This window comes from Oncorhynchus tshawytscha, linkage group LG30 (assembly GCF_018296145.1).
Source record: "Oncorhynchus tshawytscha isolate Ot180627B linkage group LG30, Otsh_v2.0, whole genome shotgun sequence".
Taxonomy (NCBI): domain Eukaryota; kingdom Metazoa; phylum Chordata; class Actinopteri; order Salmoniformes; family Salmonidae; genus Oncorhynchus; species Oncorhynchus tshawytscha.
The window spans coordinates 31623126-31767304 of NC_056458.1; the positions used below are offsets into that span (position 1 = coordinate 31623126).

General features: G+C 43.2%; 5 protein-coding genes and 1 pseudogene across 9 annotated transcripts in view; 3 read left to right on the forward strand and 3 right to left on the reverse strand.

Moving 5' to 3' along the window:
* LOC112228420 (serine/arginine-rich splicing factor 7) overlaps nucleotides 1-15578 on the reverse strand; it is an 18487-nt gene extending 2909 nt beyond the window's left edge. Inside the window, exons 1-5 of one of the 2 annotated variants that reach the window (XM_024393727.2) lie at nucleotides 15424-15578; nucleotides 11915-12143; nucleotides 11562-11744; nucleotides 11326-11394; nucleotides 3876-4097 (exon numbers count right to left, since the gene is read on the reverse strand). In XM_024393727.2, coding sequence (XP_024249495.2) covers nucleotides 3876-4097; nucleotides 11326-11394; nucleotides 11562-11744; nucleotides 11915-12135 — 695 coding nt within the window. In that variant the 5' untranslated portion in view covers nucleotides 12136-12143; nucleotides 15424-15578. Of the gene's footprint in view, nucleotides 1-3875; nucleotides 4101-11325; nucleotides 11395-11561; nucleotides 11745-11914; nucleotides 12144-15423 lie in introns of both variants that reach the window. The other variant, XM_024393725.2, reaches the window with a different exon arrangement.
* Nucleotides 15579-24114: 8536 nt separating this feature from the next.
* On the reverse strand, nucleotides 24115-95400 carry slc8a2a (solute carrier family 8 member 2a). 4 transcript variants are annotated; one of them, XM_024393721.2, is made up of 14 exons: nucleotides 94678-95400; nucleotides 53795-53857; nucleotides 52629-53053; nucleotides 52201-52338; nucleotides 51333-51560; nucleotides 50930-51211; nucleotides 50203-50658; nucleotides 49050-49414; nucleotides 44213-44316; nucleotides 33380-33397; nucleotides 33023-33135; nucleotides 28244-28346; nucleotides 26398-26664; nucleotides 24115-26161 (listed from the first exon to the last, which is right to left on the reverse strand). In XM_024393721.2, the coding sequence occupies exons 3-14, from the start codon at nucleotides 52989-52991 to the stop codon at nucleotides 25785-25787; spliced, it is 2814 nt and encodes a 937-aa protein (XP_024249489.1). In that variant the 5' UTR covers nucleotides 52992-53053; nucleotides 53795-53857; nucleotides 94678-95400; the 3' UTR covers nucleotides 24115-25784. The 4 variants fall into 4 exon arrangements, with proteins under 4 accessions (XP_024249489.1, XP_024249488.1, XP_024249491.1 ...); XM_024393720.2 differs by lacking the exon at nucleotides 53795-53857; XM_024393723.2 differs by lacking the exon at nucleotides 33380-33397.
* Nucleotides 95401-95547: 147 nt separating this feature from the next.
* nccrp1 (P1, F-box associated domain containing) lies at nucleotides 95548-98487 on the reverse strand. Its single transcript, XM_024393724.2, has 6 exons — nucleotides 98285-98487; nucleotides 97326-97406; nucleotides 97113-97209; nucleotides 96391-96486; nucleotides 95976-96114; nucleotides 95548-95858 (listed from the first exon to the last, which is right to left on the reverse strand). Exons 1-6 carry the CDS (start codon nucleotides 98424-98426, stop codon nucleotides 95712-95714), a joined length of 702 nt encoding a protein of 233 aa, XP_024249492.1. The 5' UTR covers nucleotides 98427-98487; the 3' UTR covers nucleotides 95548-95711.
* A 1208-nt stretch (nucleotides 98488-99695) lies between these two features.
* On the forward strand, nucleotides 99696-103919 carry LOC112228102. Its single transcript, XM_024393224.2, has 4 exons — nucleotides 99696-100887; nucleotides 101074-101271; nucleotides 102804-102946; nucleotides 103242-103919. Exons 1-4 carry the CDS (start codon nucleotides 100308-100310, stop codon nucleotides 103356-103358), a joined length of 1038 nt encoding a protein of 345 aa, XP_024248992.1. The 5' UTR covers nucleotides 99696-100307; the 3' UTR covers nucleotides 103359-103919.
* A 24512-nt stretch (nucleotides 103920-128431) lies between these two features.
* Nucleotides 128432-136568, forward strand: LOC112228417 (creatine kinase M-type). The gene is made up of 8 exons (XM_042309331.1): nucleotides 128432-128539; nucleotides 130031-130239; nucleotides 133297-133451; nucleotides 133757-133889; nucleotides 134583-134754; nucleotides 134881-135004; nucleotides 135549-135738; nucleotides 136039-136568. Exons 2-8 carry the CDS (start codon nucleotides 130047-130049, stop codon nucleotides 136215-136217), a joined length of 1146 nt encoding a protein of 381 aa, XP_042165265.1. The 5' UTR covers nucleotides 128432-128539; nucleotides 130031-130046; the 3' UTR covers nucleotides 136218-136568.
* A 7521-nt stretch (nucleotides 136569-144089) lies between these two features.
* LOC112229091 overlaps nucleotides 144090-144179 on the forward strand; it is a 6780-nt pseudogene continuing 6690 nt past the window's right edge.

A 144179-nucleotide genomic window follows, 5' to 3' on the forward strand; every position in this document is an offset into this window, starting at 1 on the left:
TGAAGGTTGTGCAATGTAACAGCAATATTTAGACTTAGGGATACCACCAGTTCGATAAAATACGGAACGGTTCCGTATTTTACTGAAAAAATAAACATTGTTTTCTAAATGTTTTCCGGGTTTTGACCATATTAAGCCTATGATTTGATAGAGCAGTCTGAGTGGTGGTAGGTAGCAGCAGGCTCGTAAGCATTCGTTCAAACAGCACTTTCCTGCGTTTGCCAGCAGCTCTTCGCTGTGCTTCAAGCATTGCGCTGTTTATGACCTCTAGCCCATCAACTCTCGAGATTAGGCTGGCAATACTATAGTGCCTATAAGAACATCCAATAGTCAAAGGTATATGAAATACAAAATGGTATAGAGAGAAATAGTCCTATAACTACAACCTAAAACTTCTTAACTGGGAGTATTGAAGACTCATGTTAAAAGGAACCACCAGCTTTCATATGTTCTCATGTTCTGAGCAAGGAACATAAATGTTAGCTTTATGTAGGTAGCACATATTGCACTTTTACTTTTCACCAACAGTTTTTGCATTATTTAAACCAAACATAATTCATTATTTATTTGAGACTAAATTGATTTTATTCATGTATTATATTAAGTTAAAATAAGTGTTCATTGTTCATTCAGTATTGTTGTAATTGTCATTACAAAATACATCTATTTTTTTTATAACTTTTTTTTAATACAAATTAAAAAATATATATTTTTAAAACAATTAAAAAAATTAAATTTAAAAAACTTTAAACGGCCGCTTAAATCGGTATCGGCTTTTTATGGTCCTCCAATAAACCGGTATCAGCATTGACAAATCATAATTGGTCTACCTCTACACCCACCTGCTTCAAGATGTCCACTATCATACCTGTGCACAAGAGAAGGAAAGTGAACCAACTGAATGACTACCGACCAGTAGCATGCACTTCCGCCATCAGTGCTTCGAGAGGCTAGTCAAAGACCATATCGCTTCCTCCCTCCTCGACCCTTTCCAATTTGCCTACCGCCCTGACAGTTCCACAGACAACACCATTGCCCTGCACACTGCCCTTACCCACTTGGACAAAATAAATGCATGATAAAACGATGTTCATTGACTACAGCTCGGTCTTCAATACCATAGTGCCCTATAATGGGGCGGCAGGTAGCCTAGTGATTAGAGCATTGGACTAGTAACTGAAAGGTTGTAAATCTGTCATTCTGCCTCTGAGCAAGGCAGTTAACCCACTGTTCCTAGGCAGTCATTGAAAATAAGAATTTGTTCTTAATAACCTGGTTAAGAGGTAAAGATAGGGCTACTGCCCCCTTTGGAGGAATTGCGTGCCCATAGTAAACAGGAAATAAATCTGTCAAATTGCTAAAATATGCATATAATAATAATTATTGAATAGAAAACACTCTAAAGCTTCTAAAACCGTTCAAATTATGTCTATGTAAAGCAGAACTCTCAGGGCAGCCATTCTCCCAAACTCTCTCTTGGCAACAGAAAAGTTGGGACAACTTTGACGTCATCGCCCCCACCCTTCCCAACCAGCTACAGATCTGGGAACAGTTTCTATCTCTTCAGCGCGATGTCCCCTTTCAGTGGGGCCTGCCATTGTGAGAATTGCGCGCTCCCTCGAGTTTTGGCGGGCTGAAACCTCCGGGTCACGCGAAAATACATGCACTTTCATGCGCACGTCGGGTCCGGAGCTCTCTTTGTTCCAAGATTCACCAAACGATGTAGGTTTGTCTGTTCACGCTAAGGATTGTTTTCTATGTTTAGAACATGCTAAAGCTCGATTCTGCACTTAGTTTGACCAGTTTAGTCGACATATAATATGTAATTTTGAAGTTTTGATGCGCATCCACTAGAATTTTGCCCGCATTTCAACCGGAATTTGTCGTGTTTGATAACCTAAAGACACAGACTTGAAAACCAAACGCAGTTTTTGGTAAGTATAACTCCTTCCACGTCTTCTGATCGAAGAACATCAAAGGTAAGGGAATATTTATGTGTTAATTATGGGTTTCTGTGGACTCCGAGATAGAGACATAATGCTAATTTCTGAGCGCCGTCTCATATTATAGCCTAGTGAACGAATTCTGTAACGTTAAAAATAAATGTAACACAGCGGTTGCATTAAGAAGAAGTGTATCTTTCTAACTATATGTAGAACATGTATATTTAGTCAAAGTTGTGTATTGCTTGTTATCTGACGTTAGCTCCGGCAGATATCATCATTTCTCCAGACATTTGAGTAGCATTTTTTGAACATGGCGTCATTGTAAACAGAGATTTATGGATATAAATTGCATATTATTGAAAAAAACAAATGTACTGTGTAACATGTCCTATTACTGTCATCTGATGAAGATTTTCAAAAGGTTAGTGAATTATTTTTCTTTTAATCCTGCGGTTGTTGATTGCATATTTTGTTCAACGTGGCTAATTCAAATTAGCTGTGTCTTTGGTGGTGGTTTGACATAAATATGTGCTATGTTTTCACCGTAAAACATTTTAGAAATCTGACTTGCTGGCTAGATGAACAAGGTGTTTATCTTTCATTTGAGCTATTGGACTTGTTAATGTGTGGAGGTTAAATATTTCTAAGAATATTTTTGCGTTCCATGCGCCACGTCCCAGTTAACGTCGGTTCCCAACTGGGAACCCAAATCCGTAACCGTGACTTCCCTAGTTTAAAAAAAGTAAATAAAAATAAGCTCATTACAAAGCTCAGAATCCTGGGTCTGAACTCCTCCCTTTGTCACTGAGTCCTGGACTTCTTAACGGGCCACCCCCGGCCTGTCCCCGAGGACCCTTAGAGATCATACTGTTGGACTGCATCACAGCCTGGTACAGCAACTCCACCGCTGTGGACCGCAAGGCTCTTCAGAGGGTGATACGTGCAGCCGAACGCACCATTGGGTGCCCTACAGGACACCTACAACACCAGGTGCCACAGGAAGATCATCAGGGACACCAGCCCACGCCCTGTTCTCCCCGCTTCATCACTCAGATGCAGGCAGTACAGAAGCATGATGCTAAAAACCGAACCACTGGCCAATAGTTTCTACCCTCAGGCTGCTGAATAGCCACCCCTAGTCAGCTCTCCCACCATGGACATTTCTCTCCTGCTCCACCTATGGTCATTCCACCCCACCAACAGCATTTACTCTGCCTCCACCCCAATGGACACATTCATTCATCACTGCCTCAGTTATTATTATGTATAATGTTATTTATATAGTTCATTTTATAACCATTTCCATTATTTTATTTCACTAGTCCTTCATGTTGGAGCTCAAAGCCTAATATTTTCATTCTACCCTGCAATCACACCTGCAACTCTGTACGTGACAATCTGAAACAATTGCACAAGAAATTGTTTACGCCTCAATTCACCGCATAATCTAATCACCAACAACAACAAAATACCCACCCTCGTCTAGCGTATTTTGTTTTGCCGACATTTAACAATTTTAGTTTCCATCAGGGTTTTGTTTATCCAACAGGTACTTTACTAAAAAAAAAATAGTTGAATGGAAACTTGGTTATTGGCATACATTCACCATATAGCAATTATCCGGTCTTCTAGTCAGATTGTAGATTAGGTCTACTTTAAACCGTGCCAAAGTCCTATATTATTCCCCCAAGGAATAGATTTAACAGTAAGCTGCCTCTGCCATGACAGTACAGCCTTGGGTGCAATATAGGTTGGTTTTCAACATTGATGAAAACCCCTTAAAGGGGGCAGTGGCGACACTACACAAAATGAAAGTCAATTTTTAATCAGTCATTACTTTCAGTTGCATAATCTGTCTCAGTAAGAGCTGGACAATGGGCCCACCATGTTGAAAGACCACTTCATTACTGACTCGTATGTGAGCCTTACCTTGCTGCTCTGCGCACTGGACTTCTGGACGACCTGCGCACTGGACTTCTGGACGACCTGCGCACTGGACTTCTGGACGACCTGCGCACTGGACTTCTGGACGACCTGCGCACTGGACTTCTGGACGACCTGCGCACTGGACTTCTGGACGACCTGCGCACTGGACTTCTGGACGACCTGCGCACTGGACTTCTGGACTTGGAACGTGCTGGGGACCCAGATCTACTGTGCAAAGACAATACCCTCAGCATCATCATGTCATCTATTCAAAGCTGCTCTATCCACTATAAGCAAACTAAGGGTTGGGTGCCTATAGTGCCTTTAATTAAACTCCTTGACTTGATCTACTTTGTGTTACAGCCTGAATTTAATATGGATTAAATTGCAATTGTATCTCTGACCTACACACAATACCCCATGTCGAAGTGGAATCATGTTTTTATTATTAATAAAAAATAATAGTATTGAGTCGATAGGTATTCAACCCTGTTAATGGCAAGCCTAAATAGGTTCTGGAGAAAGAAAATGTGGTTAACAATTCACATAATATATTGCATGGACTCACTGAAATTAGTGTGTACCATGTTTTTTTTAATGACTACCTCAGCTGTTAAAAAAATACAGCCAATAATAGCGTAGAATTTCAAACAGATTCAACCAAAGACCAAGGAGTTTTTCCAATGCCTCGCAAAGGGCACCTATTGGTAGATGGGTTAAAAAAAATAAAATTAAAAAGCAGACATTGGAGAAGTCCTTAATTACACTTTGGATGGTGTATCAATACACCCCGTCACTACAAAGATACACAATTGCCGGAAAGGAAGGAAACCGCTTAGGGATTTCACCATGAGGCCAAACAGTTGAGTTTTATGGCTGTGATGGGCAAAAACTGAGGATGGATCAACATTGTAGTTACTCCACAATACTATCCTAATGGACAGTGAAGAGGAAGCCTACACAAAATAAAAAATATTCCAAAACATGCATCATGTTAGCAATAAGGCACTAAAGTAAAACTTGTAAAAGACGCGGCAGAGAAATTAACTTCATTTCCTGAATACAAAGCGTCATCTTCAGGACGAATCCAACTCAACACATCACATCACAGAGTACCACTTCATATTTTCAAGCATAGTGGTGGCTGTATCATGTTATGGGTATGCTTGTCATCGGCAAGGACTATTGAAGACTATAAAAAGTGTGTAGTTGATTTGAAAATTCCCAAAGGGCATTCTTATCTGGTGACCTAATTTTAGAATTGTGTACAGAACCCTGATATAGGTAGGTAGTATTCTAGGCAATTGGAAAATAGGAATTGGGTGTAGAGCCACCTAGGCAACAGAAGGTCCGTAATGACACGATACCAACGTAAACTAGGTCCGTAATGACGAGGTATCTGCAGTACCAATATAAACTAGGTCCATAATGACACGAGGTACCAGTGGCTACCAAAGACTATCAGTGGACACTACCTATGTAAACTAACTGAAAGGAGATGCAGGAAGGGGAGAGTCAGATCTACGCACATCTAGGTCTGGTTATCCAACGAAGGAGGGAAGCCTAAATTGAGTGATGAATTCATTCTAAATAATAGCGAGGCGATTTCGATGTAATACGGTGTCTGTTGCCTAAATGATCTGCTGGAATAACTATTGAGAATGGAGTCGTATTTAAATTACTGGATCATAGAAGAGACAGTTAACCAAATGTAATGAATCCTAAATAATAGCGGAGAGATAATTGCGATAGAGTTATGCCCATCGAATTGTGTTTTTATTCTTATGGATTGACTGATGTAGGTTATACATTTGGTGACTTACATGTTACTTTTAAGTATTGGACATTTCATAAGTGTGAAGCCGAAAGAGAAGGGACAGTTGTAAAGTTTAGTTTTAATCGTACGATAGCGGTAAGGCAGAACGTTGTTGGAGGAGAGGTTATATTTTTGTCCACTGGAGTTAGTCGCGCTCACTGGGCAATATTTGGCTATAAGAGATTCAGGTCTGAATAGTTGAATCGTAAAAGTTGTGATAGTTTCTGGTTATTGATTGTTTAGTTTATTGATTCTTGGTTTGATTACACCAGTGAAATTGAACAGGAAGTTAAGGTATTCTAACAATCTGTTTCCATTACTTGGAACAATGTCAGGTCAGTAAAGTGGATTGCAGGTTGAGTTAATTTTATTTTGCAGGGACAGTGCATATTAATCACAGTTGTGTGGGTCTAATGGCAGGGTATTCATATCAAGCATTTTGAGAGACTTGTTAGCAGACAGACTGAATGGGTTTTAATGGTACAAAGCAAGCTTGGGCTAAACTAGTCAAGTAGTAGGGGAATTTCATAGATTTAAAGTACAGTATTGTATCCAAGCGCATGCTCAATTAAGTACATATAACCATTGATGAAATGTAAAACTAATGGTTGGAGGTAGTACAATGAGAAGATAACACTATTATTAGGTTTTGTTTGCGTTTCTGAATGAATGCTGACCAAGGGGTTTTTTTCTGTGAAAAGGAGTGCTTCATTGTCTTTCTTTTGATGAGATCAAGGCATATTTCTACCAAATTGAAATGGCCTGGAAATGTTTTGTTTGTTTAGAACCTGGGGGTTGTCTTTGGGTTTGAGGAGATTTCCATTTTTCATAGTCTCCCACACACATATGGAATATTATTTTAAAAATTATTATTTTTTTTTATTTTTTTTAAATGTATCCCTTTTTCTCCCCAATTTTCGTGGTATCCAATTGTTGCTACTATCTTGTCTCATCGCTACAACTCCCGCACGGGCTCGGGAGAGACGACGGTTGAAAGTCATGCGTCCTCCGATACACAACCCAGCCAGCCATACTGCTTCTTAACACAGCGCGCATCCAACCCGGAAGCCAGCCGCACCACTGCGCCCGGCCCGCCACAGGAGTCGCTGGTGCGCGATGAGACAAGGACATCCCTACCGACCAAGCCCTCCCTAACCCGGACGACGCTAGACCAATTGTGCGTCGCCCCACGGACCTCCCGGTCGCGGCCGGTTACGACAGAGCCTGGTCGCGAACCCAGGGACTCTGATGGCACAGCTGGTGCTGCACCACCGGGGAGGCCCGAAGTTTTATTTTCTGAGTTGTAATTAAACACGTGAATTCTTTTGATGAAGGGAATGTTCTGGAAACCTGGGATACAACATGTAGAAAATGTTTGGTTTTTCTTTCATTTGTATAATATAGTAGGAAACACGACTATAAAAAGGTGGTATGACTTGACCTCCATCATGGCTTTCCTTTGTGGTCTGATCAGCCTCATGGGAGGGCCATTTGGATAATGAATTTATTGTACATTTGTAAAACTGATTTCAAGGTAAATTGTGTAATTGATAATTATGAACGCGTTTATAGTTGTTTGATATATTTGTAACTTGAACCAATGAGAAGAAAGAAATGGCATAGCCTTGGATTAATGGTAGACTTATGTTAAGTATTTAGAACCTAATCCAAGCCAACAGGACAGGAATATGACATCTGTGGTGATCCAGGATCATTGAGAGCATTGAGATATGGGATAACCTTAATCAAACTAACCTTAGAGATTGCCACCATAGACAGGTGATTTTTCTAAAAATCAATGAGTTCAGACAGGGAGATAGTGAGACATTTAGTCAATATTTGGAAACTGTTATAAGAAAGAGACAGACAGATAGAAGGAAAGGCAGGAGGGCAGAGAAGCCCTCCCCACACTACTGAGACCTTGATGGTTGGGGAGTAGCATGAGGAGAGAAGATAGAAGTGACACAGAATGGGTAGATAACAGTTACTGAGTGGAGACAAAAGGGGAATGAAAGCATAGTTGGTTTCAGGAACTAAGGTGTTAGACACAACCATTGCCTAGAAATTATTTGGCACAACAGGCTAAAATAGTAGCATTGACGTGTGCCTGCCAAATAAGAAAGGGGAGAAAGGTGACTATTTACACAGACAAGCACATAGGCATTTAAAACCATACAAAGCACCACAGATAAATCTTGAAGATAAGACACTTGACAGAGAATTGTTACAGGATAGCCAAGAACGAACTCCATAGGGAGAATTGGACATGTGGAAAATTTAAGGGACAATCCTACAAGATAATGTCAGACATAAGGATATTTTACAAATCTTACTTAAGTCATTGTTTAGATATGCGACAATATTGATACATGGCAACCGGGCGGATAGTGGAGCAGGTTGTAGAACAGGTTAGGACACACTTTGTGACCTATGTGATAATGAACCCTATGTTATAATGAACTACTTAAAAAAATACATATACATAATATATAAATATAGCAAATGGGTAGAAGCGTTCCCAACTTACCTGGTGGACACGATTATGGGAGCTAAAATATTTCGGTCAAGATTTTATCCCTAGAGTTGGTTTACTAGGATCTATTTCTTTAAATAATGGATGACAGTTTAGCTAATCAGGTAGAACAAATAGATGGACAAAGTGAGGGACCAAAACACGTAGACAGAAGTTGAAGATATACTAGCAGAACACGAGAAGACTGTTTGTTAACCAAACCCGTATGTCCAAGATTGTGTCCAACAGGTGAATTACAGGAAATTCACTCAATCCAACCAGGAGACTGGGTGTGGATCCAGTCCCTGAGGAGAATAGCCAGGAAGCAGCCCTGTTGGGAAGGCCCATACCAGGTTCTGTTAAACCACTGCCTTTTCCATTAGAATAGCTGAGTCACTTGGGTCCACGTTACCCACTGCAAGAAAGTATGTACACATGTAAGCACTGCTGATCACACACACACACACACACACAGAGTTAGGAGAAGAACCAAGTACCAACAGGGTCCGGAGGTTACTTCCTTAACGAAGAATTCCTATCCCGACCGTTCATCACTGTGGGTGATCCTAGAAATGTGAGTATGGGGTGGTACCTAGCAGACCAACTAAGGACAGGAGAGGGTTGGCGGTTTTTGGGCAGAGTAGGGGCTCTGAGCTGCATCCTAGTCTTAGAAACCTCTCTGATACATCCAGATCCACCACCGGCAGATACTAATTATAGGACGCCATTGTCATTGATAAAATGTAAAAGACAAACTATATAAAACACTGATAAGTGTCTTACAGAATAAGGAGTCAAAGAAGATCAATATGTAGGATTTAAGGTAAACATTAAGCAATTCCCTAGGAAAGCAAATAACTTTATAGGGATTGGGTTGGCCAGATTGACGTACTCAGCCAACCCACCTCGGTTCACATTAACTCCGGATGAGTACCAGTGTTATAGATACAAGAATGGCACCGACAACTTAGATGATTTTAATGGCTGAAAGGTAATCGTTAATGTGACTGACTTAGGTTTGGAAGTACAGGAGACAATTCTTAACCTCACAGCACCTATAACTGATGTAAGGTGGGCTTGTACCAGCAAAGGACGCATACGACAGAAACTACCAAAAAGGGTGGTCAGGAACTTGCGCCCCGGGGTTATTGGTCCAACCAGTTCGAGTTAGTCAGAGGCCTGTTATAGGAGGCTAAAGTAGGCACAGGAGAAGTTTTGACCAGGATGGGAGTTTAGATGGATGCTATTGGCATCCTCCGGGAAGTTCCAGATGAAGCAAATAGGTGAAGGCTTTACCACTACATTATTTTGGTGGACAATAAATAAAAATGTGGATTGGATTAATGACATCTACTATAATCAGAGATTTATGAATGATACTGGGGATGCAGTAAAGGGGTTCTCTGACCAATTATCCGCCACTTCCCTCATGGCCTGGTAAAATAGACTGACTCTCGATATGTTAATTGGCAGAAAAGGGCGGGTAGGTAGAATGATTGGGGTTCATTGCCGTACGTTTATTTTTTGATAACACAGCTCCAGATGGATCAGTGACCAAGGCCCTGGCTGGTTTAACCACATTGGCTCACAAATTAGCAGAGAACTCTGGGGTGGATAATTCTCTTACAAATTGGTTTGACAGTATGTTTGGGAAATGGAAAAATGTCACTGTTGTGGGCAACTTTCACCTGTATGAGTGTGTTGGTTTTGTGTGGATGTTGTTGATTCCGTGTATGAGAGGTTTGATCACCAGGACTCTGGAGAGGTCAGTGACGCAACAGATGGTGAGGTACGGACCGATTCCGAGCTCCAGTCAGTGGGATGACGAATACAGGCCTGCAGGCCTAGGAGATGGCTCCGTTTCTTTTAACTACAAGGAGCCTATGTTGTATGAGACTATTTTTAATATTTAGACTTTTTTTTAACGAAGATTGGATTTTTAATACAAACAGGAAGCGTTATAATTGGATATAGGCCTTTAACAGTCATTGATTAATATTGAATATACATACATGTATTGGTTTGAAATATTCTTGGATACCATTTATGTCTCCATATAGTGTTTGATGTATTAGTGTGTATTATTTAGTCATTAAGGGTGGATTGTTAGTGATTTAAATGTTGAAAGATTAAATAATTCCACTCAGAAACCTTATAACTGTATGAAATTGATTAGAATCATACAATTATAATCTGATGTTCTTTTGCAGTTTTTGTCAGTAAAATTATATATACACACACACACACGTGTAGTTTTAGTCAGAATTAGGGTAAAACAATATATCTGTACAATATGTCTTTATAGTATCTTAGACTGCCTGAGCAAAATTCGGTGCCGACCTATCTGGAGATTTGGGAGAGGACAGGGAGTACTTCTCAAGGTCTCCCTAATCTTTGTCGGCTGGGTAGCAATACAGTATGTGCATAGGATACCTACTGTTTGTGTGTGAATGTATGTGCGTAGGATACCTACTGTTTGTGTGTAAGGAGCCAGTATAAAATGAATGGTTTTGTACAACGGGCTAGCGCTCTCGTGAATAAACATTTTGACTATCATAGCTGAGCCTCAGTCTGTTTCATTTAACCAGAATCTTACAAATTCTGGGTTGCAGACTGAGTAGTTTAATTGAAGTAGTTTATGAACGTTGAGAACATATTTCTCATGACAAGTTTCTTCCACTTTGACAGAGTATTGTGTAGATCGTTGACAAAAAAAAGGACAATTAAATCTATTTTAATCCCACAACCTAGAAAAATCAAGGGGTGTGAACACTTCCTGAAGGCACTCTAGTTGGGATGATAGCTACAAACTAAGTCAGAAAAATACAATAAAGAAAAATATGTTCACCAATTTCTGCAGTAGATTAAGTCTTACCTGTTTTTGCACTTTGAGTATGATGGGGATTTATAACGCCTAGTGGAGGGAGATAAGGGAACTCAAAGCTATTAACAGCAATTAAGAGAACACTGATCTGAATCAGTCAGGTAGGTCTCTTCGAATTTCAGACAGGTTCGAGTTCGGCTAGAACAAGAACTGATCAAATAAAGAGACCAAGTCTTTCAAAAGATAGTTTGACCCTTAGAGTCAACTTGCAGGGGTCCTTTTGTGACACAGAACCACTCACCGGTCGCGGCCGTTGCTTCGGCTGCGTGAGCGGTAACGCCTTCCCCTGGACCTTGACCGTGAGCGGGACCTGCGAGAGGATCATTGATCAAATATGTGCAGTAGAAAGGTGTAGCATTTAAAGACATGCATGATGCCTCCACAAAAAGTACATTCTCTTGGAGCCACCATGTCGTTGAATGTCATTCAACAAAAGTGACATTCCAATAACAGTGGTAAAGACCGCCTCTACACTACCTGCTGCGGCGGCCACCGCCCCTCTTGCTAAAGCGATAGCAGTCATATGCATAATGGCCATTCTCGCCACATTGGTAGCAGCGGTCGTTGGGGTCGAAGTGCCGGCGGCTGGGGCGGTCGTGGCGCGACTTGCGAGACATACCCGTTGACAACTCCACTCTTATGCGGGCACCACAGAGCACTCTGAAACATGACAATGGTTTAAGAATAGATGGCATTTTGGGGCATACAACTGAGGGGGGGGATTCAGGAAAAATATTTAATGTTGAAGACCAAGTGTCATAGATTGAGCCCTTTGAATCCAGTCAATACGGTGCTGCTGCTGTAAGCAATTCAACCACACGTGTACTCACTTGCCGTCCATGCCCTTTGTCGCATCCTCAGCATCTCTGGGATCTTCGTACTCGACAAAGGCAAAACCAGGTGGGTTCCTGGCCACCCAGACACTGCGCAAAGGTCCATAGTAGCTGAACGCCCGTTCCAACTCCCCCTTGGCAGCACCGTTGCCTAGGTCACCTACATACACCTTGCAGTCAGTGTTGCGCGAGGAGCTTCGTGATGACGAGTAGGACATCTTAAAAGCTGAAACCAGATAAAGGAGTGGCAAACAGACATTGAAGCACCATGCAGATCTCCAAAACTAGCATGGCCTTTTGAAGTGGGTAGGAAATAATCACTAACTCATCATTTTATGAAAATATTGAATTTATCCAGAAGCTCATGTTATGGGAACACCCTGTCAACAATGAAATAGTTTCAGTGCAAGCTACAAAGAGGCAAAATCAAGGTGAGCTAGCTACAACATTTGCTAACATTAAAAGGCAACCGCACTTGGCCTCTTATTAAATAAAAAAGCACATCTGTGTGTGGCTGCAGACAGCCTGATGTCTTGATTTAGATTTGGCTAATAAAGAAATGCAGTGTGTTAGTTTGATGTGTGTGTTTGCAGGTGGCATGAGTTGCTGGTGTGCAACCGTGGCTAAGTTGGTTTTTACTTTGAATCGCCGGGGCTAGTCAGGGACCGTCAATAAATTACACAGTAAATTATTATATTTTCATGTTGCACACCTTTTAGTTCTCAAACGCTTTCGATATTTGTATAAGAATTTCTGCAATTTATAGTTGGTTTGAGGTTAAGGCATTAAAATTTGGAGCTATTTGGAATGTTATTGTCCCATGTACACTAATTTACTGATGGCCCCTAACTAGCCCCAGAAGGATATGCAAAGTCAACCCAAATTTACCACAGGAATTACAAATCGGGCCACGTGCAAATGCTCCCGAGTGGAATAGCGGTCGAAGGCACTGCATCTCAGTGCTAGAGACGCCACTTCAGACACCCTGGTTTGAATCCAGGCTGTATCACTACTGCCGTGATTGGGAGTCCCATTGGACGGCGCACAATTGGCCCAGCGTCGTCCGGGTTTGGCCGGTGTAGACCATCATTGTAAATAATAATTTGTTCTCAACTGACTTGCCTAGTTAAATAAAGGTCACACACACCAAATTGATCACTATTTGTGTGCTGCCAGCAGGTTTGAATCAAACCCAACCAGGGTTGTTATATCAGCAGCTTTCCCGCCAAATTAGGCTACTTTGAAAAGTATGTTGTGGGTGAAAATGTATTGGTCGCGGGTTTTTGAGCTACGTCAAAATTCTAGTGCGGCCATCATGGCATCGAATTATTATTTATTTTATCTGTGCCCTACTACTACTGACTATCAGGAAGTGAGGCAGGTGGTTGCTAAGAATGAGTGGTGCGGAGGGCTGTGTGTGTGTTGAGAAAGCACTGCAGCAGAGTCAAGTATTCGAGAACAGCAGCACAAGTTGCTTCCTGACCACCCACAGTCCTACCAATCATTACTAGAGCCTACACAGCAGGGGAGATAAAATGAGAAATAATCATCCAACAGTTCCAGAGAGAGGATTTAATATTGTGCTTTGTCTCTGGGTATGCTATATAGTCGGGGACGGTCCAAACAGACTCAAGGACAGCCCTGGAACGATAGATCCAAAATTCATACAACTAGGCCTACTGTACATAAAACACATTTTAAAAAAGCAATGAGGCTGATGCAACAGATCAGAACATTTAGCTTAAAATGTTGATATCAACTATTATTTCTTCACATTACAAGCACAGCAATGCACACACAGGAGTAGTTTCTTTTTGAAAGAGGGGAGATCTACAGATGCAACAAGGGTTACTAAAATGACTACGATTGTGAATGCCGACTGCCTTCGCTCAGATTGCAAAGTGGGCGACATTGAGTGCCTCAATGACATCACCAGAACCAAGACTTTAGACGTTAATGTGAATTATCCTACATTATAATTGTAAAACATGACCGCTGTTTAGCCTGTATGTATGCAATTAAAAGTCTCAAGTTTGGTTACATTTCTGGCATATCCCTCATGTAAGCGTCGCTGTGGACATGAGGCTGTAAGTAGCCAATAAAACCCAGGCTATACATGTAGTCTAATTGTGTACATTTATGAAAAATAGATTTAAGTATTATTCCAATGTTGGTATTTTAGGGGCAATCTTTTTAATGTCAATTGCTGGCTCAGTTGACATACCCATTTATCAATTTCAGTAGTAGGCTACCAGTAAACATTTTTTTAATTTGGTACTGGTCATCTTCAGTTTGTGACGTTTTAAATTGCACTTTGGGATGATGGTGAAAAAGTTTGCCTCAAGCCCTGTATGTAGCACTAGCTAGCCAACATTGGCTAGAAAGTTGAAGCCAGGAGAGAGAGGAACAGATTAACTTCATTACTGGCTATAAAATTGTCGTAGTAGTGACCGAATAATAGTATAATAAAACTTGATGTACTGGACTCACGGTGGAAAGGAAATAGGGACGAGAGCCATCTAGCTCCAGAGGGATTATAACTGGGGAAAAATAAAAATCAAGCTGCTTACAGCCACATGAATGTAAAATGTTTTATTTAATAAAAGCAAAATGTTGGGGCTTTTCGATTTTTATACTCCAGTTTAAAAATCGATTTTAAAGCAATGTGCCTTGTTACACCATTTCACAATGTTTTCTTAACCATTCCCTATAATCATTCATTTCGTTCAGATTAAATAATTTATGTGACGAACCAATATCAGAAAGGGCGAAATGCTGAGAACCAGGTAAATTAATTTTACCAGTTGTATCAGAATTGTCATTATGGACACACATTATGGATAAATGTGGGAACTGCTCTCTAGCAGCGAAAAACGTTGGCCTAGTTCTCAGGCCTTGTGGGCGGACTTTGAGTAACTAGCTGGTCAGCCAGACAAGTACTTTTTGATAACCACATAACGTTAACTAACGTTAACTAACAACTGTAACTAATGTATTACACGTAACAGTAATTAGTTACTACGGGTAAATGTGTAATTAAGCCGGGACCAATGCACACAATTAGCTCGTTTCCTAGCACCAGTGTGTGCCGTACAAAAAAGTGCGCGTACTGCGCTTGTTAGAAATGATAGGCCGCACATTGGTTTCATACGGCTTTGTTCACCAAATAAGGCTATACAAGTAGGATAAATATCACGATATAAAACACAGACTGCTTTAAATTTACCCCAAGCATGTTTGATATCCTAAATTTGATTTAAAACAATTTGTCGAAAACGCAGCTTGGACCACCATATTCAATGGCTGCCATATTCACTTGATGCAGACAGCTATGCTAACACTAGCCGCCTCAACTCAGCGAGTGAATGAACACCGTTTCCCGGTTGGCCTCAGACGTCAGCTGAAAACACGAGTAAGAAAATGTGATTCTTTTTAAGAGTTTATACATTTTAATTAATGTCGTCTTTATTTCCTTAGCAGAGTTACAAATCAATCCGGGCACTCACCTTTTCCAGGTCCACCTTTCCCGTATTGATCTAGCTGTTAGCTCTTCACACAGAGCAGCAGCACGTTTTACAGATAACCCAGAGAAGGAAATACCGCCAGCCTTCCCTGGCCAACCGGAGAGCGCTTCTTCTTTCGGTTTCAAGGAGGAGGGATTTCCTCAATAGTAACATCCCATTGGTTCCTACAAACACTATGCACGGTTTCCACTAGATGGTGCAGATACAAACTCAAAATTGGAATAAAAATTAATGGGGAAAAAAATAAAAATTGGAACGCAAAATTGGAATAAAAATTAATGGGGAAAAAAATAAAAATTGGAACGAGTGACGACTACTAGTCATGGTAAATACTACCGACAAGTCACATGCCAATTATACATTAACGTTGGATGGACTATTCCACAAGTAAACAAAATGGACTATTAAAATAAACAGGTGGAAAAATGTCTGAGACTGAAACTGTAAATAAAAGTTGAATTGTTCCATTTTGTATGAATGTAACATTTTACACAATTGGGTCTGGCTCCAGCCTAGCCATTGAACATGACTCGAGCTTGAGGTAGTCACCTCATACAAGTACTTGGGAGTATGGCTAGAAGGTGCACTGTCCTTCTCGCAGCACATATCAAAACTACAGGCTAAAATTAAATCTAGACTTGGTTTCCTCTATCGTAATCACTCCTCTTTCACCCAGCTGCCAAACTAATCCCGATTCAGATGACCATCCTACCCATGCTAGATTACGGAGACATAATTTATAGATCGGCAGGTATGCTCTCGAGCGCCTAGATGTTCTCTACCATTTGGCCATCAGACTTGCCACCAATGCTCCTTATAGGACACATCACTGCACTCTATACTCGTCCGTAAAGTGGTCATCTCTGTATACCCGTTGCAAGACCCACTGGTTGATGCTTATTTATAAAAACCCTCTTAGGCCCCCCTCCTCCCTATCTGAGATATCTACTACAGCCCTCATCCTCCACATACAACATCCGTTCTGCCAGTCACATTCTGTTAAAGTTCCCCAAAGCACACACATCTCTGGGTCGCGCATCTTTTCAGTTCGCTGCAGCTAGCGACTGGGACGAGCTGCAACAAACACTCAAACTGGAGAGTTTTATCTCAATCTCTTAATTCAAAGACTCAATCATGGACACTCTTACTGACAGTTGTAGCTGCTTTGCGTGATGTATTGTTGTTTCTACCTTTTTGCGCTGTTGTCTGTGCCCAATAATGTTTGTACCATGTTGTTGCCATGTTCTGTTTCTACCATGATATGTTGTCTTAGGTCTCACTTTATGTAGTGTTGTGTTGTCTCTCTTGTCGTGATGTGTGTTTTGTCCTACATTTATATTTTATGATTTATTTTTAATCCCAGCCCCCGCATGAGGCCTTTTGCCGTTTGGTAGGCCGCCATTGTAAATATGAATGTTCTTAACTGACTTGCCTAGTTAAATGAAGGTTAAATAAAAAATAAAATAAAAATACTTACAGTGCCTTGCGAAAGTATTCGGCCCCCTTGAACTTTGCGACCTTTTGCCACATTTCAGGCTTCAAACATAAAGATATAAAACAGTATTTTTTTGTGAAGAATCAACAACAAGTGGGACACAATCATGAAGTGGAATGACATTTATTGGATATTTCAAACTTTTTTAACAAATCAAAAACTGAAAATTGGGCGTGCAAAATTATTCAGCCCCATTTACTTTCAGTGCAGCAAACTCTCTCCAGAAGTTCAGTGAGGATCTCTGAATGATCCAATGTTGACCTAAATGACTAATGATGATAAATACAATCCACCTGTGTGTAATCAAGTCTCCGTATAAATGCACCTGCACTGTGATAGTCTCAGAAGTCCGTTAAAAGCGCAGAGAGCATCATGAAGAACAAGGAACACACCAGGCAGGTCCGAGATACTGTTGTGAAGAAGTTTAAAGCCGGATTTGGATACAAAAAGATTTTCCAAGCTTTAAACATCCCAAGGAGCACTGTGCAAGCGATAATATTGAAATGGAAGGAGTATCAGACCACTGCAAATCTACCAAGACCTGGCTGTCCCTCTAAACTTTCAGCTCATACAAGGAGAAGACTGATCAGAGATGCAGCCAAGAGGCCCATGATCACTCTGGATGAACTGCAGAGATCTACAGCTGAGGTGGGAGACTCTGTCCATAGGACAACAATCAGTCGTATATTGCATAAATCTGGCCTTTATGGAAGAGTGGCAAGAAGAAAGCCATTTCTTAAAGATATCCATAAAAAGTGTCGTTTAAAGTTTGCCACAAGCCACCTGGGAGACACACCAAACATGTGGAAGAAGGTGCTCTGGACAGATGAAACCAAAATTGAACTTTTTGGCAACAATGCAAAACGTTATGTTTGGCGTAAAAGTAACACAGCTCATCAACCTGAACACACCATCCCCACTGTCAAACATGGTGGTGGCAGCATCATGGTTTGGGCCTGCTTTTCTTCAGCAGGGACAGGGAAGATGGTTAAAATTGATGGGAAGATGGATGGAGCCAAATACAGGACCATTCTGGAAGAAAACCTGATGGAGTCTGCAAAAGACCTGAGACTGGGACGGAGATTTGTCTTCCAACAAGACAATGATCCAAAACATAAAGCAAAATCTACAATGGAATGGTTCAAAAATAAACATATCCAGGTGTTAGAATGGCCAAGTCAAAGTCCAGACCTGAATCCAATCGAGAATCTGTGGAAAGAACTGAAAACTGCTGTTCACAAATGCTCTCCATCCAACCTCACTGAGCTCGAGCTGTTTTGCAAGGAGGAATGGGAAAAAATGTCAGTCTCTCGATGTGCAAAACTGATAGAGACATACCCCAAGCGACTTACAGCTGTAATCGCAGCAAAAGGTGGCGCTACAAAGTATTAACTTAAGGGGGCTGAATAATTTTGCACGCCCAATTTTTCAGTTTTTGATTTGTTAAAAAAGTTTGAAATATCCAATAAATGTCGTTCCACTTCATGATTGTGTCCCACTTGTTGTTGATTCTTCACAAAAAAATACAGTTTTATATCTTTATGTTTGAAGCCTGAAATGTGGCAAAAGGTCGCAAAGTTCAAGGGGGCAGAATACTTTCGCAAGGCACTGTATATTACATTCAGTGGCGACCCCTCATTCAGGGCAGGTGGGGCAGAGACCCACCAGTTTTGAGCCCAACATTTCTAGCACTTGCCTGTTTCGCATGTTATTTTGGCATTAATATGTGTCACATATCTGTTTGCAACAAATATATATATTTGAGTTAATAAAGCCACTTACAAACATGGTCTCTTTTTTTTGTTTTCTTGACTAAGGCAGCTCCAAAATGCAGGTGTTACAACCTAGCTCAGTGCTTTCTGTGGGGGTGGTGGGGCAAGCCAGCAGAAAATATGGAGCGTTGCACCGTGATTGGCTCAGTGTTCTGTCACTCATGGGGACATTACTCACCTCCAAGTTTAATGGTAGACTTTGTAAATTCTATCCCCTTGGGTGCTGCAATAGAAGTGCCCGTCCAAGAAGGCTCAAGGTCATTGGCCACAGATAAAATGACGCCAAATCACATATGAACAGTAGCTTGGATTGGACTGATCATGTCAACATCATACTTTCAAAATCTTAACTAGCAGTAATCATCATCAATCAAGTCGACAATCTACTGGCAAATCCTTTTTAATCCTTATCATATGAAGATAAATAAGGAAGAGAAATTATAGATAAAACGTATTCGGTGCTCATCGGCCATTGGACATTACCATTACTCAACAAGTTGGAAATCGCAAATTCAACAATGAGTGGTTTGTAAGGAATCAGTGACAGTGGCTGTGTGGTCCCAAATCTGGGATTAAGGGGCTCTTTTCCAAATTTAAAATGATAAACATTCAACATTGTCCATGCTGTCAATGAAGCATGATTTTGCCACGCTCAAAACAACTGTTAACTTGGAACTGTGAAAACTTGACTTCAGTGAGTTCAAGACAACTGGGAATTCCGGAAAAAACGAGCTCCGACTGGGAAATACATTTTGAACGGTATTGTAAGTTGGGAACTCGGGCCTTTTTCTAGAGCTACGACCTGAAGATCAATGACGTCATCATGAAATGACCTTGTTTTTTTTCAGTTCCCAGTTGTCTTGAAAGCACTATACATCCAGCGAATGCCAGACTTTGATGACAAAATTTGCCCACAAAGGACCGCCATGCCACCTTCCTGTTCAAGTGAGCACAACACAAGGTGAGTCCAAAAATGTCTTGTATGCTGCTGCATAAATTATGTAATATGCCAGGGAGATATGTATACTGTAGCTAAGAAAGTAATACTAAGTGTATGTTGTGTAGTAAGCTGTTAGTAGCCATGTGCCTCACCCTAATAATTTGATCTGTTTACCCCTCTTCATTTCGCCTACTGTTCTGACTTGGTGGTGCACATATAGCCTATAACCTGTTTTAGAGAAATGTAATCATCAAATTTTGTAAGAGCTTTCATTGTCTGCTTATATGCCCCCCTTTATTTATCCTACGGTTCTGACTTGGTGTACAGGGAGAACACTGTAAGAACGGCCCATGTTCTGAATTCTGTCGCAGTACATTTAAAAAGTGCTAATCAAATAGTTATATTGACTACGTCCATCCTAGCTCATTCAATAATGTCTTAATCGAAATCATGGATTGCCTCTTATCCGCTTATCCGCTTGTTGTCCCCAGGTAAAAATATGTTGTTCTGCCCCTGAGCAAGTCAGTTAACCCACTGTTCCCCGAGCGAAGATATGGATGTCGATTAAGGCAGCCCCCGCACCTCTCTTATTCATATGGGTTGGGTTAAAAACAGAAAACACATTTCAGTTGAATACATTCAGTTGGACAACTGACTAGGTATCCCTCTTTGCCTTTCCCTTATGCCATAGTTTGTACATCTCAATTGTCATAAAAAACACATTTGTTTAAGCAAGTCAGCCATATCAGCTGTGTTTTTTTAAAGGCAGTAAATGAGGCTGAATGAACTGTTTCGCTGCCAGACAAGGCTCCATTGATAGCCAGGTGTAGCAGTGGTAAGATGTTGGGACTGCTGTTGGGACAGCTTTATGTAGGCCCTAACAGTTTGTGGGCACAGTTTGCCACTGTTATAGTGCAATTAATGTATTATTTAGTGTTGTATTGTGTTGTGTAGTGGCTTTGCTGGCATGCATCCCACTTTTATTTTTTTGCCCCACCAATATTTACATGCTAAAATCACCACTGATTACATTACACATAAGTCATTGGATGAATGCGTCTTCTGTGGGGGGTGTTTTGTTAAGAGCCATGACACTTGGTCTGAACATGAACACGAATCGCTTGCGGTACAGTTTTAGAAGCATAAGGACCTTATCTTGCATATCAGTGAGAAAAATAAATAAAAATAAAGGTTAAATTGACACAAACCTTTATGGGTTTATATAGGTTTATAGGGTTCCCACAGCCATATTTCCATGTTATAGCACTTGTTTATGGAAAACAGATGGAAGACAGTGTGGACCTATGTTCCTTCCAAAATTGTTGGTCAATGAGCTAATTTCAGGTCTGCTGAGCACAAACTTGAACTTTGTGAAATTTCGGTGCAACATCCAGATGCGTTTACTATGAACACTGAGGCTGTACCCACTTTAATGTACCATTTCAGACAGTGGTCAAGTAGGCTACTTTGGTTATTTGATCATAATGTAGGCCTACCAGAGTAGTCTACCATTTTTTAAAAACAAAGGAGAAAATGCATCCCATAACATTTTAACATGAAAATAGCTTTTCTATCATTCAGCCTACAGAAGCAACCAATGTGTGGTGTTCAATGTAGGCCTTACATTTCATGAGACTGCATGAGATAAAAACATGCAGGGCTTGATTATCTACTTGTGCTTCTGACAAGGAGGTGACTGAAAATATTGTTGTGTTGTTGTGTTATTTGATGCAAGAAAACACTTTACAAAATAAAATGCACTATTATTCCCATACCATTATTACAGAGAATCAGACAAATTATGCTACCCTCTGCCTATTGGCTACATAGCTTATTCAAGCCTGTCTCAAAATGCAACACTGCCCCTTTAAGACAAAAAAAGCTCTTTACCCAACTAGCTTTTCAAAGATGCCTGGAAAGTTTTGTGCTCTTGTAGGAAGAAATCACGCCCCCATTGTTAACTATCAATGATCTATATCTGAGATAATAACTCACTAACTAGCAAAGGATATGAACAAATGTGCACACGTGGCTACATGCCACTCTCGCTTTGATCTCAACAAAACATCTACTCACGACCCTCATGCTGTAAATACAGTCCAGTTCAAAGTGAATGGCACAGATCCATATATGGCAATGGTATATTTGCATATACAGTTGAAGTCGGAAGTTTACATACACTTAGGTTGGAGTCATTAAAACTAGTTTTCAACCACTCCACAAATTTCTTGTTAACAAACTATAGTTTTGGCAAGTCGGTTAAGACACCTACTTTGTGCATGACACAAGTAACTTTTCCAAAAATTGTATACAGACAGATTATTTCACTTATAATTCACAGTATCACAATTCCAGTGGGTCACAAGTTTACATACACTATGTTGATTGTGCCTTTAAAGAGATTGGAATATTCCAGAAAATTATGTCATGGCTTTGGAAGCTTCTGATAAACTAACTGACATCATTTGAGTCAATTGGAGGTGTGCCTGTGGATGTATTACAAGGCCTACCTTCAAACGCAGTGCCTCTTTGCTTGACATCATGGGGAAATCTAAAGAAATCTGCCAAGACCTCAGAAAAAAATTGTAGACCTCCACAAGTCTGGTTCGTCCTTGGGAGCAATTTCCAAATGCCTGAAGGTACCACGTTCATCCGTACAAACAATAGTATGTAAGTATAAACACCATGGGACCACGCAGTCATCATACCGCTCAGGAAAGAGACGCATTCTGTCTCCTAGAGATGAACGTACTTTGGTGCGAAAAGTGCGAATCAATCCCAGAACAACAGCAAAGGACCCTGTGAAGATGCTGGAGGAAACAGGTACAAAAGTATCTATATCCACAGTCAAATGTGTCCTATATCGACATAACCTGAAAGGCCGCTCAGCAAGGAAGAAGCCACGGCTCCAAAACTGCCATAAAAAAGCCAGACTACGGTTTGCAACTGCACATGGGGACAAAGATCGTACTTTTTGGAGAAATGTCCTCTGGTCTGATGAAACAAAAATAGAACTGTTTGGCCATAATTACCATCGTTATGTTTGGAGGAAAAAGGGGGAGGCTTGCAGGCCGAAGAACACCATCCCAACCGTGAAGCACGGGGGTGGCAGCATCATGTTGTGGTGGTGCTTTGCTGCAGGAGGGACTGGAGCACTTCACAAAATAGATGACATCATGAGGATGGAAAATTATGTGGACATATTGAAGCAACATCTCAAGACATCAGTTAAAGCTTGGTCACAAATGGGTCTTCCAAATGGACAATGACCCCAAGCATACTTCCAAAGTTGTGGCAAAATGGCTTAACGACAACAAAGTCAAGGTATTGGAGTGGCCATTACAAAGCTCTGACCTTAATCCTATAGAAAATGTGTGGGCAGAACTGAAAAAGCGTGTGCGAGCAAGGAGGCCTACAAACCTGACTCAGTTACACCAGCTCTGTCAGGAGGAATGGATTAAAAAGCTGAAATAAAAAAATTCTGACATTATTTCTGACAAATATTATTGACATTTCAAATTCTTAAAATAAAGTGGTGATCCTAACTGACCTAAGACAGGGAATTTTTACTTGGATTAAATGTCAGGAATTGTGAAAAACTGAGTTTAAATGTATTTGGCTAAGGTGTATGTAAACTTCTGACTTCAACTGTAGACTTACTAGAGTTCTGATTGGTTAAGCCGCACAGGTAGAGTACAGTGTCGTGCATGTTAATGCAATAGAATCCTATCACAATACGTTCTGCCTACTATTCTTGCATAGTTGGTTTTGTTTCAGTATGTTACATTGATGGTTAATATTGTGTTTATTCTATCACAAATCCAACAGTAAAGGGAAACATTGATAGTGTTAACTAAGGGGGAAAACTAGAACTTTGAGTGAAGTTCAATCTTGTGCTTCTCTGTGTGCGCTTATATTTCCTTCGCATGGCAGTCCCGCGCACGCACGCAGTTTAGAGGGAAGATTGGTGTGGACTACCTGTGCTAATTAGCTATCTGATTCTCTGAACACCTGTGTGTAAAGAGAAGACAGACAACACAAACATGTTGTCACTGAAAAATACTTTCAGCTGCAACTGTGTTAAAAATAGATTAAAACAATGTACAGTAAGTGTGTATTTTGCATTTGTGAAATTATTTTGATGTGATATGAAAGTAGAAGGATTTGTTTCTAGGACTATGCCGCAATTGAGAATCGATTCACATTTAGATGGAGTATTTAGCTGTTTTGGCTTCCAGAGCCAATTTGCCCTTTAACTAGAACATGTATGGTCCTAGGACTAAGGAGTAACGTTATGCTCCTTTAGTCCAATATTGAGCTAGCTCCAGCAGAAACTTCCTTAGGCCACAGACACTGAGACACATCTCAGTGTCTGAGACACATCTCAGAGACACATCTCACATCTTAGGCAAAAAAAAAATTAAAATATTACAATAAAATATGAGATTGATCAAACAGAGACTGAGAACTGTGATACATTTTCAATGTAATTGTTACAACTTGAAATAAATTACAATGTCATTTCTTGTGAATGTAAGTTCTTACATTAAAATATACATACATTTAATGACAAAATTCATAAATAAATTGATAAGACTACTCATTTTGAGTTGGATGAATTATCTCTGTCACATTGTCACTCTAAATGGCAGATACTCAGTGATTTCTCTATAATTTACAGTATTTCATGTCATAGCAGCTTCTCAGCATTTTTAAACAGCATGCAATAGCATGCTACTAAACAGCATTGAGCCCATAGTCTTTGGTTGTTTTTGCTATGAAGACTGGGGTGAGCCCAAATGAAAGGGAATAAGCAAATTATATTAGCATTTCACCTCTTGCCACAAGATGACATAATAGGGAATAGAGATACAACTATTTCCAAGAGAAATGTATAATACAAAAGCTGGGGTAGAGGTTGTTGTGGGTGTCGGAGGCAGCTGTATCCATTGTGCCATACAGGACCAAAAGGGAGAAAGGGAGATGCTTCTCTGCCATGTGTAGTTTACATTGTTCTGTTCATCAAGTTTATCTGGATCAGCCACTGTAGTGCCCTCGTTCAACTAACATAGGTAGGCCATAAGCAGCAAGATGAAGACCTAGACTCAAACCAAAACTCTTATTTGACCTTACAGTCAAATAAGGCATCTTCCCCAGTGGGCAACACTGATTGAAATTATATAATTTCAAACAGTTTTGCACAATGGGTCCACCTAAGTGTTAGCCATTGCATTCCTACCCGGCTCCCACATTAGGGAATTAACATTGGGGTGCTGATACTTTGCCGCCGGCAAGGCATGCAGAACAAGGTGACCCCTCAGTGTTGTGTCAGTCCTACTTGGCCACTAGCTCTGGTCCATCGCGTGATGACAACAACGAGTTGCCTCTGAAGAGGTAACTCGTTGTTGTCATTGCACGATGGACAAGAGCTACGTGGCCAAATAACTCTGACAAGAGATGGTATTCAGTGACAGATCTTGACCACGTGAGTTGAGAGACTACCAAAGATCATGGCCTGGTCCAAAACTGTAAAACTATACCCAGACCTCAGGAGCTGAGGCCCAGACAGACCCAGACCAGAATCATGTTGATGTGGTCTCCAGTGGTGTCAAGATCCAGACTTCACACTCCATCCATGTCTTTCCTCTTAACCTGAGCAGCCTATTTTAAAGAGTGTCTTTGCACGGTGTCCCCTCCACTTTCTATACCAGGCATATTAGCATCCTGTGATTGTGATCATCACATAGTCCATCACCACCACATTCCTCTACTAATAACCAGCTTTTCCTTCTACATTTTCTTCTACACCCTACATTTTGTGTGTGTCTGTGTGTGTCTGTGTGTGTGTGTGTGTGTGTGTGTGTGTGTTTGTGTGAGAGAGAGAGCGAGAGAGAGTGTCTGACATTCTCTCTGTGAGCAGTGAGTACAGAAAATAGACATTTGCATCATTACTCCTGGTAGTGGATCTTCTGCTAGATGTCAAAGATGTGTCGTTGCAGTGGCAATGATGATGATGATGATGATGATGATGTGTATATGTATGTGTGCGTGCAAGCATGTATGCGCATGTGTGTGTGTCTGTGTGCATGTGTGAGTTTATCAATCTACCCATCTACCTATCTAGCCCTGTGCTCCCTCAGAAGCCCTTTACATGGCAGTAGGCCTCCAGGCTGGAAAAGAGGATGTAGATGAACCAGAGGCCAAAGAAGAATAGGGTGGTGAGCACCTTGGTGACCTTGGGCCCCCCCAGCTCTCCCCCTACAGACGGCCGGCGGCGGAGCATCAGCACCCCCATGTTGATGAAGGCGAAGATGGTGAAGAGCGTGACCGAGAAGGCCAGTGAGCCGGGGTCCACGCGGAAAGTTTGACCTTTGGTCTCCCAGTAGATGGCAGCGATGGACCACGCCACCCCGATGCCCAAGAAAACGTTGACCGCATTGCTACCCGTCACGTTGCCCACCGATGCGTCGGCATACTGGTCCTGGGTTGCAGCGACTTTACTGGCAAAGGTGTCTATGGAAAGAGGTTTGGGTTAGAGTTTAGAATATGGTTATAATAAGGTTAGGATTAGTATCACTAAGGCTGGGAGAGGTTTAAATAGAGGTTGGGAGGTATCGTTTTGGGTTTTAGTTGGTTCAAGAGTTAGGTTTAGGGTAAATAGCTAGCTTGGATTGAAGATAAAGTAACTTAAAGCAGACACTCAGTCACACACACACACACACACTTGTCCAACACACACACACACTCACCAGGGATGGAGGTGCCCAGAGCCACAAACACCACAGCAGTGACACTGTCTTTGAGGCCCACGGTGCAGCCGAAGTGGGAGGCCAGGTCCCCGATGACGGTGGTTAGTAAGCCAATGACAATGATGGACACCACAAAGCAGGCCCAGCCATTCCAGTACTCGGTAGGTGGCACGCAGGCAAACAGAATCTTCCAGAAAACTGTCACAATGTGCATGAAGTAGTCGAAGCAGTTGGGCATTCGCCGCTCCACTCCCTCTTCCTCGTCACCTGGCAAAATGAGGCAGGTAGAGGACAGTGACAAACAGTGTTATCGATGAGTATTTATCGATAGCATACATTTGCCGGAGAAAAGACCAAACCATACAGACAAACAAACACGCATGCACACACACACAATATACTGTAAAATATACACATTATATATGTACAGTGCATTCGGTAAGTATTCAGATCCCTTGATTTTTCCACATTTTGTTGCGTTACTGGCTTATTGTAAAAATAAAAATAAATTTAAATCCCTCATCAATCTACACACAATACGACATAATGACAAATCAAAAACAGGTTTAGACTTTTTTGTAAATTTATTACAAATAAAAAAATGAAATATCACATTTACATAAGTATTCAGACCCTTTACCCAGTACTCTGTTGAAGCACCTTTGGCCGCCATTACAGCCTGGAGTCTTCTTGGGTACATGACGCTACAAGCTTGGCACACCTTTATTTGGAGACTTTCTCCCATTGTTTTCTGCAGATCCTCTCAAGCTTGGTCAGGTAGGATGGGGAGCGCCGCTGCACAGCTATTTTCAGGTCTCTCCAGAGATGTTCGATCAGATTTAAGTCTGGGCTCTGGCTGGGCCACTCAAGAACATTCATAGACCGGTCCCGAAGCCACTCCTGCGTTGTAGCAGGTTTTCATCAACGATCTCTCTGTACGTTGCTCCGTTTATATTTCCCTTAATCCAGACTAGTCTCCCAGACCACCATGCTTCACCGTAGGGATGGTGCCAGGTTTTCTACAGATGTGACGCTTGGCATTCAGGCCCAAGAGTTCAAGCTTGTTTTCATCAGACCAGATAATCTAGTTTCTCATGGTCTGAGAGTCCTTTAGGTGCCTTTTGGCCAACTCCAAGTGGGCTGTCATGTTCCTTTACTGAGGAGTCGCTTCTGTCTGGCCACTCTACCATAAAGGCCTGATTGGTGGAGTGCTGCAGAGAAGGTTGTCTTTCTGGAAGGGTCTCCCATCGCCACAGAGGAACGCTGGAGCTGTCAGAGTGACCATTGGGTTCTTGGTCATCTCCCTGACCAAGGTCCTTCTCTCCTGATTGCTCAGTTTGGCCGGGTGGCCAGCTCTAGGAAGAGTCTTGGTGGTTCTACACGTCTTCCATTTAAGAATGATGGAGGCTGGACAATTCCTTCGACCTCATGGCTTGGTTTTTGCTCTGACATGCAATGTCAACTGTGGGACCTTACATAGACAGGTATGTGCTTTTCCAAATCATGTCCAATCAATTTAATTGACCACAGGTGGACTCCAATCAAGTTGTAGAAGCATCTCAAGGATGATCAATGGAAACAAGATGTACCTGAGCTCAATTTCGAGTCTCATAGCGAAGGGTCTGGATACTTACGTAAATAAGGTATTTCTGTTTTCGCTTTGTCATTATGGGGTATTGTGTGTAGATTGATTAATAAAAGTTGTTTTTTAATCCATTTTAGAATAAGGCTGTAACGTAACAAAATGTAGAAAAAGTCAAGCGGTCTGAATACTTTCCGAATGCACTGTATGTATCATTACATATTTGTGAATTATTTACATGACATAACTCAGGTTATGTCTGACCTCCTGAACTGACTGTGACCGCCTCAATGAACTGTTCTCTCCAGGAATGAGTTCCAATCACCACAGCCAGATTGGTGTCCTTCAAGAGTTTGTCCACAGTACTCTATAAAAACACAAAAAAGATTAGCAATGAGAGTGGGCAAGTATTCAATAACAAAAGCTGACACGGCATGCTCTGAAGCGCAAACACATAAAATGTCACACACATACTGTCTCATGACTTCTGTTCTTATCAAACTGAAGTCAGGATAGACATGAGGGTAGAAGAGAAGTATCATTACTGTTAAAACGGCCAGCTTCAGTCAGCTGATTCTAGCCATTACTTCGGCAGCTTAGTCTCCCATTCAGAGGACCCCCACTTTTGTTAGTGTCTTATTGTTCAAGGTCAGTCCAAATAATTAACACCACATCTCCTTCAGCCTATCACTGGCCTTGATTCCCAGGACTTCAGTTTCAGTTAGTCTATGACCCCAGCACTCTGTGTGGTCAGAAACATGCTATCCCCATCCTGATGAGCACATCCACAGTTTTACCTCCTGCTGAACTTTTCCTGCTGTGGACTGAATCCCTGTATGTCTGATGTTTAATTGTGTGTGCATCTAAACATAAGTGCCTTGAGATCTGTGTCATATTATGTGGAGCTAAGTTTTGTGGTTTATTGTGTACAATTACTGTGTACTGAGGTTGTTAGCTAGCTCGAGCTCCCGCTTGCGTTAGCACTACCATTAGCATTTTGTATTGGAATGCATGAGCATTTCAGCATAACTGTTAGTGATTAGTATTTATTAGCATTACTCATTTATTGTGCTAAGCTATTTTCTATTCTATATACAGTACCAGTCAAAAGTTTAGACACACCTACTCATTCAAAGGTGTTTCTTTATTTTTGCTATTTCTACATTGTAGAATAATAGTGAAGACATCAAAATGATTAAATAGGACATATGGAATCATGTAGTGACCAAAAAAGTGTTAAACAAATCTAAATATATTTTATATTTGAGATTCTTCAAAGTAGCCACCATTTGCCTTGATGACAACTTTGCACACTCTTGGCATTCTCTCAACCAATTTAATGAGGTAGTCACCTGGAATGCATTTCAATTAACAGGTTTACCTTGTTAAAAGTTAATTTGTGGAATTTCTTTCCTTTCATAATGCGTTTGAGCCAATCAGTTTTGTTGTGACACGGTAGGGGTGGTATAGAGAAGATTTACCAAATAGGGCTAAGACCAAGTTCATGTTATGGCAAAAACAGCTCAAATAAGCAAAGAGAAATTACAGTTCATCATTACTTTAAGACATGAAGGTCGATCAATGCGTAAAATTTCAAAAACTTTGAAAGTTTCTTCAAGTGCACTCACAAAAACCATCAAGCGCTATGATGAAACTGTCTCTCATGACCTCCACAGCAAAGGAAGACCCAGAGTCCCAGAGTTACCTCTGCAACAGAGGATAAGCCCAAATAAATCCTTCACAGAGTTCAAGTAACAGACACAACACCAACTGTTCAGAGGAGACTGGGTGAATCAGGCCTTCATGGTCCATTACTAAAGGACACCAATAAGAAGAGACTTGCTTGGGCCAAGAAACACGAGCAATGGACATTAGACCGGTGGAAATCTGTCCTTTGGTCTGATGAGTCCAAATTTGAGATTTTTGGTTCCAACCGCCGTGTCTTTGTGAGACGCAGAGTAGGTGAACGGATTATCTCGGCATGTGTGGTTCCCACCGTGAAGCATGGAGGAGGAGGTGTGATGGTGTGGGGATGCTTTGCTGATGACACTGCCAGTAATTTACTGAGAATTCAACGCACACTTAACCAGCATGGCTACCACAGCATTCTGCAGCGATACGCCATCCCATCTGGTTGGCGCATAGTGGGACTATCATTTGTTTTTCAACAGGACAATGACCTAACACACCTCCACACTGTGTACGGGCTATTTGACCAATAAATAGAGTTATGGAGAATGAATCGGATGATTTGACCTCCACAATCACCCGACGTCAACCCAATTGAGATGGTTTGGGATGAGTTGGACCGCAGAGTGAAGGAAAAGCAGCCAACAAGTTCTCTGCATAGGTGGGAAATCCTTCAAAACTGTTGGAAAAGCATTCCAGGTTAAGCTGGTTGAGGGAATGCCAAGAGTGTGCAAAGCTGTCATCGAGGCAAAGGGTGGCTACTTTGAAGAATCTAAAATCTAAAATATATTTTGATTTGTTTAACACATTTTTGGTTACTAAAAGATGCCATATGTGATATGATTTATTTCTCCTCTTTCCTTTCAGGACCACATAGTGGGGCAAAACAGTATTTTGTCAGCCACCAATTGTGCAAGTTCTCCCACTTAAAAAGACGAGAGAGGCCTGTAATTTTCATCATAGGTACACTTCAACTATGACAGACAAAATGAGAAAAAAAATCCCCAAAAATCACATTGTAGGATTTTTAATGAATTTATTTGCAAATGATGGTGGAAAATAAGTATTTGGTGACCTACAAACAAGCAAGATTTCTGGCTCTCACAGACCTGTAACTTCTTCTTTAAGAGGCTCCTCTGTCCTCCACTCGTTTCCTGTATTAATGGCACCTGTTTGAACTTGTTATCAGTATAAAAGACACCTGTCCACAACCTCAAACAGTCACACTCCAAACTCCACTATGGCCAAGACCAAAGAGCTGTCAAAGGACACCAGAAACAAAATTGTAGACCTGCACCAGGCTGGGAAGACTGAATCTGCAATAGGTAAGCAGCTTGGTTTGAAGAAAGCAACTGTGGGAGCAATTATTAGGAAATGGAAGACATACAAGACCACTGATAATCTCCCTTGTTCTGGGGCTCCATGCAAGATCTCACCCTGTGGGGTCAAAATGATCACAAGAACGGTGAGCAAAAAGAGAGAGCTGGGACCAAAGTAGCAAAGCCTACCATCAGTAACACATTACGCCGCCAGGGACTCAAATCCTGCAGTGCCAGACGTATCCCCCTGCTTAAGCCAGTACATGTCCAGGCCCGTCTGAAGTTTGCTAGAGAGCATTTGGATGATCCAGAAGAAGATTGGGAGAATGTCATATGGTCAGATGAAACCAAAATATAACTTTTTGGTAAAAACTCAACTCGTCGTGTTTGGAGGACAAAGAATGCTGAGTTGCATCCAAAGACCACCATACCTACTGTGAAGCACGGGGGTGGAAACATCATGCTTTGGGGCTGTTTTTCTGCAAAGGGACCAGGACGACTGATCCGTGAAAGGAAAGAATGAATGGGGCCATGTATCGTGAGATTTTGAGTGAAAACTTCCTTCCATCAGCAAGGGCATTGAAGATGAAACGTGGCTGGGTCTTTCAGCATGACAATGATCCCAAACACACCGCCCGGGCAATGAAGGAGTGGCTTCGTAAGAAGCATTTCAAGGTCCTGGAGTGGCCTAGCCAGTCTCCAGATCTCAACCCCATAGAAAATCTTTGGAGGGAGTTGAAAGTCCGTGTTGCCCAGCAAAAGCCCCAAAACATCACTGCTCTAGAGGAGATCTGCATGGAGGAATGGGCCAAAATACCAGCAACAGTGTGTGAAAACCTTGTGAAGACTTACAGAAAACGTTTGACCTCTGTCATTGCCAACAAAGGGTATATAACAAAGTATTGAGATAAACTTTTGTTATTGACCAAATACTTATTTTCCACCATAATTTGCAAATAAATTCATTAAAAATCCTACAATGTGATTTTCTGGATTTTTTTCCCTCATTTTGTCTGTCATAGTTGAAGTGTACCTATGATGAAACTGACAGGCCTCTCTCATCTTTTTAGGTGGGAGAACTTGCACAATTGGTGGCTGACTAAATACTTTTTTGCCTCACTGTAGTTAATGTCAGTTAACACTGGACATGATTCTCAGTTATCTGAACCATGAGTGGTCAGATGTGTCATTTGTGTGTGTGAGTGTGGATATCCTCCATTAAACTCCTCTTAACCTGTATATCCGCCTCATCCTTGTTCTGACCGGACATTCTGTAGTGTTTGCTACCGGGCTCAAACCAGCACCTAACGTTTCTTATTACATTCACAGTCCTTCAATTCTCTACAATCCTACACCTATTTTTCAATTACATTACATACATTTCCTGTCTTGTCACTTACAGGACAGTTTGTGTGAAAAGGTTTCTTGGCTTTGATATATATTCTATCAACATCACAATATACTGTATCTATTCCAGTGTTTCCCGACCTGGTCCTCGGACATCCCCCCCGAGAGATTACCCAGCGATTCCACATTAGTTTAAAATACATTTTTAGAACTAGCTCACCTGATTAAATTAGTAATCTAATTACCAAGCCCTTAATAAGTTGAATCAGGTGTTCTGGTGGTTGAATAGACCAAATGTGTAATGGCTGGTGGGGGGCAAAACTAGGTTGAGCAACAGCTCTGTTCTATTCTAAAAGATGAGAACGTGTAAATGGAAGTAGAGATCCTCCAGTTCTAGAGGCTCTCAGTTAAGAGACACCTCAGTCCTGTCAAATAAATCCCAGAGCACACTGCATGCTAGTGGCTACAATACCGGGTCTAGTATCCCATTTGGAGTCATTCCCTGTCGGATCTGTTGGGTGAGAGGGTGCCACAGTGAGAGGGGTTAATCAAACATAACACAACACACATACAGACACACACGCACACACTGTATATGACACACACACACACACACACACACACTGTATATGACACACACACACACACACACACAGTATATGACACACACACACACACACACACACACCTTAAACTCGTAGGACTCCTCTATGATGACCTCTAGCCTGCTGTGCTCCCCTAGAATGGGCTTCCCCATCTCTGAGATACGTCTGGCGTCCTCCTCTTCTGGAGTAGGGTTCCCTAAAGGGGGAGAGGAAAGGGGAATGTTCTCTTACTACAATACATGATGGGACTAATATAAATGGAGTTAAACAAATACATATTTTGTAGTTATGATGGGGTTAGACAGGTGAACTAAGCTCATGATGCATTAATAAGCCATATTGTAAAATAATCAATGGGTATATATCATTTTAATGTTCAAAAGCGTCTGTAAAAATCACAGTGGACCTTTCAATTGTGTGCAAAACTTATTAGATCTTACCCTGGTTGAGCAGCAGAGCTGCAATAGGAAGAGAAAAAAATAAATGCGTGATTTTGAGATGTGATTACTTATAATGCTATTCAAGCTAAAGTGATTTCTGCATTGAACCTTTATTTATTCACGTTAGTCTCATTGAAATCAAATGTATTTTGCAAGAGAGACCTTGTCAAAATAGCAGCAGTCGACAAAAGACAGAAGTGACAGTACACAGTACACATGCAAGGAATTGATCAACTGAGAAACATTATACTTCGGACAATGTACAAAGAATAAATGAATGACAGATTCATCAGATCACAATGTGCATTCTGAAAGTAACCATGCAGTGAGGAAAGAATCAGTACAAATTAACCGACACCAAATTCAAATATTCCTGCGTCTCCATCCTCTAAATGCAATAGTCCAGTGAGCTCATCCAAAGAGGGATAGGCTTGACTTCCATCCATGTGAAAAAAAATGTGGAAGTGCTTTTTCAATGGGATGCAATGAGAGAGGGTCCATCGAGTTTGATTAACATGAAAAAAAGAAAGCTAATTCACTACGTGAGGCCTATTTGATCGACTAGGAGGTGCATAATGTTTACATTGTTATGAAGGTCCTGTATGAGTGGACAAGCTTGACATCACTGTTATGCACTGTACGTCGTACTGTGCGGTTGTTATGGTGTACGACAGTGTGCTGCTTTATGTATGAATGGATTATCAGAATGAGTGGCACATGTCAATTCAAATCAAAGTTTATTTGTCATGTGTACCGAATACAATAGGTGTGGACCTTACAGGGAAATGCTTCATTACAGGCTCTAACCAATAGTGCAAAAAAGGTATTAGGTGAACAATAGGTAAGTACATAAATAAATCAACAGTAAAAATACAGGCTATATACAGTAGTGAGGCTATAAAAGTAGCGAGGCTACATACAGACACCGGTTAGTCAGGCTGATTGAGGTAGAATGTACATGTAGATATGGTTAAAGTGACTATGCATATATGATGAACAGAGAGTAGCAGTAGCGTAAAAGAGGGATTGGCGGGTGGTGGGTGGCGGGACACAATGCAGGTAGCCCGGTTAGCCAATGTGCGGGAGCACTGGTTGGTCGGCCCAATTGAGGTAGTATGTACATTAAACGTCAGAGTGATTTACAATGTGAAACCGTGCAAACGTGTGTTCTACAGCTCAGCTAGATATAACAATCACATCGAATTTGAGAAAAACAACTTTATTTCAGGTCTTGTTCTGCCTAGTGACAAATCTCTCTGGCATCTTATTGGCTAAGAGTTCCAGCCTTTCCTCCGACTTCATGGACAACGATTCCCAAGGCAAGTCCATTATCTCGTCAGTGTAGTTAAAAATCTTTGGCACATCTCCCAGCCTCACTACATTCTGCCTTCAAAGAGGGGCTGAACTCATTGATTAGGCCTAGTATTTTTGCCTTCTCACAAAAAATGCAAGAAGCCATTCGTTTTGGGGGTGTGGTTTGATGTGGGTGTGATATCCCAAACAGCCACCGTACCAACTGCGTGACGCAGCATGAAAACGTGAACGTAATTGGTCAAGAATCCCAAGCTCCGAGTGTTAAAATGTCCTCATCTCTAGAGAAGTATCTTTGAATGTGTTTAAATCTGAAAGTGTGGCAAGTGAAGTGTGTGACAATGAATCAAAAATAGTGATATCAAAAGAATGGAACAAACCAAGCAAGTTGTAATAGAAGACAAGGACCAGTCCAATAATGCATTTCTTATTGGACTGCGTTTTTTGGACAAGGAGATTAATTTGGGAAGTCCATTTGTAATATCGAGGACTGTGAAGAAAGCAGTGGGAAAGGTGCATTCAATCAAGGTGACTCGAAGCGGCCTTGTTTTGGTTTATTGTGTCGATGAAGAACAGAAGAAGCTGCACTGGATCTGGCAAAATTGTCCACGTCAGAAGTAACATCTATTGATCTTCGGAGCAGGGCGCCTGCCAAAGGAGTTATAGCTGGAGTCTCGTTGGATATAGTCAGAAAATCCTAGGAGTGGTCAGTGCATTTCGCCTGATCCGTATGGTAAATGGAAGGAAGGAGAAAAGCCTATCATTATTATTGTTGTTTGAGGAGACTCTACCTGAATATGTGAAGCTTGGATATGTGAGGTATGCGGTGAGAGCACTTGTGCCCAAACCATTTTAGTGTGGGAATTGTACAAGATAAAATGTGATTTTATATCCATCACATGCGTCGAATACAACAGGTGTAGACCTTACCGTGAAATGCTTACTTACAAGCCCTTAACCAACAATTTTAAAAAGTAACACAATAAAATAACAATAAAACCGAGTCACTGTGTGGGGGTCCAGGTTAGTTGAGGTAATTTGTATATGTAGGTAGGGGTAAAGTGACTTTGCAAAGATAATATACAGCAAGTTGCAGCAGTGTAAAAACAAAGGGGGGTCAATGCAAATAATGCAAATGAATTGTTCAGCAGTCTTATGGCTTGGGGGTAGAAGCTGTTAAGGAGCCTTTTGGACCCTTTTAGTCTTGGCGCTCTGGTACCGCTTGCTGTGCGGTAGCAGAGAGAACAGTCTATGACTTGCATGACTGGAGTCTTTGACAATATTTTGTGCCTTCCTCTGACACCGCCTAGTATATAGGTCATGGATGGCAGGAAGCTTGGCCCCAGTGGTGTACACCCTACCCTCTGTAGCGTCTTGCGGTCGGATGCAGAGCAGTTGCCATACCAGGCGGTGATGCAACCGGTCAGGATGCTCTCAATGGTGAAGCAGTAAGACATTTTGAGGATGTGGGGACCCATGCCAAATCTTTTCAGTCTCCTGAGGGGGAAAAGGCGTTGTCGTGCCCTCTTCAAAACTTTCTTGGTGTGTTTGGAACATGATAGTTTGTTGGTGATATGGACACCAAGGGACTTGAAACTTAACCCACTCCACTATGTGAATGAGGGCATGTTCGGCCCCCCTTTTCCTGTATTCCACGATCATCTCCTTTGTCTTGCTCACGGAAAGGTTGTTCGCCTGGCACCACACTGCCAGGTCTCTGACCTCCCTATAGGGTGTCTTATCGTTGTCGGTGATCGGGCCTACCACCGTTGTGTCGTCAGCAAACTTAATGATGGCGTTGGAGTCGTGCTTGGCCACGCAGTTGTGGGTGAACAGGGAGTACAGGAGGGGGCTAAGCACGCACACCTGAGGGGCCCACGTGTTGAGGATCAGCGTGGCAGATGTGTTGTTGCCTAGCCTTACCACCTGTGGGCGGCCTGTCAGGAAGTCCAGGATCCAGTTGCAGAAAGAGGTGTTTAGTCCAAGGGTCCTTAGCTTAGTGATAATCTTTGTGGGCACTATGGTGTTGAACGCTGAGCTGTAGTCAATGAACAGCATTCTCACATAGGTGTTCCTTTTGTCCAGGTGAGAAAGGGCAGTGTGGAAGGCGATTGAGATTGCGTCATCTGTGGATCTGTTGGTGCGGTATGTGAATTGGAATGGGTCTAGGGTTTCTGGGATGATGGTGTTGATGTGAGCCATGACCAGCCTTTCAAATCTCATCATGGCTACCGACGTGAATGCTATGGGGCGGTAATCATTTAGGCAGGTTACCTTCGCTTTCTAGGGCACAGGGAGGTCTGCTTGAAACATGTAGGTATTATATGGTCACATGTTTGTAGAAGAGAGAAGTATGGTATTGAAGAATCTGTGAATGGAAATTGTTGCAACTGTGGTGGGGATCATACTCCAGACTTCCTTAAGTGCCCTGTAGGGTGAAGGAAGTGTCAAGGATCATGGCTGTGCAGCAGATCTATGTGGAGGCGTTGAAGACAGTCCAAGGGGCAAGAGGCAACAGTGTTGAAGATGCATTACAACCAGTTGCTAGTGTTTTAAGTCAATCGAGTGATCCTGATACATTCATTGTGAAGAAGGTGGATTTTGTGGCATTTATAGCCACAGTGATTAATTGTACAGCATAAGTGTCTAAGAAGTCCAAGAAGCTGGATATCATTACTGGATATCATTATATCTGCAGCCAATACGTTTTTGGGGCTCAAAGACAGAAAAGCGGGTTGATTTTGTTTAGTAATTAATTTGCTCGTTGTTAGTGTATGTATATTATTTTTTCCTTTTCGGGATCCTTAATATTTACCTGCACAGTAGGTGGCGGAATGCACATCCAATTATTGCGAATGCCATTATAGCCAAGTTAACAAACAGCCAAGTTAACAAACAGATCACTGACCATTTCGATTCCCACCGTACCTTCTCCGCTGTGCAATCCGGTTTCTGAGCTGGTCACGGGTGCACGTCAGCCACGCTCAAGGTACTAATCAATATCATAACCGCCATCGATAAAAGACAGTACTGTGCAGCCGTCTTCATCGACCTGGCCAAGGCTTTCTAATCTGTCAATCACCACATTCTTATCGGCAGACTCAACAGCCTTGGTTTCTGAGATGACTGCCTTGCCTGGTTCACCAACTACATCTCAGATAGAGTTCAGTGTGTCAAATCGAAGGGCCTGTTGTCCGGACCTCTGGCAGTCTCTATGGGGGCACCACAGGGTTTAATTCTCAGGCCTACTCTTTTCTATGTATACATCAATGATGTCACTCTTGTTGCGGGTGCTTCCTTGATCCACCTCTACGCAGATGACACCATTCTGTATACAACACACATCCAAATGAGCTTCAATGCCATACAACACTCCTTCCGTGGCCTCCAACTGCTCTTAAACTCTAGTCAAACTAAATGCATGCTTTTCAACCGATAGCTGCCTGCACCCACCCGCCCGACTAGCATCACTACTCTGGACGGTTCTGACTTAGAATATGTGGACAACTACCCAGGTGTCTGGCTAGACTGTAAACTCTCCTTCCAGACTCATATTAAGCATCTCCAATCCAAAATTAAATCTAGAATCAGCTTCCAATTTCGCAACAAACCCTCCTTCACTCACGCTGCCAAACATACCCTCGTAAAACTGACTATCCTACCGATCCTCAACTTCGGGAATGTCATCTACAAAATAGCCTCCAACACTCTACTCAGGAAACTGGATGCAGTCTATCACAGTGCCATCCGTTTTGTCACCAAAGCCCATATACCACCTACCACTACGACTTGTATGCTCTCGTCAGCTGGCCCTCGCTACATATTCGGCGCCAGACCCACTGGCTCCAGATCATCTATAAGTCTTTGCTAGGTAAAGCTCCACCTTATCTCAGCTCACTGGTCACCATAACAACACCCACCCATAGCACTCGCTCCAGCAGGTATATCTCACTGGTCAACCCCAAAGCCAACACCTACTTTGGCCGCCTTTCCTTCCAGTTCTCTGCTGCCAATGATGGAAAAAATTGCAAAAATAACTGAAGTTGGAGACTTATATCTCCTCACTAACTTTAAGCATCAGCTATCTGAGCAGCTTACCGATCGCTGCAGCTATACACAGCCCATCTGTAAATAGTCCATCCAACTACCTACCTCATCCCCATGTTGTTTTTATTGACTTTTTCTTGCTCTCTTGCACACCAGGATTTCTACTTGCATCATCATCTGCACATCTATCACTCCAGTCTTAATTTTCTAAATTGTAATTACTTCGCTGCTATGGCCTATTTATTGCCTTACCTCCTTACACCATTTACACACACTGTTTATAGACGTTTCTATTGTGTTATTGACTGTACTTTTGTTTACGTGTAACTCTGTGTTGTTTTTTGTTGCACTGCTTTGCTTTATATTGGCCAGTTCGCAGTTGTAAATGAGAACTTGTTCTCAACTGGCCTACCTGGTTAAATAAAGGTGAAATAAAAAAATATATACAATAAAAATTATACAATAGAAGAAGAAGAGTAGTATCTTTGATAACAGTTGTGTTTGTGATGCTAACATTAACTAAAAAATGTGAAAATGCTTGAGTTGGAAAAACCCAAGCTGTTTATGACGAACAAGTCTCGTTCTGTCAACATAACATTGGTGATGATGTATGTCTCGTTTTTAGTCCAGCTAATGCCTCAATTGGTGTCAATAAAGAAAAGGGCGGGCTATAGGTTTGTTTCTACTGCTACGATTGGATAGCATGCAGCTGTACTTTAGGTTGAGTCTGCAGTGAGATCGGGTCGCTTGCTGCTGAGCTCCGAATCACTGATTATTTTGGCACTGCCAACCATGAGCATGTGGGCAGGATTGAAATCTAAACCCCCAAAAAGTAAAGCTGTTGTGGGAAAGCTGATGTGTACCCTAGATTCCCTACATTTTGGAAGATTGGTTATGGAAAATATTACGTAATGACCAAAGTTCTACCACTTACCCGTAGTCCATTTTGCAACTACTACAATTTTTTACGACTAGTACCGATGATATATAGGCCGTTTTCAATCAGCTAAGTTGCTTTTTAAGTTCAGCTCTTCTTTAATTCCCTCCTTTCAAATAAACATCCTCCATTCCTCAATCCAATTTTAATCTATTCTGTTCCTTTTTTTCTGATTCCCACACCACCTCCTCCTTGGCACATTGAGTTCCCTTTCAGTCAGTCAACTTTGCTACAATATAATATGGGGGAGTTGCACTCTCACAACTTTGAATTAAGGATGTACAATCACACGTAATAAGGCCCATGAAATCCGCGCCTCGCTGGAAGTCCCGCCTTCCACAGGTGATAAGCATGAGGCTAGGCTTCATTCCTTCAATTATTCAGCTCTTCACCTCGGTGTGATCAGGAACAATTCACACTACTAAAACAAACAATTGGAAAACGAGACTGTCTTACATTGCGCCAACTAAACTGTCCTATAGTGGTAGAGCGTGCTCAGCCCCTGGACGTTGGGGGTTGAAGTTTGTACTTGTTCTCATGGACACTGGGAGACTCTAATCTTGGCTCACTCCCTATTGCTGGGGAGCAGTGAGCACATGCTCTCGCTTCAGTTGAAGCATGTCCCCGTTGACTCAACTTCCCGGTTGACTCAACTCCGGTGCAGATCTTTTATCCAGGTGGGGCCCTCTCTCTCAGGAGTGGAGGCTACACCCCGGGGTGGTCTCCCTAATATGGGAAATGTTTGGCAGGGCCGACGTAGATCGCGTCACAAGAAAATGCGCAGTGTCGTTTCAGGATGATTTTCCCCGAGGGACAATACAATTAAAGGGATACTTTAGGATTTTGGCAATGAAGCTCTTTATCTACCTCCCCAAAGTCCGATGAACTCATGGATACCATTTGTATGTATGTTTGATGGAAGTTGCTAATGTAACTAGCATTAGCGCAATGACTGGACGTCTTAGGGTAAGTGCTAGCATGTTAGTTAGCATTGGCTCACCAAACTACCAAATCAAATCTTATTTGTCACATACACATGGTTAGCAGATGTTAATGCGAGTGTAGCGAAATGCTTGTGCTTCTAGTTCCGACAATGCAGTAATAACCAACAAGTAATCTAACCTAACAATTTCACAACAACTACCTTATACACACAAGTGTAAAGGGATGAAGAATATGTACATAAAGATATATGAATGAGTGACGGTACAGAACGGCATAGGCAAGATGCAGTAGATGGTATCGAGTACAGTATATACATATGAGATGAGTAATGTAGGGTATGTAAACATTATATTAAGTGGCATTGTTTAAAGTGGCTAGTGATACATTTTTTACATCAATTTTTCCATTATTAAAGTGGCTGGAGTTGAGTCAGTATGTTGGCAGCAACCACTCAATGTTAGTGGTGGCTGTTTAAAAGTCTGATGGCCGGGCCTCCCGGGTGGCGCAGTGGTTAAGGGCTGTGCCACCAGACACTCTGGGTTCGCGCCCAGGCTCTGTCGTAACCGGCCGCGACCGGGAGGTCCGTGGGGCAACGCACAATTGGCATAGCGTCGTCTGGGTTAGGGAGGGCTTGGCCGGTAGAGATATCCTTGTCTCATCGCGCACCAGCGACTCCTGTGGCGGGCCGGGCACAGTGCACGCTAACCAAGGTTGCCAAGTGCACAGTGTTTCCTCCGACACATTGGTGCGGCTAGATTCCAGGTTGGATGCGCACTGTGTTAAGAAGCTGTGCGGCTTGGTTGGGTTGTGTATCGGAGGACCCATGACTTTCAACCTTCGTCTCTCCCGAGCCCGTACGGGAGTTGTAGCGATGAGACAAGATAGTAGCTATTAACAATTGGATACCACGAAATTGGGGAGAAAAAGGGGTCAAATTGAAAAAGTCTGATGGCCTTGAGATAGAAGCTATTTTTTCAGTCTCTCGGTCCCTGCTTTGATGCACCTGTACTGACCTCGCCTTCTGGATGATAGTGGGGTGAAGGCGCTGTGGCTCAGGTGGTTGTTGTCCTTGATGATCTTTATGGCCTTCCTGTGACATCGGGTGGTGTAGGTGTCCTGGAGAGCAGGTAGTTTGTCCCCGGTGATGCGTTGTGCAGACCTCACTACCCTCGGGAGAGCGTTACGGTTGTGGGCGGAGCAGTTGCCGTACCAGGCGGTGATACAGCCCGACAGGATGCTCTCGGTTGTGCATCTGTAAAAGTTTGTTAGTGCTTTTGGTGACAAGCCAAATTTCTTCAGCCTCCTGAGGTTGAAGAGGCGCTGCTGTGTCTTCTTCACCACGCTGTCTGTGTGGGTGGACCAACTCAGTTTGTCCGTGATGTGTACGCCGAGGAACTTAAAAATTACTACCCTCTCCACTACTGTCCCGTTGATGTGGATAGGGGGGTGCTCCCTCTGCTGTTTCCTGAAGTCCACGATCATCTCCTTTGTTTTGTTGACGTTGAGTGTGAGGTTATTTTCCTGACACCACACTCTGAGGGCCCTCACCTCCTCCCTGTAGGCCGTCTCGTCATTGTTGGTAATCAAGCCTACCACTGTAGTGTCGTCTGCAAACTGGATGATTGAGTTGGAGGCGTGCATGGCCACGCAGTCGTGGATGAACATGGAGTACAGGAGAGAGAGAGGAGAGGACTCAGAACGCACCCTTGTGGGTCCCCAGTGTTGCGGATCAGCGGGGTGGAGATATTGTTACCTACCCTCACCTGGGGGCGGCCCGTCAGGAAGTCCAGTATCCAGTTGCACAGGGCGGGGTCGAGACCCAGGGTCTCGAGTTTGATGTTGAGTTTGGAGGGTACTATGGTGTTAAATGCTGAGCTGTAGTCGATGAACAGCATTCTCATATAGGTATTCCTCTTGTCCAGTTGGGTTAGGGCAGTGTGCAGTGTGGTTGTGATTGCGTCGTCTGTGGACCTATTGGGGTGGTAAGCAAATTGGAGTGGGTCTAGGGTGTCAGGTAGGGTGGAGGTGATATGGTCCTTGACTAGTCTCTCAAAGCACTTCATGATGATAGAAGTGAGTGCTACGGGGCAGTACTCGTTTAGCTCAGTTACCTTAGCTTTCTTGGGAACAGGAACAATGGTGGCCCTCTTGAAACATGTGGGAACAGCAGACTGGGATAGGGATTGATTGAATATGTCTGTAAACACCAGCCAGCTGGTCTGCGCATGCTCTGAGGACGCGGCTGGGGATGCCGTCTGGTCCTGCAGCCTTGCGAGGGTTAACGCGTTTAAATGTTTTACTCATGTCGGCTGCAGTGAAGGAGAGTCCGCAGGTTGTGGTAGCGGCCGTGTCAGTGGCACTGTATTGTCCTCAAAGCGAGCAAAGCAGTTGTTTAGTCTGTCTGGGAGCAAGACATCCTTGTCCGTGATGGGGCTGGTTTTCTTTTTTTAATCCGTGATTGACTGTAGACCCTGCCACATACCTCTTGTGTCTGAGCCGTTGAATTGGGACTCTACTTTGTCTCTATACTGACGCAAAGCGGAGGGAATAGCTACACTGTTTGTATTCGGTCATGTTTCCGGTCACCTTGCCCTGGTTAAAAGCACTGGTTCGCGCTTTCAGTTTCGCGCGAATGCTGCCATCAATCCACGGTTTCTGGTTTAGGAATGTTTTAATAGTTGCTGTGGGTACGGCATCGCCGATGCACTTGCTAATAAACTCGCCCACCGAATCAGCGTATTTGTCAATGTTGTTGATTGACGCAATGCGGAACATATCCCAGTCCACGTGATCGAAGCAATCTTGAAGCGTGGAATCAGATTGGTCGGACCAGCGTTGAACAGACCTGAGTGCGGGATCTTCCTGTTTTAGTTTCTGTCTATAGGCTGGGAGCAACAAAATGGAGTCGTGGTCAGCTTTTCCAAAAGGAGGGCGGGGCCTTATATGTGTCGCGGAAGTTAGAATAACAATGATGCAGGGTTTTACCAGCCCTGGTAGCACAATCAATATTTTTGTACTTTTTTTTATTTTACCTTCATTTAACTAGGCAAGTCAGTTAAGAACAAATTCTTATTTTCAATGATGGCCTAGGAACAATGGGTTAACTGCCTGTTCAGGGGCAGAACGACAGATTTGTACCTTGTCAGCTTGGGGGTTTGAACTTGCAACGTTACTAGTCCAACGCTCTAACCACTAGGCTACCCTGCTGTCAACATTTGATTTTGAGGAATCTAAGTCAGGTGAACAGAAGGACTTGAATTCCTGTATGTTGTTATGATCACACCACGTCTCGTTAATCATAAGGCATACCCCCCTGACCCCTCTTCTTACCAGAAAGATGCTTGTTTCTATCGGCGCGATGTGTGAAGAAACCAGCTGGCTGTACCGACTCCGATAGCGTGTCTCGAGTGAGCCATGTTTCCGTGAAGCAAAGAATGTTACATAAAGATGTCTCTAATGTCTGTCTGGAATGCTACCCTTGCTCGGATTTCATCAACCTTGTTGTCAAGAGACTGGACATTGGCGAGTAGTATGCTTGGGAGCGGTTTTTTATTAACTAACACTAACCTTCACACACAACACACCCCACTGACCTGAGATTCCTCGCTTTAGCCATTTGGGCTCATCCAGCACAATGAAGAAGTTTTCCTGCTTCTCATATTCCTCCACATTTACAATGCGTACCTGTAGAGTCTGACTGTGGAGAGACATGCAAGCATGCACCCACCCACCCACACACACACATACATACATATACACCCACACTCACACAGGGAGAGAGAGAAGACGGTTGTCATCAATACACATTGTTATATTTGTAGACGTTTTAAACACATTTGATGAGGATAAAAGGAAAACATGTTAAGATAAATATTTTTTTGAATAACACACACACACAGCTAGTGCATTCATCTTAAGATAGCTAGGTGAGACAACCACATCTCAGTAATAGCAAGTACAACTGAAGAGTACTTATAAAACACTGTATCCACACATTTTCACTTGTTTTTTCATCAGAAATGATTGCTTATGGGTAACTTCATGTGTATGGGTACCCTCATGTTGTCATGCCCTGACCATAGAGAGCCCTTGTTTCTCTATGGTGTAGTAGGTCAGGGCGTGACTGGGGGTATTCTAGTTTATGATTTCTATATGGTGTTCTAGTTTATTTTTCTATGTTGGTGATTTGTATGATTCCCAATTAGAGGCAGCTGGTAATCATTGTCTCTAACTGGGGATCATATTTTGGTAGCATTTTTCCCACCTGTGTTTGTGGAATATTAGTTTGTGTTTTGTGCATGTGCACCACATAGTCACGTTTCGAAGTTAGCAAAAACAAAAAAATAAATCAATAAACTATCAATCACTAACTAAATATGTGGAACTCAACATCCGCTGCGTCTTGGTCCGTCTCTCCACACATACGTGACACATGTTTTTATACATAGAGTTTAGATGTGTTATTTTGCAAAACACTAGACAGTATATCCATTGTTTAGCTGGAATCGTTCCTATCCTGTACATTTGACTGTGATTTGTGGTTGATGAACGCACTAACTGTAAGTCTCTCTGGATAAGAGCATCTGACAAAAATGTCAAATGTAAATGTTTTACATACAGATCTCATAACTGTATTGAATTATTATTTATTTATTTTTGTCACAAATGTGTCATTTGTACAGTAGTTATTTGTAACAGTTAACTGTGTAAAACCCAGCAGTACTACTTATTTCTCAGTGTGACGTGGATATATAGCATTAAAAAAACATGATTATTTGTCTCTGAAATGAAACCATCAAGTAACAGATTTTAAACAAATACATGTCTGTCATTGAACAACCCTATGCCATGATTAGACGGTAAAAAAACACCAATCTCTTTCATAATTTCTTTAAAAAATAAAAGCTAATTTTCAAACAATTCTGAAAATTGATATATAGCGTTTTGGAATGAAACTCTTCAATTGTTTCTCAATAAGTGCGACGGTTACTTCACGAAATGCAAGGGTTTAATTTCTGCTGCTCCATAGGAAAGCGCCATGTAGTGGACGCGGGCTTCGACTGGAACCAGTGGGAATGTGCAAAGCAGCGGGTTGACATGGGAGAGCATGGGAATGTTGAGCACCAGGCGGGTTGCAGCGTTCTGGACAAGTTGCAGGGGTTTGATTGCAAAAGCGGGGAACCCAGCCAACAGAGAGTTGCAGTAGTCCAGACGGGAGATGACCGGAATTAGAACCTGCGCTACTTCCTGTGTGAGGTAGGGTCGTACTCTACGGATGTTGTAGAGCATGAACCTGCAGGAGTGAGTTACTGCTTTGATGTTTGCGGAGAGTGACAGGGTGTTGTCCAGGATCACGCCAAGGTTCTTTGAACTCCTGGAGTTGTCAACCATGATGGAATGGTCTCCAACCGTCCCATGATGCAAGCCAACAATACTTTCCTACCCTCTGAAACATGAACAAACACCCTGTCATTTAAATCACATCAGTAGCTGAGGTGCAATAAAGAATTTAACACATAGTGGAGGCTAAATAATTCACAGTGCATCACATACACAACACTCAAACACACACGGTACTGTACACACAAATACAAACATGAACTAAACAACAGATAAACAGAACCTTAAACCACTTACCACTTACTCCTTGATCACACCGACAGCATCATTGCGTTTTGGTACACCAGAAGTATATTCATTTGGATTTATCGAACGTATATATCAAAATGTATGCATAGACGGCTTGACAGAAAAGGTAGCAGACGGTGAATGTTGAACTTTTGTTGCACACATATCCAGATGATGCTGCGCACCATTTTGCGCATTGACGATGTACAGTGGGGCAAAAAGTATTTAGTCTGCCACCAATTATGCAAGTTCTCCCACTTAAAAAGATGAGAGAGGCCTGTAGTTTTCATCATAGGTACACTTCAACTATGACAGACAAATCACATTGTAGGATTTTTAATGAATTTATTTGCAAATTATGGTGGAAAATACGTATTTGGTGACCTACAAACAAGCAAGATTTCTGGCTCTCACATACCTGTAACTTCTTCTTTAAGAGGCTCCTCTGTCCTCCACTCGTTACCTGTATTAATGGCACCTGTTTGAACTTGTTATCAGTATAAAAGACACCTGTCCACAACCTCAAACAGTCACACTCCAAACTCCACTATGGCCAAGACCAAAGAGCTGTCAAAGGACACCAGAAACAAAATTGTAGACCTGCACCAGGCTGGGAAGACTGAATCTGCAATAGGTAAGCAGCTTGGTTTGAAGAAATCAACTGTGGGAGCAATTATTAGGAAATGGAAGACATACAAGACCACTGATAATCTCCCTCGATCTGGGGCTCCACGCAAGATCTCACCCCGTGGGGTCAAAATGATCACAAGAACGGTGAGCAAAAATCCCAGAACCACACGGGGGGACCTAGTGAATGACCTGCAGAAAGCTGGGACCAAAGTAACAAAGCCTACCATCAGTAACACACTACGCCGCCAGCGACTCAAATCCTGCAGTGCCAGACGTGTCCCCCTGCTTAAGCCAGTACATGTCCAGGCCCGTCTGAAGTTTGCTAGAGAGCATTTGGATGATCCAGAAGAAGATTGGGAGAATGTCATATGGTCAGATGAAACCAAAATAGAACTTTTTGGTAAAAACTCAACTCGTCGTGTTTGAAGGACAAAGAATGCTGAGTTGCATCCAAAGAACACCATACCTACTGTGAAGCATGGGGGTGGAAACATCATGCTTTGGGGCTGTTTTTCTGCAAAGGGACCAGGACGACTGATCCGTGTAAAGGAAAGAATGAATGGGGCCATGTATCGTGAGATTTTGAGTGAAAACCTCCTTCCATCAGCAAGGGCATTGAAGATGAAACGTGGCTGGGTCTTTCAGCATGACAATGATCCCAAACACACTGCCCGGGCAACGAAGGAGTGGCTTCGTAAGAAGCATTTCAAGGTCCTGGAGTGGCCTAGCCAGTCTCCAGATCTCAACCGCATAGAAAATCTTTGGAGGGAGTTGAAAGTCCGTGTTGCCCAGCAACAGCCCCAAAACATCACTGCTCTAGAGGAGATCTGCATGGAGGAATGGGCCAAAATACCAGCAACAGTGTGTGAAAACCTTGTGAAGACTTACAGAAAACGTTTGACCTCTGTCATTGCCAACAAAGGGTATATAACAAAGTATTGAGATAAACTTTTGTTATTGACCAAATACTTATTTTCCACCATAATTTGCAAATAAATTCAATAAAAATCCTACAATGTGATTTTCTGGATTTTGTCTGTCATAGTTGAAGTGTACCTATGATGAAAATGACAGGCCTCTCTCATCTTTTTAAGTGGGAGAACTTGCACAATTGGTGGCTGACTAAATACTTTTTTGCCCCACTGTAGGTGTGATCGAGGTGTTAGTGCACCATTACAGTAATAACTACAATATATGACCTGAAATTATATCACATTACAGTATGAGTACTACCTGTAAGTGCACAATTAGTCCAACGTGCAACCACAGCTTATATCGTCTGAACGTTTAATAGGGAAAGGATCTGTCCGCTAACAGTAGCAAGAGGCTGTCAATCATAAACTACGGACGCTGCTCCACATGGGAATCACTGACTGACACAGTGAGAACCCATAATAATCCCCATAACCCCAGTTACTGTAGCCTTATAGGATACATTTCCATCAATATAACATAGTACATGTGGACACCTACACAGACACACACATACTGTACATGAATATAATTTTGATCCCATTTGCTTAATGGGAGGGATACGTATAACATTCAGTATATGTGGACACATACTGTACATAGACAAATGTGGACACAAACTGATGGAAAAACACATTTACCAACATACAACGATGCATTTACACTGAACTGTATTACAGTTCCCTCTAGACCTCAACCCTCACCTGTACTCTGTACTCTCATCTGTACAGCACTGCTGCTAACAAACCTTCCATCTGATTCCTTAGCAGAGAGAGTAGGCATTAGGCAATCTTGTTTTGGAGCCTCAGTGTCTACTGGGTTTCTCAGCTTCCTGTCTGTACTTCATTGATTTGTTTGTGTAAGTAAGTGCATACAGCTGGTTTTCCAGGTGTAATCAGACACCAGTTAAAAGGAAAGAGCAGCAATCAGTATACTGTGGCTAGGAAAATCCAGAGTAACCCTTCCCTGGTCTAACCTCATGTACCAGGCTATAGGCTGTTGATGACCTAGCATTGACATCTGGTTGAAATTATGTAATTACAACCAGATTACAACTAGTTTACAACCAAATGAAATGATATCATTACAACCGGTTTACAACCAACAGGTTGTAATTTGGTTGTAATGACGCCATTTCAAACAGTTTTTCCGGCTGGGTACCGTCCCCCTACTTTAGGGTTGGCATAGAGCAGGCCTCACCTGGTCTGTTCGTTGGAGAACTCAAGCTCGCCCTTGGTCTCCTCGTAGTCCACGCCGGCACGGGCGCTGCCATCCTCAGTGCGGTAGGGCAACATCACGGTGCCCCGCGAGCCAGAGTTCCGCACCACCGTCACCACCATCGTACCGGAGCTCTCGCTCACTCGCAGCACGCGCTGGCCAAACGTGAAGATGCCGGCGTGGTCGTCGTCCAGGATGGTAACCATGGCAACTAACGGCTCCACCAGCCGGCCCTTGGGCGGCGTTCCCAGTGAAACCTCGTTGCCGCCCTCATCCAGACGGAGATTCTGCAGCCGCACAAAGAAGTGCTCGTCTTCCTCAAAGACGTCGTCGTCCAAGATGCCCACCTGAAAAGGACAGGGGACACACAAAAAGTTGAGTGTGGAATTACTGTATGCATTGAGACGATCTGATTTAAATGCCCAGTGCAGTCAAAAATGTGACTTTCCTGGGTTTTATATATATTTCCATGTAGGAATAATATTGTGAAATTGTGAACATGATGATAATGCACTTTTTAGTGTGAGAGCTGTTGGAAATGTCATGCTGTTTTGGTGGGATGGAGTTTTGGCCTGCCTGTTGACATCACTCCAATAAGCAAGAGAGTTCCAAACCTTTCTTCCAATAACAGCTAGTTTTCCCCTCCCCACTCAGACCACTCCCAGACAGTCCTAGCAAAATTCTTCCTTGAGAAATTGCTCCTGTTAATTAAGAAGTTATTTTTGTTCCTTTTAGAGCATTTTGATGGAGAACAATCACAGTAAGGTACTTAATTGTTACCCAGAGATGATTTGATATTGAAGTAAAAACAGCTGCATTGTGCCTTTAATCTAATCTCATTTTAAATGATTTAAACTAATCTCTAATCCATCCAAGAGCAAGTTTTCCCTTGCCACTGTCGCCTCTTTTCGCTCTTTGGAGGTGCAGGCCATGACAAGTTGCTCACAAGTACTGTACTAGTAAACTAGTAAATTGACTAGTAAACAAATACTAGTCAATGAGTTAGTTGATTGATTGTTTGGTTGATCGAAGTATTACTCAAAACTACAGTAAACAGCAACTATTCACCTCCCTCCTCTCATAATTTCCCACCCTCTTTTCCCCTCTCCTTCCTTCTCTCTCCTCTCCATCTAACCTTAATCTCCTTCCGACTCTCCCCTGGTTTGAACACCAGCGTCCCCTCGCTAAACTCATAGTCCGCCCCGGCATTTGCTGAGCCATTCTCCGTGTGGTAGTCCACATAGAAGGTGTGCTGCCCCATGCCACCCTCACAGATCACTGCTAGGCTCAGGGTACCACAGTTCTCTGTGCACTGGTACTGGGCACGCTCAAAGGACAGGTGGGTGCACGTGGCCCTGTCCTCTTTCTCCAGGGCTCCGCACTCCGTTGCGGCGGCTTTGCGTCGCGTGTGCTCGGCAGCATGCTTCTTGAGCACATTGCCGGCACCGATCATCATGCGTGTGGCTTGGATGCGGTAAAAGGCGCGGCTCTTCCTCTGCTGCACCAGAGCTGAGTAGTTGGCCATCTCGATTAGCTGCTCTAGGTCTTTGTCCGGGTGCTTCTGCTTCAGGTCCTTCAGGATGCGTACCACCTAGGTTAGGTCACAACGTAAACACAATATTAACTAAATGTTAATACCAGGCTTAAACAAGGATAACAAAATGATACCGCAATGTAAACACAATGTTAACACAATGTTTGAAATACAACGTTAACACAATGTTTTTAAAAAAGGAACAGCACCAGGGCCAAGACACGTAAAGGACCAATACCATCTCCCTGCCCACTCCACTCTCCTATAATGCTAAACTCTTCTGACTCGTCCTGACTATTCTCTTTCCTGATCTCCTGGCTCAGCCTACCTCATCTCTGTTCTGGTCCAGCTCCTTGCCTGTCTGAACAGAGACTGTGCAGACACTGGAGGAGTTTCCAGCAGTGGAATTGCTATCCGAGAACTTAGCGTCCATGATTACATCGATCCCCTTGGGCGCCAGGTCACCTTCCGTTTCCACAACAATGCCATGCCGCTTGTCAGCACGGTAACGCTTGTGCATGTACTTGTAGAAGAGCAGGCGGCGGTCGGCGATCCAAGCCAAGATCACACACACTGGGAAGTAGAGCAGAGTGACCAGAGCCTCCCACACCTGCAGAATTAACACACAACACTTCTATATAATATAAAAACACACAAATGCATACAAAATCTGTCTATAAACCCACGCTGACACACAAACACACAGACACACACACGCAAATAATACAGACCTCCACTACTCCCGGGGAGATAACAGCCAGGATGAGGTAGAGCCAGATGTAAGCGAAGATGCTCCAGAAGGCTGTGATGAAGAACACTCTCAGATGTTTGATCTTTCGCGACTCCCCGTCGGGGATGACCCACACACACACTCCGATGATCACAAACATGTTGAAGGCAGCGCTGCCCACGATGGTGCCCGGTCCAAGCTCACCCGCGTCAAAGTTGTGACCACACACCTGCCAACAAGACAGCAAAGAAATCAAGTTGAATAACAAAATAAGCCAGGGTTACGCTACCTCCATTAAGGTATCTGTCAATGGGGAACCCAGTCTAATTCAAGCAAATCAAGGGTCCGTCAGGTGTAGCATGTAGTACAAAGGGATTGTGGGGACACTCAGGGGTAGTGTGTAGAGCCCTGCACTAGCATGAATTTTAAGCCCGAGCCCTACCCATACTCGCAACGTTCAGGCCCTACCCTACCCAGGCCGATTGCTTCTGCGAAATTGAAGGCCCTGCCCGAAACCCAAGATCAGAAATAACTTCCTCCATTAGTAAATGCATTAGCCGCTCCTCTCTGTCTGTCACTCGCTCCCTGCGTGCAGGTTGAAGCACTTCTGACATCCTGTTATGATCTTACTCAGATATGACTGTACCGCACAGGGGAGCAAGCGCAAATGGCTCAGCTTCAAAATGTTAGTGATCAATTTGTGATACCTGAGCCCTGCCCGTACCCTAGTTAGTAATGAAAGATACGACCTACCCAGCCCTAAACTGATGGGTTTGGGGTTTATGGGGAGTGGGGACACGGGGGTAGTGTGTTGTATATACTCTGGGGTGGTGTGTAGAGATGAAGGTTTTGTGGGGTCACCAGCATACCTCGATGACAGAGAGAAGGATCTCTGGTGCAGAGGAGCCCAGGGCCATGAGCGTGAGGTTAGACACAGTCTCGTTCCAGATCCGCACAGTGGTCACTGACGTCTCCCCGTTGGGTTTGGTGATAGTCACCTCTTTCTCCTACAAAGACAAGGACACACATCACAGTTAGGGGAACATGCAGCTAGTGTTTTACCAATACAACAATTCAGTGATATTGCCTATGAGCGGATGCTAGAGGACAGTATTTCAAAAGTTCCAGAACTTTCACCAAAGTTCACAGGTTTTTCAGAAATCCCGGTCTGAGAAATCCCAGAATCATTCCTGCTACATTTCTGAAAAACCTGGGAACTTTGGGGAAAGTTTTCAGAATCCCCACAGCATGAGAATGACTGAAGGACAAAACAAAGAGAGAAGTGGTCACTGGTCACCTGGGAGGTGATGACCTCGATGGAGGCCATGAAGCGGTCGGCAATGATGGACACACCCAGGAACATGTACATGAGGCAGGTAAAGTAGACTATCGCCCTCCCCGTCTGCTCCGCCAGTGGAGGGCTGAGTGGTAGCCACACAGGCAGCACAATGCCAGGTCTACACATCACCTTGTCTGTGCACGCCCGCTTGCCCCCTGTGGTGTTACCAGATGGGGAAGCTGGGGTGCCTGATACAGATGCCCGCTCCACCACCTGAGGCTTGGAATGGAAGGAAGAGGTGGCCGGCTGGGGCAGGAGGAGGAGGATGGAGAGGAGGAGTAGGTAGGATGGGAGTGGGGGATACACAGGGTGGGGTCCCATGCTATCCCTGAGTTAGGTGGTGCCTGGTGTCACCGGAGGAGCAGCTGGGTAGGAACACTCTCCTGAGAGAACATTGAGAGAGAGAGAGAGAGAGAGAGAGACCAAAAGAACAACAGGGGTTGAGGATGTGGCTCTCTAAATTGTTCACTAGGGAATATTAATAAGGTCTACAATACATTCAACTGTGCCACTCCCCACATACATGAATGCCATTTGGGTATTTCTGAGATTCATTAAAGGGATAGTTCACCCAAAAATAAAAATAAAATGGTTCCTAACCTACCTACTTTAAAGTAGTTATTTTAACATTCTGAATGTCAGCAATGCTGCTATAATTACCATTTTATAAGTATTAGTATAATATTTATTGCTATTGTTTGTTTGTTTTGAACTGTTTATCTGTTTCTTGTGCTGTTTTTTGTATGCGCCTTGGTAGGGGTGGGGGGGATTAAGGATTGGGGATGTTTCATATTTGTTTATTTAGCTACAGTCACCAACGGTTAATATTAGCAGCTAGGACTAATACACAATGGAAGTTAAGGGACCCGAGTTAGCATGCTCTACATTGTCCAACATTACCTTAGTTACTTCAAACCCGAGTTCTCTAGAAACGTACCATTGTTTTACAGTCATCGATGCCAATGCTAGTGGTTGGGCACTGGAGCTTAGTAAACAAAACCCAAAGCGTGGATTGAAGTCTCTTCTGGCACACAGACCATTCTCAAGGTAAGGAAATATAGACAAATATCGTCAAAATGAAAAGAACAAGGACTAATGAGTGTGTGAGTGAATATGCATGTTACCTCACTCTGGCGGTATCAAATGCCAGTCTAGACAAATGCAGAGTGCTATCAGTCAGCAGCGATCTAATCGAGAGGAGAGGAGAGGAGACAGAAACAAGAGAGAGGGGGAGAGAGAGTGAGGAGGGGTGTAGAGAGAGTAGAGGTGCAAACAAACAAACAGAGAGAAGGTATAAAGACACTGATATAAGATCACTGCAGGAGGCAAAGAGTTACAATGACATAAACAGAAACATGAAAGAACATTCAAACACAGAAAGATGTGAGGCCTGTATAGTACTAAAAGTGGTGCAGCGGTAACACTACATGTAGGTACCATTTAAGGGAAGGTTTTGCATGTAGGTTATTGACAGTTAAATATAGCTTTAATATGTTTATAAATCATGAACTAATGACTTAATATCGAAAGTTATTTTAAAAGGGAAAACCACCCCCTCAAACAGAACCTTAATGTAAAGTCCTACCAGAGCACCTTTGAAGGTGGAGATCAGATGCAGGTGGGGTAACACTAAACACCCTATCTGACTTAAACCCATCCTTACCCTGGAGTGGAGCTGCTCACTGGCCATGGGGGGTTTATGTCACAGCGTGAGGCCACCTATAGGGCCACCTATAGAGTCACCTGTCACCCCCCCCTCCCCCCCTGCACAGGTAACCCTAGGGTGGTGTGTGTGGCACCATGTCTTATTCATTGAGAACTTAAGGTCATTACTTGTTCAATTAGTTATGACGGGCACAAGCCTGGCTGTGACTGGTCCCCAATAAACATGCATTATGAAAAAAGGGTCCTTACAATGGAAAGAATCTGTCTATTAGCAGGTCAAGTATGCTGCCATGATAACTTTGAAAAACAGAATGGAGGCAGACATCTTAATGGTTTTTGATGATAACTTCTGTAACTAGCTACAAATACATTAATATTTATCTACACTACTAAATACGGGGTACATTTTCAGTGCTATCACAAACAAGACCTATGCTTTAGGCTAATGCTAATTTGAACTGTTAATAGGTAAGAACTTTAAAACCCCATGTATGTCATCTAGGGCAGTGGTTCCCAAACTGTGGGTCAGGACCCACTTGTGGGCCACGGCAGGGGTCCAGGTGAGACTTTTTTTGTGCATTGTTACAATTCAGTTAATTAGAATTTGTCACAAGAGCTCATAGTCAAATCTACATAAGAGTTCAATATTTTAAAGAGGATGATTTTATAATTATTTTTTACTTTTGTCTGGTCTGGGTATATTTTTTCACCACTCAACCCTTTTGCAATTGGTGGGTCAGGAAGCAGAATGTTTGGGAACACAGGAACACACACACACTTATTACATAAAAAATGTGAATGCATGCTTGAGTGTATGTTTGTGTAAGTCAATGCATGCAAGGTTGTGCGTGCATGCATGCATGTAACATGGATCATACATGCATGTGTGGGTGAAAAAAATGGGGATGGGTCATCTATGGACTGAATGTGTAGAGCATGAGCTTGTGTGTGTGTGTTTGTGGAGGGGGGTAAGTGATTGAGTGAGAGTGAGTGATGGAAATGGAAGCGTGCTGGCAGGTGTGCGTTGCCCACGGTAACAGACACCGCAGTGTTGCATCATTGATGCCTCCTGTGCCTTGGCAAGCTCATTATTAGGTTGTGATTGAGAAATGTGGCCCCGAGCACCATGCACCGCATCACATTTCACTTTCCAAGGCCTGCTATGGTTACCATGGCCTCAGACTGAGGGCCACCTTACACCGGGCAGTGGGGCCAAGGGGCCCGAACCAAAAATAACCCAACGACTGTTCACACCTGGACAGGAATACTGAACAGGTGACAGAGCACAGGAAAGAGAGATGCTGTAGTATCAAATCAAATCAAATGTATTTATATAGCCCTTCGTACATCAGCTGATATCTCAAAGTGCTGTACAGAAACCCAGCCTAAAACCCCAAACAGCAAACAATGCAGGTGTTGAAGCACGTTGGCTAGGAAAAACTCCCTAGAAAGGCCAAAACCTAGGAAGAAACCTAGAGAGAAACCAGGCTATGAGGGGTGGCCAGTCCTCTTCTGGCTGTGCCGGGTGGAGATTATAACAGAACATGGCCAAGATGTTCAAATGTTCATAAATGACCAGCATGGTCAAATAATAGGTCTGGGACAGGTAGCACGTCCGGTGAACAGGTCAGGATTCCATAGCCGCAGGCAGAACAGTTGAAACTGGAGCAGCAGCACTAATTGATTAGTAATACTAATCAACAGACTTACAAAATACATAAACACTCCTTGTGACCCTTAGGCTGTGCTATTATGGACATCATACACACAAATAGAGGAGGGAGCCACACAAACACATACTTATTTTCATACAGGCACTCATAGGACACCGCTAACACACCATACCAGAAAATAAACCTTATCGACAGACAGCTAGCTGTCTGTAAACTCACACTCTGAGGCCTGGTCCATAAACAACCCCTCACCGGTAAACCTTTTTTTATTTTTTTATCTTTTATTTAACTAGGCAAGTCAGTTAAGAACAAATTATTATTTACAATGAAGGCCTACCCTGGCCAAACTCTAACCCGGACGACGCTGGGACAATTGTGCGCCGCCCTGTGGGACTCCCAATCACGGACGGTTGAGATACAGCCTGGAATCAAACCAGGGTCTGTAGTGACGCCTCTAGCACTGAGATGCAGTGCCTTAAACCGCTGCGCCACTACACTTCATGTAGATCTGAGAGGACTGAATAGATATAACATTTGGAACACTGGCCTAATATTGAGTTGCGCACCCAGCAACATTTCAGTTCTTGACACAAACCGGTGTGCCTGGCACATCTTTTGTCTTGCCCATTCACCCTCTGAATGGCACACATACACAATCCATGTCTCAATTGTCTCAAGCCTTAAAAAGTATTCTTTAACCTGTCTCCTCCACTTCAACTACACTGATTGAAGTGGATTTAACAAATGACATCAATAATGGATCATAGCTTTCACCTGGATTCACCTAGTCAGTCTGTCATGGATAGAGCAGGTGTTCTTAATGTTTTGTACACTAAGTGTATTAATAACTGATAGGCTTGGTAGGACTTTCACCATATTGCTTCTATCTGTCAAATTATTTCAGATCTCCACAAGTGCTTACTGCACTGCACTGCATTGTCCGTTATTGAGGCCTTTTCTGGTCGGGACCCAGACTCATCTGTGGCAGTTCAAATGTGTTTACATTGTGATTCTGATTGGGTGAAGGCACTACTAAGTGGTGCACTCACTCTGGGTGTCCAATCCATATTGAGATCAATGCCTTTAGGTTCTCCCTCTGGACCATCATCAGGCAACACTGCAGATGAAACCCGTTTATAAGAACAGTCAATCGATAGACTCATTAGGGTAACAGAGGTGTAGAGATGATTTATCACTCCCATAAATCCCATAATAGACTTACAATGCATTCTGAAAGTATTCAGATCCCTTGACTTTTTGACTCTTTTTACAAATTTAGTTTTGAATACTTGTATAAATAAGCTATTTCTAAAATTGATTTTTTTTTTAATCCTCAATCTGAACACAATATTCCATAATGACAAAGGGAAAACAGTTTTTTTTGCAAATGTATTAAAAATTAAAAACAGAAATACTTATACAAGTATTTATACAAGTATTCAGACCCTTTGCTATGAGACTAGAAATTGAGTTCAAGTCCATCCTGTTTCCATTGCACATCCTTGAGATGTTTCTACAACTTGATACAAATTAAACAATTTACCTTTGGTAAATTCAATTGACTGGACATGGTTTGGAAAGGCACACACGTCTATATAAGGTCCCACAGTTGACAGTGCATGTCAGAGCAAAAACCAAGCCATGAGGTTGAAGGAATAGTCCGTAGAGCTCCGAGACAGGATTGTGTTGAGGCACAGATCTGGGGAATGGTACCAAAACATTTCTACAGCATTGAAGGTTCCCAAGAACACAGTGGCCTCCATCATTCTTAGATGGAAGAAGTTTGGAACCACCAAGACTCGTCCTAGAGTTGGCCGCCCGGCCAGGGCCTTGTTCAGGGGATGACCAAGAACCCGATGGCCACTCTGACAGAGCTGCAGAGATCCTCTGTGGAGATGGGAGAACCTTCCAGAAGGACAACCATCTCTGCAGCACTCCACCAATCAGGCCCAGAAGAAAGCCACTCCTCAGTAAAAGGCACATGACAGCCCGATTGGAGTTTGCCAAAAGGCACCAAAAGGACTCTCAGACCATGAGAAATAAGATTCTCTGATCTGATGAAAACAAGATTGAACTCTTTGGCCTGAATGCCAGGCATCACGTCTGGAGGAAACCTGGCACCATCCCTATAGTGACGCATGATGGTGGCAGCATCATGCTGTGGCGATGTTTTTCAGGAACAGGGACTGGGAGACTAGTCAGGGTCGAGGGAAAGATGAACGGAGCAAAGTACAGAGAGATCCTTGATGTAAACCTGCTACAGAGCACTCAGTAACTCAGACTGGGGTGAAGGTTCACCTTCCAACAGGACAACGACCCTAAACACACAGCCAAGACAACGTAGTAGTGGCTTCAGGACAAGTCTCTGAATGTACTTGAGTTGCCCAGCCAGAGCCCGGACTTGAACCCGATCGAACATCACTGGAGGGACCTGAAAATAGCTGTGCAGCAATGCTCCCCATCCAACCTGACAGAGCTTGAGGGATCTGCAGAGAAGAATGGGAGAAACTCCCCAAATATAGGTGTGCCAAGCTTGTGTCGTGTCCAAAGGTGCTTCAACAAAGTACTGAGTAAAAGGTCTGAATGCTTATGTAAATGTGATATCCATTTCTATTTTGAATAAATTTGCAAAAAGAAATTAAACCTGTTTTTGCTTTGTCATTATGTGATATTGTGTGTAGATTGATGCGGGGAAAAAAACTATTTAATACATTTTTGAATAAGGCTGTAACGTAACAAAATGTGGAAACATTCAAGGGGCCTGAATACTTTCCAAATGCACTGTAGTTCCCAGGCTAGAGCGTATTTTAATTCAGTTCACAATGGGTGAGAGCTTAGATGGGTTAATGACTTCCGTTGTGTTTCAGTCTCTCTACTCAACTGTTGGGATTGTGGCTGCTGCTCAGCTGTTTGCGTCTCCTTGTTTAGATCTGTGAGACCCTGACTGTGTTTTAATAGTCTTATGTGGCCAAATGCGGCCCACTTATGGAGCAAATTTTGAATTTGTGTTAGGATATTGAATTTGAATGTAATATTTTGGGATTTGTAATGCAATAATTGAATCATTGAATTCATAAATTGAACTTGATTTGATTCCATCTGATCTCCTTTACCTTTCCTGACTGAAATTATGGTTTATAAACTTGATACACAAACAATGAACGCAGTATCTACAATATTGAAACTGAATATATAAATATTGATTATAAAATGTAATTTAAATAACATTTCAAAACTGAATGCAATGTTCATTAAATTCGGTTTAAGATCATGAAATACAAGTTCAATTTATTAATTGAATGATTCAATTTGTGCATTAAACATAAAAAAATATTACATTCAAATTCAATAGCTTAATACAAATTAAACATGATTAAATTCAAATACAATTTCTGTTTGCACTGAAATCACTCCATGCCCACTGGTCAATTCTTGCTTGTTGACTAAAACCAGAAAGTATGTAGAAATGATAATGGATGTAAATATTTTAATAATTTAATATTTGAAAGTATTGAACTACTTTCTAACTCTCTAACAATGACCAATAATGAGATTGAAGCATTCCATGCGCCTTCCAAGCAAGCTGTTCTTTGATGGAGAAGCTCGTTTCCCCTGTCCTCTCTGAGGTGTCAGTACGGTAAACAGTCTCGTCCTTCACCTGTTCTGTTCCTGTACAGGACACTGAGCTGTGTGACAGCTCTTCTCTCGTTAACCCCAGCGACACGGCTGCTGTCTGTCAGCGACGCCGATAAGTGATTGCCTGGGATTAATTTACACAGATAGCAGCGTCAACAAAATGGGAGTTAGCACCTTTTACCGTTTCATATTTTCTCTCCCCACATGGTGACGGAGGGGAAGCGTCAGGTAAGGTAAGGGATACTGTCTCTCTAGGTTCAGGTGAGGGAGAGAGTGAAAGAGAACGAGAGAGAAAGTGAGAGAGGAAGAGACAGAGATTAGTGTTTTACACTTAAGCAAAGTGAGGTCTTTCTATGTAAATGGACCCCACTGCTGAAGGAATAATATAAGAGAATACACTCAAACGGGCCAAGAATGTTTTTTTAAATTATATAGAGAAAAAAAGTCACTATCAAAATGTTTTTGTTGTTGTTTAATTTCATAATCAAACAATATACAGTATTTAACTGTACAGTATTAGCCTAAACATGCTACATTGTTATTAAATCTAAAAATGCTTATATTACCAATGCGTATGTTGGCAATGGCTAGTTTAAAAATACCAAAGTGTGGATTGCAGTCACTTCTTGTACATAAAGCTCTTTCAAGGTAAGGAAACAAATGTCTAAATATGCCATTTATCTGAACTGTTCCTTTAATAGAATGCCTGTGTTGACATTTTATAGCACTTATCAGGAGTAAAGAAGACCACAAACCTTCACTCAAGTGAACTGTAACCATCATGGTGCAGGTGGCAGTATACTCCATTTGCATTAATTTTGTCAATGAGAGCATGCTGGCTCCATTCTGGCACAAACACAACACACTGGACTCTCTACAGTGACTCTGTTTTGGCTCAAAGACAACCCAGCTTCAAGTCTTTCACTGTGTTTTTGTTCCTAAAGTGAATGTGTTTCAGGAGGGTTAGCATGCCAAAGTCTGCCTCGTTTCTGTTAGCACACAGAGGCCTGTATACAGCATTACTCCTAACATGGACATCTTAGAAATAACCCTTTTGGTCTTTTCACGGAACACACTTTATTATTCAATGCCCTTGAAAATATGCCAAAGCAAAACCACAAATGTGATAGCAAAATGTAGCTACTCGCAACAAAGCAACCGATCCATTATGCCGTAATGGTAATGCTAGTTTGAGTTACCCACAAATCATGGCAGTTAGACAGTCACCCTGTTTGCTGTTAAACGAAAGAAAGGAAAGTGATCCATCCCTTTAATAAGTAAAGTGAGGGCTGTCCATGGAACCTGTAAGAACCAGATGAGTCAGAGTGTAAACTAATCTACCTCTGGCCCCGGGCCACACAGACAGACAGACTGTCATAGCACTGTTACAATTAAACCTACTATCATAAAACTGTTACAATTAAACCTACTATCATAAAACTGTTACAATTCTGATATAAGTGAGGGATGTGTACATGCAGATGTTCAAGATGACTAAGAATAGGATTGCCGGACACACAGTAATTCATGGTTACCAGTATTTAGCAGACGCTTTATTCAAATTAACTTCCATTATGTTACAATTGTGACTTCACTGAAAAGGCCTTTTTGAAGAGCAATTTACCGCCAACACATTGCATCTGTTAAGACAGAGGTAATAATTACCACTTGAAAATAAATTGGATCCTGGACCTCTGGTTCAAAGTTAGGCCTAATCTAGGATTTGTTAAACAATCTCCCGGTTAGGTTGTTTTCCATATTCATTTTTTCCCACACATAATGAATGTCCAGATACAGTATATGTGAACCTTTTCAGTTTTAAAACTTTCCATTAACAAAGGGATGATAATAGGGATGCAAATGTCTGACTCAAAGGGAAGATCAGTATTTCACAATTTAATGTTAGATGGTTACTCAGCCTGAAAGTAGTCTATGTGTCACGCCCTGACCGTAGAGAGCGTTTTATGTCTCTATTTTGGTTTGGTCAGGGTGTGATTTGGGTGGGCAGTCTGTGTTCTATGTTCTATGATTTTCTATTTCTATGTGTTTGGCCAGGTGTGGTTCTCAATCAGAGGCAGCTGTCTATCATTGTCTCTGATTGAGAACCATACTTAGGTAGCCTTTTCCCACCTGTGTGTTGTGGGTAATTATTTTTTCTGTGTGTGTTTGTGTGCGTCACGTTCTTTACTGTTTACATGGTTTTTTTTTTGGGGGGGGTTGTTTCAGTTTCAGTTTCACTTTCATTAAAAGATGTGGAACTACATGCACGCTGCACCTTGGTCGATTTATGACAGGGAGTTTGAGGATAGCAAGCGTGACACTATGGGCCATGATAAACTGTAATCCATGGTTCAGATTTCTTCAAACAGTCATTATAAACTTTCTCCACTGCTAGCTAAAAGTCAATGAGAGTAATAGGGGCACCTTCAACCGTGCAATTTACAAAATGTCATGGCCAAATTAACTGAAATTAACAATTATTTTGTTTGACATGATGTACTTTTGTATACCTTAGGTAGTATTTCTGAAAGTAGAGCTCACAAACCAAAAGTGTTCCCCGTAACATGCATACAACATCACATATGTGCACCATACATTGCTCTCTCGCTCTGCTGTGTGCATGATGTCCCTCATGCTAGCTGTCACTCATGGTGAGGGGCTGAAGCTCATTGGTTGAATTTAAATTGCTAGGGGGCTAGCCTATGTGGTGGAAAATGGCTCAGCACAGCTTCCAGAAAAACAGTTGCTTTCAAACTAAGGGGTTTGTGGCTAATTGAGGTAAAACAATTTTGCTCATAGATTATGCATGTATGAACTACACATTGACACATTCAGACTAAAGTGGGAGGGTTAAATCATACTTCGTAATTGCCAAAGTTCATGTCTTAAAGGTGATTTGACAGTATTTATATATTTTTTCAAATCAAAATAGTTTATCTATCCAACAAGGTAGGAGTGCAGATACATAAAAACTCAAGAAAATATGACAATCATAACAAATTAATCTAAAACAAATGGAAAAAAGAAGCACCACGTGTCACGGCCGTTAAAAGAGCTGGACCAAGGTGCAGCGTTGTGAGCGTACATTTTCTCTTTTATTCGAAATGACGCCGACTAAACAATACAAACCAAACCGTGAAGCTTAATGCTATGTACCATAAAACAAAGTTAACTTCCCACAAACACAGGTGGGAAAAATGGTACCTAAGTATGGTCAACGAGACAACGATAGTCCCTGATTGAGAACCATACCTGGCCAAAACATAGAAATAGAAAATCATAGAAACACAAAACATAGAATGCCCACCCAACTCACGCCCTGACCAAACCAAAATAGAGACATAAAAATGATCTCTAAGGTCAGGGCGTGACACCATGTAATTTCCATATTTGCAGCGCTTATCTTTTCCATTCATTTGGGGTTGAGGCATGTAGATGGATCTACACAACCAATGATATAAAATGTGTACTTGTATTGACATTAGACTACTTTGGAGGTCTGAACATCTGACAATTTTGGGGGGGGATTTAATTCCAGTTCAACTTTATCCTACACGATTAAAGGTAAAATGGTAATAGCATGTTACTGTTATTACATGAAAAATACATATGGGTCTCTGTGCGAGTGAGATTCATTAAAACAAGTATTGTTATGTTGTGACTATGTACCATTTGGAACCAGGTAGTTACTGTGTTGAAATGTAAATATGTTGACCTATTTAGTAGATACAGGGCATTCGGAAAGTATTCAGACCCCTTCCTTTTCCCCACATTTTGTTATGTTACAGACTTACTCTAAAATGTATTCACTTATTTTTTCCCACTCATCAATCTACACACAATACCCCATTACATAATACTTATGTATTATGCTGCTTATCACTTATCACTTATCACTGCTTATCACTTATTATCACTGCTTTAGCACACTCTGCCAACCCGGATGTTCTAGCTGTGTCTGAATCCTGGCTTAGGAAGACCACCAAAAATTCAGAAATTTTAATTCCAAACTACAACATTTTCAGACAAGATAGAACTGCCAAAGGGGGCGGTGTTGCAATCTACTGCAAAGATAGCCTGCAGAGTTCTGTCCTACTATCCAGGTCTGTACCCAAACAATTTGAACTTCTACTTTTAAAAATCCACCTCTATAAAAACAAGTCTCTCACCGTTGCCGCCTGCTATAGACCACCCTCTGCCCCCAGCTGTGCTCTGGACACCATATGTGAACTGATTGCCCCCCATCTATCTTCAGAGTTCGTGCTGCTAGGCGACCTAAACTGGAACATGCTTAACACCCCAGCCATCCTACAATCTAAACTTGATGCCCTCAATCTCACACAAATTATCAATGAACCTACCAGGTACCTCCCCAAAGCCTTAAACACGGGCACCCTCATAGAGATCATCCTAACCAACTTCCCCTCTAAATACACCTCTGCTGTCTTCAACCAAGATCTCAGCGATCACTGCCTCATTGCCTGCATCTGTAATGGGTCAGCGGTCAAACGACCTCCACTCATCACTGTAAAACGCTCCCTGAAACACTTCTGCGAGCAGGCCTTTCTAATCGACCTGGCCGGGGTATCCTGGAAGGATATTGATCTCATCCCGTCAGTAGAGGATGCCTGGATATTTTTTTTAAATGCCTTCCTAACCATCTTAAATAAACATGCCCCATTCAAGAAATTTAGAACCAGGAACAGATATAGCCCTTGGTTCTCCCAAGACCTGACTGCCCTTAACCAACACAAAAACATCCTATGGCATTCTGCATTAGCATCGAACAGCCCCCGTGATATGCAGCTGTTCAGGGAAGCTAGAAACCATTATACACAGGCAGTTAGAAAAGCCTAGGCTAGCTTTTTCAAGCAGAAATTTGCTTCCTGCAACACTAACTCAAAAAAGTTCTGGGACACTGTAAAGTCCATGGAGAATAAGAACACCTCCTCCCAGCTGCCCACTGCACTGAAGATAGGAAACACTGTCACCACTGATAAATCCACCATAATTGAGAATTTCAATAAGCATTTTTCTACGGCTGGCCATGCTTTCCACCTGGCTACTCCTACCCCGGTCAACAGCACTGCACCCCCAACAGCAACTCGCCCAAGCCTTCCCCATTTCTCCTTCTCCCAAATCCATTCAGCTGATGTTCTGAAAGAGCTGCAAAATCTGGACCCCTACAAATCAGCCGGGCTAGACAATCTGGACCCTTTCTTTCTAAAATTATCTGCCGAAATTGTTGCCACCCCTATTACTAGCCTGTTCAACCTCTCTTTCGTGTCGTCTGAGATTCCCAAAGATTGGAAAGCAGCTGCGGTCATCCCCCTCTTCAAAGGGGGGACACTCTTGACCCAAACTGCTACAGACCTATATCTATCCTACCGTGCCTTTCTAAGGTCTTCGAAAGCCAAGTCAACAAACAGATTACCGACCATTTCGAATCTCACCATACCTTCTCTGCTATGCAATCTGGTTTCAGAGCTGGTCATGGGTGCACCTCAGCCACGCTCAAGGTCCTAAAGGATATCTTAACCGCCATCGATAAGAAACATTACTGTGCAGCCGTATTCATTGATCTGGCCAAGGCTTTCGACTCTGTCAATCACCACATCCTCATCGGCAGACTCGACAGCCTTGGTTTCTCAAATGATTGCCTCGCCTGGTTCACCAACTACTTCTCTGATAGAGTTCAGTGTGTCAAATCGGAGGGTCTGCTGTCCGGACCTCTGGCACTCTCTATGGGGGTGCCACAGGGTTCAATTCTTGGACCGACTCTCTTCTCTGTATACATCAATGAGGTCGCTCTTGCTGCTGGTGAGTCTCTGATCCACCTCTACGCAGACGACACCATTCTGTATACTTCCGGCCCTTCTTTGGACACTGTGTTAACAACCCTCCAGGCAAGCTTCAATGCCATACAATTCTCCTTCCGTGGCCTCCAATTGCTCTTAAATACAAGTAAAACTAAATGCATGCTCTTCAACCGATCGCTACCTGCACCTACCCGCCTGTCCAACATCACTACTCTGGACGGCTCTGACTTAGAATACGTGGACAACTACAAATACTTAGGTGTCTGGTTAGACTGTAAACTCTCCTTCCAGACCCATATCAAACATCTCCAATCCAAAGTTAAATCTAGAATTGGCTTCCTATTTCGCAACAAAGCATCCTTCACTCATGCTGCCAAACATACCCTTGTAAAACTGACCATCCTACCAATCCTCGACTTTGGCGATGTCATTTACAAAATAGCCTCCAATACCCTACTCAACAAATTGGATGCAGTCTATCACAGTGCAATCCGTTTTGTCACCAAAGCCCCATATACTACCCACCATTGCGACCTGTACGCTCTCGTTGGCTGGCCCTCGCTTCATACTCGTCGCCAAACCCATTGGCTCCATGTCATCTACAAGACCCTGCTAGGTAAAGTTCCCCTTATCTCAGCTCGCTGGTCACCATAGCATCTCCCACCTGTAGCACACGCTCCAGCAGGTATATCTCTCTAGTCACCCCCAAAACCAATTCTTTCTTTGGCCGCCTCTCCTTCCAGTTCTCTGCTGCCAATGACTGGAACGAACTACAAAAATCTCTGAAACTGGAAACACTTATCTCCCTCACTAGCTTTAAGCACCAACTGTCAGAGCAGCTCACAGATTACTGCACCTGTACATAGCCCACCTATAATTTAGCCCAAACAACTACCTCTTTCCCAACTGTATTTTATTTATTTATTTTGCTCCTTTGCACCCCATTATTTTTATTTCTACTTTGCACATTCTTCCATTGCAAAACTACCATTCCAGTGTTTTACTTGCTATATTGTATTTACTTTGCCACCATTGCCTTTTTTGCTTTTACCTCCCTTCTCACCTCATTTGCTCACATTGTATATAGACTTGTTTATACTGTATTATTGACTGTATGTTTGTTTTACTCCATGTGTAACTCTGTGTCGTTGTATCTGTCGAACTGCTTTGCTTTATCTTGGCCAGGTCGCAATTGTAAATGAGAACTTGTTCTCAACTTGCCTACCTGGTTAAATAAAGGTAAAATAAATTAAATAAATAAAATGTAAATGTGATATTTCTAAAAACCTGTTTTTGCTTTGTCATCATGGGGTATTGTGTGTAGATTGATGAGGGGAAAAAACAATCAATTTTAGAATAAGACTGTAACGTAGCAAAATATGGAAAAAGTCTAGGGGTCTTAATCATTTCCGAAAGCACTTTATACAGGTAAGTGCCAAAATAAAGGAAACAGCCACATAGTGTCTTAATAGTGTGTTGGGCCACCAAGAGCCATCAGAACACCTTCAATGCACCTTGGCATATATTCTACAAGTGTCTGGAACTCTACCAGAGGGAAGGAACACAATTCTTCCACGCAAAATTTCATAATTTGGTGTCTTGTTGATGGTGTTGGAAAACGCTGTCTCAGGTGCTGCTACAGAATCTCCCATAAGTGTTCAATTGGTTTGAGATCTGGTGACTGAGACAAACACACAAACACACTCTTTAAACCCCATATGCTCCTTTGAGACCCATCTTTCAAAGTCACTGACATCTCTTCTTCTAACCATGCTAGCCAATATAATGGTCAACTGAGCATTTTTATACATAATCCTAAGCATGATGGGATGTTAATTGCTTAATTAACTCAAGAACCACACCTGTGTGGAAGCACTTGCTTTCAATATACTTTGTATCCCTTGTTTACTCAAGTGTTTATTTGGGCAGTTACCTGTATGTCATATGAAAGATAATTGTAAAATAAAATGTTACAATTTTCAAAGTGAAAATATTTATTGTGAAACTTTAATCTGTGGCACAAATCTATTCATGTATGGTACTACACAACATACATGTTAATTAAATAAAAAAGCTTCCCAAGAACCATTGCAGTGGGGGGGAGACATAATTTGAAACCTTTCAGATGGTAGTGCATGACTAGTATGTAATGGTGGCTACCGGAATTTGTAGTGAGCTTTTGAGTAGTCTAAGCTTTTATACAGTATCAGATTTGACCCATCCAAAATGGCAGCCTAAATGTTGTTTCATGCCATGGGGTGACTCGGTGCATTATAGTAAAAAATAATTATGACTCAGCACTTTGTCATACTGGTACAACTCTGCAACACCATCTACAACAACTACACTCAAAGATTTTTTTTTACCGAATTGTACTTAAAGGGGTGCAAATGCTTGTCACTGTAGTGGTACTCTGTAAGATATGTCCAATGTACCATTAGTTGTAGGTACATAGTTGTACCCTTGCAGTTTATACCTTAAAAGTGCCAATAGTGTACCATATTGTCGACACAGATACAAAAGTGTTTGCCTTTTTATTGTGCCTTTTTAGGGTACCACTACATTGACATGTACCTCCACTCTAGATCAAGTAACTCACATGTAAAACGCCTCTCTTCCATCCCAATTCTTGTTTTTACCCACTTTATCTCACCATTTTTGTGACTACGATCTTGTCTCATCGCTGCAACTCCCCAACGGGCACGGGAGAGGCGAATGTCAAATCATGCATCCTCCGTAACATGACCTGCCAAGCCGCGCTTCTTAACACCCGCTTGCTTAATTAACCCAGAAGCCAGCTATACTATTCAACTGACGACCGAAGTCAGCCCACAGGCGCCCGGCCCGCCACAAGGAGTCGCTAGAGCGCGATGAGCCAAGTAAAGCCCCCCCGGCCAAACCCTCCCCTAAAGCGGCCGATGCTGGGCCAATTGTACGCAGTCATATGGGACTCCCAGTTATGGCCATTTGTGACACAGCCTGGGATCAAACCCCAGGCTGTAGTGACACCGCAACCCCGCTGCGCCACTTCGGGGAGTAGGCCCAACTGGGTCTCACGACTGTCAACGCCAACACCTTAACCATTACGCCAAGAGGTCCGTACCGCTTAACAAGGTAGGTAAAGGTCTCCACAATATTAATTACAGCTCTTTATTGTCACATGCTCTTATGTAAGCCTTTATAAAGACTTCAGAACTGTCATCAGACATGTTCAAATTTTAATTACCATAACCATAGACCACTTCAACTGGTACAACGCTTCCACTCACGGGTGGTCAAAAATAACAAACTGAAATTCATGCCCCCCCCCCTCCCCCTTGGAATTTTTGTACCCCAGGGAACAATACTGTAACCTAACTGTACCCTTTTTCTGAGAGTGTAGTGTGAACCTGTGAACCTGTGAACCTGTGAACTGGGTTAGTCAGTGCTGTAAATGTATCACCACTACCAAACCAGTATCGGACAGACATACGGCATCTTCAGAAAATATTCACACTCCTTGACATTTCTTTGTGTTACAACCTGAATTTAAAATGTATTACATTTAGATTTTTGTCACTGGCCTACACACAATACCCCATAATGTCAAACTGGAATGATGTTTTTAGAATTTTTTACAAATTAATAAAAAATGAAAAGCTGAAATGTCTTGAGTCAATAAGGGACACCTAGTCAGTTGTACAAATGAAAACATTAAACTGAAATGTGAATCAGAGAGGTGCGCAGGGTTGCCTTACTTGATATCCACATCATCAGCGCCCGGGGAACAGTGGGTTAACTGCCTTGTTCAGGGGCAGAACGACAGATTTTCACCTTGTCAGCTCAGGGATTTGATACAACCTTTCGGTTACTGGTCCAACACTCCTACCCACCAGGTTACCTGCAGCCCCGTATTCAACCCCTTTATTATGGCAAACCTAAATAAGTTCAGGAGTAAAAATGTGCTTAACCAGTCACATAATAAGTTGCATGGACTCACTCACACTGCAATAAATGTTTAACATGTATCCCACACATACAGATAATTGTAAGTTCCCTCAGTCGAGCAGTGAATTTCAAACACAGATTTAACCACAAAGGCCAGGGAGGTTTTCCAATGCCTCGCGAAGAAGGGCACCTATTGGTAGATGTGTAAAAGAAAAAGCAGACATTGACTATCCCTTTGAGCATGGTGAAGTTATTAATTACACTTTGGATGGTGTATCAATCCACCCAGTCACTACAAAGACACAAGCGTCCTTCCGAACTCAGTTGCCTGGAGAGGAAGGAAACCGCTCTGGGTTTGTGATAGGAGAAAATTGAGGATGGATCAACAACAGGGAAAAGAAGGAAGCCTTGTAAATAATACAAATATTCCAAAGAATGCATCATGTTTGCAACAAGGTACTAAAGTAATACTGCAAAAGAATGTGGCAAAGCAATTAACTTTTTGTCCTGAATACAAAGTGTTGTGTTTGGGGCAAATCCAATACAACACATTACTGAGTACACCTCTCCTTATTTCAAGCATAGTGGTGGCTGCATCATGTTATGGGTACTGTATGCTTGTAATCTGGGGAGTGGGGAGTTTTTCCAGGTGAAAAAGAAACGGAATGGAACTAAGCACAGGCAAAATCCTAAAGGAAAACCTGGTTCAGTCTGCTTTCCACCAGACACTGGGAGATTAATTCACCTTTCAGCAGGACAATAACCTAAAATACAAGGCCAAATCTATCCTGTAATTGTTTACCAAGAAGATAGTGAATGTTCCTGAGTGGCCGACTTACAGTTTTACCTTAAATATACTTGAAAATCTATGGCAAGAACTGAAAATGGTTGTTTAGCAATAATCAACAACCAATGTGACAGAGCTTGAAGAATTTTTAAAAGAATAACGGCCAAATGTTGCACAATCTAGGTGTGGAAAGCTCATAGGGACTTGAAAGAGTCACAGCTGTAATCGCTGCTAAAAGGGCTTCTACAAAGTATTGAATCAGGGGTGTGAATACTTATGTTATTAGATATTTCTGTATTTCTGGGGCGGCAGGTAGCCTAGTGGTTAGAGCATTGGGCCAGTAACCGAAAGGTTGGTGGATTGAATCCCCGAGCTGGCAAGGCCAAAATCCGTCATTCTACTCCTGAACAAGGCAGTTAACCCACTGTTCCAAGGCCATCATTGTAAATAAGAATTTGTTCTTAACTGACTTGCCTAGTTAAATAAAGGTTCAATTTAAATATACTTTTTAATACATTTGCAAAAAACATGTTTTCACCTGTCTTTGTGGGGTATTATGTGTAGATGGTTGATAAAAACAAATATATTTTGAATTCCGGCTGTAACACAACAAAATGTAGAATAAGTCAAGGGGTATGAATACTTTCCGAAGGCACTGTAGAGTTAAGTGGATTGAAAAGACTGTTAACAGTCTGTTTTCCTCATCCGTCTCTGGTGATTCAGGATAAAATTTTGTTGTCGCTCCAAAATCTCCCTTAGTCAGACCAAGTCAGACTCCTTTTCTACTGTCTGACTCTAAATAATATTACCCCATTGGTCAACATTCCCACCTTTCAACGGGCCCAATGTTAGATCGAAGTGCTGAAGAGGGCTGAAGAGGGGGGTCAATTTGGAATTGAGCATATCGCCCTCTTCTGTCCTCATCTCTCTAGTTTCTCTTTGGTACCCGTTTCATCGTTCTTTAGAAATTCTCACACACACTCTCTGGATATCTCCTCTTTGTATCAAAATGTTGCCCTCCACCCACTAAAGTTTCCCCTGCATGTGCCTTGGGAATACGTAACAGGAGAGAGAGACACAGAGACAGACACAGAAAGAAAGAAATAAAGGTCACTTTACTTGGATAGTCCCTATAGACGATCTACAGACGGTCAAAAAAATATGTTAATATACATCTCCTTGCCAAGGTTACGGTAAGGGTTAGGTTTAGAATAAGGGATAGGTTAAGGGTTAAGGTAAGGGTTAGGGTTAGGATTAGAGTGCGGGTTGAGTTTGGGGTTAGGATAAGGGTTAAGGTTAGGGTTAGTGGATAGTTATTTGAAATGTTATTGACAGTTATTTAACATTTGCTGAACATCTACAAACTATCTACTTGGAACTATCCATATAAGTAATACCAAAGAAAGAGAGAAAGACAAAAAGAAAGAAAGATAGAAAAAATTATGAGAGAGAAAAAAAATCATAAAAAAGAGAGAGAAAGAAAGAGAGGCTCCATGGGTACACACCAAAAGAGGAGAGGTGGACAGAAAGAGGACGCTAGACGAACCAGTGACAGCCAGCAGACAGCCAGCAGACAGCGACTCCGCTCCTGAGGTTTCTATTACTGCCCTGACACCCTGCCCAGCCCAGCAATCATCCTGCGGTCCTGTCACCTTAGGAGCAGCACGGACCCAGAGAGAAACACTGGTTATGCAATACTCAGGGCCGAGCAAGAAACAATGAGGCAGCGAAAAACAGACACATACAGCATGAAAGCCAGGGCCTGTGCCTCCCTTACTATACGTACGTACACACTGGCCGGGACTGGGAGAGTGACATTGTAGCCTGCTAGTGCCAAAAACAGGACTTTAGTGTTTTCACTCCATACTTCGTAGAAATCCCACAGAAACATCTTCTTCAAATCACTGAGTCTAAAAGACTAAAACTATTTTTAGAAATTTGACGGAATATGACATAACCAATTGTTATACATTAAAGTTAAATAAAGCCTTTGACATGGTAGAAGAGACCGTTATGACACAAAACTAGTTCAAGCACAAAGTGATGTCCTTACACTGTAAAAACAATTCATCCAGATGGCCAGAGTTAATTAATACGGATTCAACCCATAATCATGTTGTGTGTGGAAAATAGGTAACAGTTTACAATTTCATTTATGAGTTACTAGTTACAAATGAGGGAATTAAATATTTTAAACAAGACAAGTCAGATTAAACAAGTCAGATTATATCATAGATTAATACATAGCAGTGCCTTTTGAAGCCATTCCAAGCCGCTCTTTGAATTCAGGGCAACAATTTAGTCAGAACAACAAAGTGTTGAACAAAAGCGCAGAGGCAGCCAGTAGGCCCTCACAGACAAAGCTATAGACACTGAATGAAAACAAAACAGGCACCCTAACACACACACACACACACAGTTTCTGTTTGGGACCAGGCTAATAATACCCAACAATAAGCACTTCATTCCCAGTACCAGAGAGAGTACCCCCCATGACCGCGTTACTCTGTCCCACTACCGCCGCTAACTTCCCAATAGGAAACACACCACTTTGTCCTGCTATGTAGGACAGCCTTGAAGCATGCCCAATTCACATTTGTAGCCAGTAAAGCCAACCTTCAATACCTTTCCATCATAATCAATATTCTAAACCATGGTAATACTAACTGTTCATAGAAACAAAGCTATGAATGCCTTTTTTGTTATTGGATATGCTGCGATTCCTCCACCCTCATTATAAGCGAACATAGGGAGACAGTGAAAGTGGAAGAAGATCTCATATAGTTAGGAGATAGATAGGGAGTACATCAATCATCAAGGGAATCCATCAATCATCCATCAATCATCAATCCACCTGTGCCTGATGAAACAGTCTGTTAGACAGTGTGTCCGATAGCCTATATGGCTCATCTAATGACTGATCCGGTATGTGTGTTAGAGAACCGTATGGCCCCTTCTTCATCTTCCTCCACTTTACCCAAGTGGGACGTGCTACAATACTGAAGCATTGGTTTACTTCTGACGACACATGCGAAGGGGCAGGGATGTGCACAGACCTTTCACTGGGCAGGTGCTCAAAATCAGGGGGCAGGTGCTCAAAATTAATATCTCGTAATTAATATCTCAAAATGTATAACATATAAACTGCCTCTGTAGCGAAAATTCTAAGTAAGCTAGTTACAGTGCCTTTTATAATACATGATTGACAATGGGAAAAGAGGGTAGCCTATCAGCTGATAATTGATGTTGATGACTGATGTAAAGCCAGCTCGATAATTTATTTATCTTCACTGCTCTTTAATAATAACTTCATAATATAGCCTAATATTCATAATCTTCCAACTCTTGATATATGGCTGGCTGACTCGTCGCATGTGTAGATATTTTAACACTGTACATGGTGGTTAACTACGGAGGGAATTATTTTTAAATATTTTATATTAATTTTTCTTTCGTCAATAGCTATTGAACCAAGCGTGCCTAACTATTAAAATTATGTATTGGAGAAAAATCAACTGTTTTTTGTTGTTGTAATGTCTATATATACAACCATTCAAAAGTTTGGGGTCACTTAGAAATGTCCTTGTTTTTGAAAGAAAAGCTCATTTTTCGTCCATTAAAATAATATCAAATTGATCCGAAATACAGTGTAGACATTGTTAATGTTGTAATTACTATTGTAGTTGTAAACAGCAAACTTTTAATGGAATATCTACATAGGAGTACAGAGGCCCATTATCAGCAACCATCAATCCTGTGTTCCAATGGCACATTGTGTTAGGCAATCTAAGTTTATCATTTTAAAAGGCTAATGAAGTGTGAAGAGGCAACTCCGGGATGCTGGCCTTCTAGGCAGAGTTGCAAAGAAAAAGCCATATCTCAGACTGGCCAAGAAAAAGAAAAGATTAAGATGGGCAAAAGAACACAGACACTGGCTAGAAGGCCAGCATCCCAGAGTCGCCTCTTCACTGCTGACGTTGAGACTGGTGTTTTGCAGGTACTATTTAATGAAGCTGCCAGTTGAAGACTTGTGAGGCGTCTGTTTCTCAAACTAGACACACTAATGTACTTGTCCTCTTGCTCAGTTGTGCACCGGGGCCTCCCACTCCTCTTTCTATTCTGGGTAGAGCCAGTCCGCTCATGTGCAAGAAAGTTTTTCTGAAATTAACCACTTAATTGCGGCAAAGTTGGTGGACAGCTCGTTTTCTGACCGCAGAATTTCAGTGTGCTACCAAGTTATGGCCTGTGGGCAACAAGGAGAAGATGAAACCGGAGATATCCACTTTCTACCCGCATCTTGAGCTGCACATTGGGAAGATGGAACTTTCTTTATTGAAATCACTCTACAAGAACAACCTGCAGGAGGCCTTGTCTGAGACAACCTGTAGGAGGCCTTGTCTCAAAATAATCATCACCACTCCGATGACAACTGCTGAGTCAGAGAGACATTTTTCCAGCCTTAAAGATAAAAACCTTCACAAGCATCACCATGGGCCAGAAAAGGTTGAATGCATTGGCCATGCTGTCAATCCAGCATGACGTCATTCAGAGAATGCCAGACTTTCATGACAAAATAATTGAGAAGTTTGCCAACAAGAAGGATCGCCGTGCCACCTTCCTGTTCAAGTCAGCACAACAACGGTATGTCTAAAAATATGTCTTGTATGTTGCTGTATAAGTTATATAATATGCCAGGGAGATATGTATACTGTAGCTAAGAAAGTTATACTAAGTTTAGGTTGTGTAGTAAGCTGTTATTAGCCTATGGTCCCTCTCTGCCTCAGAACTTAGCCTAGTGTTCTGACCTGGTGGTGCACATGTTGCCTATAGCCTGTTTTAGAGAAATATTGTAAGAGCTTTCATTGTCTGTTTATGTACCCCTGTTATTTAGCCTACTAACTTGGTGTACAGGGAGAATACTGTAAGAACGTCCCATGTTCTGAATTCTGTCATTGTCCATTTCTAAAGTGCTGAACAGATAGGCATATAGGCTACGTCCGTCAGCTCGCTCAGGTCTGAATCGAAATCACAGCTTGCTTCTTATACGCTCATCGTTCCCTTCTTATGCCATAGTTTTTAAATTACTTAAATACAGTACCAGTCAAAATTTGGACACAACTACTCAGGTTTTTCTTTATTTTTACTATTTTCTACATTGTAGAATAATATTGAAGACATTAAAAGTATGAAATAACATATTTGGAATCATGTAGTAACCAAAAAAGTGTTAAATATTTGAGATTCTTCAAAGTAGCCACCCTTTGCCTGATGACAGCTTTGCACACTCTTGGCATTCTCTCAACCAGCTTCATGAGGTAGTCACCTGGAATGCATTTCAATTAACCGGTGTGCCTTGTTAAAAGTTAATTTGTGGAATTTATTTCCTTCTAAATGTGTTTGAGCAGTTGGGTTGTGACAAGGTTGGGATGGTATAATAGCCCAAGTCCATATTTACGCAAGAACAGTGAAAATAAGCAAAGAGATACGACAGTCCATCATTACTTTAAGACATGAAGGTCAGTCAATGCAGAAGATTTCAAGAACCTTGAACGTTTCTTCAAGTGCAGTCACAAAACCTTCAAGTGCTATGATGAAACGGGCTCTCATGAGACCTGCTACAGGAAAGGAAGACCCAAAGATACCTCTGCTGCAGAGGATGAGTTCATTAGAGTTAACTGCACCTCAGATTTCAGCCCAAATAAATGCTTCACAGAGTTCAAGTAACAGACACATCTCAACACTAACTATTCAGAGGAGACTGCGTGAATCAGGCCTTCATGGTCAAATTGCTGCAAAGAAACTATTACTAAAGGACACCATAAGAAGAAGAGACTTGCTTGGGCCGAGAACACAAGCAATGGACATTAGACCGGTGGAAATCTGTCCTTAGGTCTGATGAGTCCAAATTTGAGATTTTTGGTTTCAACTGCTGTGTCTTTGTGATACGCAGAGTAGGTGAACTACATGTGTAGCTCCCACCGTGAAGCATGGAGGAGGAGGTGTGATGGTGTGGGGGTGCTTTGCTAGTGACACTAAGTGATCTATTTAGAATTCAACGCACACTTAACCAGCATGGCTACCACAGCATTCTGCAGCGATAATCCATCCCATCTGGTTTGTGCTAGTGGGAGTATCATTTGTTTCTCAACAGGACAATGACCCAACACACCGCCAGGCTGTGTAAGGGCTATTTGACCAAGAAGGAGAGTGATGGAGTGCTGTATCAGATGACCTGGCCTCCACAATCACCCAACCTTAACCGAATTGAGATGGTTTGGGATGAGTTGGACCGCAGAGTGAAGAAAAAGCAGCCAACAAGCACTCAGCATATGTGGGAACTCCTTCAAGACTGCTGGAAAAGCATTCCTCGGGAAGCTGGTTGAGAGAAGAGTGTGCAAAGCTGTCATCAAGGCAAAGGGTGGCTACTTTGAATATTCTAAAATATTAAATATCTTTTGATTTGTTGAAAAAAAACGGGTTACTAGATGATAATATATGTGTTATTTCATAGTTTGATGTCTTCATTATTATTCTACAATGTAGAAAATAGTAAAAAATAAAGAAAAACCCTTGAATAGTTGAACCCTTGAGTAGTTGTCCAACTTTTGACTGGTACTGTAGGTCTCTCTCATTAGCATCTTATACATAATTTTAGGCAATGTTATAATTATCTCATGTGCTTTTCTCCACAAGGAGGGGATACTATATAATGGTGTTGGGTCTATAACCCTGTTTACCAGTGACAATCTCTTCCCATTCAAATATTTTTGATCAACAATAACCTCAGTAATAGACCCATGTAATTCCAGTTCATATTGAGAGGGTCGCTTTGTTTGAGCAATGCACTGTCTGTGTGTTAGTATATTGTCTATAAAAGTGGATCATTGTGATTGATTTTCCTTCCTTTTTAGACCACAAAATAAAGTACTTCAAATGGTAGGCTAACCACCCTGTCTGTGAAGACTAAAATTAAAGTACTCAACATGTTGCTTGAATTTATCTGAACCAACATCTATCTGAATTTCTGTTACTTTCCATTTTGAAAGTGCTGAACGAATAGGCTGAGTCACTGTGCGGGGGTACAGGTTAGGAGGTAATTTGTGCTTACAGGAGAGAGAGAGGGACCAGGCACCGTGTTATGCGGTGGAGCGCACAGTCTCCCCAGTGTGTACATTCCAGCTCCTCCTATCGGCAGGGCTAGAGTGGGCATCGAGCCAGCTGCCATGAAGTCGGCTTTACGCATCTGGTCTCCAGTGCGTCTGCTCGGGCCGGCGTACATAGCACCAGCCTTACGCATGGTGTCCCCAGTTCGCCAGCACAGCCCAGTGCAGGCTATTCCACTTCGCCGCACTGGCCTGGCTACCGGGAGCATTCAACCATGTAAGGTTGGGCAGGCTCAGTGCTCAAGAGCTCCAGTGCGCCTGCACGGTCCGGTCTATCCAGTGCCACCTCCATGCACCAGCTCTCCGGTGGCAGCCCCCCGCACCAGGCTGTCTCTCCGTCTTCTGCCTACAGGTGCTCCCGCCTGTCCAGAGCTGCCAGAGCCTTCCTCCTGTCCTGAGCTGCTAGAGTCTCCCGTCTGTCCTGAGCTGCGAGAGTCTCCCGTCTGTCCTGAGCTGTCAGAGTCGCCAGTCTGTCCTGAGCTGTCAGAGCCGCCAGTCTGTCCTGAGCCGCTAGAGTCTCCCGTCTGTCCTGAGCCGTCAGTCAGCCAGGAGCCGTCAGCCAGGAGCCGCCAGAGCCGTCAGTCAGGAGCCGCCAGAGCCGTCAGTCAGCCAGGACCAGCCAGAGCCGTCAGTCAGCCAGGACCAGCCAGAGCCGCCAGTCAGCCAGGACCAGCCAGAGCCGCCAGTCAGCCAGGACCAGCCAGAGCCGCCAGTCAGCCAGGACCAGCCAGAGCCGCCAGTCAGCCAGGACCAGCCAGAGCCGCCAGTCAGCCAGGACCAGCCAGAGCCGCCAGTCAGCCAGGACCAGCCAGAGCCGTCAGTCAGCCAGGACCAGCCAGAGCCGTCAGTCAGCCAGGACCAGCCAGAGCCGTCAGTCAGCCAGGACCAGCCAGAGCCGTCAGTCAGCCAGGACCAGCCAGAGCCGTCAGTCAGCCAGGACCAGCCAGAGCCGTCAGTCAGCCAGGACCAGCCAGAGCCGTCAGTCAGCCAGGACCAGCCAGAGCCGTCAGTCAGCCAGGACCAGCCAGAGCCGTCAGTCAGCCAGGACCAGCCAGAGCCGTCAGTCAGCCAGGACCAGCCAGAGCCGTCAGTCAGCCAGGACCAGCCAGAGCCGTCAGTCAGCCAGGACCAGCCAGAGCCGTCAGTCAGCCAGGACCAGCCAGAGCCGTCAGTCAGCCAGGACCGCCAGAGCCGCCAGTCAGCCAGGACCAGCCAGAGCCGCCAGTCAGCCAGGACCAGCCAGAGCCGTCAGTCAGCCAGGACCAGCCAGAGCCGCCAGTCAGCCAGGACCAGCCAGAGCCGCCAGTCAGCCAGGACCAGCCAGAGCCGTCAGTCAGCCAGGACCAGCCAGAGCCGCCAGTCAGCCAGGACCAGCCAGAGCCGCCAGTCAGCCAGGACCAGCCAGAGCCGTCAGTCAGCCAGGACCAGCCAGAGCCGTCAGTCAGCCAGGACCAGCCAGAGCCGTCAGTCAGCCAGGACCAGCCAGAGCCGTCAGTCAGCCAGGACCAGCCAGAGCCGTCAGTCAGCCAGGACCAGCCAGAGCCGTCAGTCAGCCAGGACCAGCCAGAGCCGTCAGTCAGCCAGGACCAGCCAGAGCCGTCAGTCAGCCAGGACCAGCCAGAGCCGTCAGTCAGCCAGGACCAGCCAGAGCCGTCAGTCAGCCAGGACCAGCCAGAGCCGTCAGTCAGCCAGGACCGCCAGAGCCGCCAGTCAGCCCGGACCAGCCAGAGCCGCCAGTCAGCCAGGACCAGCCAGAGCCGCCAGTCAGCCAGGACCAGCCAGAGCCGTCAGTCAGCCAGGACCAGCCAGAGCCGTCAGTCAGCCAGGACCAGCCAGAGCCGTCAGTCAGCCAGGACCAGCCAGAGCCGTCAGTCAGCCAGGACCAGCCAGAGCCGTCAGTCAGCCAGGACCAGCCAGAGCCGTCAGTCAGCCAGGACCAGCCAGAGCCGTCAGTCAGCCAGGACCAGCCAGAGCCGTCAGTCAGCCAGGACCAGCCAGAGCCGTCAGTCAGCCAGGACCAGCCAGAGCCGTCAGTCAGCCAGGACCAGCCAGCCAGTCAGCCAGGACCAGCCAGAGCCGTCAGTCAGCCAGGACCAGCCAGAGCCGTCAGTCAGCCAGGACCAGCCAGAGCCGTCAGTCAGCCAGGACCAGCCAGAGCCGCCAGTCAGCCAGGACCAGCCAGAGCCGCCAGTCAGCCAGGACCAGCCAGAGCCGTCAGTCAGCCAGGACCAGCCAGAGCCGCCAGTCAGCCAGGACCAGCCAGAGCCGCCAGTCAGCCAGGACCAGCCAGAGCCGTCAGTCAGCCAGGACCAGCCAGAGCCGTCAGTCAGCCAGGACCAGCCAGAGCCGTCAGTCAGCCAGGACCAGCCAGAGCCGTCAGTCAGCCAGGACCAGCCAGAGCCGTCAGTCAGCCAGGACCAGCCAGAGCCGTCAGTCAGCCAGGACCAGCCAGAGCCGTCAGTCAGCCAGGACCAGCCAGAGCCGTCAGTCAGCCAGGACCAGCCAGAGCCGTCAGTCAGCCAGGACCAGCCAGAGCCGTCAGTCAGCCAGGACCGCCAGAGCCGCCAGTCAGCCCGGACCAGCCAGAGCCGCCAGTCAGCCAGGACCAGCCAGAGCCGTCAGTCAGCCAGGACCAGCCAGAGCCGTCAGCCAGGACCAGCCAGAGCCGCCAGTCAGCCAGGACCAGCCAGAGCCGTCAGTCAGCCAGGACCAGCCAGAGCCGTCAGTCAGCCAGGACCAGCCAGAGCCGTCAGTCAGCCAGGACCAGCCAGAGCCGTCAGTCAGCCAGGACCAGCCAGAGCCGTCAGTCAGCCAGGACCAGCCAGAGCCGTCAGTCAGCCAGGACCAGCCAGAGCCGTCAGTCAGCCAGGACCAGCCAGAGCCGTCAGTCAGCCAGGACCTGCCAGAGCCGTCAGTCAGCCAGGACCTGCCAGAGCCGTCAGTCAGCCAGGACCTGCCAGAGCCATCTGCCAGAGCCGTCAGTCAGCCAGGACCTGCCAGAGCCATCAGTCAGCCAGCCAGGACCAGCCAGAGCCGTCAGTCAGCCAGGACCAGCCAGAGCCGTCAGCCAGCCAGGACCTGCCAGAGCCGTCAGCCAGCCAGGACCTGCCAGAGCCGTCAGCCAGCCAGGACCTGCCAGAGCCGTCAGCCAGCCAGGACCTGCCAGAGCCGTCAGCCAGCCAGGACCTGCCAGAGCCGTCAGCCAGCCAGGAGCTGACAGAGCCGTCAGCCAGCCAGGAGCTGACAGAGCCACCTGTCACGTCGGCGAACTCTTTAAGTCTCCTGTCCATTCGAGACCCGTGGCGTGGGTCCCCAGTCCAAGGTCGGCGGCGAGGGTCGCCACTCTAAAGAGGCCACAGAGACGGGCTAAGAGGCGCACTAAAACTATGGTGAAGTGGAGTCCACGTCCCGCGCCAGAGCCGCCACCGCGGACAGACGCCCACTCAGGCCCTCGCCCATAGGTTCAGGTTTTGCGGCCGGAGTCCGCACCTTTGGGGGAGGGGGGGTACTGCCACGTTCTGACCTTTATTTCCTTTGTTTTGTCTTTATTTAGTATGGTCAGGGCGTGAGTTGGGGTGGGCAGTCTGTTTGTTTTTCTATGTTGGTTTTTGTGTTCAGCCTAGTATGGTTCTCAATCAGAGGCAGGTGTCGTTAGTTGTCTCTGATTGAGAATCATACTTTGGTAGCCTGGGTTTCACTGTTGGTTTGTGGGTGTTTGTTTCCGTGAGAGTGTTTGTCACCACACGGTTCTGTTTTGGTTTTGGTTTTGATCACATCGTTTATTGTTTTGTATTTTAGTGTTCAGTTCGTTTTTAATAAATCGTCATGAACACTTACCATGAGGCATCTTGGTCCGATCCTTACTCCTCTTCGGACGAAGAGGAACTCTGCCGTTACAGAAACACACAAACTTCACGATGTCACAACGAGTCTGGGGCAGTGGCTTCAGAACAATAACGACAACTGTATACAAAAAAATAACAAATTATACCACCACCCAAAAGGGCACTTGGCGAGTGGGAGGACAAAGGGGCAGGTGCTCGGGCACAGGTAGACCCCAATCTGTGCTCATACCTGCGAAGGGGGAGGGTCGCGTTTCATTGAGCTTTAGTGGTATATTGCATGGGGTTTAGCTGAGGATATTGTTTTCAACCGTCAAGTATTATAATTAGCTCATGTGCTTTTCTCCACAAGCAGGGGATGCTATATAATGTTGTTGGGTCTGTAACCCTTTTTGCCAGTGACAGTCTCTTCCCATTCAAAATATATGAAATAACTGAATACGATGATTACAAAAAAACATAGAATGACAAAGCAGGTAAACGTCATCCTAAATATATACCATCAACTTAGTGAATACCATTTGTGTTTAATATGTGGGTTTCAGCATGAAATATTCTTAGTATTTTTTTATTACAAACTTTTATTTATTTAAACTATGTCAATATGCATTTGCTGTCAATGTTTTTGCGTCAAACTGGTGGCAGTCCTGAAAAAAGTTTCAGAGTGAAAATAATGCCATTGTTGACTAGATGCTTTTTTAATTTGATTAATTAGGCCATTTTCTCTTGAACCATATAGTCTATCTACTAGAAACTCAATGAAGATATGGGCACAGATATAATAAATGAATACTATATAGGAATACATCATATAAATTACCATATAAATTACCAAAATTATGATAGATTGCCAAAGATGTTCTGTTAATTACAAAAAATTACTGAACATTCCAGTAACTTTGGTAAATTACCGGTAGCTTTGCAACCCTAACCTAGACCCATACATGCAACAGTATCTTTTGTGCTTTTGACAATGATTTTACATGAGGCCTAATTCACATGATATGCCTAAATACTTATAACCACTAGCCTAATAAATAATCACAATTTTATTTTGATTATTTGTTTAACCTAAATCATGTTATTTCAAGTTATCCCTTTGGAGTGCAATATCACATTGTTAAAAAAGATCCCTAAATTGGGCATGCAATTGACAGCATCTAAGACCTAGGGGACTGTTCCCAATTTTTTTTGCCCATGACCACAACCATGTGAAGAAAAATATGTAATTAACAGCCAATGTTAACTTTTTTATTTGGAGCTATGGCAGTCTAATTAAAAACATTCTAACAGTACTGATGCGAGTTACAAAATAATGACGTGAGTTACAAATATATATAACATTTTTTTCTTCAGGATTTTGGAAATTCCTCCTGCGGTGAACTCTAGCTTGGGAACTGCTGGCCTTGGGTGTCTTGGGGTAAAACGCCTCCTGCCTGTAATTCTCACAGAAACCACATTCTGTCACACTTTACCTGGCTGCCACTACTCTTTCTCAACTAAAAATGTAATCTGTCTCATTTCAACATTTTTAAGTCAACAAAACAATTTTGAGTTAAATGTATCTAATATTTTGTCATTTAGAAAAAGTTATATATAAAATCTACTGAAGTTAGATCTAAGCTTTTTTATTTGTAACCCCCTGTAAAGACTGGATTTAATTTATTATGTGTGGCAATACTCATGTCCGCTTTCTGGAAATGACCGCGTCCACGTACGGAGTGGCACCAAGTGCACTGCTCAAAAAAATAAAGGGAACACTTAAACAACACAATGTAACTCCAAGTCAATCACACTTCTGTGAAATCAAACTGTCCACTTAGGAAGCAACACTGATTGACAATAAATTTCACATGCTGTTGTGCAAATGGAATAGACAACAGGTGGAAATTATAGGCAATTAGCAAGACACCCCCGATAAAGGAGTGGTTCTGCAGGTGGTGACAACAGACCACTTCTCAGTTCCTATGCTTCCTGGCTGATGTTTTGGTCACTTTTGAATGCTGGCGGTGCTTTCACTCTAGTGGTAGCATGAGACGGAGTCTACAACCCATACAAGTGGCTCAGGTAGTGCAGCTCATCCAGGATGACACATCAATGCGAGCTGTGGCAAGAAGGTTTGCTGTGTCTGTCAGCGTAGTGTCCAGAACATGGAGGCGCTACCAGGAGACAGGCCAAGTACATCAGGAGACATGGAGGAGGCCGTAGGAGGGCAACAACCCAGCAGCAGGACCGCTACCTCCGCCTTTGTGCAAGGAGGAGCAGGAGGAGCACTGCCAGAGCCCTGCAAAATGACCTCCAGCAGGCCACAAATGTGCATGTATCTGCTCAAACGGTCAGAAACAGACTCCATGAGGGTGGTATGAGGGCCCGGCGTCCACAGGTGGGGGTTGTGCTTACAGCCCAACACCGTGCAGGACGTTTGGCATTTGCCAGAGAACACCAAGATTGGCAAATTCGCCAATGGCGCCCTATGCTCTTCACAGATGAAAGCAGGTTCACACTGAGCACATGTGACAGACATGACAGAGTCTGGAGATGCCGTGGAGAACGTTCTGCTGCCTGCAACATCCTCCAGCATGACCGGTTTGGCGGTGGGTCAGTCATGGTGTGGGGTTGCATTTCTTTGGGGGGCCGCAGAGTCTGGCCCTGGGTTCCTCCTAATGCAAGACAATGCTAGACCTCATGTGGCTGGAGTGTGTCAGCAGTTCCTGCAAGAGGAAGGCATTGATGCTATGGACTGGCCCGCCCGTTCCCCAGACCTGAATCCAATTGAGCACATCTGGGACATCATGTCTCGCTCCATCCACCAACAGACTGTCCAGGAGTTGGCGGATGCTTTAGTCCAGGTCTGGCAGGAGATCCCTCAGGAGACCATCCGCCACCTCATCAGGAGCATGCCCAGGTGTTGTAGGGAGGTCATATACTAGGCTACTCTGCCATTGTAGGGGCGGCAGGGTAGCCTAGCGGTTAGAGCGTTGGACTAGTAACCGGAAGGTTGCAAGTTCAAACCCCCGAGCTGACAAGGTACAAATCTGTCGTTCTGCCCCTGAACAGGCAGTTAACCCACTGTTCCTAGGCCATCATTGAATATAAGAATTTATTCTTAACTGACTTGCCTAGTTAAATAAAGGTAAAATAAATAAAATACAGGCATGTGGAGGCCACACACGACTAAGCCTCATTTTGACTTGTTTTAAGGACATTACATCAAAGTTGGATCAGCCTGTAGTGCGGTTTTCCACTTTAATTTTGAGTGTGACTCCAAATCCAGACCTCCATGGGTTGATAAATTTGATTTCCATTGATAATTTTTGTGTGATTTTGTTGTCAGCACATTCAACTATGTAAAGAAAAAAGTATTTAATAAGAATATTTCATTCTTTCAGATCTAGGATGTGTTATTTTAGTGTTCCCTTTATTTTTTTGAGCAGTGTATATTGGCCGGGTACACGCAGATTGGACTGAGGTGATCTTGAGGAACAACGACAGCGTTCGCTATTGAGAGTGAGACACCAAAGTGTATTGTTCGATTAGCTTTTCGTTGAATAGTCAGGGACAGTATGAGTTTAGCCAGGTCCTTTTCACTCGCTATTCTCTTTTAATTTTGTGGTTCACCGAGTCGTCATCATCCTCGAGGGACAGACAAACAAACTGCTGGCTAGCCAAGCTAGTCGGTACAGCTAGATAAGCTACCTAGCCTACCAGGAGCATCCTACCACTACATCATCACCTGCTGCCTACAGTTCTTCTTCAAGTTACCTCTTGGCACCGATGGAGTTCTCCAGTTGTTTCTTCCACCTAATCCCATGGAATCCTTGGCCCTCTCGTAGACGGATGCTGGCTACCTACGCTCCCTCTGTCCGGTTCTCCTCTCTTCACTGGATAGACGGCAACGTTAGTGTTTAACCCCACCGTGTCCAAGGACAAGTACCAAACTTTTTTTATATTATTTTCGGGAGAGCCCTAAGGTTTTTATTGTTTGTAAAACTTTAGTATCGGCTGGCTTTTAGGTATAAACACTTTCTATACAAATGTATGTTGGCACCCCTTCAAATTAATGGCTTCAGCTATTTCAGCCACACCCGTTGCTGACAGGTGTATAAAATTGAGCACACAGCCATGCTATCAACATTGGCAGTAGAATGGCCCATACTGAAGAGCTTAGTAACTTTCAAAGTGGTATCGTCATAGGATACCACCTTTCCAACAAGTCAGTTCGTCAATGTTCTGCCCTGCTAGAGCTGCCCCAGTCAATTGTAAGTGTTGTTATTGTGAAGTGGAAACATGTAGGAGCAACAATAGCTCAGCGGCAAAGTGATAGGCCACACAAGTTCACAGAACGGGAACGCCGAGTGCTGAAGTGTGTAAAAATCATCTGTTCTCGGTTGCAACACTCACTACTGAGTTCCCAACTGCCTCTGGAAGCAACGTTAGCACACTAACTGTTCGTCTGGAGCTTCATGAAATGGGTTTCAAAGTCCAAGAAGCCGCACATAAGCCTAAGATCACCATAAGCAATGCCAAGCGTTGGCTGGAGTAGTGTAAAGCTCTCTACCATTGGACTCAGGAGCAGTGGAAACGCATTCTCTGGAGTGATTAATCACGCTTCACCATCTAGCAGTCTGACGGAAGAATCTGGGTTTGGCGGATACCAGGAGAATGCTACGTGCCACAATGCATAGTGCCAACTGTAAGGTTTGGTGGAGGAGGAATAATGGTCTGGGGCTGTTTTTCATAGTTCGGGATAGGCCCCTTACTTCAAGTAAAGGGAATCATAATGCTACTGCATACAATTACATTCTAGACAATTCTGTTCTTCCAACTTTGTGGCAACTGCCCTTTCCTGTTTCTGCATGACAATGCACCCGGGCACAAAGCAAGTCTATACAGCAATGGTTTGTCGAGATCGGTATGGTAGAACTTGACTAGCCTGCACAGAGCCCTGACCTCAACCCCATCAAACACCTTTGAGATTAACTGGAACGCAGACTGCAAGCAAGGCCTAATCGCCCAATATTAGTGCCCGATCTCACTAATGCTCTTCTGGCTGTATGGACACAAGTCCCCGGAGCAATGTTCCATCATCTAGTGGAAAGCCTTCCCAGAAGAGTGAAGGCTGTTTTGGCAGCAAAGGGGGAACCAACTCCATATTATTGCCCCTGATTTTGGAATGAGATGTTCGACGAGCAGGTGCCCACATCATTTTGGTCTTGTAGTGTATAACGTTATTGTACCAGTTTCAAACTAGCTTCAGCTTTCCAGGGTTCTAGGTTGGGAAAGCACCCCCTGAAAGATCGGAATATTAAGAAAATGTATAACAGTTTTTTATTTTAAATGTTCACTGGGAGTTTTTAATAGTCCTGTATTAGTGGACAGACTGCAGCACTGGCAAAACAAAATTCCTGTGGACAAAACATTACCCCCCCTCGCCCCGCCCCCGGCAACAAAGAAAGTTGCAGCACACCAACCCCCAAACTACTTCCCGCAGTTATGCACCTGTCTACAAGGTTTGATCCATATTTTATATATGGTTGTACAGTCGTGGCCAAAAGTTGAGAATGACACAAATATAAATGTTCACAAAGTCTGCTGCCTCAGTTTGTATGATGGCAATTTGCACATACTCCAGAATGATATGAAGAGTGATCAGATTAATTGCAAAGTCCGTCTTTGCCATGCAAATGAACAGAATCCCCCAAAAACATTTCCACTGCATTTCAGCCCTGCCACAAAAGGACATTGTGTCAGTGAATCTCTCGTTAACACAGCTGTGAGTGTTGACGAGGACAAGGCTGGAGATCACTCTGTCATGCTGATTGAGTTTGAATAACAGACTGGAACCTTCAAAAGGAGGGTGGTGCTTGGAATCATTGTTCTTCCTCTGTCAACCATGGTTACCTGCAAGGAAACACGTGCCGTCATCATTGCTTTGCACAAAAAGGGCTTCATAGGCAAGGATATTGCTGCCAGTAAGATTGCACCTAAATCAACCATTTATCGGATCATCAAGAACTTCAAGGAGAGCAGATCAATTATTGTGAAGAAGGCTTCAGGGCGCCCAAGAAAGTCCAGCAAGCGCCAGGACCATCTCCTAAAGTTGATTCAGCTGCGGGATCGGGGCACCGCCATTACAGAGCTTGCTCAGGAATGGCAGCAGGCAGGTGTGAGTGCATCTGCATGCACAGTGAGGCGAAGACTTTTGGAGGATGGCCTGGTGTCAAGAAGGGCAGCAAAGAAGCCACTTATCTCCAGGAAAAACATCAGGGACAGACTGATATTCTGCAAAAGGTACAGGGATTGGACTGCTGAGGACTGGGGTCAAGTCATTTTCTCTGATGAATCCCCTTTCCAATTGTTTGGGGCATCCGGAAAAAAGCTTGTCCGGAGAAGACAAGGTGAACGCTACCATCAGTCCTGTGTCATGCCAACAGTAAAGCATCCTGAGACCATTCATGTGTGGGGTTGCTTCTCAGCCAAGGGAGTGGGCTCACTCACAATTTTGCCTGAAAACACAGCCATGAATAAAGAATGGTACCAACACATCCTCCGAGAGCAACTTCTCCCAACCATCCAGGAACAGTTTGGTGACGAACAATGCCTTTTCCTACATGATGGAGCACCTTGCCATAAGGCAAAAGTGATAACTTAGTGGCTCGGGGAAAAAAACATCGATATTTTGGGTCCATGGCCAGGAAACTCCCCAGACCTTAACCCCATTGAGAACATGTGGTCAATCCTCAAGAGGCAGGTGGACAAACAAAACCCCACAAATTCTGACAAACTCCAAGCATTGATTATGCAAGAATGGGCTTCAATCAGTCAGGATGTGGCCCAGAAGTTAATTGACAGCATGCCAGGGCGGATTGCAGAGGTCTTGAAAAAGAAGGGTCAACACTTCAAATATTGACTCTTTGCATCAACTTCATGTAATTGTCAATAAAAGCCTTTGACACTTATGAAATGCTTGTAATTTTATTTCAGTATTCCATAGTAACATCTGACCAAATCTAAAGACACTGAAGCAGCAAACTTTGTGGAAATTAATGTGTCATTCTCAAAACGTTTAGCCACGACTGTACAATTGAATAAGACAAATAAATAATCAACGGTATTGCAAATCATTTGCACATTTTTAAATTGTAATATTTTTCCTGTTAACAATTAATCTCAGGGTTTAATTAGGTCCAGGATTATTATATTGTCCTCGTGTCCTTTGTGATAATTGCTATGTCCTTAAATGTACCTTTTCATTTTAATCTATTTTTTAACCATTATCTTTTGTTTTAATGAATTCCACTAACCTGGAGGAAAAAGGTAATTGTATTCCATTGTGTGGGTGTATCATAGTATTGTAATGACCCTGGGGGGTCATTACAGTATGTATTATAGGTTCTTAATAAGCTAGTAATAACCTATGAATCAAATCACATTTTATTTGTCACATACACATGGTTAGCAGATGTTAGTGCGAGTGTAGCGAAATGCTTGTGCTTCTAGTTCCGACAATGCAGTAATAATCAACAAGTAATCTAGCTAACAATTCCAAAACTACTACCTTATAGACACAAGTGTAAGGGGATAAAGAATATGTACATGAAGATATATGAATGAGTGATGGTACAGAGCGGCATAGGCAAGATACAGTAGATGGTATTGAGTGCAGTATATACATATGAGATGAGTGTGTAAACAAAGTGGCATAGTTAAAGTGGCTAGTGATACATGTATTACATAAGGATGCAGTAGATGATATAGAGTACAGTATATACGTATACATATGAGATGAATAATGTAGGGTATGTAAACATATTAGGTAGCATTGTTTAAAGTGGCTAGTGATATATTTTACATTTCCCATCAATTCCCATTATTAAAGTGGCTGGAGTTGAGTCAGTGTGTTGGCAGCAGCCACTCAATGTTAGTGGTGGCAGTTTAACAGTCTGATGGCCTTGAGATAGAAGCTGTTTTTCAGTCTCTCGGTCCCAGCTTTGATGCACCTGTACTGACCTCGCCTTCTGGATGATAGCGGGGTGAACAGGCAGTGGCTCGGGTGGTTGTTGTCCTTGATGATCTTTATGGCCTTCCTGTGACATCGGGTGGTGTAGGTGTCCTGGAGGGCAGGTAGTTTGCCCCCGGTGATGCGTTGTGCAGACCTCACTACCCTCTGGAGAGCCTTATGGTTGTGGGCGGAGCAGTTGCCGTACCAGGCGGTGATACAGCCCGACAGGATGCTCTCGATTGAGATTCTACTTTGTCTCTATACTGACGCTTAGCTTGTTTGATTGCCTTGCGGAGGGAATAGTTACACTGTTTGTATTCGGTCATGTTTCCAGTCACCTTGCCCTGATTAAAAGCAGTGGTTCGCGCTTTCAGTTTCACGCGAATGCTGCCATCAATCCACGGTTTCTGGTTTGGGAATGTTTTAATCGTTGCTATGGGAACGACATCTTCAACGCATGTTCTAATGAACTCGCACACCGAATCAGCGTATTCGTCAATGTTGTCGTCTGACGCAATACGGAACATATCCCAGTCCACGTGATGGAAGCAGTCTTGGAGTGTGGAATCAGATTGGTCGGACCAACGTTGAACAGACCTCAGCGCAGGAGCTTCTTGTTTTAGTTTCTGTCTGTAGGCAGGGATCAACAAAATGGAGTCGTGGTCTGCTTTTCCGAAAGGAGGGAGGGGCAGGGCCTTATATGCGTCGCGTAAGTTGGAATAGCAATGATCCAAGGTTTTTCCAGCCCTGGTTGAGCAATCGAAGTTAAGTGTTTGTGGTTATTAGGTGGAGGCACCGCATTGTTCTATACACGGTACACATATATTCTTATGGTATATTTTACCCCTGTATCATCCATGGGCATACTGCCTCATGGTAATACACATACAGTGTCCTGTAGGCCTACATGCTACCATATACACCCCCGTTGTCGACTATTGCCTCACCTATATACAGTATAGGCCCCACCTGATATAAGACCCGGGTTCTCTCTCTATCAGTACTAGCCTAGTTAGTCATAAAAAAGCTGCCTGAATAAAGAGGGTCACATATACAAAACATTAAGAACACCTGCACTTTCCATGACAGACTGACCGGGGGAATCCAGTTGGAAGCTGGCCAGATTGGGAATTTAGCCAGGACACTGGGTTTAACACCCCAACTCAGGGTCAGGACAACCATTTAATGTCCCATTCAAAAGACGGCACCCTGCACAGGGCAATGTCCCCAATCACTGCCCTGGGGTATTGGGATGTTTTTTTGGGGACCAGAGGAAAGAGTGCCTCCTACTGGCCCTCCAACACCATTTCCAGCATCAGGTCTCCCAGTCAGGAACCGACCAGGACCAACCCTGCTTAGCTTCAGTGACATTAGTAATCGATCAAAATTATACTTCAAGGAAAATGTTTTTTATATATACTGAACAAAGATATAAATGCAAAACGCAACAATTTCAAAGATTTTGCTGAATTACAGTTCATAAGGAAATCAGTCATTTTAAATAAATAAATTAGGCCCGAATCTAGGGATTTCACATAACTGGGCAGGGGCACAGCCATGGGTGGGACTGGGAGGGAATGGGCCCACCCACTTGGGAGTCACGTCCCCCCACTGTAGAGCCAGGCCCAGCCAATCAGAATTTTTGTCCCCCCACAAAATGATTTTATTACAGACAGAAATACTCCTTGACAAAGGATAACATCCTCACTAACAGGAATGTAAACAAATTTGCTCACAATTTGAGAGAAATACGTTTTTTTTGTGCGTATGAAACATTTTTGGGATCTTTTATTTCAGCTCATGAAACATGGGACCAACATTTATATTTTTGTTCAGTGTATATACAGTACCAGTCGAAGTTTGGACACACCTACTCATTAAAGGGTTTTTCTTTATTTTCACTATTGAAGTCATTAAAAATATGAAATTACACATTTGGAATCATGTAGTAACCAAAAAAGTGTTAAATATTTGAGATTATTCAAAGTAGCCACCCTTTGCCTTGATGACAGCTTTGCACACTCTCTTAGCATTCTCTCAACCAGCTTCATGAGGTAGTCACCTGGAATGCATTTCAATTAACAGGTGTGCCTTGTTACAAGTTCATTTGTGGAATTTCTTTCCTTCTAAATGTGTTTGAGCCAATCAGTTGTGTTGTCACAAGGTAGGGGTGGTATACAGAAGATAGCCCTATTTGGTAAAAGACCAAGTCTATATTAGGGCAAGAACAGCTCAAATAAGCAAAGAGAAATGACAATCCATCATTACTTTAACACATGAAGGTCAGTCAATTCAGAACATTTCTATAACTTTGGCAGTTTCTTCAAGTGCAGTCGCAAAAACCATCAAGCTCTATGATGAAACAGGCTCTCATGAGGACCGCCTTAGGAAAGGAAGACGCAGTTACCTCTGCTGCAGATGATAAGTTAGAGTTAACTGCACCTCAGATTGCAGCCCAAATAAATCCTTCACAGAGTTCAAGTAACAGACACATCTCAACATCAACTGTTCAGAGGAGACTCTGAATCAGGCCTTCATGGTTGAATTGCTGAAAAAAAACGACTGCTAAAGGAAACCAATAAGAAGAGATTTACTTGGGCCAAGAAACACGAGCAATGGACATTAGACCGGTCTAATGAGTCTAAATTTGAGATTTTTGGATCCATCTGCTGTGTCTTTGTGAGACGCAGAGTAGGTGAATGGATGATCTCTGCATGTGTGGTTCCCACCGTGAAGCATGGAGGTGTGATGGTGTGAGGGTGCTTTGCTGGTGACACTGTTAGTGATTTATTTGGAATTCAAGGGACACTTAACCAGTATGGTTACCACAGCATTCTGCAGCAATACGTCATCCCATCTGGTGGGACTATCATTTGTTTTTCAACAGGACAATGACCCAACACACCGCCAGGCTGTGTAAGGGCTATTTGACCAAGAAGTAGAGTGATGGATCAGATGACATGGCCTCCACAATCACTTTCACCTTTTCTTTGGTGCGCCTGGACCATTCACAGTTGAGCTCGATCAGTTTCGCTCAACGCTGATTGACAAATTTTGTATACTTTTTGTCGTCAAGGGAGGCCAGATGCTCGCTGGCTTCCCTTGCCTTCAATGCTATGGGCAGCAACAATGTCATAGTGCTTTCTCCTGTGAGATGCATTCAGCCTCGTGACATGAAGGGAAATTATGAAACACAGAAACAAATATGTATTATTATTGCATTTTTTTCTTGGTCAATTTTGGGGGGAAGCCTTGGCATCCATGAATACACGTCACTGATAAATGCATTTTTCTATAGCGTTCAAAATTTTAAAAAATACAATGGTGGGAGATTGCCAAGATGGCGACATGGTGGCTTCAACACAGCACCCCCTATGTATTCTAGTGTATATATAAATCATTGAACATACCCATAAGTGGTCGTGTCTAATGTTTTCAAACGTTTTATGTAACATTATCACAAGTAACTTGATACCTACTGTGACAAAAGTGATTTGGGGTTGCTGAACGGGTTGGTTGATATAACAGTAATATTAACAGAATTCCACTTTTAACAAGCTTTGTATGATTCAGTGCAATATCACATTATTCAAAACATCAGAATGTGTATATAAAAAGGGGGTAATGCATGCCAACATACAGTATGTCAGACGCTTTACCATTGCAGCATTTGATGTACAGTCACACTCACTGTGGTTGTTTGAAGCGCGCTATTAGTTTACAGCTGACGATGCCTCACCGTGATTGGTTATTCCCCACAACTTGCAATAACGTCAATAAGCGTCATCACTGTATTTCCTTTGCGGTACATCAAACTGTCGTGATTACCAGCTGAGAAACTTTTATGAGTCGATTTCACTCCTAGCGAGGCAGTGTCTTACAGTTTTAATCAAACGTGTACAAATATTTTTTTCGGAACCGAGTCCACAAGCCACAGAACTCCGTGGCCTTTTGCAAAACAGTAAATGCTTCTTTTTTTTAATGTAGTTGCCTTCTCAAAACAAATTCATTAATCAAAACTATTATACTCAAAATTGCAAATACATTCATCAAAAGAACATGACTGCCTGCAAAAAGAGTAATGCAACCATACTTATCTCTCGGGTCCAAGCAAACAAATCCAAGTAGATCAATGCATATTCTTTGCTGTCACAAAATCATGATGATCAAAATTGAAAGTGCAACTATCCAAAGGTTCAGAATTATGGGCGAAAGCACATTGTGTGCAATATTCATTCACGGGTATAATCACAATCCAAATCCATGTAATCAATATAGGGTTTTTTCTCATAGTTTTGTAGACTTTACATTGGCATACAGAAACACAATCCACAGTAGAAGGAAAGGAAAGGTGAAAAAAAGGAACACAATTGATATGATTGTATAGGCCACAACCCACACCAATGCAAAGCTCTAAAATTAAAGTTCACAATGTTGGAGATGACTTAAGTAACCCAGCTACATTTTCTGCAATATATATATATTTTTTTAAAGCAAACACATTCAATTAGAGTCGCCATTGCCTAGATATTTCCCTGTATTGTACATGTTATGACACTGACGGAGTGATTTTAGAATTGTGCAGTAGTATTTACTGTTTGCCGAAAACAGTGAACACAATTGCACACATTTATCTTCTGATGAAAACAATGTGATAATATTCGGTTAACAAAACACTTAGCAGTGAATTTTGTATTCACTGATACACAGTTGTATCAGTTTAGCAAAGGGTGGTCTAAGATATGCAAGTCAGGTACAAAGCGAAGAAAATTATTATTAGAAGTTAACGTATTTAAACATTTAATCAATGCTGTTCTGCTATACGCGATTGAGAAACTAACATGCATGCACCATCCTAAAACCTACTCTGGGCTGGGAGTTTTTTGTTGTCTTGTAACAGATTTTAACCACTGACTGTCTATAAATAGGACGCAACAGAATACAATTTAGGCGCTAAAGTTGGAAATTGAGCTCACATCACGGACATTACTCACTTATAATAGGCAAATAACGTGGCCTATGCGAATAAGATACTTTGTATTCCATTGAATAAAACTGAAAGTGTAAGATGTAAATGGGAAATGTAGCCAACAATTTAGTAAACTACTATGTTCTGTAGGTTGACAAGACAAAAGGTGTCTGATATTGAAACGTTATATTCTATATAAATTCAAACAGCATGGATAACATGACCACCTGCATTACATTAAACATGCTCAAGCATTGTAAAATTTCCAGTCATGACAATTACAATTGCCTAGAATGAACGTAAGCTACGCAGCGACGAGAATCAACAGAGATGCGCACTAGTTGATCTACTGAACAGTTGATCAAAAATGGCTGATTTACATTAAATTATTTAAATGAAACAATCTGTGTACACAGGCACAATGCTAAAACAAATATATTGTGAATAACAGAGAAAAGTATAACGGTCAACTATGAAAAAGTATTTGCGTCCACCTGTCATTTACTTTAACCATTAATTCTTACCTCGTCGCCTACGGCACGTTTCGCCGTAATGCTGACATTGCTTCGAAACAATCAGAACAAGTCCCCAGTAAAACTGTCCTCTTCTTCCCAAACAGGTGGACTCACAGACGCACTTTCCCGTTTACTCACAATCCCCTACTGATGCTGGAATCCATGCGGGTGATCACACACCGCGTAAACTGCGCAACCGCGAAACAAACACGATCATTGGTCCTGCAACGAACCCGTCTCTTTATAGCAGAGAATATTACCGCGTTCACGTGCTAGTTGGAACTTGCATGTTTCTGAATTCCTTACTGGTTCTGATGGTACGCGTACCGCGTTCAACCAGTTAGCAAGTCGAACATAACCGAGTTTAGCTCCGACTAGCACGTGAATGCGGCATATATAGAAGGCCTATGAAAAAAAATAAAAAATGTTAGTACAAAAGTAGGCCTGTTTAAAGAAGCAAATTAAAGGGAAAGGGGATACCTGGTCAGTTGTACAACAATGCATTCAACTGAAACGTGTCTTCCGCATTTAACCCAACCCCTCTGAATCAAAGTATTAAGTTTAACATTTAGTAGGCTAGGCTACTTATAACAAATGAAGTACTAGAGAACTTACCTTTAATTTCAGAAGAAAAGACTTGCATTTAAGTATATACCTTTGTTCAGCCCTATTTAAAGTTAGGTCTACATGTTTATATCCTACTTAAATGGAATAATAGTCTACACATTTCTAGTTGCATTTGAGCCTATTAGGGCTATATAATACAGCAGTATGAAGATTGGTCCTCACTGCTGTTGTAGGTCTATTTGTAAATAGCAGACTGAGAGATGTCAAATGATGTGTAATCCAAATGCTTGGTTCTCAACAAGAATATCAAAGTTTTTCATTAAAGACGGATTCTTTATTTTATTTTCAAAAGTGCTTTGTAGTGTAGAATATGATCTACATTTCCACTACCAATGACTGACAATATGGACATTGGACACATGGTCCATTGTGGATATCACTTCCAAATTGTCCATTGTGGTCCTTTAGAAGGTTTTCTATTGGCTGGATTTGCTTGGCTTGACAAGGACAGTACTTCCTGTGACCAGGGTGGGGAAGAACTCCACCATGAACTTGTTCTTCAGTCTATGGAGGAAGTGGACATACCTCACCCCAGGCCCGTAGTCTGAGAACACATGGGACACCTACATAGACAGAAAATGACTTACTGCACAAATAAGTATATAAAATGATCAAACACAATCAGTCTTTCAAGCGAATATGTATAATACAAACTCATACAAAACATGTCTAGGCCCCACCTCTTTCCAGTTGTGGGAGTATTCACTAAGTTCCTCAGTAGGGCTCATGATGTATTTGGAGATGACCGTCTGTCCATCTGTTCCCAGCAACCTCACCCGCAGCTGGTAGATGGACTCGTGCAGTTGGCTCTCCTCATACCTACAGGGGTCAAAACAGTTCCTATGTTTTAAAAACCAAAATATGAATACAAGGAGGGTCAATCTAAACTAGTGTGTGTTGCATAATGTTGTGGTTCTGGATAGAGGTAGTGAAACTCTACACTGATTGCAACATTATTGGAAACCGCTGGTATTGCAATTGCCTATTGCTATCTGACTTCAAGCGATTGAGTCCCAGGTTGTGATGTTGACATAGACACATCATAATGTAGCATGAGTCATGAATGCATGCTTAGGCTGTCAGGTTGAAACCCACCAGTCTTTGATGACGATGTCAGGTTGGAAACCATCCAACAGCTCGTCCCATACTCCCTCAGCCTTTAGGTCCACTCTTTGCTCCAAGGTAAACCAGCTGAGAACACAGAAACACAGCACCAGTCAGAGATAGCTCTGTATCTAGCTACCACCGTCTCTGATAAAACTTGAAGCATTTGGTCTGGTTTACCAGCCACACCCAGATTAAGACTACTCTTGGACAAAAAGCACTTTCAATGAAGAATCTCCAATGAGAATGTTTTAAATTCAGGGAAGGCTTATAGAGAAATGTCACAATTTTTAACATCTCCAGCACCGCCCCAACTTGTATGAAATTGCACATTTCTATGTTTTGTAGTAAAAAACAGAGGAAGATAAGTGTTTCCAATTACATAATCAGTGTACATAGTGTTATTCTAACTAATTATGAGTAGGCATTGCCTACTAATTGCTTGATGATGTCATTGAAACCCATATCTTCCTCTATATTTTTCACTACAAAACATACAAACACACCATTTCACATGTTGATGTTATGGTGGTGCTGGAGATGATGAATATGAAGTAGAACATTTGAGACATATTCCATTAATCTGGGTCCAGGAAATGTGCCTTTAGAGGGAGTGGTTATACGACTAGCTTGATTGATAGTGAGGCCTGTGACAAGGTAAAGAGGGGTAGCTCATTTGCACAAAGGTGACAGTTGGTTGTTGCTCATGTCACCTGTAGTTAGGCAGGTAACAGATGGTGACCCCTGGTGGTACGCCGCTGGCATCATAACCAAGGTCCTCTCTGCTGGTGGTCCAGCCAGTATAGTCACCTATAGATTGAAAGATATGAATCATGAAAGGAATTTCACTTAATGTTAAAAATCAATTATGGTCTTATAAATGGAAATAAGTCAACATTTTCTTCTTGTATACTGTAACTATGTACCCTCTGGTTCAGAGCGAGGAGGTCCTTCTGGAGGAAACTCTGTCAGTTCACGCTCTGGAGGAGGGGAGTCCTGACTCACACCTGGGTGGAGAAAGAGGAAGACAAGAGTCAATATAACAAAGGACTTTAACCTACAGCAGTGGTATTCAAAGTCGGGGTCGTGAGTCAACAACATTTACACATTGGTGCGGCAGGGTAGCCTAGTGGTTAGAGAGTTGGACTAGTAACCGGAAGGTTGCAAGTTCAAACCCCAAGCTGACAAGGTACAAATCTGTCGTTCTGCCCCTGAACAGGCAGTTAACCCACTGTTCCTAGGCTGTCATTGAAAATAAGAATTTGTTCTTAACTGACTTGCCTAGTTAAATAAAAGGTAAAATTAAAAATAAATAAAAAAACAGATATTTCTAAAAATGTAACAAAAGATTAAGAGTACATATTATTGTATGGGCCAATATACAAACATTTGATAAATACTTTTAAAAACTACATTTCCCTAGTAAATGTATTTATTGGTTTCTTTTCATTTGGTTAAATTTAAGGTTATTTGTTGATGTAAAAATCGACAATTCACCGATTTGAAAATAGTGTCATTAGATTTGGAGCGTTCGCGAGCAATTATTGCAGAAAAAAATGGGGTCCGGGCTGAAGAAGTTTGAATAACACTGACCTACCCTCTAGTAGTCCAAACCGGTCTTAAATAAAGGCAAACCAACGATTGATGTTCAAACAATACACTATTTTCTCTACGTCGTAGTGTTCCTGCATTTGTACCATTTAGTTGTTCAAAACCCTTGCCCTTTAAGATAACCCTTGCCTCCTACATATCTAACATAGACTAAGGTACTATGCCAGATCAAGCTTTACTATTTACTATAATTTTTATTCCAGTGAAACCTAACGACAGCTGCAGTAAACATACACCACTTTCAATACAATTCGACATATTGTGACGTAGGTACCGTGAGGCGCAGGATTCCTCAACAAATTTCGACCGAACGGCTTCGCTTCGTAGACGAACTTCCAATCCACTCCATCGGGCATCGAAATGCCTTTGATATTCCACTCTGTCTCGCATCTGTTTTTCCATTCATTGGTCGCCATTGTGTGATGTGTTCGTATCCAGCGTACAGTGGAACAGGAAGTGTAAAGTCGAAAGCTGCATTTGATAATAGTAGTTTATGCCCCACCCTTAACCTACCTGGAAACTCGAAGATTTGTCGCGCAGAAATGAGCGTTTGAATAAGGAAAGTTTGCTCTCGCGACCTCTACAAGCCACAATTGGCCCGGGTTTGGCCGGCGTAGGCCGTCATTGTAAATAAAGAATGTGTTCTTAACTGACATGCCTGGTTAAATAAAAAATGGGTCCATTTGGCGATAGGAATGTGAGACATATCCACAGTAAAGTGCAATCAGGCTACAACTGTTTAAAGCCCTGATAGTGCGTTCAGATTTACGGTAAAGTATATTAAACATGTATTTTATTCAATATTATGTCTTTGAGAGGTCAATTGAGGAAACTTTTTCAAATCAAACGCTCATTTCTGAGCGACAGAATTCAATTGCAATTCAACTTCGGGTTTCTAGGCAAGCTCCACCCCTGGAGAAGATTTGATAGATGCCCAAGTAATGCTGCATTCATAACCAATTGGGAAAGTGGTATTTACCACATAGTACTGGGAAAAATCCACAAGAACTCCCATCCAACTCGTAATTGGGCTATTAGTGGGAAACTCATCTATTATCCCTGTCTCAGACTCACCCACATGCTGAACTATGACCACACCTGCTAAATAAATGACCTAAGGAAATTACCTTGATAACAGCTTTTTCACTAATAACAAAATATTATTTATAAGAAGCAATCTATAAATATATATTGTTTAACACTAAAATGTGTTTACAAGCATGATAGCTGTAATATACCTTTTGTCTATGGCTGATGCAGCTTGTTGGCCATTATCCAATTAGCATTTCTCAACTAGTTAAAAGCATGTGAATGCATCCAACTGGTGACTTCACAACACCTTCCCACTTGGTTATGAACGCAGCAGAACTACTTCTGAGTAATATATAAAGGATATTCATTCTTCATTTAGTTTACATTCATTTGGTCAACTTGAAGCATCAACCCATTTCCTTATTAGAAAACACTAATAACATTGGGGAAAATAGAGATTGAATAGGGCATATCTGTCCAATAACTAAGGAGTAGCCTAGGCTATTATTCACAATTTTATTTAACTTTTATTTAACTAGGCAAGTCAGTTAAGAACAAATTCGTATTTACAATGACGGCCTACCAAAAGGCAAAAGACCTCCTGTGGGGACAGGGGCTGGGATTAAAAAATAAAAAATGTGCGACTACACTTTCATTAGAGCTAATTTAGACTTTATTATAGGCTACATATTGCTTTACAGACTATGCCAGGGGTTATTTAGGCCTATCTGATGTTTGGTGGCTTCTCTATGGGCATCACAATAAAGGTTTTCGTTTTTAATTATGACCTCAAATAGGATTCTAAACCAACGTTCTAACGAAGCACAATCAATTGGATAAAAGCACAAAATAGCAGTTAAATAAGGAGGTCTAGGAATGAAGCTATGTAGGGTCTGAACCTTCAGGAACATAGCATACGCCGACCGCCATTCAATTATGAGTTTCCAGACAGATAAAATGCCACAACATGTGTGGAGGGAAGTTGTGCTGAAAATTGAAAAGGACCATTGCCACCGGTTGAAGGTAAATTTCACCTGTAGCACATGAAATGAACATGTTTAATTATCTGGTTGCCTACGAAAATGTTTGATGGGAAACACAAGTCCTCTGTTTAAACACAAGCCATGGAAATTAATAAGAAGGGGTTGGCCCACTATTGCTAAAAATGTGTCAAAAACAAAAATGGCCTGCCCTCATACAGACATTATTCCCTTTAGTCTCCTGGACAGCTGTCTCCTGAGACACCAGTTGTAACAGTGCTTCCAATGACTGGTCGAACCAAGAGCCCTGGTATAGGCAGCCACAGAACAGGGAACACTACCATAGAAGAATATCGTAGAGCACTACAGCCAGACAACTTCAGCAAAGACAACATTCTCAGCACAGAGAGAAGGAAAAACGCCAAAACAGTCCGAATAGACAACTGCCAAAGTGAAAGGACAGACATCAGGACTGGCATCTCTGTGAGAGACAATATTAGCACAGACAAGTTGGGCCACCTAAGCTACAGGGCAGATGCCCTAAGAGAAGATACTCACTTTAGAAATGATTGTAAGCAGCTCAGAATGGACCAACTTCGGACAGTCCACCCCAAAGCAGACAGCATTGGGATAAATCTGGGTAGAGACCTCCATAGGACAGACATTGGGTCAAAGGACCTGGAGACCAACATCATTGGGACATCACCATCCCAGTCCAATGTTTTGCACCCGTGGCAGGTTTGGGACAGAGTTGCCAGATATCAGTCGAGGTCCTTGCTCTGTGAGGTTGGCACACAGACATACCTGACTGCCTTAGCCCAGAGTCCTCACTCCATCCCAGGCCCTGACACTGAACCTATCATGGGTAAGTTATCATCGGTCATCAGGAAGCATTAGAACACAAGTGCAACAGGAGAGAGAGAGAGAGAGAAAATATGTTAGTTTCAGATCAGTTGTTGTATCTCAAAAAGGTACATAACTTAATTTTACACTCTTTTTTTTCTTCATGGTTTGATTACTTTCCATTGTCTATTATAACCTTGGCCTGTAGTGTTTAGGGTCCAGAGGGAAAGTGCGATGGAAAGGAGCCAGCAGAGCAGCATTCGGCAGCAGCACCAACCCATGGCCACCTCACATCAGGTGGTCCTGCAGAAAGACATAGGGCCTTACTGCTCCTCCCGTGATGCTGCCACTCAGACCTATATCTGTGCCCTTACCCACACACCTGCACTGAAAACAGGGGAGGCAGGTGGGTGTCAAACATCAGGGGTACACTTTAAATTTCAATGAGATTAAATACAAGTTAGAAGGTTGATTTGTCCTCCATTGAGGGTGTGTGAGCCTTTTAGTATCCTGTGTCTTCATTCAGAAGACGAAACAGTCTTACCTACAGAGAATGGAGAGGGAGTGGAAGTCTGATTGGCTTGTCGATTGGTCATGGAGATTGTTTAACAATCTTAACTGTGTAGATTACTGTATGTTTGTCAGTTAACCAGCTAGCAGTATACCTGTTTATTGTCAGTGTGCCAGTCCTTATTACTTTTAAGCAGAGTTACTTGCTCGGAAAACAGCGGGTGCACTGTTAATTAATAAGGATCATATTCCAACCAGCCTTGCATTTTTTGTTTGGTTGAGTGCTAGGAGTAGGAAATTATAATAATGTCTATGAACCGTGTAATCTGTTTATAATGCGACATAGACTGCCTGTATTCTATTAGCATAGGCAAGGGTCCGCATGTCTCCCAGCCATAACATTTCAGAAGAGTTCATGCATATATTATGATAGAATTTTAAGTTTTTGTCAGTTTGGACTTCGGTAGTTTTTTTTAGGGTGTTCGTGCACACTACATTTTTGCTCAAGGCCAGGCTAAATTCAGCAGTTGAAGTGTACGTGATTGGTCAACAGCTGTAGGGATTCTTCAATTAAGTATTAGTTGGCATTCATTAAAACATTTCATTGCGAAATACTGCACCAAACATCTTAGTTAGATGTAAAATTGCTCGGCTAGCTGAATCGAACGAGTGTGCTTGCATACTCCCTTAAAATACACTCGCTTGAAATACGAGAAAAAAAGGGGCAATAGTGTTGTTTGTCCATTTTGAGAAACATTAACCAGCATACGTTTCCTCAAAATAGTCCGAATGAATCTAAAATATATCAAGAAATCTGTCATTCATTTTGTGTGCGACGAAGGAATGTAGACTTTGGATCAAGAACTTTGGCTTGCCTCTAGAAAGCATTTTGTGTGCCCGAACAGCGGAAAAAATCCTCACCTAAATCCAAAACCAACCAACGTCACAAACCTACGTCATAATATATGCAGGAGCTATTTCGGCTGGGAAGCATGCAGACGCCTTTAGATTAGATCTCTGCAAAAACGTAAAAATGTATGACAGATTTCTTGAGTTATCATAGATGAATTCTGACTATTTTGAGGAAGTGTATACTGCCGGCGGCGTCTCAAAATGGACAAACAGTACTATTTCCGATTTTGTTGTCGTTTTTCAAACAAAGGTATTTTAAAGTATGAGAGCACAGCCGAACTGAAGCATGCTGATGCCTTTAGGGCGGCCGCATGCTTCCCAACCTAAACACTTCGCGCATATATTATTGCATTTCTATTTATGTGATATGACAATTTAGTCATGTCCAGTTAGTAGTGTAATTACTCAATTCTGTGTTAATATTTGTGATAGGTGATACCCAAACGATTCTAGATTTCCATATATTGTGAGAAATGGATAAAAGTGTTCTTCCTCTTCTATTCATGTTTGAACCAGTGAAGAGGGCCAGTGTGATAAAAGCAGTAGGACAGCCCATTCGACTCCACAGACTGTGTCCTGTAGAGGAATCCTCTGAGCATTGCAGGGGCCAGCTGAGGGTGATTGGGGATGAGGTGAACAGCATGTTCTCCAAGGGAAAGGTGTGTAAGTTCAATGGGGTAGGAGGGGAGAAAGAGAACAATAGGTTAATAGAGGGATAACAATCAAGAAGAAAGATAATGTGTCATACTAGGCCAGGATACTGTTAAAGGACTTTGAGACAACTGCTGATGTAAAAAGGTCTTTATACATTTGATTGCTTGATGTACTCCCCTCATAGAGATTCCTAATACAATCTGTCATTCATTCACACCTGATGTTCTCTGTGTGTGTGTGTGTGTGTGTGTGTGTGTGTGTGTGTGTGTGTGTGTGTGTGTGTGTGTGTGTGTGTATTAGGTGGGGTCCACACATTGGCAGACCTGGAGGGGAGGAATCATCACGTGCCTGTTCACTGTCCTCAGTGGCATTGGATCTCTCTACCTGCTCCAGTACAGAAACCTTAAGACATCCTAGAGACCCACTGACCCACGGCGTCACACCGCACTTGACCTTTGACCTTTCTTAATACATTTCTATCCATTCCTACAGAATGTCATAAGGCTTTTATGATTTTATTTATTTGATTGTTTATTGATTTAGTTGACATTGCACAATATGTCATATAGAGTAGAATATTTGCATTTTCTGTTCCTTTACTTGACAATGTAGGCTGACTATTTTGAGGGGCTAGTTGACATTGCTTACTGTGGAAATGGCTCCACCTAGTGGTGTTGGATGGTGTCTGAAGCTACTTATTTAATAGCGCCAAAATCATATTGCTGTAGAGAAATGTGTACTGTATCTCCACTCAGGATTTTGGTAGCTTTAGACACCATCAACATCCACGGGATTACACAATTGTTTAACTCTTTTAATGATTTAATAATTTACTTCAATCATACTGTGATTTCAGTGGAATATACAGTCACATCCCAAATTATTTGCACCCTTGATAAAGATGAGCAAAAAAGACCGTATAAAATAAATAATACAAAAACTGAGCTATATTGTATGCAAAAAGAAAATAAATGTATATTTGTTTATACATGCACAATTGCTAAAAGAAAAAGTAATACAAAAAAGTTTAAATAAAAATAATTTTAAAAAAGATGTCGAAATGATTGGCACCGCTGTTTTCAATACCTTGTGTACCCTTCCCTTGTGAGGATAATGGCACTGAGGATTTTTCTATAATGTTTTATGAGATTGGAGAACACATTGGGAGAGATCTTAGACCATTCCTCCATACAGAATCTTTCCAGATCCTTTATATTCTTCGGTCTGCGCTTACGCACTGCCCTCTTCAATTCAAACCACAGGTTTCCAAATGGGGTTCATGTCCGGAGACTGAGGTGGCCATTGCAAAATGTTGATTTTGTGGTCAATTAACCATTTATTTGTGGATGTACAGTGCATTCAGAAAGTATTCAGACCCCTTGACTTTTTCCACACTTTGTTATGTTTTTCTGTTTTTTTCCCCTCATCAATCTATACACAATATCCCATAATGACAAAGCAAAAACAGTTTTTTCTAGAAATATCACATTTACATAAGTATTCAGACCCTTTGTACTCAGTACTTTGTTGAAGCACCTTTGGCAGCGATTACAGCCTTGAGTATTTGGTATGATGCTACAATCTTGGCACACCTTTATTTGGGGAGTTTCTCCCATTCTTCTCTGTAGATCCTCTCAAGTGCTGTCAGGTTGGATGGGGAGTGTCGCTGCACAGCTATTTTCAGGTCTCTCCAGAGATGTTCGATCGGGTTCAAGTCTGGGCTCTGGCTGGGCCACTCAAGGACATTCAGAGACTTGTCCTGAAGACACTCATGTGTTTTCTTGGCTGTGTGCTTAGGGTTGTTGTCCTGTTGTAAGCTGAACCTTTGCCCCAGTCTGAGTTACTGAGCACTCTGGAGCAGGTTTTCATCAAGCAAGTTTTCATCTTTCCCTGGATCCTGACTAGTCTCCCAGTCCCTGCTGTTGAAAAACATCCCCACAGCATGATGCTGCCACCAACATGTTCCACCGTAGGGATGGTGCCAGGTTTCCTCCAGACGTGACGCTTGGCATTCAGGAAAAATAGTTCAATCTTGGTTTCATCAGCCCAGGTTATTTTGTTTCTCATGGTCTGAGAGTCCTTCAGGTGCCTTTTGGCAAACTCCAAGCGGGCTGTCATAAGCCTTTATTTGAGGAGTAGTTTCCGTCTGGCCACTCTATCGTAAAGGCCGGATTGGTGGAGTACTGCAGAGATGATTTTCCTTCTGGAAGGTTACATCAGCTGATGTCACAAAGTGCTATACAGAAGCCCAGCCTAAAACTCCAAACAGCAAGCAATGCAGATGTAGAAGCACGGTGGCTTTGAAAAATTCCCTATCAAGGCAGGAACCTAGGAAGAAACATAGATAGGAACCAGGCTCTGAAGGGTGGCCAGTCCTCTTCTGGCTGTGCCGGGTGGAGATTATAACAGTACATAGCCAAGATGTTCATAGATGACCAGCAGGGTCAAATAATAATAATCACAGTGGTTGTAGAGGGTGCAACAGGTCAACACCTCAGGAGTAAATGTTAGTTGGCTTTTCACAGCCGATCATTCAGAGTTAGAGACGGTAGGACCGGTAGAGAGAGAGTCGAAAACAGCAGGTCCGGAACAATGTAGCATGTCCGGTGAACAGGTCAGGGTTCCATACAGAACAGTTGAAACTGGAGCAGCAGCACGACCAGGTGGACTGGGGACAGCAAGGAGCCACCAGGCCAGGTAGTCCTGAGGCATGATCCTAGGGCTCAGGTCCTCCGAGAGAGGAGAGAGACAGAGAGAATTAGAGGGAACAAACTTAAAATCACACAGGCCATTGGATAAGACAGGATAAATACTCCAGATATAACAGACTGATCCTAGCCCCCCGACAAACTATTGCAGCATAAATACTGGAAGCTAAGACAGAAGGGGTTGGGAGACACCGTGGCCCCGTCCGACGATACCCCCGGACAGGGCCAACCAGGCAGGATATAAACCCACCCACTTCACCAAAGCAAAGCCCCTACACCACTAGAGGGATATCTTAAAACCACCAACTTACTACCCTGAGGCGAGGCCGAGTATAGCCCACAAAGTTCTTCCCCATGGCACGAACTCGAGGGGGTCCCCAACCCAGACAGGAAGATCAAGTCAGTGACTCAACCCACTCAAGTGACGCACCCCTCCTAGGGACGGCATGGAAGAGCACCAGTAAGCCAGTGACTCAGCCCCCATAATAGGGTTAGAGGCAGAGAATCCCAGTGGAGAGAAGGGAATTGGCCAGGCAGAGGCAGCAAGGGCGGTTCGTCGCTCCAGTGCCTTTCCGTTCACCTTCACACCCCTGGCCCAGACTACACTCAATCATAGGACCTACTGAAGAGATGAGTCTTCAATAAAGACTTAAAGATCAAGACAGAGTCTGTGTCTTTCACATGGGTAGGCAGACCATTCCATAAAAAATTAGCTCTATAGGAGAAAGCCCTGCCTCCAGCTGTTTGCTTAGAAATTCTAGGGACAATTAGGAGGCCTGTGTCTTGTGACCGTAGCATACGTGTAGGTATGTACAGCAGGACCAAGTCAAAGGTAGGTAGGAGCAAGCCCATGTAATGCTTTGTAGGTTAGCAGTTAAACCTTGAAATCAGTTTTGCCTGAGTTTAAAAGTAAAACATTTGCCGCCATCCACTTCCTCATGTCTGAAACACAGGCTTCCAGGGAGTGCAATTTTGGGGCTTCCCCATATCATGTCCATTCACGACAACTGTAAGACCTTTATATAGACAGGTGTGTGCCTTTCCATGTCCAATCATGTGCCTTTCCATGTCCAATCAATTTAATTTACCACAGGTGGACTCCACTCAAGTTGTAGAAACATCTCAAGAATGATTAATGGAAACAGGATGCACCTGAACTCAATGTTGAGTCTCATAGCAAAGGGTCTGAATACTTATGTAAATAAGGTATTTCTGTTTTTTATTTGTTTTACATTTGCAAAAATGTCTAAAAACCTGTTTTTGCTTTGTCATTATGAGGTATTGTATGAGGGGGAAAATGATTTAATCCATTTAAGAATAAGGCTGTAATGTCACAAAATGTGGAAAAAGGAAGGGGTCTGAATACTTTCCGAATGCACTGTATAACTGGAGTTATTGTTTTACTGGAAGATTTACTGTAAAAATCAGAGATACCAAAGTCATTCACAGTGTAGGTTACCTCTTGAGGTCTCGCCTGTCTCCACAAAGTTTGGTAAATCCGCCTTTAGTTTCAATGCACCACAGTTATGGAATACCTTACAAAACAAATTACACCTGCTCCATTTTCAACTAATCTGACCATAGCACCTGGTTCTAATCCAAGTGCCAATGCCATTTAGCGAACTCCAGTGAGTTCTTTGCCTTTCAAATCAAATTTTATTCGTCACATGCGCCGAATACAGCAGGTGAAGACCTTACAGTGAAATGCTTACTTACGAGCCCCTAACCAACAATGCAGTTTTAAAAAATACAGATTAGTATAAGAGATAAAAGTAAGAAGTAATTAAAGAGCAGCAGTAAAATAACAATAGCGAGACAATATACAGGGGGTACCGATACAGAGTCAATGTACGGGGGCACCAGTTAGTTGAAGTAGTATGTACATGTAGGAAGAGTTATAAAAGTGACTAGATGTAGCCATTTGACTAGTGGTTCAGGAGTCTTATGGCTTGGGGGTAGAAGCTGTTTAGAAGCCTCTTGTACCTAGACTTGGCGCTCCGGTACCGCTTGCCGTGTGGTAGCAGAGAGAACAGTCTATAACTAGGGTGGCTGGAGTCTTTGACAATTTTTTTGGGCCTTCCTCTGCCACCACCTGGTACAGAGGTCATGGATGGCAGGAAGCTTGGCCCTAGTGATGTACTGAGGCATTCAAACTACTCGCTGTAGTGCTTTGCGGTCGGAGACCGAACAGTTGCCATACCAGGCAGTGATGCAACCAGTCAGGATGCTCTCGATGGTGCAGCTGTAGAACCTTTTGAGGATCTGAGGACCCATGCCAAATCTTTTCAGTCTCCTGAGGGGGACTAGGTTTGGTTATGCCTTCTTCACGACTGTCTTGGTGTGCTTGGACCATGTTAGTTTGTTGGTGATGTGGACTCCAAGGGACTTGAAGCACTCAACCTGCTACACTGCAGCACCGTCAATGAGAATGGGGGCGTGCTCGGTCCTCTTTTTCCTGTAGTCCACAATTATCTCCTTTGTCTTGATCATGTTGAGAGAGAGGTAGTTCGCCTGGCACCACACGACCAGGTCTCTAACCTCCTCCCTATAGGCTGTCTCGTCGTTGTCGGTGATCAGGCCTACCACTGTTGTGTCATCTGCAAATTTAATAATGGTGTTGAAGTCGTGCCTGACAGTGCAGTCATGAGTGAACAGGGAATACAGGAGGGGACTGAGCATGCACCCCTGAGGAACCCCTGTGTTGAGGATCAGCGTGTTGGATGTGTTGTTACCTACCCTTACCACCTGGGGGCGGCCCATCAGGAAGTCCCGGATCCAGTTGCAGAGGGAGGTGTTTTGTCCCAGGGTCCTTAGCTTAGTGATGAGCTTCGAGGGCATTATGGTGTTGAATGCTGAGCTGTAGTCAATGAATAGCATTCTCATATAGGTGTTCCTTTTGTCCAGGTGGGTAAGGGCAGTGTGGAGCGCAATAGAGAATGCATCATCTGTGGATCTGTTGGGACGATATACAAATTGGAGTGGGTCTAGGGTTTCTGGGGTGATGGTGTTGATGTGAGCCATGACCAGCCTTTTAAAGCACTTCAGGGCTACAGATGTGAGTGTTAGAGAGTCGGTAGTCATTTAGGCAGGTTACCTTAGTGTTATTGGGAACAGGGCTATGGTGGTCTGCCTAAAACATGTTGGTATTACTGACTCGGACAGGGAGAGGTTGAAAACGTCAGTGAAGACACTTTCCAGTTGGTCAGTGCATGCTTGCAGTACACGTCCTGATAATCCTTCTGGCCCTGCGGCCTTGTGAATGTTGACCTGTTTAAAGATCTTACATCGGCTGCGGAGAGCGTGATCACAAAGTCATCTGGAACAGCTGGTGCTCTCATGCATGTTTCAGTGTTATTTGCCTCGAAGCGAGCGTAGAAATAGTTTAGCTCTCGGCTGTGCTTCCCTTTGTAGTCTGTAATGGTTTGCAAGCCCTGCCACATCTCACGAGCATCAGAGCCGGTGTAGTACGACTCGATCTTAGTCCTGTATTGATGCTTTGCATGTTTGATGGTTCGTCTGAGGGGATAGCAGGATTTCTTATAAGCTTCCGGGTTAGAGTCTCGCTCCTTGAAAGCGGCAGCTCTAGCCTTTAGCTCAGTGCGGATGTTGACTGTAATCCATGGCTTCTGTTTGGGGTATGTACGTACGGTCACTGTGGGGACGACGTCATCGATGCACTTATTGATAAAGCCAATGACTGATGTGGTGTACTCCTCAATGCTATCGGAGGAATCCCGGAACATATTCCAGTCTGTGCTAGCGAAACGGTCCTGTAGCTTAGCATCTGCTTCCTCTGACCACTTTTTTATTGATCTAGTCACTGGTGCTTCCTGCTTTAATTTTTGCTTGTACGCAGGAATCAGGAGGATAGAATTATGGTTTGCCAAATGGAGGGCGAGCTTTGTATGCGTCTCTGTGTGTGGAGTATAGGTGGTCCAGAGTTATTTTCCCTCTGGTTGAACATTTAACATGCTGATAGAAATTTGGTTAAACGGATTTAAGTTTCCCTGCATTAAAGTCCCCGGCTACTAAGAGCGCCGCCTCTGGGTGAGCGTTTTCTTGTTTGCTTATGGTGGAATACAGCTCATTCAATGTTGTCTTAGTGCCAGCCTCAGTCTGTGGTGGTATGTAAACAGCTACATAGAATACAGATAAACTCTCTCGGTAGGTAGTGTGGTCTACAGCTTATCATGAGATACTCTACCTCCAGGCGAGCAATAGCTCGAGAGTTCCTTAGTTATTGTGCACCAGCCGTTGTTTACAAAATTACATAGACCACCGCCCCTTGTCTTACCAGACGGCGCTGTTCTATCCTGCCGCATAACTCGTCAATTTTATTCTCCAAAGATTGCACGTTTGCTAGCAGAATGGAAGGAAGTTGGGGTTTATTCGATCACCTACAAATTCTCAGCCGACCTTCGGCCCCTCTTTCTCCGCCTACTTTTCATGCAGATCACCGGTATCTGGGCCTGTTCCCGAGGAAGCAGTATATTCTTTGCGTCGAGCTCGTCAGAGTCATGAAAGGAAAAAATATATTTTGCTAGTCCATGGTGAGTAATTGCAGTCCTGATGTCTAGAAGTTGTTTCCGGTCATAAGAGACGGTAGCGGCAACATTATGTACAAAATAAGGGGAAAAAAATTAATTACAGCAATGCAAATAAACTATCAAGGAAACACAATCGGCTGGGGGCACATAAAATGTCTGCCTTCTTCTCCGGAGCCATCCGACTTCCTCCATGGTGATGGATGACAAATGGATTTTACATGCGGGTTACCTCATTTTTATAGCTCAGTGAAACCCAATGCCGTGAAAGGCCACAATACAGTTCCTTAAACTGAGATTAAGTTTTTTTTAAGTGGATTGTAAATGCAGAGATTAAATCATAAGGGGTGCCAATAATTTTGACAGCTATCTGTTTTAGATTTTTAAAAACTTGTTAAACAAATGATCTTTCTCTGAGCAAATGCATTAGTACAAAATAATATAATTTCCAATTTTTTTATATACCTCAGTATTTATATTATTTATTTTATACAGTATTTTTGCTCATCTTAATGAAGGGTGGCAATCATTTAGGATGTGACCATGTGCTTAGAGCTGTAGCAGGGGTGCTCAAATCTTTGGCCTTGCGTGTTGGGCTGCGTGCCAAACAAATACACATTAGGCCTATGTATTTAGACACATAGAAGGTAAACAATAGCTATTTATGGTCTTTAAACAATAGGTCTTTAGTAAGCAATCCTAAAAATCACACTTCAATTATTAATACAATTGTAGCCATATAACTTGACACCTAACAGCACATTCTGATTACCTGTATTAAAGATGTATATATATATATTTTTTAAACTGCAACCAAGTGTCTATGTTCTTTTTGGGAGACCAGGGGGTTGGGTCAAAATGTTTACACAGATCAGACACAGACAGAGTGGGATTAGCTCAGTTTCAAATGTGTTTATTAAAATAATAGTTCAAAAGAAAAGAACAGGTCTCACCCATGAGACCCTCTCCGAGATGCCGTCTTCTGGACCCCGGGTCTTGCTGTGTCCTGTGGGGATCAAAAACTGAACTCCCTCCTGTTACGTCGGGAAACTTCCCCAACTATACGGGAGTCCTTTCTTCCCCCAGTCTCTCCCCTGTGTGCTGCCCTTCTTGCAGATTTATGGGACTCGTACAGCTGATGAGCAGTCAGCCCTTGATTACTCACCAGCCCCAATTAGTCCTGGCCAAAGATCCCGTCGAGACCTGGCACGTCCAGCAGAGGGAGCCATCGCCTCATGATGTATACTCTGTCTGTCACCAGGCCTCGACGAGTCTCCCCCTGGTGGAAGACCTGCTGTACACCACGCATCCCCCTGTATGCTCTGTCGGGTAGGGGACTGTCATCAGTGCGACGTATGTCTCCCTTCTTGATAGGGCATCCGCGTTTCCATGCTTCGCCCCTGACCTGTGCACAACAGAAAAAGAAAAGCGTTGAAGGGACAAGAACCACTTGGTGACCCGATCGTTTGTGTCTCATCCCCTGGTCTGGATGATCCGTGACCAGGGTGAAGTGGGTACCTAACAGGTAATACTTGAGTGTGTCTAGTGCCCACTTCACTGCTAGACAATCTTTCTCAACAATAGAGTACCTTTTCTCTCTGGGTATCAGCTTTGGGGATAAACCGGCTATAGGACTTGACCTGTGTCTTGGTGCGTGGAACGGGCCAGTCAGATATCGTGTGAACCTTCCTCTCCTGGGGCTTGACGTTCCTCCGTCCGAGCAAATATCACAGGTACTCCGCCTCCTCGAACCCTGGTTTGCATTTCTTGGGGTTCGCGGTCAACCCGGCTTGTCTGAGCGCATCCAGCACCGCCTGCAGGCGCGTCAGGTGCTCTTTCCAACCTTGGCTGTGGATGATGACATCATCCAAATAGGCCGCTGCGTACTGCTGGTGGGGTGGATGTACTTTGTTCAACAGTCGCTGGAATGTGGGCGGGGCTCCATGGAGACCGAATGGGAGCACCCGGTACTGATACAATCCGTCTGGTGTCGAAAACGCCATCTTCTCCCTGGAGGAGGCTGCCAAAGGTACCTGCCAGTATCCTTTGGTCAGGTCAAGGGTGCTGATGTACCGGTCCTTTCCCAATCGGTCGATGAGCTCGTCCACCCTCGGCATAGGGTAGGCTTGGAACAAGCTTATGTCGTTCACACTCCAGAAATCATTACAGAAGTGTAGGCTACTGTCCGAGACAGCTCCCGGGCGATTCCCTTGGAGACCGCCGCCCGCAGGGGAATGGCCTCGGGATACCGGGTGGAATAGTCTACTATTACTAGGATTTCCTGGTGGCCTCGTGCTGTTTTTACCAGGGGTCCAACTATGGCCATGGTGATGTGTTCAAAGGGTACCCCGATGATCGGTAGGGGGAACAGTGGGTTTCGGAGTGGTTCTTTGGGGCTGTCATTTGACACTCCGGGCAGCAGTCTTCCACGGCCCGCCTCATCCCGGGCCAGTGGAACCGGTGTGGGATTCTGTGTTTTACATTATAGCCATTACCATATATATGATTAAATATTATCTGATGTTGGTTGTGTGAGGTATCTGCATTTGTGCACTGGAGCATCATTATAAGATTAAACAACTGCTTGCTACTTGCCTGTTTGTGTGTGTGACAAGAACTGGTGTGACTTGCATGTTGCAAAACTGTAGATAACAGCCCAGCAGATGCTTTGTCCTTGTGTTTGTATGTAACAATATTGAGCACATGGTGTGACTTGCTGTATCTCTCAAAGTTGTGATAGGGAGGGGTGGTCATCACGAGTTTTAACTGAGATGGAAAAATACTGAACAACACAATAGCAGGAACTGAGCAACTGGTATAACTAGGCTGCGATACCAGAACAGTAAGAATCTATACATCGACGGAGGGAGGACTCCAAGGAGCGCCAAGAGGCGGGGGCTCGCCTGAGCGCCTGCAATAGGCTGAGCAAGTTTAAACCACGCCCAGCCTCTACTGTGATAGGCCAACAGATGGGTTGGAACCATGTCCATCACAGTATAAGAACACTGTTTACATACATCCTGTCAGTTCTCTGTTCAGCCCTGCGTGGTATTACAGTGAGCCCGTATATACGAAAGTTGCATTTGCCATTTATTACTTAGCTAATAAAAAATACATAGTATACAATCGGTGACTCATTGTTATATTTATCCTGATACCAGATTCGAATTTACGCAACTCTAACACCGGGTGGCGATCCGTTCCCAGGTCTTCTCCATTCCTAGGTGCGCCCCCAACAGGTGAGTGTGGGCCAGCTGAAGAACGGTTCCCACGTACCTTCGGGGCAGCAACAATACCTCTCAAAGTTCCCCCTGTTGGCACGACACCTGATACAAAAGGTTATTCTTGATTTGGAAATGGGGGTATCGCCAGCCACAAACCCCCAGAAGTAGCTGTCCATCCACAGCTATCACTTGGGCTGCGGCGGCTTTCAAGTGAGGATCCTCCCACTGGGCCGTCCCGAATTGTCCCCTCAGTTGGCCCCCAGCGGGTGTCTCGACTGGCTCCTCGAAATCGAGGAGGGGGAGGCTGGGCTCTTCCTCCCGGGGTTCCCCAGGGGGGTCGGATTCCCGCACCCCCTCCGACTCAGACTCCGGACCTGTAGATACAGGTTGGTCAACCGTTTGCTTCCGGGCCGTACAGGCGATGGGTCGTCCTTGCTATCGTCTTCGGCCAGCTCATACCTTCTTCCTTAGCTCGTGCCCCCACAGGGCCACAAACAGTGGACAATCTCGTCCCACTAGGAGAGGTACTGGCAACTCTGGTACTGCACCCACCGTCATCTGGCAGCTCCCTTGTGGCGTCACGATGTTGGCCCATACGGTTGGATACCGCTTTATGTCCCCGTGAACACAGGAAATGGACATCTCCCTACCATGTTCGGTCTCCTGGTTCAGCAGGCTCATGGTTACGAGGCTAACCATACTTCCGGAAACTAACAGAGCTTCCGTGTCGTTTCCTTCAACCTTCACAGGGACCATGGGTGCAGTTGATTCATGGTGTGCCCAACAGGAGGTGACGTAGTTCACTGCGTGACCCACCTCGACTCCGGGGCTTGCTGATGACATCGACTCCTCTCGAGCTGGGCAATTCCAGGCAGTGTGCCCCCAGGCGCCACACTCAAAACACCTCCTTTGGTCTCCATCTACCTGGGGTCGTCGGTGGAGGGTTGGCCCTACCCCAGCCGTCTCTCCAGGGGTTTGCTGTCCTTTGGCCCTGCCGACTGTCGGTTCGGGGTACACAGCAGTGGGGCTGTCCTCCTCGACCGGGTCGCCGACTCGGCCCGGCTCCCACTCAGCAGGGCCTGAGTGTTCTGATGCGTCTCACTGCTTCCAGGAGGCCCTCCAAGGTCTGAGGCACGCATAGACTCGCTGCCCTCTTCATGTCGTGGGGTAGTGCCTTTAGGAAGCGATCCAGGACCACTTTGTCTAGGATGGAGAGAGTGGATACGTCGGTTAGGAGCCATCCCCTGGTGACGCGTAGTAGGTCGCTCATCTGGGCTCGGGGGGATGCGTTGGCTACGAACCTCCAGTTGTGGAAGAGTTGAGCCCGATGGGCCAGGCTGTACCCGTAGCGGCTGAGTAGCTCCCGTTTGAGTCCGTTGTAGCCGCCTGTTCATCGTTCAGGTCCCAATACGCCTTTTGGGCATTCCCAGAGAGTAATGGGGCCAGCAGACTGGCCCACTTCTGCCTTGGCCATCCTTCCAGTTGTGCTGTCCATTCAAACGTACAGAGGTAGGTTTCGATGTCGTCACCTTCTGTTCGCTTGATTAAAAACTGGTTTGGATGTGATTCAGTAGACGCTCTTCCTTGTAGCTTCCTGATTTCCTCAATGAGTCGGCTGTTTTGTAGCCTCTGTTCCTCCAGCGTTCATTCCTGAACCGCCTGTTGGGCTTGTTGGGCCCGGAAGAACTGAGCTATCAACTAGTCTATGCTGATGCTGTGTAAACATCAACCCTGATCTGACCACGTTACCAGAATGCCCGCATTCTCCACCACTTGTGGCAGACCAGGGGGTTGTGTCAAAACGTTTACACAGATCAGACACGGACAGAGTAGGATTAGCTCAGTTTCAAAGGTGTTTATTAAAATAATAGTTCAAAAGAAAAGAACAGGTCTCACCCATGAGACCCTCTCCGGGATACTGTCTTCTGAGCTCTGGGTCTTGCTGTGTCCTGTGGGGATCAAAAACTGAACTCCCTCCTGTTATGTCTGGAACCGTCCCAAACTATACGAGAGTCTTTTCCTCACCCAATCTCTCCCCTGTGTGCTACCCTTCTGGCAGCTTTATGGGACTCGTACAGCTGATGAGCAATCAGCCCTTGATTACTCACCAACCCCAATCAGCCCCAATTAGTCCTGGCCAGAGATCCCATCGAGACCTGGCACGTCCAGCAGAGGGAGCCATCACCTCGTGATGTATACTCCGTCTGTCAAACAGGCCTCGACAAGTCTCCCCCTGGTGGCTGACCTGCTGTACGCCACAGTTCCTAAGAATAATAACTAGGATATGTGTCAAATTTCTTGAGGGAAAAGTGTAACCATTTGTATTTGCATCAGTAAGTGACTGAAATGCATCAAAATGGTATTGAAAATGTCCATGCTCAATCAAGCACAATGTACCCTCAAATATTTGAATCACTTAGGTGAGACAAAAATGTTCAGCTGCCGCCTGTAAGGGCGGGTGGTTGGTTGCACTGGCATGTCAGGGATGAGATACCCCGATGTCTCTTCTCCAATCGCTAGCAGTTGAGAAAGCTCAAACTAACATTGAAATATAACCTAGCGTGTGAACAAAACAATGTAAATAGCCAAGAAACACAAGGAACAACTTCTATCCCTGCACGCTCCTAAAAAGCAGTTTCAGTTTCAGCACTTCACAAACAGTACGCACAGCCCTGTTGCTGCAGAGGGTAAAATCCATCCTCACATTCTTCGCACAGCAACGGGCTGTGCACACTGTGAGTGGAGTGCTGAGAAGGGAAAAGCTGCTTATGCACTACTAAATTTCAATTTTGCACCTGTTTATTTTAATTGTCTAACTCCAAACAGTAAATTGAGAGCCCAAATAAGGGCTTCCGCATTGCAGAAGTTCAACTTTACAGCATGATTGACATTGTACATTTTAGTAGACACTCTTATCCAGTGCATCTAGGGTTAAGTGCCTTGCTCAAGGGCACACTGACAGATTTTTCACCTATTCAGTTCGGGGGATTCAAACCAGCGACCTTTCGGTTAATGGCCCAAGCACTTAACCACTAGGCTACCTTCTACTTAGCTACTTAGCGGAGACTGCTTCCTCAAAAACAATGCTTAAGTCAGCTCAATCGGACATTACTTTAAAACTTATATTGCGGAATCTGTAAAGCTTGAATAGAGCCATAGTTATCACCTCCCCCTCCCTTGACGGTCTAAACCAAACATTGTCTGGCCACAGTTTGGTCGGCCCTGAGCTATATGGGCATGCAATGTACTAAGCCCTTTAGTAGAGCATGTTAGGTGTATTGAAAGGGTGTTTGTCTGTCACATTGTGTGTGTGTGTGTGTGTGTGTGTGTGTGTGTGTGTGTGTGTGTGTGTGTGTGTGTGTGTGTGTGTGTGTGTGTGTGTGTGTGTGTGTGTGTGTGTGTGTGTGTGCGTGTGCAACTAGGGCTGGAGTTTTATACAAGCTAATTTATGGTTCAGCTGCTAGTGGCATAGAGAGACAACCACACCCTATATGGGCTGGCAAAATCTGGCAGGGGGCAGCACAGGGCCTGGAATCATACTGGGGAATGACACAGTGAAATGTACCCGAATTCTCTCGTTGAGCCAAGACACTTATTAACCAACAAATTGAATACGTTTGAAAGACAAGTGCCAAGACTGTATTTCACAGTACACATTTCAACGCTCTGTGAAACGGGGTACAAGAAAACACTGTGTGCTTATTGAACAGAACTGTACTGAAATCAGTGAAAAGGCCTCAAGGATGTAGACTGTAGATAGCTGAGCTGTCCAACGATCGGCTTTTGCTTGATGTTTTGTTGCTTTGTACTTGATGTGTTTTAAGGGTGGGGATCGGTGGGGTTGGGATTGGCACGAACTACGGAATAACATATTTTGTAATGACATGAACAAGTGCGTATGTGTATTTTGTGTGTTCATATATGCACAGTATGTAGCAGCATGTGTTGTTAGGCAGGCCCCAACAGGCCCCAACAGAAGAGAGTGGTGCTGGCATAGGATGTTTTCCACTGCACTGGGTGAAGGCCTGTGTACTGTCTGAGCCTGTGCTTAGTTTTGGGAATGCCTGTGCTAGAGGCTGTTTATGCCGGGATCAGTGCACCCACACCAGGTGATGCCCACGGGACAGCTGGCAAACACCACATGTCTGTTCCTGTGCAAATGGGTCAACTTTGAGTACCTTTATCTCCTGAATGTTTTGGCATTCAGGTACAAAAAGTAACTTTCTGACCACTTCTTCAATCGGCAAGCATGTATGGAAAGTGTATTTTTTAATCAAAGGGATGCTGTCAAAAAGTGATTCAATTCAAACGGATTTACCCGGATGTTACTCATCACATGACCATGCATCCTCGGTGCTGGGGGATATCGGGGTATGTAAGGATGCAGGATGTCTGGTGCTCAGATGGGATAGGAAAATATTCTGCTACAGCAACTAAAAATGTGCCAACCCAGTGGTATAATATGCATAAGTACGTGTCATCTATGGTCACACACTGTACATAAATACATGTCCTTTGCACATTCAAACAAACAAACAAACATGATGACATAAAAGAGTACATCCTGTACATATATGTTCCACATATGCTGGGTTGTTGGCTTTGTAAGCATGCATTTTTATGCCCATTCGCACCTACAATTGCATGACATTTTTGCTGAACCTACAGGCTTTCTGGAAACAGTTTGCCTGGACTAGATCTCTGGGATGGTGGACAGACAAGCAACTGACTCAATGAAATGTAATCACCACTTTAGGTAGGTGGGGGGTGGGGGGCAGTGTTTGGGGTGTGATAAATATAGCCTCCTCTTGACCTCAGTACACATGACCCTGCAGGCTCGTTACCACGCAAACAAGCACTCCTCTCTCTTCTCACTGACAACCATATAACAGCACTGATCTTCAAATAGGAAATTCAATAAACACAATCTGCGTTCACTAGCTTTCTTAATTTAATGATTCTTAGTCTGTTTTCAAAAGACAGGTGGGATTTACACATATTGTCTCTAAAATGCCATAGCAGTTAGACAGGTGAACAAAGCTAACATGGTGGTGAAAACAATTGTCACCATTAAGATAAAATTTATTGGGGGCTGTTAAAAAGCTGGAACAACTTGATTTGCTGTTCAGGACAAGAGGTGAAGAACAATTTTGAAATCTTATTTCTATGTCATGTTTCTTAAGTAATTCCACAAGACTATGGATCAGGGTAAGATAGCGGTCTAGGAAAGACTATGTGGAATCCTAAAGGAGCCCTCTGCTTTGGATGAGTAACCCCCTCCACAACCCTGATCCTTCGTCTCCCACCTTAAGCATTGAGCCTCCAGTTGAAACCCCAACCTCTTAAAATCCAAACCATTTTATAAAATTTTCACCTAAAATGACATACCCAAATCTAACTGCCTGTAGCTCAGGACCTGAAGCAAGGATATACATATTCTTAATACCATTAGAAAGGAAACACTGAAGTTTGTGGAAATGTGAAATTAATGTAGGAGAATATAAGACATTAGATCTGGTAAAAGATAATACAAAGAAAAAAACATGCGTTTTTTGTACCATCTCCTTTAAAATGCAAGAGAAAGGCCATAATGTATTATTCCAGCCCAGGTTCAATTTAGATTTTGGCCACTAGATGGCAGCAGTGTATGTGCAAAGTTTTACACTGATCAAATGAACCATTGCATATCTGTTCAAAATGTTGTATCTAGACTGCCCAAATGTGCCTAATTGGTTTATTAATACATTTTCAAGTTCATAATTGTGCACTCTTCTCAAACAATAGCATGGTATTATTTCACTGTAAAAGCTACTGTAGATTGGAGAGGTAGAGGAACATGTTATGTATGTAGTGTTCAGAATCAGGTTTCAAAAGGCTACAAGTATTTTGGGCAGCTGCAGCTTGCCACCATGATATTCTGACATGGGATGTACAGTTGACATGGCTAGCTCCTCCAAAGGGTCAAGTTGTATGGATTCCAAGCAAGGCGCTCTCAAGGGCTACAATTCTCACCTCTTCCAACACTATCCAGAGTAGGCTACAAGTGAAAATATCTTCCATGTACAATGTTTTTATGTTCCCAACATATCACTTCAGGAAACTTTACAGTGTGTTTATGCTTTTATTTTTTGATCCAGTACTATTAGTGCTCTACACACAAAAAAAGTACGACATTTTACAAAATGTCACGCACTGCTTTTGCCAGTATCACTTTGGTTTACAAAGCTTAATTATCTGCCTCTCGGCCTTCATCAGAGCTTCTGTGATATGTTTTGTTTCACCCTTTAGTAGACTGCTCTACCCACATCTGTTGAGCGTGGTGAATGGAGTTGGTGTCAATCACTTTTTTATCAAACATAAATGTGCATTTCATCATATAATACGTCTCTCTCTCTCTCTCTCTCTCTCTCTATATATATATATATATATATATATATATATACAGTGGGGAGAACAAGTATTTGATACTTTACATTTTTTTATTTATTTCACCTTTATTTAACCAGGTAGGCTAGTTGAGAACAAGTTCTCATTTGCAACTGCGACCTGGCCAAGATAAAGCATAGCAGTGTGAGCAGACAACACAGAGTTACACATGGAATAAACAATTAACAAGTTAACAATTAACAAACAATCAACAGTGGTGCAGTGGTGATACACTGCCGATGTTGCAGGTTTTCCTACTTACAAAGCATGTAGAGGTCTGTAATTTTTATCATAGGTACACTTCAACTGTGAGAGACGGAATCTAAACAAAAATCAAGAAAATCACATTGTATGATTTTTAAGTAATTCATTTGCATTTTATTGCATGACATAAGTATTTGATCACCTACCAACCTGTAAGAATTCCGGCTCTCACAGACCTGTTCGTTTTTCTTTAAGAAGCCCACCTGTTCTCCACTCATTACATGTATTAACTGCACCTGTTTGAACTCGTTACCTGTATAAAAGACACCTGTCCACACACTCAATCAAACAGACTCCAACCTCTCCACAATGGCCAAGACCAGAGACCTGTGTAAGGACATCAGAGGTAAATTGTAGACCTGCGCAAGGCTGGGATGGGCTACAGGACAATAGGCAAGCAGCTTGGTGAGAAGGCAACAACTGTTGGTGCAATCACCCTCGGTCTGGGGCTCCATGCAAGATCTCACCTCGTGGGGCATCAATGATCATGAGGAAGGTGAGGGATCAGCCCAGAACCACACGGCAGGACCTGGTCAATGACCTGAAGAGAGCTGGGACCACAGTCAAAGAAAACCATTAGTAACACACTACGCCGTCATGGATTATTATCCTGCAGCGCATGCAAGGTCCCCTGCTCAAGCCAACGCATGTCCAGGCCCGTCTGAAGTTTACCAATGACCATCTGGATGATCCACAGGAGGAATGGGAAAAGGTCATGTGGTCTGATGAGAGAAAAATAGAGCTACTCCACTCGCCGTGTTTGGAGGAAGACAAAGGATGAGTACAACACCAAGAACACCATCCCAACCGTGAAGCATGGAAGTGGAAAAATCATTATTTGGGGATGCTTTCTGCAAAGGCGACAGGACGACAGCACCGTATTGAGGGGAGGATGGATGGGGCCATGTATCGCGAGATCTTGGCCAACAACCTCTTTCCCTCAGTAAGAGCATTGAAGATGGGTCGTGGCTGGGTCTTCCAGCATGAAAACGACCCGAAACATACAGCCAAAACAACTAAGGAGTGGCTCCGTAAGAAGCATCTCAAGGTCCCGGAGTGGCCTAGCCAGTCTCCAGACCTGAACCCAATAGAAAAATCTTTGGAGGGAGCTGAAAGTCCGTATTGCCCAGCGACAGCCCCGAAACCTGAAGGATCTGGAGAAGGTCTGTATGGAGGAGTGGGCCAAAATCCCTGCTGCAGTGTGTGCAAACCTGGTCAAGAACTACAGGAAAGGTATGATCTCTGTAATTGCAAACAAAGGTTTCTGTACCAAATATTAGGTTCTGCTTTTCTGATATATCAAATACTTATGTCATGCAATAAAATGCAAATTAATTACTTAAAAACCATACAATGTGATTTTCTGGATTTTTGTTTTAGATTCCGTCTCTCACAGTTGAAGTGTACCTATGATAAAAATTACAGACCTCTACATGCTTTGTAAGTAGGAAAACCTGCAAAATCGGCAGTGTATCAAATACTTGTTCTCCCCACTGTATATTTATCTTAACGAGATGGCAGTGAAATGGTTCAGATCTTACAGAGAGAATTCAGGTCTGTGACATTGATGGAACTCATCAATGGAACTCAGGTCCATAATTGGGCCTCTACTGTTCCTGATATACAGTGGGGCAAAAAAGTATTTAGTCAGCCACCAATTGTGCAAGTTCTCCCACTTAAAAAGATGAGAGAGGCCTGTAATTTTCATCATAGGTACACTTCAAATATGACAGACAAAATGAGAAAAATCACATTGTAGGATTTTTCATGAATTTATTTGCAAATTATGGCGGAAAATAAGTATTTGGTCACCTACAAACAAGCAAGATTTCTGGCTCTCACAGACCTGTAACTTCTTCTTTAAGAGTCTCCTCCTCTGTCCTCCACTCGTTACCTGTATTAATGGCAAAAGCCCCAAAACATCACTGCTCTAGAGGAGATCTGCATGGAGGAATGGGCCAAAATACCAGCAACAGTGTGTGAAAACCTTGTGAAGACTTACAGAAAACATTTGACCTCTGTCATTGCCAACAAAGGGTATATAACAAAGTATTAAGATAAACTTTTGTTATTGACCAAATACTTATTTTCCACCATAATTTGCAAATAAATTCATTAAAAATCCTACAATGCGATTTTCTGGATTTTTTTCTTCTCATTTTGTCTGTCATAATTGAAGTGTACCTATGATGATAACTACAGGCCTCTCTCATCTTTTTAAGTGGGAGAACTTGCACAATTGGTGGCTGACTAAATAGTTTTTTGCCCCACTGTATGTGAATGACTTGCCAGCAGCATTGAAATGCAGGGCCAGCTTTGGGAATAATTGTCATAAGTGTTCACTTCGGGTCCCCAGCCACGAATCCATATTATTTGGATCAAAACGGAGACTGAACAAAGTGGATGGGATCAAGGTGACTTGTGCAGGAAATTACATAGTGTCGAAAAAACGTGTCACTTACTTGGGAGTGACTGTGGATCAGTCTTTCTTTTTTTTAATTTGAAAACATTTTTTACCCCCTTTTTCTCCCCAATTTCGTGGTATCCAATTGTTAGTAGCTACTATCTTGTCTCATCGCTACAACTCCCGTATGGACTCGGGAGAGACGAAGGTTGAAAGTCATGCGTCCTCCGATACACAACACAACCAAGCCGCACTGCTTCTTAACACAGCGCGTATCCAACCCGGAAGCCAGCCGCACCAATGTGTCGGAGGAAACACCGTGCACCTGGCAACCTTGGTTAGCGTGCACTGCGCCCGGCCCGCCACAGGAGTCGCTGGTGCGCGATGAGACAAGGATATCCCTGCTGGTCAAACCCTCCCTAACCCGGACGACGCTATGCCAATTGTGCGTCGCCCCATGGACCTCCCGGTCGCGGCCGGTTACGACAGAGCCTGGGCGCGAACCCAGAGGGATCAGTCTTTCTCATGTCAAGCTATTGCAACAAGAGTCGTCATCAAGAGTGCCAGCAAGCTAAAGTTTTTATATCGCAAAACTAGGGTGTTTGACACCAGGATCAAGAAATTGCTGGTGACAACGTTGATACAGTACACCACTTTAAGTTATGCCTGTTTAACATGGTATAGTGGGCTGACAGTGATGCAGAATAAGAGAATGCAGGTGGTAAAGAACAACATAATCATATATCTGCTGGACGTATCTGCCAGAACCCATGTAGGAGCTAGTCAGTGCAGGGCATGCTGGTATGCTTCCAGAAGAGCAAAAAGTAGCACAGCTGAAACTTAGCCACATACACAACGTCAAACAAGGTACTGCCCCTTGGTACTTGAACACTCATATACACATGGTGCAGCATATAGCCACAATACAAGAGCCAGTGTCCACTATTGCAAGGTGCACAGAGCCAATGATGCGGCACAGAGCATTTTGTTTTATACTGGAATTCAACTGTGGAATAGCCTCCCAATAGCCATTAAGCTGTCCCAGTCCAAAAATATTTTTAGAGGGCAGGTTAGAAAACATATACAGGCCTACGAAAGAGAATGACTGAAATAGACTTATTTTAGTCTTGCAATTTTGTATTAATTATGTATTTATTGAGATGTAGGCTAGTTAGTTGCTTATCATAAGCCGATGTATTTTCCTGTGTATTTCCATGTATTTTCCTATGTTTTATGTCCTGTGTTGGTCTTACACCGAGGACAACATTGAAATAAGTGTTTTTACGCTTTCATGTGCAGACCTGGGTTCAAATACTATTTCAAATATCTCAATTACTTTCACATACATTCAACGTAAGTATTCAGATATCTTTTAGTTTAAAATGTTGATGTATTTGGAAATACACTTGGAAAATTATTTGAAAATTCCCACGTACACTGATTCATATACACTGACTCAATTACACTATTTGGTTGGAAAAAAATAACCGTTCAAATACTCAAACAAATGTACTTGTTTTGGGCTGTGCATTTGAAAATACTAAAATACACAGAAAAAGGTATTTAAATAATAAATACTCAAATACACATGTATGTAAACCCAGGTCTGTTCATGTGTCATCCTCTGGGCTTCTTGTAGTTTTTAAACTGTACAAATTGTTTTACCCCCCAAAAATGTATCAATCCATCAATAAATCAATTTAATCAATATAAATCATGAAACCTCAATGTAGACATTGACCAGTGTAGTCATTAAAGTGCAGGATAAAAAAGTAATCTATACATCAGTAAGTTCATATTTTATAGCGACAACATTACATGAAACAACATTTCTAACCAAATTTGGCTCAAACATCCATTGATCAGTGTGCAGTGCGCTAGGAGAGAGTCTGTGCGCTGTCTGCGTTTGAAAGGATAGTGTATGCCCAAAAAATGTGTCTGTAGTCTGTAGTCTATGGGGTGAGAAGACACTGGCATTTAGGTTTCTCCAGCCTTGGACAGTGGCTCCTGAACTCGTCATAACCCAAAAAAGATTAACCAACTCTCTGCATTAGGAAACATTGACCATTGACCATTGACAACAGGACAGTATAAAAAGCATATATAGTTTACAGATGTAGGATCTTAATTCGATCACTCTTTCGTTGCTGAGAATTTCTCTGCCACAGGAAATGCAGATGAGCTTTATGATTTACATAAATTCACTGAAAACCTGCATTAACACACCTGTATATTAACAGTATTCCACTTTTCATGTAGCCTTTTTGTCCAGCTATTAGCTTAACCACGATCAAGCGACATTATGGACTAAATGTTCAAATCCTGTTGCTGCAGTATTATTTTGCTGTGACAACACAGGTCATATTACGATCCTACATCTGTATGTAGTGAGGTGGACAGACTGTGAGCTCATTTTTTGAGGTCGGAGCAGAGGGGTTTCCATATCTTGTGAAGTCGCAGTGATTCCGTAGCTTCTGTAGTGTGGTCTGTCGGTTCACACGCATCGTATAACGGCCCTCCGTTGCATAACTGTTCTAGCTCAGATCTGGGCAGCTGTAGTGTGTGTGATGTTTGCACTTTGCAGCTGCTATATCAGGAGACTGAGAGAGTCATTCTTAGACGCTATTACTTGACTGTCTCTCAACCTACAGCTCGACTAATGATCGGTATGGAAGAAACACACTCAAAACACACAGGCCAATTACTGCACTGCTGAGGTTACCATTATCAAGTTGTAAGTTAACAGTGTTGTCAACCCATTCCAGCCCAGTAGACTCATTCCAATTTCATAATGCAAAAACAACGCAATCTTTAATTTACAACGTGTATCCATTGCAAAAAGTTGGATGGTCAGCTTTAATCAGGGCTGGGTCGCTCCTCTTTTCAGTTCGCTGCAGCTAGCGACTGGAACAAGATGTAACAAACACTTACACTGGACAGTTTTATCTCAATCTCTTAATTCAAAGACTCAATTTTGGACACTCTTACTGACAGTTGTGGCTGCTTTGCGTGATGTATTGTTGTCTCTACCTTCTTGCCCTTTGTGCTGTTGTCTGTGCCCAATAATGTTTGTACCATGTTTTGTGCTGCTACCATGTTGTGCTGTCATGTGTTGCTGCCTTGCTGTGTTGTTGTCTCAGGTCTCTCTTTATGTAGTGTTGTCTCTCTTGTCATGATGTGTGTTATGTCCAATATTTATATATATATTTTTTTAATCCCCGTCCCCGTTTGGGAGGCCGTCATTGTAAATAAGAATTTGTTCTTACCTGACTTGCCTAGTTAAATAAAGGTTAAATAAAAATAAAAGAAAGTCTGACAGTTAAATATTGCTGATGAGTCTTGGGGTGTGGGGGATTGGGCATAGGGAGAGGGGTGGGTGGCAGGAGCTGGGAAAGAGACTAATTTGGTCAGCCCCCTGCCCCCTGTTGAAGGTGGACATGCTGCAGACAGCTGTGTAATAAGAGACAGAGTGTCAATTCAGGGCAAGGGCAGCGTGACCAGCCCACACTCCACCCCTCCGTATCCCCTCACAGTGGTAGAGGAGGGAGGGAGTAGACTAATGGGTTGGGGTGTACTAGGTAAGGTTGCAATTGGGGTGAGGGAAGGCAGCGGGACCGAGGGAGTTATCAGGGGTCAAGAAAGAAAGAGTGAAGACATAGTGTGTGGGATTGAGTGTTCAGTTAGGGTTAGGAACAAGGTGGCGTGGTGGGTGACAGGTGTGATTGGGTAAGGCAAGTGTTGTAGTGGGACGAACCAGGGGTGCAAGCTGTTGCCGTTGCCTGTTGGCCAAATCACACCATAGACTTGCAGCGTTGGCAGGATGCCCATCTCCCCTGGGGCTATCTCAAGGCACTTCACCCGTCACAATGGCTCGCTCATTGGACTTTCTCTGCATCAGTGTTGGTCTCCTCTCGCTTTGTCCAGACTCTGTAACCCTGCTGCAAATAGACCAAGCATTACATCCCGACAGGAGGATGACAATGATGCTGCCTTCAAGTGCTGTCTGAAAATTCTGGAATAGGATTATTTTAGTACCCAAGTTAATGAGTTGTGATGTTTCTTCACTGACCTTTCACCTTTTCAATCAAGACGATATTGTCAAGATTAGCAAGTTAGACAACTTTATTATCAGCAATGTTAGCTAGCTTATCTAGCCTGCTAACTTGGTTGAAGAATTGTTCTGAATAAAAAAACACTTGAATGCCATCATGTCATATTTATGACCTCAATAACTAGGAAATGTAACACACAGAGGAGCATTTGAGAGCAGCATGACATCATAAGAATGAATAAATTAATTTAATTAGGGAAGGGGTCTGTAGTGTCCATTATGTGTGCAAAGTAATGTGATTGAATACTGGGGGTCATTTGATCATATTAAAATTATAGTGGGAGATGCATGGATGAATTTGCACTAGATGGGAATTGGTCAGAGTAATTCTTCCTTTGCTTTATATTTCATTGCTTTGTTGTTGATGTTATTGTTCTATTGCAGTGGCATGTTCCATCATCTTTATTCTGGGGCTGCCGTGGTGAAGAAATGACTGATCCCCTTCAGGGGGTTCATTACGCTCCATCACGGAGGCATCTGTCAAACCTGGATCATCAGCAATGGCCCGCCCACATGATGGGCTTCCAACGCTGCTAAAATGTCCTTCTTGCAAATATTCTTTCTTGATAAAAACATAATGATGAGCAAACTAGACCTGCTGTTCAATAAATCAATTAAATGCATTTTATAAAGCCCTTTTTACATCTGCAGTTGTCACAAAGTGCTTTACAGATACCCAGCCTAAAACCCCAAAGAGAAAGCAAAGCAGAAGCACAGTGCATAGAAAAAACTCCCTAGATGGCAGGAACCTAGGAAGAAAGAAACCTAGAGAGGAACCAAGCTCAGAAGATTGGCCAGTCCTCTTCTGGCTGTACCGGGTAGAGATTTAAGAGTGCATGTGATCATTAATGCCAGATCGTTGATCTAATATGACCTGCATTGATCTAAGGTGACATGACAGATAACGTCCATATCATTCACTTCACATGTAAATAACATGCATTACACATACATTACTAATTAATCTGTACTATACAAAACACATTAAAAGACAAACCTACTAGGTTAAACTGAGTAGCGTTTGTGGGGTATAAGAATCCATGTGATAAGGTAAAAGAATTCCAGCTTTTCCCAACCTGTGCTACTGACATAAGGACCCCTGCTATCCATGGCATGTTTGGCAAAAGCATTGCTCAGCTTTTTTGGAGCGTGCTGCTTACTACTTCTACCCCATCGCACAACCCCTCCCACCATCCTGATGACCCCGTGGAGAGTCGACTCCAAAATACTCAATTCCTCAACTCCTTGACCATCGACTCCGCGGGTCTACTCTCATTTTATTAAAAAAATAATTGATTGCTGCTAATATCGATTATTTTAGGATAATGTAAGTAACACATATCTGCAATACAATAGCATGTTCTTAGACTAAAGAGCAGCTTCAAGCTGTCTGTTTATTGAGTTTTGAATTAATTAATTAAAGTTTAGGCAGCTAGGCTGATGTACTGATTAGCCTTGATTATTTTGGTTAGTAGATTGTCAGACAGCTCCGTATGCATCGCTAGTCAATCACACAGTGCATGAGTGCGTATACACACACTCTCAATTATAGCTAGAGTCAGGAGTCGACTGCAAAAATCCTGGATCGACTCCACAAAAACACTAGATCCCCTACCACAGGCACTATGGCGGCGGACAGGGAGGGGAGAGCAGGGAGGGGTAAGGTGCAGCTGCAGCCCCGCCTTGGATGACAGATGTAAATCCAGTCCTTCCGTAAACTAAACTGGGTATCAGAGACACAGGATTGGGCCAATGAGAGACCAGCATGCAGTAAAATGGGCAGCCAATGGCTGCGTGTCTGCCTGGTATATAAGAAGAGCTCGAGAATCTTCAGAGTTGGGTGACCTCTATATTTTGGCTCTGGTGAACAGGATCTGATCCCAAGGACTGTTACTTTTTTTCTTGTCTGGTGTGCAGGTAAAAATGCAACGCTGTGCTTTGTATGAATAGCTAATGCTTTGGGATAAGGGCAGTGTGGCGGTTTGGATTAGTTGGACTCGGAAAGGCTTCTGACCTAAAACATTATTGGGAGAAAAGGTTTGAAAAATTGAATGGTGCACATTTTTGATTTTAGCGGAGTTCTGTTATTTTGGTGTGTCCCTATTTGAAAGGGAGAGGTGCTTTTTAATCTCCTGTTTTTTTTAACCTCTCCTACACACTTTTCTTTCATTTTTTAGTTTTAATCATATAATTGTGTATTTTTCTTCTGTGCAAATAATTAATTCAAATGACAATATACTTAATGATGCAAAAATAAGTCCTGGGTCAGTAAATGTCCTGGATCGGGGCATCATTGGATCCTGGATCGGGGCAATCTGGAAGGGTTTCAGATCAGTGGGATAATGAACAGGATATTTTAGTAGGAGTCTGATTCTCTTGGCTCATTTGATGATTATTTATTTTTCTGGAAATTAAGTTGTGAATTGTTGCAAAGTTTTATAAGCTTTGTGTCAGCAAATGGTTCTCTGGTGCGGATACTGAGATACATAAGTAAGTGTATCACAATCAGATAAAGTATGAGGGCTATACACAGCTGTGGAACAGGTGTAAAAAGATAGCTGGTCTAGAATGTCCAGCAATTGCTTTCGGACAGTTACTGTAACAGTCACACCCTTTTCATTGCTTTTGGACATGGGCATGTGATGCAACAAGTGCGTCAATAGTTAAGTCCAGATCATGTGCTCATTTTTTAAATAAATATTTCAAGAAAGGTTGAGGTAAATTCCATGCCAACCAAATGCATTTAAGGAAAATAAATGAAATACAATTTATGAATTTGAGAATGGCCTATCAAGTATAGTGAATACAATTTAATTAATGAGTTGACCTTTAAAACAGCAATGTTGTTTCACAAGACTTCATGTGTGATGAGCATCAAGGTAGCTAAATGTTCCAAGATATTGTGATGGAAAACCAAGAGGGGCTGCAAAGGGTAATGACATGAAGAGGGGGGCTCTTTGCATGAGTGGAGAGGAGAGGTTGGAAATATGTTGCATATGTAAGAGGGCAAAGGGAATATAGGATAAGGGTGGAATGTTGAAGAGGATGTGAGGTTTGGGTTGAGGGTGTTAAAAATATCCAACACACAAGTGCTCCTCCCCCTTATCTATTCCAGAACAGAAACATGACCCAATGGACAGGGACGTTGACTGACATTTGTAACTAGGATACGGGGTATCCACACCACTAGGAGTTTTTGCAGCTGTTCTATTGAGTATCCCGCAGTAATCTTTTAAATGTTTGGCTAAGGAAGTTTCTCTTACCCCGAGACAGAGCACTCCTTGTAGACTTTACTCAGCTGTCAGGGAACTTCCTTTCAAATCAGTTACTATTAGGATTTGTGGATTGTTTTCTGTGCAACTAGACAATAAATATCTGAAGATTTCTTATTTTCTTTCCCTCCTGCAGTGTTAGAAACGCAATCATGCCTTTCGGTAACACCCACAACAACTTCAAACTCAACTTCAAAGTTGAGGAGGAGTACCCTGACCTCACCAAGCACAACAACCACATGGCCAAGGTGCTGACCAAGGACATGTATGCCAAGCTGAGGGACAAGCAGACCCCCTCTGGCTTCACCTTGGATGACGTCATCCAGACTGGTGTCGACAACCCTGGTGAGTGCCGAATATCTCCCAAACACCCCCTGAGGATAGCCACCAATCTCCACAAACACACAACTGTCAAAGGTAGAACTGAGACGGTCTGCACAACCAAGTTAACGCTCTAGGGTTTGATCGATCCTAATACCATTGCAATAATCACATATGAAAATAATATATTCCATTTAGCAGACACTTATATCCAAAGTGACTTACAGAGCTGTACATACATTGCTCAAGACCTGTTCACGCTACTTGCTAGCAACAACACTGAGTAACCATCAGTCAACTTACTTGTAAAAATGTCAATTCTGAAATGTTATATTATATGGTTGTGGTATTAGTATGTCTTGAGCTAGCTGAGGATTTAAAAAAAATTAAGTATGTATTTCAACACCGGGATGATTTGATTGATATGGTTGTGTATTTCAGCCCCGGGATGCTGAAATACATACTTAGATTGTTTTTAAATCCTCAGCTAGCTCAAGACATACTTATACCACAACCATATAACTCAAATCAAATCAAATTGTGTTAGTCACATGCGCCGAATACAACAGGTGTAGTAGACGTTACAGTGAAATGCTTACTTACGGGCCCCTAACCAACAATGCAGTTAAAAAAATATGGCTAAGAATAAGAAATATACAAGTAACAAGTAATTAAAGAGCAGCAGTAAAATAACAATAGCGAGACTATATACAGAAGGGTACCAGTACAGAGTCAATGTGCAGGGGCACCGGTTAGTTGAGGTAATATGTACATGTACGTAGATTTATTAAAGTGACTATGCATAGATGACCCCCTGTAGTGCCTTGTAGTCGGAGGCCGAGCAGTTGCCATACCAGGCAGTGATGCAACCAGTCAGGATAGTCTTGATGGTGCAGCTGTAGAACCTTTTGAGGATCTGAGGACCCATGCCAAATCTTTTCAGTCTCCTGAGGGGGAAAAGGTTTTGTCATGCCCTCTTCATGAATGTCTTGGTGTGCTTGGACCATGTTAGTTTGTTGGTGATGTGGACACCAAGGAACTTGAAGCTCTCAACCTGCTCCACTGCAGCCCCATCGATGAGAATGGGGGCGTGCTCGGTCCTCTTTTTCCTGTAGTCCACAATCATCTCCTTTGTCTTGATCACGTTGAGTAAGAGATTGTTGTCCTGGCACCACATGGCCAGGTCTCTGACATCTTCCCTATAGGCTGTCTCGTAGTAATCTGTGGATCTGTTGGGGCGGTATGCAAATTGGAGTGGGTCTAGGGTTTCTGGGATAATGGTGTTGATGTGAGCCATGACCAGCCTTTCAAAGCACTTCATAGCCACAGACGTGAGTGCTACGGGTCGGTAGTCATTTAGGCAGGATACCTTAGTGTTCATGGACACAGGCACTATGGTGGTCTGCTTAAAACATGTTGGTATTACAGACTCAGGGAGAGGTTGAAAATGTCAGGGAAGACCCTTGCCAGTTGGTCAGCGCATATTCGCAGTACACGTCCTGATAATCCATCTGGCCCTGCGGACTTGTGACTGTTGACCTGTTTAAAGGTCTTACTCACATCGGCTGCGGAGAGCGTGATCACACAGTCGTCCGGAACAGCTGGTGCTCTCATGCATGTTTCAGTGTTATTTGCCCGAGCGTAGAAGTAGTTTAGCTCATCTGGTAGGCTTGTGTTGCTGGGCAGCTGTCGGCTGTCGGCTGTCGGCTGTCAGCTGTGCTTCCCTTTGTAGTCTGTAATGGTTTGCAAGCCCTGCCACATCCGACAAGCGTCAGAGCTGGTGTAGTACGATTCGATCTTAGTCCTGTATTGACGCTTTGCATGTTTGATGGTTCGTCTGAGGGGATAGCAGGATTTCTTATAAGCTTCCGGGTTAGAGTCTCGCTCCTTGAAAGCGGCAGCTCTAGCCTTTAGCTCAGTGAGGATATTGCCTGTAATCCATGGCTTCTGATTGGGGTATGTACGCACGGTCACTGTGGGGGCGACATCATCGATGCACTTATTGATGAAGCCATTGACTGATGTGTTGTACTCCTAAATACCATCGGAGGAATCCCGGAACATATTCCAGTCTGTGCTAGCAAAACAGTCCTGTAGCTTAGCATTAGCTTCATCTGACCACTTTTTTATTGATCTTGTCACTGGTGCTTCCTGCTTTAATTTTTGCTTGTACGCAGGAATCAGGAGGATAGAATTATGGTCCGATTTGCCAAATGGAGGGTGAGGGAGAGCTTTGTATGCATCTCTGTGTGTGGAGTATAGGTGATCCAGAGTTTTTTCCCTCTGGTTGCACATTTAACATGCTGATAGAAATTTGGTAAAAGGGATTTAAGTTTCCCTGCATTAAAGTCCCCTGGCCACTAGGAGCGCCTCCTCTGGGTGAGCGTTTTCTTGTTTGCTTATGGTCGAATACAGCTCAATCAATGCTGTCTTAGTGCCAGCCTCAGTCTGTGGGGGTATGTAAACTGCTTCGAAAAATACAGATGAAAACTCTCTCGGTAGATAGTGTGGTCTACAACATGAGATACTCTACCTCAGGCGAGCAATAGCTCAAGACTTCCTGAGATATCGTGCACCAGCTGTTATTTACAAAAAGTCATAGTCTGCCACCCCTTGTCTTACCAGACGGCACAGTTCTATCCTGCAGGTACAGCGTATAACCAGCCAGCTGTATGTTGATAGTGTCGTCGTTCAGCCACGACTCCATGAAGCATAAGATATTACAGTTGGTAGTTTAATCTTCTGCATACGTCATCAATTTTAATCTCCAAAGATTGCACGTTTGCTAGCAGAATGGAAGGAAGTGGGGTTTAGGTTACAAGCAACACAAATAAACAAAAACACAATTGGTTGGTGACACATAGATTTAAAGTGTCTCAAAGAAGTTTGTGTCTTCTTCTCCGGTGCCATTTCTAGTATAGATATGCAGGTTACCTTATTAAATATGCAGCAGATATTTATTGCATATTTTTCACACCACAGAGTGGTATATTAATGTCAGTTAGTCTACTAATGTAGATGTGCAATGTATATGTGCTGCCTTCTTACCCTCCTCCTCCACTCCTCTCTCTCTGTCCTCAGGTCACCCCTTCATCATGACCGTTGGCTGCGTGGCTGGTGATGAGGAGTCCTACGAGATCTTCAAGGATCTGTTGGACCCCATCATCTCAGACCGTCATAGTGGATACAAGCCCACAGACAAGCACAAGACCGACCTGAACTTTGAGAACCTGAAGGTAGTATCTAATTCTTCTGACATGTTTTATGGGTTTCATTTCTTATAAGAAATGCCAAAGAGTACTGCTGAGTAAAATCAGTGTGAAAATGTTTGAATAATCTCTACATAGGAGGTTGGGAATCACAAACTTCTTTGAGACACTTTAAATGTTCTGGTCTGAAACTCTGTTGTGACCTTCTCTCTGAGTAGGGATGTAATGATGTAGCCTAGTGGTTAGAGCGTTAGGCCAGTAACCAAAAGGTTGCAAGATCAAATCCCTGCGCTGACAAGGTAAAAATCTGTCTCTCTGTTCTCTCTGTATAGGGAGGTGATGACCTGGACCCCAACTACGTCCTGTCCAGCCGTGTGCGTACTGGCCGCAGCATCAAGGGATACACCCTGCCCCCCCACAACAGCCGTGGCGAGCGCAGAGCAGTGGAGAAACTGTCCGTCGAGGGTGAGCTTCCCAGCTATCAATAGCTACAGGACATATGTATACGCAGGATTATGCATGAAGCTAGGCAATAAAACGAAACAAAATGGAAATGGAGATCCAAATGTATTTAAAAACATTTACCCCCTTTTTCTCTCCAATTTCGTGAGATCCAATTATGATCTTGTCTCATCGCTGCAACTCCCCAACGGGCTGGGGAGAGCCGATGGTTGAATCGTGCTTACTCAGAAACATGACCTGCCAAACCGCGCTTCTTAACACCCGCTCGCTTAACCAGGAAGCCAGCTGCACCAATGTGTCGGAGGAAACGCTGTTCAACTGGCGGCCGAAGTCAGCTTGCAGGCGATCGGCCCACCATAAGGAGTTGTTAGAGCGTGATGAGCCAAGTAAAGCCCCCCCGGCCAAACCCTCCCCTAACCCGGAGGACACTGGGCCAATTGTGCACCGCTCTATGGGTCCCCCGGTGACGGCTGGTTGTGACACAGCTTGGGATCGAACCCCAGGCAGTAGTGATGCGGCAACACCGCCATTCGGGAGGCCGGAGATCCAATTCTTAGGAACGCCTTAGATAATTGGAAATAGAGATCGAAAGTGAATCCTTAGCTGCAATGACTAGTGCATGGTGTCAGATAACTCCAGGCAGGGAGATACCATGTTGAGAGTGAGCGGAAACTGAGGGGTTTTCTGTCCCTCTAGCTCTGAACACCCTGGACGGTGAATTCAAGGGAAAGTACTACCCCCTGAATAAGATGACCGATGCCGAGCAGGAGCAGCTTATCGCTGACCATTTCTTGTTTGACAAGCCCGTCTCCCCCCTGCTGCTGGGCGCTGGTATGGCCCGTGACTGGCCCGATGCAAGAGGAATCTGGTATGTACACAGAACACAGACCCATACCAATAGTCAACCAAAACAATACTGTATTGTACTGTACAGAATATCCCACAATGTATCATGGTGATGTATCATGTGAAACCTCATCCCTCCTTTCTGAAGGCATAACGATGCCAAGAGCTTCTTGGTCTGGGTGAATGAGGAGGATCACCTGCGTGTCATCTCCATGGAGAAGGGCGGCAACATGAAGGAGGTCTTCAGACGCTTCTGCGTTGGTCTGAAAAGGGTATGTACTGGTACTCAAACCATTTTACAACTAGCTCCCACAGTCTCACCTCAGAATTAGACATTCATCCATGTTTCTCAAATGTCAAGTTTTGAAGTTGATGCAAACATCACATTTCAAAATGTTTAAGGTTACATTTTCAAGGTTAGGGTTAAGTTTTGGCCACGAAATCTTAAATTTAGGCATTAACTCTGAATGCTTAAGGTAAGGGTTAAGTTTAAGAATTGACGTAAAACAACAATCTCAAAAACTTTGGAATCAGAGGCAGATGCTTACGCCCATCCACCAGCCCCGTCCACAACACACTAGCAAAACTGACACCTACTTGAAGGTAACAGTGCTCACTGTTGCCCCTAGTGGCCGGTTTCCACGTCATCTCCTGACGTTCTCAGATATGTATGGCCGTTGAATACTGACTTGTATCATGGGTAACCTGGCTGCCATTTTGACATGGTAGAAAAACACACCTAACACAATGAAAAGACATGAAAACGCAGAGAGACAATTACAAGAATGTTGATACAGGGTTTATTTCACCTGACAGATTGAGGAGACTTTCAAGAAGCACAACCACGGCTTCATGTGGAACGAGCATCTTGGCTACGTGCTGACCTGCCCCTCCAACTTGGGAACTGGTCTGCGTGGTGGCGTGCACGTCAAGCTGCCCAAGCTGAGCACACACCCCAAGTTTGAGGAGATCCTGACCAGGCTGCGTCTGCAGAAGCGTGGCACAGGTACACACACACACACACACAACAAAAAACATCCAGAGCAGCTGCTGATATATTCAACTCTAAATCGTCACAGATCACGACAGTCTTCCCTTTTACCACACAACAAGTAAAAAGGAACAGAGATTAAGATGAGCAAAAGCTATTCTGAAATAGTTATGTCCACAGCGGTTAGGACGTCTGTTCATTGAGTCTGTTATTTTTGGTGATATTGGATAATTTACAGTATGAGTAATTTTGCAGAGATTGTCTGAGACATACACTTAAACCTGCTTCTCTGTCCCTTTTCCCTGCTCTCTACAGGTGGCGTGGACACCGCCTCCGTGGGTGGAGTGTTCGACATCTCCAACGCTGACCGTCTGGGATCTTCTGAGGTAGCTCAGGTCCAGATGGTGGTGGATGGTGTCAAGCTCATGGTGGAAATGGAGAAGAAGCTGGAGAAGGGAGAGGCCATCGACGGCATGATCCCCGCCCAGAAGTAAAGAGTTGTTGACGTCGCTGATCGTATTTTGTTTTTCTATTTTCAAGTTATGTGCCATTGAGCCAACCAACCGGCGCTTAGGGGAAACTGATGCTCGCTCTAGAGACTCTTCACTGCTCACCTATTTTTCTTCTTTCCTCCAGCCTTTTCTTTCGCTTTTGTTTTTTTCCTTTCCTTTTCTTCCTTGCGCCATTTTTTCCACTTCTCTCCTGTTCAGTTTGTAACATCCTGGATCAGCTTCCACTGAAGTCAGCTTGCCTGACAGATGTGGCATCACGTACATTTGAAATTTGGTTTTAGAAAAATGATAATTGAAACTGTGATTAAATAAACTTGGCCTCATGAACCAAAACAGATTGGTCTTTCTTGGTCATACACTCCTGATAAGTCACTGCAAATGTTAAATCAAGTCTAATAGTGTTTAATTTAACAGTCAAAGTTTCTATATGGTCCCACACTACACTGCGTTAATGGTACACATTCAAAAGTGTAAATTTCACAGATATTCTGTAACTCAGTAAATAGTTGCAAATTAAGATAACACTGGCCATCACTGGTTTTTATTGGAATTACTCTATTTTGGTATAAAATGTAAAAAATATATATAATCCATTTGAGAAACTTCTTAAAGACATGCTTCCGAACTTTTGGCGACTACTAAGTATTTTTTAAACCTCCCACTTTGGTCTGGATGCGTCAATGTGTAGTTCATACATGCATAATCTATGAGCAAAATGACTGTTTACCACAATTACACAAAATCCCTAGTTTGAAAGCAACAATTTTTCTGGATGCTGTGCTGTGCCATTTTTCCTACGTTTACCCACATAGAAATTTGTTTTCAACCAAAGGAAGAAGCCACTGCTGTCCAAAAAAACATTGCACGTCTGAAGTTCGCAAAAGAGCACCTGGATGTTCCACAGCGCTTCTTGCAAAATATTCTGTGGACAGATGAAACTAAAGTTGAGTTGTTTGGAAGGAACACGCAACACTATGTGTGGAGAAAATAAGGCACAGCACAGCACCCAACATCAAAACCTCATCCCAACTGTAAAGTATGGTGGAGGGAGCATCATGGTTTGGAGCTGCTTTGCTGCCTCAGGGCCTGGAAAGCTTTCTATCGTCAACATAAAAATGAATTCCCAAGTTTATCAAGACATTTTGCAGGAGAATGCAAGGCTATCTGTCGGACAATTGAAGCTCAACAGAAGTTGGGTGATGCAACAAGACAACGACCCAAAACACAGAAGTAAATCAACACCAGAATGGCTTCAACAGAAGAAAATACACCTTCTGGAGTGGTCCAGTCAGATTCCTGACCTCAACCCGATTTAAAATGTTGTGGCATGATCTCGAGAGCTGTTCACTCCAGACATCCTAAGAATATTGCTGAACTGAAACAGTTTTGTAAAGATGAATGGTCCAAAATTTACTACAGAAAACATTTGGTTGAGTTTATTGCTGCCAAAGGAGGGTCAACCAGTTATTAAATCCAATTCACATTCTTTTCCCACCCTACACTGTGAATGTTTACACAGTGTGTTCAATAAAGACATGAAAACTTATAATTGTTTGTGTGTTATTAGTTTAAGCAGACTGTTTGTCTATTGTTGTGACGTAGATGAAGATCAGATCAAATTTTATGACGAATTTATGCAGAAATCCAGGTAATTCCAAAGTTTTCACGTACTTTTTCTTGCCACTGTATATGCCAAATTGTTCCTTTAACCTGACTCTATATGCAAGCCCCTATGGATAATATTTTGACAGGTATAAGCATTCTGGGTATAACTCCACCTTGCCTCCTTAGGTAAAGTTACATCCAGATAGCTTTCATCTGACAAATAATCTCAGATAGCCACTAGCGCATATGGAGTAAGGAGTATGGAGTAAACAAAGCTTCTTTGTCTCTTATGACTTCACCTGACAAAGACCATAATCTAAACTGTAGCTCCTATACCACCTAGCAACTATCTTTTCAGCGTACTGAGTAGGGTTTAGACCACAGTGTGTGAGTGGCCCTTTGAGAGTTCTCATAGATATCTCTGAAAACAAGTAACTTCATCTTTAGAGCTTGGAGCCATGGGGAGGTCCTGAGATCATCAAGTTCCAAGAATACTTTTTGGAACACCTCAAAAGGTATATTTCAGTTCTTTGGAGTACCTTAGATTTAAGCCATAGATGAGGCCCATAAACAAGGTACATGACTAACACTGGGAATACCAGCCAGGACCTCTGCTCCTTTGATGCAGAAATGGCTAGCTAGTTAGCGGTGGTGCGCGCAAAGAGCGTTTCAACCGGTTGCCTGTGTGTGCAGAGGGTCCCTGGTTTGAGCCCGGGTAGGGGCGAGGGGACAGATGAAAGCTATAATCTCTCTCGTTAAAGAAGAGTTCAGAAGAATTACAACTGTTGCTCGAGTCCACCTTTATGCAGAATCTGGATGATTATACACCAAAACTATTGGACTTGTTTAAGTCAAAAGGAGGTGCTGTGAAGGCGGACATGCAGAAAATCCTTGAAGTTCTGTACGGGGTACAGTATGCACAGTAACACCTTCACAATAGTATGTAGGTTATACTGTATGTATTCAGTTGCCAGTATTAAATGCAATTATTTGTATAACTTACTTACTTAATTACTTACTTACTTACTTACTTACTGACTTTATTGTCCCCATGGGGAAATTTTGGTGCAGATCCCATGCTCTATATTCTGGTGCAGATGCTTCACAGTGAACAACTTCATCACATGCTGAACGAGGTCCTCTCGGATCATGGTGTTGTCAGCATCCTGAGTGAAAAAATTAAGAAATAACAGACTAGGCTACTAGATTAACTGTGCAATTTGAGAGGAGATAAGGGGAAAGAAAGGAAGATAGCTCATTTAGAGATAAATAAGGATACAAAAATAAAAACAACCTTTTATTCTGTGATAAGGTCTCCAACCTTCTCGCTGGGGGATATGATCAGGCCACGGACCACACTGTCTCTTCTTTCCTGAATGGTGTTGCACTGTAATATGATGTCAGCCAGAGAGATATGCTGAGAAGGATTATCACCACAGCAAGCAAGGTACTTGGAGTCAAACAGACAGGCCTGGATGAGATCTTTAAGGTCAGGACCCTCCGGACTTTGAACTACTCCCCTCTGGGTGCAGGTATAGGGCACCCCTCAGCAGGAAAAACAGAACGGGACAGTAATTTGTGCCAGGTGTGATATTCCTCCTAAATAGCTCGGGCTAATTTTCCTATCGACTCAGTAAGGCCAGCAGGCTAGTCTTTAAAAAAATATATTTTATTGATATGTAACTGTTATTGAAAGTTGTATTGTCAATTTTGTTTGTATTTAAACGCCACTTTAAACGTGTACATGACACTGCAACAACATTTCCCCATGGGGACAATAAAGTCAGTCAGTAAGTAAGTACTTAACAGTGGTAGGCTTGATTACCAACAACGACGAGACGGCCTACAGGGAGGAGGTGAGGGCCCTCGGAGTGTGGTGTCAGGAAAATAACCTCACACTCAACGTCAACAAAACTAAGGAGATGATTGTGGACTTCAGGAAACAGCAGAGGGAACAGCCCCCTATCCACATCGATGGAACAGTAGTGGAGAGGGTAGTAAGTTTTAAGTTCTCGGCGTACACATCACAGACAAACTGAATTGGTCCACCCACACAGACAGCATCGTGAAGAAGGCGCAGCAGCGCCTCTTCAACCTCAGGAGGCTGAAGAAATTTGGCTTGTCACCAAAAGCACTCACAAACTTCTACAGATGCACAATCGAGAGCATCCTGTCGGGCTGTATCACCGCCTGGTACGGCAACTGCTCCGCCCACAACCGTAAGGCTCTCGAGAGGGTAGTGAGGTCTGCACAACGCATCACCGGGGGCAAACTACCTGCCCTCCAGGACACCTACACCACCCGATGTCACAGGAAGGCCATAAAGATCATCAAGGACAACCACCACCCGAGCCACTGCCTGTTCACCCCGCTATCATCCAGAAGGCGAGGTCAGTACAGGTGCATCAAAGCTGGGACCGAGAGACTGAAAAACAGCTTATATCTCAAGGCCATCAGACTGTTAAACAGCCACCACTAACATTGAGTGGCTGCTGCCAACACACTGACTCAACTCCAGCCACTTTAATAATGGGAATTGATGGGAGATGATGTAAAATATATCACTAGCGACTTTAAACAATGCTACCTAATATAATGTTTACATACCCTACATTATTCATCTCAAATGTATATGTACAGTGCCTTGCGAAAGTATTCGGCCCCCTTGAACTTTGCGACCTTTTGCCACATTTCAGGCTTCAAACATAAAGATATAAAACTGTATTTTTTTGTGAAGAATCAACAACAAGTGGGACACAATCATGAAGTGGAACGACATTTATTGGATATTTCAAACTTTTTTAACAAATCAAAAACTGAAAAATTGGGCGTGCCAAATTATTCAGCCCCCTTAAGTTAATACTTTGTAGCGCCACCTTTTGCTGCGATTACACAGCAAAGGTAGCAAGACAACACGACAACAACATAGTAGCAGCAAAAAAACATGGTACAAACATTATTGGGCATACAAACATTGTCATGTACTTGTACTTCTCCCAGAAGTTCCACTCGCTCCCTCTCCAGGGTTTCTCCAGCAAGGAGAAAAAAAATATGTTTTTGGCAACAGGCCTGTCCTCTGATTTTCTCTTGACAGAGTTCACTTCCAGTTCTGGACAATCCAATTCCTTTCAGTTTCTTCAGGCTGGTTTGCCATCCGTACAGGCCTGAGAAGGACCCAGACTCTTTAAGGCATGGCTACTTTCTTACCAAAGCTACTGCAACTTGGCAAATTTGTAGACTTGGCCGGATAGGCTGTAAACTGGAAGATCCTTTCAGATAGTTTCCAGGATGTCTCATTTCACAGACAGATTGTTGAGTAGTGTGCTTCATTAGCTGCCTCAAGAATGATCTCTGTATCAGTACTCAGGAACGTCTGAATACCTATACCTAAAAGAAGACTTGTATTAAAATCTATGACAATGTCAGGAAAATAAAACTCGAAAACGCAGCTTTAGATGGTTAGCTAAAAAACGGAAACATCGCAATCCTATCGGACTTGGAAGAGCTGCTTGTTATCTATCTTACTAGCCAGCCCAGTTATTTAATTTAGCTAGTTTGGCTGTTAGATTATTGACTAGATAACTATTGCACAAGGTTAACATTTGCAGTGCTGCCTAACATGTTGTGAATATGTGAACAACACAAAGGTTTCTGCAAGGACAGGTGTCGCTAGATAGCTAGGTTTAGTTAGCTATCTAGCTACGTTGTTTATTCCTCTCTGCCTGGCTAGCTTGCGTAGCAGTCAAACATTAAATTGCAGGGACAACATGTGTTCAGTTCTACTGTAATGTTTGCTGACGATAAATTTTTTGGTAACATAGCTATTTCAGTTAATATAAAACTTACACAAAATGACAAAGGTTAGAAACAGCGCTGAGGCGAGTAAATGCACTGCTAACTTACTGCTAACTTTCCCACCACTAGCTAACTTTACAGACATCACGTCCGTTAACTAGCTAGCTTATCAATGTGCAAATAAACTCAGCAAAAAAATAAACGTCCCTTTTCAGGACCCTGTCTTTCAAAGATAATTCGTAAAATTCCAAATAACTTCACAGATCTTCATTGTAAAGGGTTTAAACACCAAAGCTTGTTCAATGAACCACAAACAATTAATGAACATGCACCTGCGGAACGACCGTTCTAACAGCTTACAGACGGTAGGCAACTAAGGTCACAGTTGAAAAACACCAAAAGAAAGATTCCCAGGGTCCCTTCTCATCTGCGTCAACGTGCATTAAGCATGATGCAAGGTAGCATGAGGACTGCAGATGTGGCCAGGGCAATAAATTGCGATGTCCGTACAGTAAGACACCTAAGACAGCGCTACAGGGAGACAGGACGGACAGCTGATCATCCTCGCAGTGGCAGACCACGTGTAACAACACCTGCACAGGATCGGTACATCCGAACATCACACCTGAGGGACAGGTACAGGATGGCAACAACAACTGCCCAAGTTACACCAGGAACGCACAATCCCTCCATCAGTGCTCAGAATGTCTGCAATAGGCTGAGAGAGGCTGGACGGAGGGCTTGTAGGCCTGTTGTAAGGCAGGTCCTTACCAGATATCACTGGCAACAACGTCGCCTATGGGCACAAACCCACCATCGCTGGACTAGACACGACTGGCAAAAAGTGTTCTTCATTGACGAGTCGCGGTTTTATCTCACCAGGAGTGATGGTCGGATTTGCTTTTATCGTCGAAGGAATGAGCGTTACACCGAGGCCTGTACTCGGTGTAGCGGGATCGATTTGGAGGTGGAGGGTCCATCATGGTCTGCGGCGGTGTGTCACAGCATCATCGGACTGAGCTTGTTGTCATTGCAGGCAATCTCAATACTGTGCGTTACAGGGAAGACATCCTCCTTCATCATGTGGTACTCTTCCTGCAGGCTCATCTTGACATGACCCTCCAGCATGACAATGCCACCAGCCATACTGCTCGTTCTGTGAACAATTTCCTGCAAGACAGGAATGTCAGTGTTCTGCCATGGCCAGTGAAGAGCCCGGATCTCAATCCCATTGAGCACATCTGGGACCTATTGGATTGGAGGGTGAAGGCTAGGGTCATTTCCCCCAGAAATGTCCAGGAACTTGCAGTTGCCTTGGTGGAAGAGCGGGGTAACATCTCACAGCAAAAACGGGCAGATCTGGTGCAGTCCATGAGGAGGGGATTCACTGCAGTACTTAATGCAGCTGGTGGCCACACCAGATACTGACTGTTACTTTGGATTTTGCTCCCCCCTTTGTTCAGGGACACATTATTCCATTTCTGTTAGTCACATGTCTGTGGAACTTCTTCAGTTTATGTCTCAGTTGTTGAATCTTGTTATGTTCATACAAATATTTACACATGTTAAGTTTGCTGAAAATAAATGCAGTTGACAGTGAGAGGACGTTTCTTTTTTTGCAGAGTTTATATATTGACGTCTTCAGGATCTTCAAACATCCTAAATTGAAGTCTCCCACTGGGCACAGATGTCATTTCAACATTTAGTTTTGATTTAATTTTGGTTGAGATGTCAACTAACATGAATTCAACGTGAAATCAACAAAGGATTTCACATAATTTGATTTAGGTTATAAATTGGGTGAAAACAATTACAAAAAAATACATTACATTGATGACATTTTGCAAATCCAATCAGTTTTCGATGTTGATTCAACGTCATCAGATTTTATTTTTGTTGTTGTTGAAATGACGTGGAAACAACATTGATGCAACCAGTTTCTGCCCAGTGGGCAATTTCTAGTGATCAGGCTGACCTCACAACCTCATCAACATTCCAGCCACCATATATAATCCTCTCTTCAGCCCCCTTACCTATATCTCACACTCAACCCCTCTCTTGAACAGCCCTTCCGTTTATTCCCTTTGTCCACATTCACACCGTACACACCGTACAACAAAATAGACCTTTATCCATAAACTGCGAATTTCGAAGGGAAACTATGCGATCTTGTTGTGTGAGGTTTGGGATAAGGATGTTAAAAATATCCAACGCACAAGTGCTCCTCCCCCGTATCTATTCCAAACAGAAGCTTGACCCAGTGGATGGGGACATTGACTGACGTTTGCAGCTGTTCTTTTGACTATCTTCCACTGTCAGTGTCTGGGAATGTCCTTGATAGGTTACTATTAGGTTTGGTGGTTTAAACGTTTTCCATGTCTCTAATGTGTGCTGTTTTCCGTGCAAATTATGGACTCTAAAGATCCAAGCTATTCTATAATTTACCCCCCTGCAGTGTTAGAAACGCAATCATGCCTTTCGGTAACACCCACAACAACTTCAAACTCAACTTCAAAGTTGAGGAGGAGTACCCTGACCTCACCA

Bases quoted from the DNA above. Each gene is read 5' to 3' on its own strand.
- slc8a2a (XM_024393720.2), bottom strand. From the start codon at position 52,991: ATGGGACCCCACCCTGTGTATCCCCCACTCCCATCCTACCTACTCCTC. The intron at 51,212-51,332 runs GTCTGTATTATT...TTAATTCTGCAG, and splicing joins TCTCCCCGGGAGTAGTGGAG to GTGTGGGAGGCTCTGGTCAC. The intron at 28,347-33,022 runs GTGTGTGTGTGT...GTGTTTTTATAG, and splicing joins AGGAGTCCTACGAGTTTAAG to AGTACTGTGGACAAACTCTT.
- nccrp1 (XM_024393724.2), bottom strand. From the start codon at position 98,426: ATGGCGACCAATGAATGGAAAAACAGATGCGAGACAGAGTGGAATATC. The intron at 97,210-97,325 runs GTACATAGTTAC...TTCAATCTATAG, and splicing joins TCCTCGCTCTGAACCAGAGG to GTGACTATACTGGCTGGACC. The intron at 96,115-96,390 runs GTGGGTTTCAAC...TGACCCCTGTAG, and splicing joins GACATCGTCATCAAAGACTG to GTATGAGGAGAGCCAACTGC.
- LOC112228102 (XM_024393224.2), top strand. From the start codon at position 100,308: ATGACTGGTCGAACCAAGAGCCCTGGTATAGGCAGCCACAGAACAGGG. The intron at 100,888-101,073 runs GTAAGTTATCAT...CTTGGCCTGTAG, and splicing joins TGACACTGAACCTATCATGG to TGTTTAGGGTCCAGAGGGAA. The intron at 101,272-102,803 runs GTGGGTGTCAAA...TGTTTGAACCAG, and splicing joins ACTGAAAACAGGGGAGGCAG to TGAAGAGGGCCAGTGTGATA.
- LOC112228417 (XM_042309331.1), top strand. From the start codon at position 130,047: ATGCCTTTCGGTAACACCCACAACAACTTCAAACTCAACTTCAAAGTT. The intron at 133,452-133,756 runs GTAGTATCTAAT...CTCTCTGTATAG, and splicing joins TGAACTTTGAGAACCTGAAG to GGAGGTGATGACCTGGACCC. The intron at 135,739-136,038 runs GTACACACACAC...TGCTCTCTACAG, and splicing joins TCTGCAGAAGCGTGGCACAG to GTGGCGTGGACACCGCCTCC.